The sequence below is a fragment of the Ambystoma mexicanum genome, chromosome 2p (assembly GCF_040938575.1).
Source record: "Ambystoma mexicanum isolate Mex_15411 chromosome 2p, UKY_AmexF1_1, whole genome shotgun sequence".
In the NCBI taxonomy this organism is placed as follows: Eukaryota; Metazoa; Chordata; class Amphibia; order Caudata; family Ambystomatidae; genus Ambystoma; species Ambystoma mexicanum.
Window position 1 is genome coordinate 43,047,436 of NC_090923.1, and position 144,179 is coordinate 43,191,614.

The following is a 144,179-nucleotide window of genomic DNA, read 5'->3' on the forward strand; positions in this document are numbered from 1 at the left end:
CAGGCCATGGATAGGGTGGCCACTTCCATTGTCCCCCCAGAAAGGCTGATGGAGCGACTAGAGCAGGCAACCGACTCCATCTGTCACACAGGGAGGACATGTTGGGGTCCAACAGGGACAGGCGGGCGGCACTGGCGACTCTGCAGGAGGCCATCTCCATTGAGTCCCAGGGCCACAGGGAAGCCCTGAGGCAGGAGCTCCTTCACCTCAGGACGACTCTTGTTGAGCTTGAGGCTTCAACACACCAAAGTACAGAACAGCAGCTGGAGCGTCTCACCCGTACGCTCTCAGCTGAGATGCAGGCAACGAGGGCGGAGGTCCGGGCATCCCGTGAGTTGTTGCATGAGGACCTCCGCACACTCATCCTCCAGAACCAGACCTACCACACCCGCATGCTTGCAGCCATGGAGGAGCAGACTAGGGCCTTGCGTGGGCTGCCTCCCATAGTGCAACCACCTCCGGATGCAGCTGCACAGGGTGATAATAGCGACAGCAGTGATACTCCCACAACAGGGTCGCCGTGTGGGCCATGAGCCCATGGAGGTGTTTTATTTTCCCAGGATCCACGCAGGTGGGTTCTGGTGTGCATCCTGTCCTCGGACCTCCTGGGTGGCCTCCCCAACCCCCCCCGGGCCCATCAATGGCCATTTTTGATTGTTTCTTATTTTTATTTTTATTGTTATTTCTTTTATTCCCTATTTTTTTAGGACGATTTGTTGGCTTCCGTGGTTCCTGTGGGCATACGCTGCATTGTGGCTGGGCACATGCAGGCTTGTAATGTATTTGGTTCAGATGCTTGGGTTTGAGTCACACACACCCCTCCTGCTTCCCGTTTCCATGGGCTTGCAAAGGGTGTGCCCAAGTGACAGTGAATTACACAGTGACGTTGGACTCCCATGAGCTGTGTGGGCAGTCTGTAGTCAATACTGTGTATACATTCCTAGTGCATATTGCTGTTGTGTTGTACACTGCATGTTGCATTGATGTGTAACTCATCTTCTGTGTCTACCTCCCAATTTGCAGGTCCCTTCCTCATGTCTACACAAGGACCTCTAGTCTGGAGATGGGGTCCATGTTGGCAGCAGTGCACCTACAACTCTACATGGCGCCAACACTGCACAGTTGGTAGTGGTGGGAGTGCAGGCATTTCCAGGTGGTGAGACTACTAATATGTAACATTTGTGATGTCATGTTAATGGTACTACGTGCTCAAGTATGTTGTTGGTCCGGCATTGCTGTGAGCATTTCAGGTGTTGCAGGTTTCTAATAGGGACACTGTACATAGTGAGACTAGTGTCATGTTGTGGGGATTACTTTGTTTACCTGCAATTAGCATGACATGGCACGGTGTGTCGTGTGGCGGTGCTGGGGTTGGGTTGGCTGACATGGCACTGTCCTCTTGTTGCATTTTGCAAGTGGGTAATCATTTTAGCTGCTTGAATGTGTAACTTCACAAAACTGCATTGGTGGTGTCTGTGTGGGTAGGGATGCACACATTGTGACACTTCCAGGTGAACAATCTCAGGCTGATATGGTATTCACGGTTCATTCTCCAGACATTCAGGATCAGTGTCAGGTTGAGTCATCATTGATTGTCAGATGGAATGTGCCAGGGCAGTGTGCACTCCACAGGGGTGTGATTTCTATGTGAAGTAATTAGCCACTAGCTGTGTACGGGCTGCCTCCCCCCGTGCCCTTTCCCCTCCCATGCGCAGTGGCTGTGCATGTGGTTGGGGATGTGGGGCCACCACCATGTCCACGGCCAGGCCCCGGCGTGTTGCAACGTTGTGCAGGACACATGCTGCCACTATGATCCTGCACACTACTGGGGGAGCGTATAACAGCTGCCCGCCAGAACGGTCAAGGGAGCGAAAGCGTGACTTTAGCACTCCGAATGTGCGCTCCACTATGCCCCGGGTCGTAATGTGGGCTGTGTTATATCTTACCTCGGGTGGCGTGGTGGGGTTCCGAATTGGCGTCATCATGTGGGGGCTGAGAGGGTAGGCACTGTCCCCTGTGGAGGTGGTGATTGGTATCATTGGTGGGGTTGTGACCTTGCTCAGTATCCAACATGCATGCATGTGCAGTGGCATACATACTCACCAAGCAGCCATGTATCGCCATGCCGCTCAGCTTCTAGGTCCCGGCTTAGGGTGGACATTCGGTAAATGAAGCTGTCGTGGGTAGAGCCGGGATAGTTGGCATATACTGAGGTGATGATTCCCTTGGCATTACATGCTACCTGCACGTTGATGGAATGCCAGTGCTTGCGGTTCCTATAGATGTGCTCAGATGCCCTGGGGGGACGTAGAGCCACATGGGTGCAGTCGATGGCACCTAGCACTTTGGGGAATCGTGCCACACCGTAAAAATCCAGGGCGGCAGCATGCCTTTCTGCAGGTGTTCTGGGCAGGTATATGTGCCTGCGGACTGATGGGCGTGCAGTCATGATGTTCAAGACCTGGTGTAGGCAGCGTGACTGGGTGGCCTGTGACACCCCACCCACTATGGCACTTGTCCGCTGAAATGATCCAGTGGCTAAGAAGTGCAGTACATTGAGGACCTTCTCCAGGGGGCTGAGTGCTTGGGAGCACAGGGTGGGTGATGTGAGGTCATCCTCCCACTCACTCACCAGGTCCAGTATAATGTGTGGTGGAAACCTGTACCTCCCATACACCTGGTCATCAGGCATCCCGAAAAGGCTGGTTCTGGGTGTGAATATTCTGGCCCTGACTATCCTCCTCCTCCTCCTTTGGTAGCCCACTGCCACTGCTGCTAGGAACGGTATGTTCATGCTGGCGTCTGAGCTTGTTATTGTTAAAGTGCGCAAATTTATGCTTTGCGCGTGTTCTAGGCGAGCGTGTGACCCGCGCACCCCTGGAATCCAGTTCCCAGTCCAATAGCCTGTGGAAATTCACACGCACCACGGGATACAGCGTGTGACCCGCGCACCCCTGGAATCCAGTTCCCAGTCCAATAGCGTGTGGAAATTCACACGCACCACGGGATACAGCGTGTGACCCGCGCACCCCTGGAATCCAGTTCCCAGTCCAATAGCGTGTGGAAATTCACACGCACCACGGGATACAGGTTCGCTGACGTACTTGCGTGTGTAAGTGCCCGCGCACCCATTAAATCCACGTACATAGGCCAATCGCGTGTACGCGCACTTTTGTCCAATTACACGCGATGACACTCTGACGTGCAGTATTTCCACGTGTGCCCCGTCATCACGTGCTGAGTGGGGAACACCCGTGCGGGTCACGTCACAGACGCGCTTACGCGCTGAGGGACTCTGGTCCAATAGAATCGCGTATGCGTGCTGACGCGCTTACGCGCTAAGGGCCTTTCCTCGGATTTCACGCTGACGTGCAGGATTTTCACGTGCCAAATCACTCCGTATCAAGCTGGCCACGCGAAAACACACGGAAGACCACGCTCCTGCCCAGAAGGCCGAGTTACTGCCCCCCAGTGCCCCGAGCAGCCTCCCACATGCCATCTGCTGCTGCCTGCCGGCCTGCCTGCTGCCACCGTGCCCTGCCATTTGGTGCCTGCACATCAGCCATCTGCAGGGGTCCAGTTGCTGTGTCCACCCCTGCTGGAACTGAAGACTCCCGACTGGGATTACATCGCTCCACAGCCCAGCCCCAGGACCCAGTTGCCCACCCACACCTGCCTCTGGGGTTGCCATGTCGGGCACTTCCACATCTGGCACCAGTGGCAACCCCAGGCCAGAGGGGCACCAGCTTCACTGCCACCGAAGTTGGTGTCCTGGTGGAGCATGTCCTGGGGCAGTATGATGCCCTCTTTGGATCGTCCCGCGCCAGCAAGGAAGGACGGCAGAGGATCTGGGCCGACTGTGTGGTTGCCATCAACGCGGAGGGGGTGGCAACCCGCGACGTCCTGAAGATCAAGAAGCGCTGGGAGGACTTGAGGTCCAGGACCCTTGTGAAGGCCCGGCGCCTCGTGGAGGGGGGCCAGGGCCGCATGAGTTTCATCCAGATGAGGGTCCTGGAACGCGTACGCCCAGCGCTCCACGCCCAGAACCTTGAGAGGGAGGCCCGTCTGGAGTTGAGCGGTAAGTGTCCAAGCATTACTGTGTGAGACAGGGCATGTTGCGGTGTGCTGGTTCTATGATACTTGCCTGTATGTGTGCCATAGGCCATGTATGCATGTATGTGTGCAGGGACATCATGGTAATGCATGTGCGACCAGTGATGTATGACCCACATGGTTGTTGCATGTGTTCAAATGCCGCATGGGGAGCCCTATGCAGATTTTGAACATGAGAGCATGCCAGTCTCTGTACCTGGACATGGGTGGGGGTGAGGGATGGGTGCTGATGCCAGGTACATATATGGTAGCCATGTCTGTGTGCCTGACCTGCGTGTCTGTGACTTGTGCATGCCATGGATGCATGACACATGTGTGTGACAATGCACAGATTCAGTGAAGCAGCCAAATTACCCTTGTATCCGCTGTGTTTGGTGTGTTTGGGGCCAGATGGATGTGACTGAGGTGAAGTGTGTGCATGTGATAGGCATGAGCCATGATGCATGTGAGTTACATATCATTGAATGTTTCAAGAGTCCATTGGACATGCATGGAAATGTCCATGGCATGCACCGTGCCTGTTACTGTGTGTGTTTTGCCTGGACTGACCCATGTGTTGTGGAGGGACATGATGGAAGTGTACTTTGACAGTGGTGCTCATCTGCTATTGCTTCCTGTCTAGGGGACCATTGTACAGTGCCCTGATGCTTGTGTTCTTTGTCTCCCTCTATGCAGCGGCTAGTGAAGAAGAGGGCGGAGACGGCGCTGTGGAGCAAGGCGGCGGGGATGCCCCCACGGCTGCAGCGGAAGGGGTGGGTGAGCCCCCACAGGGGCCTGCTACGGTGGGAGACGGTGAGGAGCCATCCAGGTTGGTGGTTTGCACAGAGGAGGAGGAGGCCGCCACTGGGGCACACATGGGGCCTGGTGGGGGCATCCCTGCTGGTGCAAGTGGTGCAGTCCAGGGCCAGGGGCAGGAGGCAGCACAGGTCACCGTGGAGGGGCCTCTGCATGTCGCTGTCCCTGACCCTGTGAGTGCACCACCATGCACCAGCAGGGATGCCCCGTCCCAGGCCCGTCCGCAGGTAGAGGGGATGTCCATGTCACCTGACTCCCCTCCACCTGCGGACGTGGGAACCCCTGGCCGTGCGGAGAAGGTCCTGATTGGGGTCGCGATGCGCACGGCTGTGATTCGTGATGCCGTGCGTGCTTCCCGGGAGGAGCACGCACGTCATCACGAAGTGCACCGTGCCGACGTGGCCCAATTGGGATCGGCCATGTTCGGGGGTTTCCTGCATGTGTTGGCCAATGTGGCGGCCCTCTCCTCCTCTGTGCAGGCTATCCACCAGTCGTTCTCCTTGCCGTCTTCCAGCCCAGATGCCACCAGGGCCCCCTGTGGACCTGCCCCGACCAATGCAGCCAGCTCGGTGGGTATCCCATCCCTGCCACAGTTGGGAGTCGGAGGTCCAGCAGGGGTGGACAACACAGCAACTGGACCCCAGCAGATGGAAGATGTGACAGCATCATCAGGCACGGCACGTGCACGACGGCGTCGGTGGTTTCCATCAGCCTGGATGCCGTCGTGCTGGCAGAGGCAGTGGCGTCGGAGGCAGCAGCAGGCTCGACGTGGGAGGCATCATGGCTCGGGGCCATCAAGATCAGAGGGGCAGGCATCGGCCGGAGGGCACGGCAACCCTGGGATGGTGGTGTCTTCCGTGTGGGAGCAGTTGGTCCAGCGGATAGTTGCGGAGCGGCAGCGGGCGGAAGAGGAGCGGCTCGCCATGGTCAGGGCGGAGTTCTCCATGCGTCGGGCGTTGAGGCGGGCTGAGTGCCTCGAGGAAGCTCGCAGGGAGTTTGAGCTGAACATGGGGTTATCCCTGCGAGACCTCGGGGCCAGGACAGAGTCCCGCCTCCAGGACATCGACATGGAGTTCGATGATGCCCTGGCCAGCAACATCAACAAGTGAGCCGCAGGACTTGCCCGCTGCCTTTGTATATAGTTATATAGTTAGTTAGTGTTAGGTTTCCTTTATTTGTTTTTATTATTTTGGACCGCTCGGACAATGGCCACTTTTTTGTATATATTTTTTTCATTAGGTAGTAGTAGGTTTCCTTTATTGTGTTGGGCTCATGGACCCTGGTACATTCCTGTATTTAGTTTGTTTTTTGAAGGAACATTTCCTTTTTTTCATTATTGTGTTCACCATGTGGAAATGGTTTTTCATTCTTTTGCTTCTACTTGATATTGCTTTGGTCAACATTTGTTTTTGTATTCCTTTTTCGTTTTTTGATTTTTACCTTGGTTCTCCAACATGGACCATTTATTTTGTTATCCACATAGTTGTATGTTTGATTTGTTTACTTATTTTTAATCTTTAATACATTTTTTATTTTTACTTCCACTTGTGTTATTTTGTCTTTGGTTTCATACATGTCATGATATGGGTTTTGACATTCACTTGCAGCCATTGTGTATGTGTGTGTGACGGACATGTGTTCATTTACATACTTGCCATTGGGGTTGTGTCATGTAATTGCATTCACTATGTGGGTGGATGCAATCCTTGCCTGGGTGTTTGTGCTGGGTATGCTGCCCATTACTGCCATGATTGTGTATCGTCAGGACCTGGGGGCAGGGGGACATGGGTGGGGGCCTGGTGGAGGCTGCCCCTGGTGACTGGGGGGTGGGGGTGGTGGGAGACATGAGTGGGGGCCTGGTGGAGGGTGCCCCTGGTGACTGGGGGGGTGGGGGTGATAGGGGACATGAGTGGGTGCCTGGTGGAGGGTGCCCCTGCACTGCTGGGGGGTGGGGGTGGTGGGAGACATGAGTGGGGGCCTGGTGGAGGGTGCCCCTGGTGGCGGGGGGGTGGGGGTGATAGGGGACATGAGTGGGTGCCTGGTGGAGGCTGCCCCTGCACTGCTGGGGGGTGGGGGTGGTGGGAGACATGGGTGGGGGCCTGGTGGAGGCTGCCCCTGCACTGCTGGGGGGTGGGGGTGGTGGGAGACATGAGTGGGGGCCTGGTGGAGGGTGCCCCTGGTAACTGGGGGGGGTGGGGGTGGTGGGAGACATGAGTGGGAGCCTGGTGGAGGGTGCCCCTGCACTGCTGGGGGGTGGGGGTGGTGGGAGACATGAGTGGGGGCCTGGTGGAGGGTGCCCCTGGTGGCGGGGGGGTGGGGGTGATAGGGGACATGAGTGGGTGCCTGGTGGAGGCTGCCCCTGCACTGCTGGGGGGTGGGGGTGGTGGGAGACATGAGTGGGGGCCTGGTGGAGGGTGCCCCTAGTGGCGGGGGGGTGGGGGTGATAGGGGACATGAGTGGGTGCCTGGTGGAGGCTGCCCCTGCACTGCTGGGGGGTGGGGGTGGTGGGAGACATGGGTGGGGGCCTGGTGGAGGCTGCCCCTGCACTGCTGGGGGGTGGGGGTGGTGGGAGACATGAGTGGGGGCCTGGTGGAGGCTGCCCCTGGTGACTGGGGGGGTGGGGGTGATAGGGGACATGAGTGGGTGCCTGGTGGAGGCTGCCCCTGCACTGCTGGGGGGTGGGGGTGGTGGGAGACATTGGTGGGGGCCTGGTGGAGCCTGCCCCTGCACTGCTGGGGGGTGGGGGTGGTGGGAGACATGAGTGGGGGCCTGGTGGAGGGTGCCCCTGGTGACTGGGGGGTGGGGGTGGTGGGAGACATGAATGGGGGCCTGGTGGAGGGTGCCCCTGCACTGCTGGGGGGTGGGGTGGTGGAAGACATGAGTGGGGGCCTGGTGGTGGGTGCCCCTGGTGGCAGGGGGGTGGGGGTGATAGGGGACATGAGTGGGTGCCTGGTGGAGGCTGCCCCTGCACTGCTGGGGGGTGGGGGTGGTGGGAGACATGGGTGGGGGCCTGGTGGAGGCTGCCCCTGCACTGCTGGGGGGTGGGGGTGGTGGGAGACATGAGTGGGGGCCTGGTGGAGGCTGCCCCTGGTGACTGGGGGGGTGGGGGTGGTGGGAGACATGAGTGGGGGCCTGGTGGAGGGTGCCCCTGGATGGTGGGGGGTGGGGTTGGTGGGAGACATGAGCAGGTGTGCAGGGTAGTCCCCTGTTTTGTGGGCTGCCTGCAGGGGCCGTGGAGGGTGTACAGGGAACACCTGTGAGGACCCACCCAGCCTAATCGCGTGTGTAACTTCCCACGCACCCCTGTAATACACGTACCAAGCCAAATCGCGTGTGATAATTCCCGCGCACCCCTGAAATACACGCGCCCAGGCTATTCGCGTGTGGAAATTCCCGCGCACCCCTGAAATACACGTACCCTGCTGTAATCGCGTGTGGGACTTCCCGCGCACCCCTGAAATACACGCACCCAGGCTATTCGCGTGTGGAAATTCCCGCGCACCCCTGAAATACACGTACCCTGCTGTAATCGCGTGTGGGACTTCCCGCGCACCCCTGAAATACACGCGCCCAGGCTATTCGCGTGTGGAAATTCCCGCGCACCCCTGAAATACACGCGCCCAGGCTATTCGCATGTGGAACTTCCCGCGCACCCCTGAAATACACGCGCCCAGGCTATTCGCGTGTGGAACTTCCCGCGCACCCCTGAAATACACGCGCCCAGGCTATTCACGTGTGGAAATTCCCGCGCACCCCTGAAATACACGTACCCTGCTGTAATCGCGTGTGGGACTTCCCGCGCACCCCTGAAATACACGCGCCCAGGCTATTCGCGTGTGGAACTTCCCGCGCACCCCTGAAATACACGCGCCCAGGCTATTCGCGTGTGGAACTTCCCGCGCACCCCTGAAATACACGCGCCCAGGCTATTCGCGTGTGGAACTTCCCGCGCACCCCTGTAATACACGCGCCCAGGCTATTCGCGTGTGGAACTTCCTGCGCACCCCTGAAATACACGCGCCCAGGCTATTCGCGTGTGGAACTTCCCGCGCACCCCTGAAATACACGCGCCCAGGCTATTCGCGTGTGGAACTTCCCGCGCACCCCTGAAATACACGCGCACAGGCTATTCGCGTGTGGAAATTCCCGCGCACCCCTGAAATACACGTACCCTGCTGTAATCGCGTGTGGGACTTCCCGCACACCCCTGAAATACACCTACCCAGATGGAATCGCGTGTGGAACTTCCCGCGCACCCCTGAAATACACGCGCCAGTATATTCGCGTGTGGAACTTCCCGCGCACCCCTGAAATACACGTACCCTGGCTAATCGCGTGAAAAACTTCCCGCGCACCCCTGAAATACACCTACCCTGATGGAATCGCGTGTGGAACTTCCCGCGCACCCCTGAAATACACGCGCCAGTATATTCGCGTGTGGAACTTCCCGCGCACCCCTGAAATACACGTACCCTGGCTAATCGCGTGAAAAACCTCACGCGAACCCCTGAAATACACGTAGTCCGCTCCCCCAGGCCCGATCGCGTGAAAAACTTCACGCGAACCCCTGAAATACACGTAGCCCGCTCCCCCAGGCCCGATCGCGTGAGAAACTTCACGCGAACCCCTGTAATACACGTAGCCCGCTCCCCCAGGCCCGATCGCGTGAAAAACGGACATTCATCATGGCAGTATATAGGTGCTATTTGTTGGCACACCTTTTGGCGCACATTTCTTACAGCCGCAGAGACGCTACCGCCTGCTTTCTTGTGGCGGTCGTGTTTGTGCCTGTGCGCTGGTTTGAGCGTGCGCTTTTTTGCCCTATTCTATTCCATGAATACGTGTTGTAGGCGAGCGTGTGGGCGTTCCGCGCACTTGTGCCCTGTACTTCCCCCGTGACGCCCACGTTTTTGCAAGTTGTTCCCCATTCCGAGTGTTACGCCCGTGTTCCGCCTACTTTTGTTGCGTGCGCCGCGCTATGTGCGAATTTCGCTGTGGCCTGTGCGATTTTCGCTGTGACCTGGCGCACGCTGTTAGATGGCCTGTGCGCCAACGTGCGCGGCGCACTTTTTTATCGCACATCCGCTGGTTTTCTCGCGCACGGCCTTCCATGAATCGACGTGCGCTGCTTTTCGTGCGATTTTCGCACTTGCACTGCGATTTTCGCTATTCCACTGCGATTCGCACGTTTTTGCCCACTTGCGCCGCGCTAATTATTCCATGAATCGGCCTGTAAATCTTCCTGCCAACACATACACCTGCTCTTATAAGTAATGTATTCTCCAAATGCCATCAGTATGCCATTAACAAACATATTTTCTTACTATCTTCTTTGACAGTTGCAGTAACCACCTCTGTCCTGAAAGGCAGTGGCGTTTCAACGTGAAAATACAACCTAGAATGGCCTTCTCTCGACAGTCAACAAAGTAAGTGCAATACTATTGTGGAATTTCACCTCTTACTGAGACAGTGCAGTGTTCTTGTATTTTAAGATACACAATTGCATCCACCCACTGGTATTTGCTTCATTCTTACTCATTGCACCTCAACAGTTGTTCCCTTGTTCTTATTATCGCGCTGCCATTACAGTAATTCCCAGATAGCAATATAGTGTTCCCACCCTACAGTAACAGGCCATTATTCAATCGCACACCTCTATCTATATTCCTATCCTCATATTCATCCATTCATGCACAGCTGTTCACATATACATCACAAAATCTGCACACCCACACTTTTCTTTTTTCTCCAACAGCTACTATAGAATGCCTACCAAAATTCAACTCTGTAGAAAACAACGCAGAAATCATGTGTACAGTGCTCACAAACCACACACACAAGGCAACACTGTGAAACCTACTTGCAACCAGTGGGCATAATTTTCACTGCAAGGCCTCCGGCCATGCATCCAAGGCGCTATGGGCTTACCACACACAACACAGCATAGTACACCCTATGCAAATATGCTCATGTCATGTGCAATTCACTCCCCATCTACAATTAAACCTGCCAGCAGTCACCACACAAATTGCTGGTCTCATGACCTATCGTGCCGTAACAAAGGCTGCCTGCAGTCACCACAAAAGGTACTCGCCTTAAGAGGTACCCGCGACAGCGCAGTACTCGTGGATACCGCTGGCACACCACTGTCTACTTCCACCTAAAGAAATATATCAGATAAATCACTTTGCACTCCCCCACCCTTTACATCCCCTCTTCCCACCACCAGGTGCCGCAAAGCATGTTTTTCTGCCCCTTTCGGCACCGCACTATTCTCGGATACAACATGGCGGCGTTACCCAAAATTATGACGTACATCACGCTTCCCTCTAGCCAACCACCGGGCGTGTCCAATGTCCGCCGACATCACGGCACACTCCAGGCCAATTAGACTTGTGACCATGGGAGCGAACAGGGAACTGGGACCGTGAGGCGGAGCCACATATCACACATTTTTTGAGACATACATTTGACCTGTTTTTTAAAAAAGTACTGGATGGACTTTTAAAAAAGCACGTTCTCGGGACCAAGCCGCCGCTCCTGCCGCAAATTTGATGAAAATCCGTCCAACGGTTTGGGCTGTATGCGTGCGCAAAGAGTTTGTCCATTTAGTCTATGAGAAAAAAAAACTTGGGGACCTCCCCTATAACTTCGCCCCCCTGTACCCTCACCAAACATCCCCAAAAAATTCAGAATGGGCCATATACTTTTTTTACAACGTTTGATGAGGATTCGTCCCGGGAGAGCGAAGTTATAAGCCTCCCAAAAAGTGGTCTTCCTATGGTAGCACTTTATTCCATATATATAGTGTACTTCATTGTTGTTTTTAATTTTAAGAAATTAAATGGCAAGGAGCATTTTTGTAACGTTATGTGATAGAACAGAAAGGACATCCTTATTGTCAAACAAGGTGGCTGACAGTAAGTACATAGCACTTTAGCACTTGAAGGTAAGGGTCAGGGTCAAATGGCCATTTTTAATGCACTATGCCCTTTATAGCAATAGAACATTATTCAATCATTATTATTATACTATGCACTTTATGAAACCTAATGGTGAGGAGCCTATACGAAACGCTAAGTGACACAACACAAAAGACATCAGTACTGCATAGCTCTCAACCTTTCATGGTCAGTGGGCGGGTGAAAACACCCGATTATTCATTTGGCGGGTGAAAGCCTATTGATTCCTATGGGCGTGTAGCAAGCTTGGCGGGTAAGAGAGCTGCCTAAGTGGCGGGTGACACCCGCCAAAAGCGTGTGAGTTGAGAGGTATGGTACTGTCATATACACGACAATGCATGCTGACTATCCGATTTGTAACGATTTGTAATTTGTAAAGCATTTGTATAGAATTGGCAAATTGCAAGCATGCAAATAATATTTTGAACAGAAAATGTGTGGATGGGCTATTTTTGGGCTATATAAGTTTCCTTTTCTGGCAAGCCTGTTCACTGTACAGACACTGCTTCAGTGCAAAGGCTCCTTGTGTGATGTCTGACTTCTGACCAGTCTCCCTGTCCTGGACAGACACCACTTGGGAGGGTCTTACGTTTGCTCCATCTTAGAACACACACATTGCAAGGAACCCAGACCGATGAGAAAAGGAGGGGGGGCTGAGCATAGATGCTCTAAATGAACCGGAAGTGCTACATCAGGCGGCTGCACAGACACAGGGCCTGTCTGCACCGCCTCTCTGGAGACCCGGAAGAGCTTCCCCCTGACACTTCCGGTCTCTAGGATTCAGAGCCTGCTATCCCTGCAGGATTAGGAGTGGCAGGGCAGGGGGCACGCACGCCAGCCATTGCATGAGTGGATCTGAAGGGTCTCGTGAAGAGACCACACGGCACCAGGTAGGGAGTTTTATATCTTTAAGCCCCCATTTATACCCCCCTCTAAACCTGCGCATTGTTCACTGCTGCAGGCCACAGCATCCGCCTCCAGCACAGTCATCTGGGGGTTAATACAGGAGCTTCCGGGGAGCGAGGCTTTATGATCGGATTACTTACCGGTAGTCATCATTACTCCAGGGCGTACTCTTCCTCGTCCCAGTACTAACCTTTGAGGACCAGCCTCCTCTTCTTATTGGCCCTGCTCCTTCTGGGAGGTATAGCCTCCCTGCTTCCTATCAGTCTACAGTTTTACATTGTTTAGCCAGGTCATGGGACCCTTCTGCCACAATGGAGGGAGCAGAGGGAGTATAACTAGGAGGAATGAATGTTACTGTAAGTAATCCAGTCATTGCCTCAGCATCCCTTTTCCTCATCACAGTACTTACCTTTGAGAACTACCTAAGCCAAGCAGATACTCCACTACTGCTTGGGGGCTGGCCCTCCAGGACCCACAAGGCCGCTGCAACCAGGGCCGGCCTTAAGGGCAGCAGCGCCCTGGGCGAATTGGCGCCCCCAGCACTCCTGGTTAATGCGGGGCGGGGCCAGGATGGGCCACTTTTTTTTTTTAACCTCGCTCCGGCGAGGTGGTTAAATAGGGCGCGTCAGCAGTCAGCACCACATTGTCATTGTATAAGCCCGCCGCTGCGGGTGCATTCAATGACAATGCGGCGCCTGCCACGTCTTCTACCACCACGCCAGCTCGGGGGAGCCCTTGAAAGACTCACCGGAGCTTGTGTGGCAGGGGCTAATGGCGCCCTGGGGGGCGTGGCGACCAAGGCGGTTGCCCGGCCTGCCCCCCCCTAAGGCCGGCTCTGCCTGCACCTACGTTTGCAGACAACATACATTACCTCCACGTCCACTCTTCCTTGTCCCAGTACTTACCTCATGAGGCCCCTGCCTCTGACACAGGACCTTCTTTTATTTCTTTTTATCCCTATAACTCCTCCCCCATAGCCATGTCACTCAGTTTAATTTTTCCAACCTCCGGCAGGTTGGGCTTTTTTTTCCCGGCACAGGGCGGTGGGGAGCGACGATTGCTGGCACCCTGGTGGGGCTGTGTGGCGGGGCCTTTGGCTTCCTCAGGTGCAGCGATACTCCTGGGTTCCCTGCGGGGCTTGGTACCCGGTGGAGTATGATGCCTCGCCTGGCTTCAGCGAGGCTATGGCCAGCGCAGGGTTTTCCGACCAGTGTCCTGGAGAAGCGGGCCCGGGTGCAGGTAAGGAGTTTTGGGGAAGGGACTCTGCAGCTGAAGCGGGAGTCGGCTGGCTCCTCTCTCTCTGTTGGTGATATTTTCCTCCTAAACGCTATGAGCAGCTTTACAGCTTGTGTTGGTCTCTCTCTCCACGTTGCTCCGGAGGCGGGTGGGCTCCTCCTCTGGTGCCGTGAGTGGGGTTGCCATTGGGAGTGATGGGTTTCCATTGATTAGCTGGCCATTATTTAGAGGGCAGGCATTTCTAACGGCTGGTTGGCATTTCGTTTTCCATTAATTGAGAGGCCTGGGCATCCGTTGGTCACCTGTTTCTGTGAATACACGATGGGTAACCATTCCACGAAGAGCAGGCATCTGGTCCTGTCTTCTTCCTCGTCATCTTCCTCTTCTACTGTGGTCTGCAGATGGCGAAAGAAGAAGGCTAAGCGGTTTTCCCTATCCAGGCAGGAGTTGATAAACATCATGGGATGAGGCATGCACGTGGACACAAGCGCTGGCGCCTGTCTTCCTCTTCATCTTCTGGCACTGAATCTTGTTCTCTTCAGCATCAGCCGAAGAGGAACAAGAAGAGGAAGTACATCGACAGAGAGGGAGTGGAGGAGATGCTGGCTCATGTTGGGGATTGCATGGGGTTTTCAGAGCCCTTGGTACCAGTGGAGGGGGCTGACCCTTCTATTCGCCTGTATGGACTTACCCCTAGGTTGGGGTTGCCATTGGTTTCTGATTTCCAGGATAAAATCCTTCAGGAATGGCGTGACTCGGAGAAAATTGCAAATGCCCCGCTTCATGTCCATACTTTACCCATTGAAGGGCAAGACTTTGCTGTCTGATCCTGTTAAAATCGGCAATATCCTTGCCAGCCTGGTGGGTTGCTCCACATTATCAGCCGAGGAAGCGGCCGTCTGGGATCCAGTGGACTGCCGGGTTAATTCCAGCCTTAAGAAAGTTCATGCAGGGGCGCCTATGGCCCTTAGGGCGAATGTCTACGGTTCCTACACGGCTGAAACGATGCTAAGTGGTTTTCAGGAAATTGAAGAAGGCTGTCAATGAAGGTTCTGATTCTGCCCCTTTGCTATCGGACATGCAGAGACAGGTTGAACTTTTGTCTATTCTGGCTTATATTGGGGTGCGGGCTTCAGCCATGGCCATGGGGGCTGGTGTCTGCCCAGAGGCATGTGCACCTAAGGGACTGGAAAACTGATGGGCCTCAGAGGGTGGCTGCCCTGAAACTTTCTTTGAATGGGTCCAGGCTTTTTAGGGATTCCCTTGGGGGTAAGGTGCTCAAAGTTTTTTTAGGGCAGACAAACATGCTGACAAACTTCGATGCAAGCCTCCTTCAACGGCCAAGAGGTCTTCCTTTGGTGCTGGTGCAGTGTCCAGTAGGTCTTTCCCTGGCTCCTCATCACATTCTTTTCAGAGAGCGGGGGGGGTCAGGGTCCTCCACGCTCTTCGCGTCCTGGGCCAGCACCTAAGTCCTGGCAGTTTTGACATGCCTTTTGGCGGCTCCGGCAGTTATTTTTTTCTCCAGTATGTGTAAGGGGGTATTCCAACTCCTGGGTTCTGGACACAGTTTGGAGGGGTTGTCGAGTGCATTTCCTATCTCCTCCTGTCCAGCATTGCATGGTTCGGCCTGTGGTTCTGTTAGAACTGTCTTACATGACCCACAGTAAGAACTTGGTCCTGATACCTTGAACAAGTCGTGTAGGGGACGAGTTCATCCTAATAATGTACCACTCTAATAGTCAAATATGCACAGCAGAGCAGTCTATTAATAGAAAGAAGGGAGGACACAACTGGAACACCGCTGGCTGCAAACAAGACCACAGATTAGAATAATACAAGCAGTAAGGACAGTAAAACAAAGTAGGGTAAGAGGGCTCACCTCTCTGTATCAAGAGCTGAATTTAGGGTGTAGATAGTCTGGAACAGTGGGCCAGTAATCCTCCCTAAACACACAAACCCCAATGATGAGTGTCAATTCAATAGTCAACCAAGTAACAGAATTCTATTTGAAATGTTTCTTACCCGTATTATTTAAGTTCCTGAAATGAAGAATCTCCCCTTTTAGGGAAATGTCCTGGAATGGAAATCCATAGAGTCACAAAACAATCCAAAGGGACCTATTTCCGACGGCACGAGGACGCCTATAGAGATGCCCAAACCAAGTCTCTAGTCTCTGTCAGCAGTTTCCTTGAGTAGATTGTTCCAGCAAAATAATGGTATTCCAGACGAGAAGCAGGTCAATAGTAGTTTGTGGAGCGTAGCGTAACACAAAAGGACTGCAAGGAAAGTACCAATCCTGGTCTGAACTGTGGAAGCAGTGCCAGAGACAAAACAAAGACAGAAGCAGTCCTTGCAGCAAAAGCGGGTCAAAAACCATGGGAGCAGTGCCAGTGACAAAAACGAAAGCAGGAGCAGTCCGTAGTACAAAGCCAAGGGGTCAAATGTCCAAAAGATCCAGAAGTGACAAGAAAACACACCAGCTAATGAACTTAATCAGAAGCATGGTGCGTTGAAACATGGCCGTTTTTATCCGACGGAGGAACACTGGAGCCGTGATGTCCACTTCCGGGATTGCCTGCAGCGACGCATTGCGTTCCAGCGTTTCCCTAGCAACTCCCAGCTGGAACGCAACGCAGACTTCCTGGCCAATGTTTTCGATGGAAACCAGGACGCTGGCCAAAAGTGAGGAGGAGCCCTCTTTCTGTGGGAATGTGAGGGAAGCACAGGAGGCAGACGCCGAGGCTGGTGAGTCCTGATAGGTTCCCAGGTCACGGATCAAGAGGTTGGCCATGGGCACTGCTCTCTCCGAGTTGATGTTGAAGGCGCCATCATGCCCGTTCCTCTCCCTGTTCAGGGTCAGGGTTTCTACTGTCGGGTGTTCCTTGTCCCCAAACCTTTGGGGAAGTATCGCCTGATTTTGGACCTCAAAGCCCTGAACTGCTTCGTTCCAGAAGGAACACTTAAAAATTGAAACTTTACAGAACTTTCTTCCAATGTTATTCAAGGGGGTTTGGATGGCGTCTCTGAATCTCTAGGATGCTTATTGCCACGTGGCTCTCTGTCCCTGGCACGTGAAGTTCTTCCGATTTGCGGTGGAATCCCAACTTTTTCAGTTCAGTGTGCTCCCTTTCAGACTGCGATCGGCCCCCAGGGTGTTCACCAAGCTGGTGGCTCCCCTGGTGGTGCATTTACGTCCGCAGGGCATTCAGATTTTTTTTTCCCTACCTGAACGATTGGAAGTGTCCTGCCGGCAGACTGTCATGGCTCAGCTCCGATTGGTATTCCAGGCGTTGAAGGACTGGGGTTTCCTGGTGTACTGGCAGAAGTCTCACCTGGAGCCTTCTCAGGATCTAGTTTTTATTGTGGCACAGGTTGCACCAGGATGGGGGGGTGTTCCTGTCCCTAGCGAGGGTCTGTCGCTTGCTGGCTGTTCTGGGCAGGGTTCTCAGGAGGCAGTATGTCTCAGCTCGCCTATTGCTGAAATTACAGGTGCACATGGCTTCTTGCGTGTTTCGAGTTCCCTGGGCCCGTCTTCATCTACGTCCCCTGGTGTCTTATCTTCTCTCCCACTGGCTCCCGACGTCTCAAGCTTTCGAGGCTTTGATTCCGGTGTCACCAGATCTGCGGGTCTGCCGGCTGTAGTGGTTTGGGGTTCCGAATCTTCGGGCTGGGGTGTCCCTGGTCCTTCCTCCTGTGACCACTCTTACTACCAACTCCTGCGGAAGGGTTTAGGGGTGCTACTTTTGGGGTCCTCTCTGCTCAGGGGTTGTGGGATCCGGAGGTGAGCTGTCTATCATCCCATTGGCGAGAGTTGTGTGCCTTTCTCCGAGCTCTGGTGTACTTTTGTCCGGACGGAGGATACGACGGCCTTGGCATATGTCAACCGCCAAGGGGGTTCTGGCTGTTCCTTGAATGCCTTGGCTGCTCAGATAGGCACCTGGGGGGATCGCATCTGGTGTCCCTGGTGGCCTCACATATCAGGGAGGTGGTCAATGTTCAGCAAGATCTTCTTCTTGCAGTGGCCTCAGGGTCTATTTAGGCTTTCCCACCTACTCCCCTTCTGCCCCGGGTGTTCAACGCATCAGAGTGTCCAGGGTGACTGTATTGTTGTTGGCTCCGTTCTGGCCCCCCCCTCGGAGTTGGTTCCCCTCTCTGTTGGTGCTTCGGTCCCAGGAGCCTTGGCTGGTCCCGAAGTGGCCTTGTCCCCTTCAAGGGAATCTGCGGTTGGGGATCCGCCAGATGCAATGGGCAGTATGGCTATTGCACGGGTTAGGCTGATATCTCAGGGGTTCTTTGGTCCTGTAGTTGAGTCCATAATGAATCCTCTTAGTCCCTCCTCTCTTTAGGCATACGGAAGGCATTGGAGCTTTTTCTGGGACTGGTATGGGCGGTCTGGGATCCCTCCCATAAGTTCTGGCCTCCCCGCTATCCTTCAATTCCTCCAGGAGGGGTTTGACAAGGGCCTGGCAGTTTCCACGCTTCGCTCTCAGTGGGCCTCCATTAAATTCCTTTTGGTGGACTCTGATGGTCACTTGGATGGGGAGGTGTTGGTGGGGAAGTTGCTCGGGGGTTGTTTTCTTCTTCCTGTCCTTGTACTTATAAAGGGCTTCCCCCTTGGGTTCTCCCTCTTGTTTTACGGTTCCTTCATGGGCCACCCTTTGAGCCCATTTCCGAGATTGATATAAAACATCGGACATGCTGCCTTTCTTATTGCCATCACTTCTGCCCGTAGACTTGGGGAGATTGGGGCTCTGTTATGTCCCCCCTCCCTCCTTTTCTGAGGGTGCTGCCGAACTCTGTGGTGCTGAGGTGTGATCCAAAGTTTCTCCCTATGGTTGTTTCTCAGTTTCACACCTCTCAGGATATGGTTCTTCCTGCCTTTTTTCAGGATCCGCAAACGCCAGAGGAGGTGGCTTGGCATAACATTGATGTTCGGCAGGCAGTGTTGGAGTATTTGGCTAGGACTGCCCCTTTCAGCCACTCTGATGGTCTTCTGATTACTTTTGGCCCGGCTGGTGCTGGGCGTGAGGCATCGGTGGTATCCGTTAGCCGATGGATCCGTGTTGTGGTCTCCATGGCCTATGTGGCTTCTGGTCTGCCTGTGCCTGCGCACATTCAGGGACGGTCCACCAGGGGTTTGGCGGCCTCCTGGGCCGATGCACAGGGGATTTCTCTGCAGGAGATTTGTGGGGCTGCCACCTGGGCTGATCAAAACATTTCCATCAACCACTATAGGTTGATTGTGTCCAACCTCGGGGTTGGAGTTTTGTCTGTGGGGATGTGAAATTGGAGTTCTTAATGGTGTTTGTTTTTCTGCACTGTTTTTGGCTCTGTGTCTCATTGGGACCTTTTTCCCCGTTGCTGCTTTGGTATACCTCATGAGGTAAGTACTGGGACTAGGAAGAGTGGAAGTGGAAGTAATGCTCTGATTACTTACTTGTAATCTTCATTACTCCTAGTCCTACTCTTCCTCGCCACAGTACTGACGACCCTCCTGACCCTCCATGCGGGGAATGTCCCATGCTCCGGCTTGGTAATATGAAACTGAGTGACATGGGTATGGGGGAGGAGTTATAGGGATACAAAGAAATAAAAGAAGGTCCTGTGTCGGAGGCAAGAGCCTCATTAGGGAAGTACTGTGACGAGGAAGAGTGGTACTAGGAGTAATGAAGATTACCGGTAAGTAATCAGAGCAAAATCCACCATGCGCTCTCCTCACCATGCATCCTGCTCTCGGGAGTGCCCTGAAAATGTCTAAGAAACATACGTTATGTCCCTGGGCCAATTGGTGCACCCCATCATGTGCGCAATTGGCCAGGTCCTTCTCCCCAATCATCCTGTCTGATGAAACCCACACCTTCTCTCTGCATTAACATTTCTGTCCTGTTTATCATTTGCCGAGACTTTTCCACTGCTTTGCCCAACCCGGCACCTTGGTATTCCCACCTGGGGATTATCTCAGACCATTCTTTTTCTATTCCTACCAACAACTGCGCAGAGGCCTTTATGATGTCCTGTATGTGAGGAACAACGTCTTTTCATCACAGGATGTTTTTTCGCTGGGTTTTTTACCGCAAATTTTTTGTTGAAAAAACTCATCACATTTTTTGGACTGGGGTTAGAAAAATATATAAATTGGGTGTGGAAAAAAAAACCACGAAAAAACATCCCTCAATGAAATGACATGGAACCGTATGTGATGCAGGAGTAAATGCCTTCCCAGCAACGTTCTACCATTACCCCCCCAGGTGAATTACTATGACACATGCAGCCGCACCCAACCTCAGCTGTTTCTTAACTGTGGGCAGCACGGTGGCCCATCGCATCCCTGAGACACCGGGCCAAACCAGATGTGTTGTCTGTAAACCAACTTTGCCCCCTGTCCCTGGAGCCACTGTATTGCCCTCCTCTGGATGCGCCACAAACGAATGCCCAATGACCTACACCTTTGCATGTGCTGGAGATAATCACAAGGATTTGGCATATGCACTCATAAATCACTGCAAACGTCATCTTTGTTTATGCTTCCTTGCAAAGAAAAGAACAAACAAGATTCTATTCTAAAGAATTTGTATATTTATTTATTTTTTACATTTGTATAGCGCAACCTCTCTACATCCAGGTTTCCATCCCTAAATACCGTCTAGCCAGAACCCTTCGGTCCTCTGGCTCCAACTCTCTGAAGGTCAGATGTTTCTCCAAGCAGCAAGTGGGTGGTAGATCCCTCTCTCGGCTGACGCCTCCCTCTGGAACAGCCTCCCTCTCGCCATCAGACTTGAGCCTGATCTACTGAAGATCTGGATACTTCTCAAGGCCTTCCTTTTCTCTTCTGCCTTCCATCTCCCACTCCCTTGCTACGTTCTCCACCTGCCACTGTGACTGGGGCCTGGTCCCTTCTGAGTAATACAGGGACAAGCCCACCCCCACCAGTCTCTACCCTTCACCAGCACTTGCCCTTGGGCTCCCTTCCCTGGACTATCCCCCAGTGCTCCAGATAAGATTTTGAAGTGGGAGTATTTAACTCCCTTTGTTTTAAGTTGGGAATAAAATGATTTTTAGGGTGTAAACATGTAAGTTCAATTCCCAATAGGAGTATTTTATAAGCGAGTAAAAATATTTTTGTAATAATTATTTCTTTGCACCTAGTTATTAATACACATTAAACAGACCCTCCAGAAAATTGCGGCATGAAATGGAAAATTTTGCGGCACAAAAAAGAAAAAAATTGCGGCACACAACTGCGTTTTTTGCAGCATTTTCTAATGTTGAAAAATATATCATTTAACATCTTTTTTAGCCTAAAACCAAGTAATTGCAAGGCTTTTGTTAGTGAGGAACAAAATGTTGTGTTCTGTCTGGCCACGCTCTGTAGGACAGCCAGGTCGAGTCACCACAGCCTAACATTTTGGATTGTGGTGGGGGAGGGTGGATATTGCCTGATCAGCTCCATGGAAATGGTGCTGCGCCACTACTTCCAGCAGACAAGTGGAAAGCAAATAAACAGATAGGCTTGAATTCAAAAGTGTAACCCTGGTTGAAGCCCATAGGTTTGCTTTTCGCTTGTCCTATGACCCCAGGAGAGAGGGGGAACAACTCTACACTTCTCCATGGAAGGAATCCGTGAGGCCCAAGACACAGGGGCAATGCAGTGGCAGTAACTGCAAGCCCATAACACCTAGCCAAACAATGAACTCTTGGGTGGTCATCATTCCTTGGTTATGCCACCCACACATGGTGACTTAACACACCCACAAACAGAAATGACATCACAACAATACCAGGGGTCAAGTCCTACAAATTAAAGTGGGGGGACTCATCAACAAATGCAATGGCATGTGATGTCATCAGAAACTAGCATATCAAGGTGAAATAAGCATATATCATTAAATTGGCTTTGCATAACCACCAAAATTGCACAGGACGAATGGCATTTGCCTTTCATAAATTTAAACACCCAATTTTGTGCGTAATTGGTGTCATACAGCCCAGCCTTGATTGAAGGCTGGGCTGCATGATTCCAATTGAAGACTCTCGTAGCTGTATTCATTTCAAATTGCTTTACAATAATTGTAAAGCAATTTGAAACGAATACAGCTACGAGCGTTTGTATCATGCAGCCCAGCCTTGATTCAAGGCTGGGCTGCATGATACAAACGCTCGTAGCTGTATTCGTTTTCAAATTGCTTTACAATTGGTATCATGCAGCCCATGATACCAATTGAAGACTCTCGTAGCTGTATTCGTTTCAAACTGCTTTACAATAATTGTAAAGCAATTTGAAACAAATACAGCTACGAGCGTTTGTATCATGCAGCCCAGCCTTGATTTCAAATTGCTTTACAATAATTGTAAAGCAATTTGAAATTAATACAGCTACGAGAGTCTTCAATTGGTATCATGCAGCCCAGCCTTGAGGCTGGGCTGCATGATACCAATTGTAGACGAGCGGCAGAAAGCATTAAGTTTATGCTTTCTTTTCCGGCACTCGACAGGAAAGTAATTTACTTTCCTGTCGAGCGCCAGTAATGAAAACAGTCCAGTGGCCTCTTTGGGTGCTCTGAGTTGGGGGCAGATGAGCGGACAGGCCAGTGCTTACCTGGCTACGCTTCACCAACTCTGTCAGCTCGGCAGGGCGGGCACTCAAAGAGCCTTGGAGGTGTCTGGGGTCACAGCCAAATGCTGTGCAGCTCCCAGGCCTGCGTGACCCTCCCCCCAATCCTGGGCCTGCAACGCAGAGCCGGAGGTGTTAACCCTCAAGCTGCTGCAATCAGCAGTCAGCTGTGTTCGCTCTAAATCATTAAATGAGTGCGAAAAAAGACACACTAAGCTAACGTGTCTTTTTCGCGCTCATTTAATGATTTATAGCGGCAATTGCGGGGAAATGGCAAATTTTGCAATTTTTTTGCAAATCGCAAAATCGCCATAAGGTGGATGGTCTGATTAAAAGATACATGTTTACGTCTTCCCATCAGGCTGTAATAGCAATTTCTTCCTGTGGTACTAGGTTGCACTGCTGATCCATATATATCCATGGAGCACAAGGTCATATGTGTCTGTTTCCCATTTTTTGTTGGGAATATTTGTACTCCCATTTTTTATTTTTTGGGAGTATTTGCCTATTTTTAGGGAGTAAAAGTGGCTCATACACCCCTTATCTGTAGAACTACTATCCCCACACAGTCCACCTGCCCACTACATTTCCCCCCCTCGCCCCTGGCACTTACCACCCCGGCCTGCTACAGCACTTGCCCTCACCGCTCGTAGGGTCCCCCGACTATCGCACTTCTCCCCCATCTTTTCCGCTTGCACTTATCCTTTAGTACTTGCATAGTAGGATTGTAACAAGGCCAGTATAACTGTCTCTTTTTTCTTGTTTCTGCTTTTCGTATGATATCCCATGTTACCCCTCCCCCTTCTTGTCCTGTGGCGCCTGGAAACACTTCTGTATAGGCATCATACAAATTTAAAATAAACCTCAGATAGGATATATCATTGTTCCACAGCATCACATAAATCGGGTCGGATGCGAGTGTCGGCTTCTTCGAGTGAACATGTAGCCAGTCCCAAGATCTCTTGATTTACAGAAAGAACATTGATACTGTTTGTAGCAATTACCTGCTTTTTCGTGTCAATAGCTGTTAAGGTTTTGGACAAAAAAAGAGAATAATCTAGTCTTAGTTTCATAAAACAGGAGAAACTCCTGCCAATTTTTAGGATGGCCATTTCTTGGTTCTATTTTTTTTCGGAAATCCTTTTCCCCTTTTACTGCATGTGTCACGGTTCAAGCTGTCGGGCCTGTACACATCCCCAATGAAATCTATTCTTGTTAGATATTGAGGCTGAGATTTGATGTAGGTTATGAACACAGTAATGGCAGAATCTTCTGTTTTTGCAAATCATGGTCAAAGCATGTTGGCAATTTCAGCACTGTCAAGGATGATCATTTGGACCGCCGGGGAAAGGACGCTGCTGTCTGCGCTGTGAGCTGCAAGCCAGGTACCGTTGAACGCGGTTGAAGTTGGCCACACCCCCCAGGGGAGGAAGGAGGAAGCAGCCCCTTCACCTTCAAAACCTAAGCGGGCTCGCCCTTGCGGCGTAAGCCTGCTGGGGAAAGGGCACTGCTGTCTGTGGCAGTTAGCGGCAGCAGTGCTTTTCTGTAGAAGGAGAACATCGGCCACGATGCGACAACACAGGAACAGACCTGTGACGGACTTGCTTCTGACTCGGTAAGCGTTATAACCAACTCTAATCGAAGGAGCACATACTGAACTGAAAGGACTAGCGTATGGCCCAGTCTGCATGCTTTTCGCTTCCCGCCCTTGTCATTCCCAGCAAACTTTGAGTTATGGTTTACATCGGTTTTCAGGAAGTGATTTTAATGCAACCAATATCTGCGCTGCCCACTTGTTCATCATAGACAGGTGTGCGGTACAGCTTTCATTTTTTATATCCTGCTTCTTTTGCATCCGAAAAAGACTACACCGTCCTTGCTAAATTTTGCATAGCTTTGTACAGGCTTAGGTATTTGTATTGCTAGATCTGCCTTTTTGCACAAACACTGCTTGATTTTTACAGACTTGCAGTATATTGCTGGCTTTGCACAGGCTTTGCAGTCATTTTTCAGACTTGTGGAACTTGGCATAAATATTACTGGATTTGCACAGACCATCAGCATTTTGCAGTATTTTGCATAAATATTGCTGGGCTAGTATAGTACAGATCTGTGTAGGACATCGCTGAACAGTTTTGTATTGACATTGCTGAGTGCATATCCTTCTATTAATCCTGCCAGACTTTCCCAGACTCGTAACAATTTGTATAGATTTTGTTTGATTTGCATAGTCAGTACTAATTTGCATTAACATGTGTATACATGTTATTGTGTTTATACTGTTGACTAGTTTTATATTGATATCACTCTGCATCACCCGCACTAGATATGGGAAAAAGGAAAACAGCCAATCCAGTATCCCCGGTAAATGTCCTAATAACCGAGATAAAAGATCTTCTGGGTGATATAGAACCAATCGACACCAATGATGCTGTTAATACAGCAGGGCCAATTACAAGCTGCCCTTTGACCACTAATTGCAGTGTGAACCCAAATGCTTTACAAATGTCCCCAATTCAATCTGACCCATTGGAGACTGGTTCTAGTGCTAACACTGTCTTTAAGATCGTATCATGGGAAATGGGTATTAAGCGGGGTGATGGAAAAGCCGACCCATTGGAGGAGTATAAGGTAGTGAATCCCTTTACTCAAACTGAAGGCAGGAATTCTGTCATCCCATCCCAGTCTGAACAACTGACCGGGCAGGGATCCTATTGAATGCCACCTCATTTCCCCCTCCCCAGTTAACATCTACAACCGCTCCCGAGAAGGGTTCCTAGCCAACAGCGGCATTGCTGCTTTGCAAAAAGATCAGGATTGGGAGGTGTTGGAGGTTTAAGAGATTCACAAAGCAGGAGATGGCACAGATATTTTACAATGAATGGCCACTGATCACGTTGAGCGTCCACATTGTCCTATCTTAACTGTTTGCAATCAACCTGCCTGTGTATCTCCTTTTGAGGTGCTAAAGATGTCGACGTTACCTACAACCTCTGATGCTGTACCTCTGGTAACTGATATTCCTTTTATCAAACCGTTTTAATATTTTGAGCAAAGCGGTTGGAGCACAGGATGACTCGATCAACTGGGCAAGGGGGGGGATGTAGGGTGGGGGGAAAGCCATTCAACAGTTGAAGGCACAGTCAACTAGCCTAATTACTAGAGGGGTCGTAGCGATGTCCAAGCAGAAGCCTTTGGGCAGATCACTTGGCAGTAAGACTACATCAACTGACTGTACGTGCCATCAAGAAATACTGGCCTCTCTATCCAACACTATTAAAGAAGTAAACCTACTGAAGAGCGTTGTAAACAGACTGTCCACAATTATTGAGATTGGGGTGATGCAGGAGGCAGCGCCAGCCTTGGCAAGCAGTAAACAGGATCTGCCTACTGCTGCAACCAGTGAGCCGGGGGAAAAAGAAGCCTCTGCATAATCGCCAATTTAACAAAAGTGTGCCTAGAGCTCCTTTGGCCGAAGGGAGAGTCAGACCTGAGGTGCCTCCTGGGGGCACTTGTTTTGCTAGCCCTTAGAGAGCGGGTCCTGTAGACTGTGATAGAGTAAGTGGCACCCTGTTACCTCTGTTGGCTGCCCCCCCGACCTAATATATAGGATCAAAGGTATGGTTGACCAACCTAACATTTTTAATGACCCTCTTAATTGCAATCGACGGGTGCTGGGTTTTGTTGGGAATTTTGCTATAAACGGGGGGAACCCACTAAGAAGGAGGAAAGGTTGAGATGTTTACCTGTATGATGTCCCAAGATTGAGGCGAGCTAGTTACGAAACGCAATCTTCACTGGTAAATAAATGCATCCACTGGGATGCCGAAGGGTGATACAGATTTTATTCAAATCACACTGAAGGATCAAGACCTGCTTGAGGGCCTCTTATCAATATAGTTTAGATCTATCTTATCTACCTTTATGTACTTCAGTTTCTATACACCCCAGTGCACCCCTGTCAAACTGCACTGTAACAAGTCCAATAAATACTACCATCTGCGCCAGCTGCACTGAGCAAAGAAGTGGTAGATTGACTCGATGGTGTTGATAGCAAGCCGCCTTCTCCCCTGGACAATGAAAACCACCAAGCAGATGCGGACTCTGTAAAGGTATATTTAAAAGTGCTTTCCCGGAATGTGACTGGGGCGAATAGCTTGTTGCATGTGGCATACGGCTCCAGGACAGCTATCTGGGGGTGAATGCAGGAGCGAGGCTTCATGATCGGATTATTTATCGGTAATCCTCATTACGCCTAGGCCTACTCGTCCCAGTACTAACCTTTGCGGGCCAGCCTCCTCCTCTTATTGGCCCTGCTCTTTCTGGGAGGTATAACCTGCCTGTTTCCCATGAGCCTACAGTTTTACATTATTTAGCTCAGTCTTGGGATCTTTCCAGCACACGGGAGGGAACAGACACAGTACGACTGGGAGGAATGAATGTTCCTGTCAGTAATGATATGATATGGCATTTGTAACACGCCTATAAAGTGTTTCAAGGTATGGCGAGGCGGGGGGGGGAACAAGGGGAGAACAGAGAACGATCCTACTAGGCCAAGTGATTGTGCAAGTGCCTGATCCAATCATTGTCTCACCATCCCTCTTCCTTATCCGAATACTTACTTTTGAGAACTACCTAAGCCAAGCGGATACTCCACTACTCCTTGGGGGTTGCCCCCCATGACCCACAAGACCCCTGCACCTATATGTGCAGACACCATGCGCTCCCCTCACTGTGCATCCTGCTCTCGAGAGTTCTCCCAAAAATGTCTAAGAGGAATAGGACATGTCCCTCAGCCAATTGGTGCACCCCATCATGTGCATAATTGGCCAGGTCCTTTTCCCCAAGAATTCTAATTGTGGTGAAACCCAGCCCTTCCCTCTGCATGAACTTTCCATTGTCCTGTTTATCATTTGCCTAGAGCTTTCGACTGCTTTGCCCGACCGGGCACCTCGCCATTCCTGTCTGGGGATTATCTTAGACCATACTATTTCCATTCCTACCAACAACGGAGTCAAGGCCCTTATGGTGTCCTGCATCTGACGCAAGAGTAAACGCCTTCCCAGAAATGCTCTATCATTACCCCCTCAGGTGGATCACTAAGACACCTGGAGCTGCGCCCAACCTCAGGTGTTTCTTAACCATGGGGGCAGCATCTATCATTACCCGCAGGTGGATCACTAGGACACGTGGAGCCACACACAACCTCAGGTGTTCCTCAACTGAGGGGACAGCATCTATCATTACCCGTAGGTGGATCACTAGGACACCTGGAGCCGCGCCCAACCTCAGGTGTTTTTTAACTGAGGGGGCAGCATCTATCATTACCCGCAGGGGGATCACTAGGACACCTGGAGCCGCGCCCAACCTCAGGTGTTTAACTGTGGGGACAGCATCTATCATTACCCGCAGGTGGATCACTAGGGCACCTGGAGCCACACATAACCTCAGGTGTTTCTTAACTGAGGGGGCAGCATCTATCATTACCCGCAGGTGGATCACTAGGACACCTGGAGCCGCGCCCAACCTCAGGTGTTTCTTAACTGAGGGGGCAGCATCTATCATTACCCGCAGGAGGATCTCTAGGATACCTGGAGCCGCGCCCAACCTCAGGTGTTTCTTAACTGAGGGGGCAGCATCTATCATTACCCGCAGGGGGATCTCTAGGACACCTGGAGCTGCACCCAACCTCAGGTGTTTCTCAACTGTGGGCAGCAGGGTGGCCCAAAGCATACCTGAGACAACAAGCCAAACCAATTTTGCTTTCTGTAAACCAACTTCACCACCCTCCTGAGAGACGCTGTAGTACCTTCCTCTCTGCGTGCGCCACAAACGAATGCCTGGTGACCCACACTTTTGCATCTGTTGGAGATAATCACAATGAATTAGAATATACACTCATAATCACTGCAAACACCATGTATCAACTACCAGCCCAAAACCCTTTGACTGTGCCACTTTGGGCTGTAGAGCTTGGCCGTAGTCCTTTTCTTCCCCAGTGCACTCTCCTCCATGTACTACCAGGAAGGGCTTTCTAACCCACAGCGCTTTGAAGCTGTATCCATGGCAGTGGGCACTATACAAATAACAGAACATAATTGCTGGAAAAGTTGCCAGGGCCTGACGCCATCGCTCAGTGTTATGTTCAATAGCACTGCTGGCACAGCCTTGTGAAGACGTGGAGTAGCAGCTAATTGGAGTTAGCATTAGTAACATACTGATACTCTTTGTTAATCACGAGCACTGCAATTAAAGCAGTCTTTACATGGCAGCAAGGGCCCTCTACTAGTAGCTTTATTCCATTAAATAAACCCCACCATTGTTGCAGAAGAAGCGACTGGGGCATCCCGAACTCTGGGCATTTTTTTTACTAACTCTTTGCAAACCTGATAAAGGGATTCCTTTAGGAGTGGAAAGGGAAGAATCGCAAATTGCAGGACTTAACTCCTGCCCATTCAACGTCTGGAGCACTCTTTACACTTCAAATGTGCTGTATTGCGGTTCTCTCCCCAACACCTAGCCACTGTGCTATTGTAAGTGGCATGATCACAGTCGTTTAAAATAAAAAAAACAACCAGAAATCATCCTTGAATGCCCATATATTGCTTTGGGCATTCCGAGCTCAGAAAACAAAACCCCAACCATTGCACTATTGTAATGGCTGAGAAATCTAAGCATAGCCTTCTTCTCCTTAAAGCTGGCTCCCTACGTGTGATGTCACCGGCAGAGCGAGTCCATGTATCCGGGATTAGATCCCTTACCGCCCGCTTCAAAGGTATCACCCCTACACCTTAAGCTACTCCGCTTTCTGGGGCTAAACGGGGAATTTATTGTTAGATCTATCCAGGCATTTGCCGGGCGCATCGAGGTGAACCCCAGCTACCAAGCACACATATGTTGCTGCCCCCTTTGACCGAGGCGTGCCATGGCCGGGGTACTAACAGAACCAGGCGGCAGGGCATTAAAGAGCCGACTACAGCATCACACATATGCCATATGGCAGGCTCGGCGGTGGAGGTACAACCGGGCAACGCAGGTCCCGGCGAGGTTCTGCATTAAATGTGTCCACCCTCACCTTATCCTCCGAATCCTTGACAAATCATCCTGGCCACCAAACAACAAAGTTGAGTATCTCGGTGCGGATGGGTTATACAAGACCCTGTGGGCCGGAAAGGGTTTCTTCCAGCTGTCCGTCCCTAACAGGTTCTGCCCCCCTGTTTCCAGCCTCCCCTACAGGGGAGTGGAGGCAACCTGAGGGCCAAAGGGACAGCCCACTATGCCAACTGCCCCTCTATTGCCCCCCACGCCCTTAGGGACTGTGTGAGCTGCCAAGTAATCCAAATATTGACAAAATGATTAAATATTGTAGTTACAGATGGAAAGGGAGCAGGTGAGCTTTAAGAGTAGAGCAGAATATGGAAAGAGTTGGGGAAGACCTAATGGCAAGAAGCAAAGTTTTCCAACACAGACAGTCGAAATTGAGGGTAGCTGGGAGCTATTTAGCTCCTGCTTGTCTCCTAGAAGAACCTGCTTAACTTGTCGGCAATAGCTACTGGGAGCTACTTTTGGCTCCAGCTGATGCTGAACAAACGCACTTATGTGAATTTCATTTTGTGCATTTAGGACACAGCTATACAAAACTTAAACCATAAAGAGTCATAAGTAATAGACCAAATAATAAGTGGGCATCTTATGTGCGGAATGCTATGTACTAGCTCCTTGTTCCCCAGTGGTAGCTCCTGGTCACTGAGGTATCCAGGAGATGCCTTTAGCTCCTGCTTATCCAATCCTAAATTCGACCCCTGCAATGTTTGTGTTTAATTCATTAAAAAGAATGGAAACCGGGAAGGCATAGGAACTAACAGGAGAATAAGTGTTTAACAATATAAAGTGTGAGCTGGGACATAGATTGAGACAAAAGTAGAAACATCGGATGGAGTCAAGCCATGAACAATAAAGACAATGCAGAGAAAATGAAAAAGAAGATGCGATTTAAAGGGAAACCAACAAATGGACTGGATAGAAGAGGAGATAGAAGTGTGAGAGGAGAGACTGAATAGGATAGGGATGGCTGAGTTAAAAATGCACCGCAAGGGAGCAAGTGGATAGGCCTGAATGCCAATTAGAAGAGCACAACGATGGCAGAAATAAGCAAAGACCAGTCTGGAAATACGTCTTGTGATGTGAAAGATGAGGAATGCGCCGCATTTGTGAATATTCTAAAGTTAAGTTGAAGAAATATTAGAAATATTGAAGCTGAAACGGAAAGTTTAGAATAAAAAAGGACTCAAGATTGCAGGCAGACTTCAAAAAAGGAATATAGTGGAGATGGGGAAAGGAGATGTCACAGGAAGAGAGGTAGGACTACTAGAGCGGGGAAAGGAGATGGCAGAGTGAGGGAGAGAGGTAGAAATATTAGAGAGGGGAAAGGATATGGCAGAGGGAGTGAGAGGTAGGAATAGTAAAGAGTGCAAAGGAGATTGCAGAGGGAGGGAGAGAGGTAGGAATACTAGAGAGGGGAAGGGAGATGGCAGAGGGGGAATAGAGAGGGGAAAGTAGATGGCAGAGGGAGGTGGGAGAGAGGTGGACATATTGGAGAGGGGGAAAGGAGATGGCAGAGGTAGGAATAGTAGAGAGTGGAAACGAGATGGCAGAGGGAGAGCAAGGGGTAGCAATAGTGGCAAGGGGAAAGGAGATTGCAGAGGGAGGGAAAGAGGTATGAATACTAGAGAAGGGAAAGGAGATGGCAGAGGGGGGAGAGGTAGGAATAGTAGAGTGGAAAGGAGATGGCAGAGGGAGGGTGATGAGTAGCAATAGTAGAGGGGGAAAGGAGATTGCAGAGGGAGGAAGAGAGGTAGGAATAGTGGAGAAGGGAAAGGAGATGGAAAAGGGCATGCGAGAGGTAGGAATATTAGAGACGGGAAAGGAAATGGCAGAGGGGGAGGGAGAGAGGTAGGAATAGAAGGGGGAAAGGAGATGGCAGAGGTAAGGGTGAAGAGTAGCAATAGTGGAGATGGGTGCAGAGATGACAGAGGGAGAGAGGAATAATAGAAAGTGGAAAGGAGATTGCAGAGGGTGAGAGGAATAGTAGAGAGGGGAAATGAGATGGGAGCAGTAGGAATAGTGGAGAGGGGAAAGAAGATGGCAGAGGGAGAGAGGAAGGAATAGTGCAATCATGGAAAATCGAACCTCTGTTTTGGAGGTGTAAAAGTGGAAATAATGAGAATGCATCCATGATGGAACAGCCAGCAGACGTGCAGTGAGAGTACTGTGAAGAGTGTCAGAGAAAGAGACACAAACTTAGAGGTCAACAAGAATCATTTTTATGAGTGTTGAGAGGGGTCAGAAATGAGAGGCGGACTCAAAGTGGTAGTGTTTTCAACATCAGACATCTTTATTAAAGGTAAAGGAGTTGGATAAAGGCCTCTGTCCCTATCCTAAAGAGTTTCCCTGCCTAGGAAACTAAAACTAAAGATCAGTAGGTGTCTCGGCATCAAAATTATATATACTGTCCTTCTGTCCACGTCCTTGTGTCCAAAACCTATCTGACCCTCACACTAGAGATAAACAACTAAAAAGTGTAATGAAAAGTGTCTTTTGATTTAGGTTTAGCCCAAAAAGGGTTCAAATGGAGAAAAGTCTAACAAAAAGAGTTTCTTCCAAGGAAACATCCTTAGATCCAGAGGGTAGTTCCCTTCCCCTGGATTATTTCAAGAAAGACGATGAAAAATGTTGTTTTCCAAACAATGATTCCTTAAGAAGGGCAAGAATGTTTCTCCTGCCTGGCAAAAGTGGCTATTTCACAAAACTGTATCACAGATGGCAAAGTGGCTCTTTTAGACACTGTTTCAAGGATGGCAAAGTGTCTCTTTTACACACTGTTTCAAGGATGGCAAAGTGTCCTTTTACACAACTGCTTCACGGATGGAAAAGTGTCTCTTTTACACTGTTTCAAGGATGGCAAAGTGTCTCTTTTACACAACGGCTTCAAAGATGGCAGAGTGACTCTTTTTACACAACTGCTTCACGGATAGCAAAGTCTCTCTTTTACACAACTGCTTCACGGTTGGAAAAGTGGCTCGTTTATACCACTTTCACAGATGGCGAAGTGTCTCTTTTACACACTGCTTCACGCATGGCAAAGTGTCTCTTTTACACAACTGCTTCACAGATGGAAAAGTGTCTCTTTTACACAACTGCTTCACAGATGGAAAAGAGTCTCTTTTACACATTGTTTCAAGGATGGCAAAGTGTCTCTTTTACACAACTGCTTCACGGATGGCAAAGTGGCTCTTTTACACAACAGCTTCAAGGATGGCAAAGTGGCTCTTTTACACAACTGCTCCAAGGATGTGATTTGATATGGCATTCATAACGCGCCTATACAAAGTGTTTCAAGGTGCGACGAGGCAAGGAAGGGGAGGGAGTACAGAGGGAGGGCAGAGACAACGATCTTACTAGGCCAAGTGACATTGAGATTGCGTAAGTGCAGGGCAGACGGGAGGGGTATAGTGCCACGGGAGGTGGAGGAGGGCAGTGCTGTACATGGGCTCAAACAATACCAAAAGTGTGGCCAGCAGGTGGCAAGTCAAGGGTAAGTGCAGACAGTGGGTATTACGCTCATCTGGTCTCTGCGGAGGCGTTGGGCACGGTTGCAGCCCTCCCTGAACTTGATTCACCCCCTTCAGGCCTCTCCCTCAGTAGAAAAGCTGTGAGCGGTGGTACGTGGTGATACTGCTCCTGCGTGGAGATAAGTGTGTGAGTGCACCAATCTGTGATTGTTGTACCTCTCGAACCCTTCACCCCAAAGTACGGTTTCTGTGAGCATATGCCAGCCCATAAAGCTCACCTGTGAATTATGGAAGATAAGCTCTCCGTCCTGCTACTTCTGGCAGGGGCGTGTGGAATGGGATCTAGTTCCGTTACTGATCCCTGATAAGTATTAGGACAGTCCAGCTGTGACTATGCTTCTCCTTATGATTGGTAAGTCTTTTGTGAGCTCTTGTGATGCTGTTCGTTCTGTTTAATGTCCTTATATGTTGCTCCTATTTATCCCCACAATAATGTCTCTCTTCTGTTTTCTTCCCTTAGATGGAAATGCGGCTTCAATGCAGCTGTGAGATGCGAGACGTGGCCGGATGGAAGATGGATGCTACCGCAATGTTCAACAGCAGGTAAGTGATGGTTTATCGAAAAGCGCGAAGTATGGCGAAGCGCAACCTTAAACTGACAGTTTTTTCGATGTCTAACCTGGTCTTCTGTTTTTTCCTAGCAGGCACTGCTGTCAACGATGGAGTGTGTCGTGCTGCGGTGCCAAGATGAAGATATCGGCGTTCCGGAAAGTGTAAAGATGAATACTTGGTTCGCCTAAGAGATGTACAGGTAAGAACAGCTTCCCCCAGTTGGTAAGTATGCTGGCAGGAAGCAGGATGTCCAGGAAGCAGAATCTTCAAAGGTAAGTCTGACCTCAGGCGACGGTGAGCGTTCTGCTGCTTGCAAGTGCAGAATAACACGAAGCGTCTGTCTTGAGGATCAGGGCACCTTATATAGCTGAGATCGTGAGCACGCCCATTAGGGCCGGCTTACCAGCCACACCCTGCCACTCCTAGAGAGTGAGCACGTGCGAAGGCAATCCATTAGCAGCCACACCCAAGAATACACTTGGGGCTGCTTAATGGATGGAATGTTCAAGGTTAATGCATCCTGCTTAATGGATGGAATGTTCAAGGTTAATGCATCTGAAGTGCTATGTCCATAATAAAAGCTTTTTGTTGTTAAATGGATGTTCTTGTTTACTTTTGTTCATGAGCCTGGCGCCAAAGGCGCCAGGACAGTGTCCACCCAGGTCTCCTGTGCATGCGGCCACTGCATGTCTGTGCCCCTGACTTCATGACCATGACAGCGGGTGTCCAATAAGTGCCGGTAATGGAACTGTAGTGTTACAGATACAAACCCAAGTACAAGGGATGCCAGGAGGCAGTGTGTGTGTGCAACTGGACGGGCAGGGACCTGGGCCCGAAATCAGAGGGTAGCCCGGTGACCAGTGTAGTATCAGACAGGGGATCAGCAGGGGAGAGGAAGAGCGAACGCAGAAGCAAAAAGGAAGGTCTTGAGGTGCTTCTAGAACCAGAGATGGCTCTCCTCAAGTTTCAGAGAGGCAGGGAGGTTGTTCCAGAGGGAGGCCCCAGCCGAAGAAAGAGATCTTCCACCAACTTGTTGCTTAGAGAAGCGACTTACCCTGGGGGAGTTGAAGGTGAAAGAGCGAATAGCTGGAGTAGAAAGGTATTTACGAAGAGAGAGTTGGAGGCATTGAGGACCCAGACCCCAGAAGGCCTTGTGTACAATGCAGTGGGTCTTGAACTTAATCCTTGCAGGCACAGGGAGACAATGAAGAGATTTCAGTGCTGGAGAGATAAGATCCCTGGGCTTGAGGCCAAGGACAAGTCTCGCAGTCCTATTCTGGATGAGTTGCAGAGGGCAGAGAGTAGAAGCGGGCAGATTTAGAAAGAGGCTGTTGCAGTAGTCCAGCCTAGTGAGAACCAGAGCTCTAGAGACAGTGAGCTTCTGGGGGAAGGAGAGGAAAGGAAGACTGCCTCCTGACGAGGTGCAGTTGGTAGTTTCACTTCTTAGAGACGAAGAGAAAAGGAGAGTGTGGCATCGAAGATGACCCTAAGGTTCTTGGCCTCACAGGTGGGAGCAGGAAGAGGGCCAAGGGAGGCCGGCCAGAGAGTGACAGGAAAGGAGGGTGCAGGTGTGCCGATGAGGCTGGCATTCAGGCAGAGATCATTGGCGGCACACCACTCCTGGATAGCAGGCAGACAGTCAGAGATGAGAGAAGGAGAAGAGGTGGCAGAGGGGTGCCTGGAAACGAGCTGAATGTCATCCTCCTAGGACTGAAAGCTGGAGCAGAGAGTGGCAATGTGGTGGGCGAGAGGTTCCAAGAATTGTTTGAAAAGCCAGGGAGAGAGGTTAGACCCCTAGGGAACACCACAGGTAGAGAGTGAGATAGAGGAAAGGAAGGACCCAAGTTGGACCAGGCAGGGTCGGTCAGAGAGGAACGAGGTCAGCCAGGCCAGGGCCTGATTGGTGACCCAGGTTATCACAGAGATGGTTGAGCAGGATGGCATGGTTGACCGTGTCAAAGGCAGACGAGAGATCTAGTAAGATGAGGACAGAGGGGAGATTAGAATCAATGTTTGAGATCAGGTGTTCAGGAGAGCAGTTTCCGTGCTTCTGGCTGCTCTGACCCCAGACTGATGGTCATGGAGACAACCAACAGATTCAGTGTGAAGATTAAGCTGGGAGATGGCCAGCTTTTCCAGGAATTTGCACAGGAAAGGAGTGATGGAGATCGGGCGATGGTTAGCTGGGCAGGAGGGGTCGGCTGAGGGTTTCTTGAGAAGAGTGTGCACAAGAGTGCTTCAGGGGGGAAGGGAAGGCTCCAGTGGCAAAGTGGCTCTTTTACACAACGGCTTCAAGGATGGTAAAGTGTCTTTTTTACACAGCGGCTTCAAGGATGGCAAAGTGTCTCTTTAAAACAACTCCTTCAAGGATGGTCAATGTCTCTTTTACACAACGGCTTCAAGTATTGGCAAGTGTCTCTTTTACACAGCGGCTTCAAGAATGATAGTGAATGCATAGAACAGAGGGCTGTATGAGAATAAAGAGGGCGAGATGCTAGTGAATACATGGTGCAGAGGACTGTATGAGAATGAAGCGGCAGATGAAGGTGAATGCATGGGGCAGACTCTGTATGAGTATAAAGAGGGCGTTAGTGAATGCATGGGGCAGACGTCTGTATAAGAATGAAGACAGTGAGATAATAGTGAATGCATGGGGCAGAGGACTGTATTACATGAAGAGGGTGGGACGATAGTGAATGCATGGAGCATACGAGTATGAGAATAAAGAGGGCGTGATGATAGTGAATGCATGGGGCAGACGTCTGTATGAGAATAAAAAGTGGCAAGGTGAAAGTGAATGCATGAGGCAGAGGACTATATGAGAATAAAGAGGACAGATAGTGAATGCATGGGCAGAGACCTGTATTAGAATAACAAGGGCAGATAGTGAATGCATGGGACAGAGGCCTGTTTGAGAATAACTAGGGCAAATAGTGAATGCACGGGGCAGAGGACTGTATGAGAATAAAGAGGGCATGATGATAGTGAATGTATGGAGCAGAGGACTGGATGAGAATAAAGAAGGTGAGATGATAGTGAATGCCTGGGGCAGAGGACTGTATGAGAATAAAGAGGGCAGATGGTAGTAAATGCATGGGGTTTGTCACGGATTTGAAGCCACAGCACACTCCAGACCAGGACTCTTTCCACTAGCCAGGGATGTGGTGCACAGTAAACGCTTTCAAGTTTATCAAATTAGATTCTGGCTTTGAGAAGGCAGCCAACCCGTCTCACACCCCCCTTAACGTACACCCCATGTCGCAATGGACCATGGACCAGGCCGATGTGTAATAATAGAATATTTATTTATTTTTAAATTCAAATGAAAATCAAACAGATTCAATATCGGGCCGCAATCACCAGTGTGGTGATAATTAAACAGCAAAATGGTAGGATACACTTAATTTAACTTTCTGACATCAGACGCATCATTGTAAAATGAATGAAAGCAAGATTACTTTTTGGCAATATTTTTAAATGGCACACCTGTGAGGTATTCCCCATGCAACACTCCCCCAAACACCTGTTAACCAAGTTTGGTGTAGGCGGAGAAGAGTAACAAGGAGTCAGGTATCATAGGCAAAAATCAGATTGAAAATCCGACCTACCACCTCTGAATGGGATGCCAAAATCTGATTGACATCCCTTGAAATTAAGCGAAATAGCACTCGGAATTCACTGGATGGTTATTTTACATGTGCAGATGCATGGATAAGACTAAAGAAGCAAGGAAACGTACAGGCTACAAGGCACGGTACTAAACAACAGACATTCAGGTGAGAGAATCGACTTTTGGGAAGGAAAACAGTGCAGCAAAAATCACACATGGCAGAATTGGAATTTTAGTTTTTATGGGTTTAAATCAAGCGAACAGCTTCGAAAATGAGCTAAACAGTTAAAATCAGAAATCGGTTTTAGTGCTAAGGTACAAAGGCACAGAAAAGGTATGATACTAAAGTGAAAGGGTGGCTTTTGATGGGTGGCAGTATGGGATTCTTTATAGGAAGGGAAAATCGGATTTTGAAAGAGAAACACTTTCATGGCCAAACTCGGTTTTGTTAGCAAAACGATTTGTTCTACTGCAACTATATTTTAATGGCTAAATTTATTAAAGAAAGACACGGTACGCGAGGAGGTTCATTTGCAAGGTTAACCCATTCACGCCACGTTTATCTCTATGGGAAATTAAGTTATTCAAAATAGTACTAAGGATTTACACAAAGGACTGAAATGACTAGAAAAGGATTATGCTACACATGAAGATTAACATGGGTTTTTCTAATGACAGGAATTTTAGGATTCTATAATCTAAGAAGTTACTAGGATGCTCCTAGGATTTTTATAGGGTTGGACAGAATGCAAAGTAACAGAGCAGTGTATGCAGCTTTTTGATACTGGGGAAGGGTGATACTTACAAATGCACTTGATTTTGGACAGCTAGCCGGGTCTCTGGACAGCGGGACAAGGACCTGGTCACTGTGCAGCAGCGGGCTCAACTTTAAGGGAACAGCAGGGGCAACCAGGGTCTGGTCACAGTGGACAGCAGGATGCATCAGCTGGGCAAGGACAGAGCTGGTCGCTGGATTTTCCCAAAGGGGTCAGCAGCCTTTCCTCCTTTTTCCCTGAATTATTTGGATTTTTGTAGGGTTTTAGTTTTGGATGGGAGGTTCTGCCTGAATAGGATCAGCTACCTCTGGCCTGGCTATGGAGTCTTGCAGGGTGGATGTTGATGTCTGGATACTGGATGTCTTGGATTATGGTTGTTGGATCTCTGAAAGTGGAATTTGAATGTCATCACTCTCTCTGAGCTTCCTCCTTTTTATAAGCAGGATCACATCAGAGAATTTTTACCATGTGGGCGGAAGTAACCTGGACATACCTCTAAAATGGGATAGGTCAGGCTGTGGATATCGCCACCCCCCTGCAGGCGGTTTGGACCCTGGGAAGTGACATCAGTTTTGGTGTGGGTGTTTTTATGATGTGCTTTGTTCCACCACAGTTATTTTTGGCAAAACCGGTTATGAAACAAAACCCTTACACAATTGTTATCATCATGAAAATCAGATAGGCAGATCCCATATATTGCAAGAAATATGCCATTTCAACCACCAAGTTTGTGCGATGCTGCTTTGCCCTTCTGGCATTCTTTTGCAGTTTCTATGGAAAATATTTCACCTAAAATTCTACAAATGGCTACACATGAGCCTAACAGTGTCGGGCATATTACCAGTACATTTTACATCTGTTCCATGTACGCTTTTCCCAGAAATGCCACTTCAATACCAGTCCGGTTCCGCACATGCTAGGAAGACCCACATCGTCTTATCTTGCTGATACAAAAATCACATTAAAAACCATCATAATTTCACATTACTGCTTATTCATATGGCGGAAATAAATGTCTAAATGTAAAAAAAGTCTTTTGATTCAAATATTCTGGCTTTGTTCCCAAAAGTGGGCAATCTTTCTAACCCCCGCAGCCAAATGTCTTTCTCTGGCCAGCTAGCCCAGAGGTAGTCGTGACCCCTCCTTTGAAGTCCTTCAGTTTGAGTGCAGGGGATTTCACACTTCTGAGGCAAACACACGGATTGGAATCTCCCTTTGTCCTGGGGAGCATCTCTGCCAAGCAGTCTGAGGCATCCTGTAATTATCACACTTGTCAGCCCCAAGAACAGGGTCCCTGCCCTGGCAGCATCAAATCACGGGGAGGTGCAACATTTGGCCTTTGTGCCAAACTGGTCTGACAGGAATGCCTGAGCTTCAGCCAGGCTGTTGAAGTTCTTTTTGTGAGGAAAAGTAAAACATACAGAGTGAAATATACCTCTATTTTTGCAGCTTTTCTTCCCCCATATATACAGCTTTGTTTCTGGGCATTTTCCAGTATTATTTCCATTTAACTTATGCAATGTCATTTCACTGCTTTGCAAAGCAGGGTAACACAGGTTAATTTTATTTTTCATGTTTATTTAACAAATGCGGTTTTCCTCGCATTTTCATTCTGAAGGCTTTCATGGCTTTGGAAAATTTCAAAACACTGGGATATATTCAAGAAATGGGTTCTTTGAAACTGACACCAGGCAAAGGAAAGGAAGAGCTTCTTTTGAAGGGCTCTGCATGTATTACTTTGTTTCCATAGAGAAGGCTAACTGTGCAGGCTGAAATGTAATTCCTTCTTTTTACAGACTTTATTTAACACAACAATGCCATTCAGGGAGGGAAGGCCCTCATTTGATGGTGTTCAACCTGAAGATAGATGGACATGGTTGTGTTTTTCTAAAATCAAGCTGGGTGATGTTAAAAGATGAAGTTGGCACCACTGTACGGTTGTTTTTAAACGCAGAACATTTTCTTGTGCAGTTTTACATTTTTGAGCTGACCACACAGCAGCGCTGAGCCAGGCTGCTTTTGAATTCTTCTCTGTGGATTCACATGAAGAAAATAAATGCAGCCATTCATGGGGTGTCTGTGCTCCATCACGCCCCATAGGTGCTCAGCAGTTGTGGCACAGCCATTATTTCTGTAACTGCTGAATCCAGTTTTGTGATGCAAGTGAACATATGCTCAGAAGACAAAGCGCAGCCATTATTTCTGTAACTGCAACGCAGTTTAGTGATGCAGAGGATTTCTCCTGGGCTAGTAAATGTACCCCACAGGTTGAGGACTGTATGGAATAAAGAGGGAGAGATGATAGTGAATGCATGCGGCGCAGGGCAAGGTGATAGTGACTGCATTGGGCAGAGGACTGTATGAGAATAAAAAGGGGCAGATGATAGAATGCATGGGGCAGAGGAATGGATGAGAATAAAGAGGGCAGATGATAGTGAATGCATGGGGTAGAGGACTGTATGAGAATAAAAAGGGGCAGATGATAGTAAATGCATGGCGCAGAGGACTGTTTGGGAATACAGAGGGTTAGATGATGATAATGAATGCATGGGGAAGAGGCCTGTATGAGAATAAAGAGGGGAGATAGTGAATGCCTGGGGCATAGGAGTGTATGAGAATAACGAGTGCAAGTTGATAGTGAATTAGTTGGGGGATGAGATGATGGTGAATGCATGGGGCAGAGGACTGTATGAGAATAAAGAGTGCAAGTTGATAGTGAATCCATGGAGCAGAAGACTGTATGGGAACAAAGAGGGCGAGATGATGGTGAATGCATGGGGCAGAGGATTTTACGAGAATACAGAGGGCAAGATGATAGTGAATGCATGGCGCATACGACTATATGAGAATAAAGAGGGGCAGACGATAGTGAATGCATGGGGCAGAGGACTGTATGAGAATAAAGAGAAGCAGATGATGGTGAATGCATGGCGCAGAGGACTGTTTGGGAATAAAGAGGGAAGATAGTGAATGCCTGGGGCATAGGAGTGTATGAGAATAAAGAGTGCAAGTTGATAGTGAATTAGTTGGGGGATGAGATGATGGTGAATGCATGGGGCAGAGGACTGTATGAGAATAAAGAGGGGCAGATGATGGTGAATGCATGGGGCAGAGGACTGTATGAGAATAAAGAGGAGCAGATGATAGTGAATGCATGGGGCAGAGGAGTGGATGAGAATACAGAGGGCAGATAGTGAATGCATGGGGCAGAGGACTGTATGAGAATAAAGAGAAGCAGATGATGGTGAATGCATGCAGCAGAGGACTGTATCAGAACAAAGAGGGTGAGATGATGGTTATTGCATGGGGAAGAGGACTGTATGGGGATGAGGAGTGGCAGATGATTGTGAATGCTGGAGCAGAGGGACTGTATTAGAATAAAGAGGGCAAGATGATGGTGAATGCATGGGGCAGAGGATTATACAAGACTACAGAGGGGCAGATGATAGTGAATGCATGGGGCAGAGGCCGGTATGAGAATAAAGAGGGGTAGATGATGGTGAATGCATCGGCCAGAAGACGGTATGAGAAGGACTGTGATTATAGAGAATGTATGGAGCAGAGGACTATATAAGAACAAAGAGGGCGAGATGATCGTGAAATCATGGAGCAGAGATGAGAATAAAGAGGGGCAGATGATAGTGATGGTGATAGTGATCATCACAGACTCTGTGATGATAGGGAATGCATGGGCCAGAGGACTGTATGAGAACAAAGAGGGCAAGACGATAGTGAATTAATTTGGCAGAAGACTGTATGAGAACAAAGAGGGCGAGATGATGGTTATTGCATGGGGAAGAGGACTATGGGAATAAAGAGGGTGAGAAGATAGTGAATGCATGGGCCGTAGGACTGTATGAGAATACAGAGGGCAGATAGTGAATGCATGGGGCAGAGGAGTGGATGAGAATAAAGTCTGTGATGATGGTGAATGCATGCAGCAGAGGACTGTATGAAAACAAAGAGGGCGAGATGATGGTTATTGCATGGGGAAGATGACTATGAGGATGAGGAGTGGCAGATGATTGTGAATGCTGGAGCATAGGGACTGTATTAGAATAAAGAGGGCAAGATGATGGTGGATGCATGGGGCAGAGGATTATACAAGACTACAGGGGGGCAGATGATAGCGAATGCATCATGGGACAGAGGACTGTATGAGAACAAAAAGGGCAGATAGTGAATGCATAAAGCAGAGGACTGTATGAGAATAAAGAGGGCAGATAGTGAATGCCTGAAGCAGAGGACTGTACGAGAATAAAGAGGGCAGATAGTGAATGCATGGGCCAGAGGACTGTATGAGAACAAAGAGGGCAAGACGATAGTGAATTAATTTGGCAGAAGACTGTATGAGAACAAAGAGGGCGAGATGATGGTTATTGCATGGGGAAGAGGACTATGGGAATAAAGAGGGTGAGAAGATAGTGAATGCATGGGCCATAGGACTGTATGAGAATACAGAGGGCAGATAGTGAATGCATGGGGCAGAGGAGTGGATGAGAATAAAGTCTGTGATGATGGTGAATGCATGGGCCAGAGGACTGTATGTGATGAAGAGGGATAGAAGATAGTGAATGCATGGGGCAGAGGAATGTATGAGAATACAGAGGGCCGATAGTGAATGCATGGGGCAGAGGACTGTATGAGAACAAAGAGGGCGAGATGATGGTTATTGCATGGGGAAGATGACTATGAGGATGAGGAGTGGCAGATGATTGTGAATGCTGGAGCATAGGGACTGTATTAGAATAAAGAGGGCAAGATGATGGTGGATGCATGGGGCAGAGGATTATACAAGACTACAGGGGGGCAGATGGTAGCGAATGCATGGGGCAGAGGACTGTATGAGAACAAAAAGGGCAGATAGTGAATGCATAAAGCAGAGGACTGTACGAGAATAAAGAGGGCAGATAGTGAATGCATGGGGCAGTGGTCTGTACGAGAATAAAGAGGGCAGATAGTGAATGCATGGGGCAGAGGTCTGTACGAGAATAATGAGGGCAGATAGTGAATGCATGGGGCAGAGGCCTGTATGAGAATAAGGAGGACAGATAGTAAATGCATGGGGCAGAGGACTGTATGAGAACAAAAAGGGCAGGACGATTGTGAATGATTTGTGAAGAGGACTGTAAGAGAATAAAGAGGATGAGATGATAGTGAATGCATGGGGCAGAGGACTGCATGAGAGTAAAGTGGGCAAGATGATAGTGAATGCATGGAGCAGAGGGACTGTATGAAAATAAAGAGGCGAGATGATAGTGAATGCATGAAGCAGAGGACTGTATGAGAATAAAGAGGGTTAGATGATAGTGAATGCATGGGGCAGACGCCTACATGAGAATAAAGAGGGCAGATGGTAGTGAATGCATGGGGCAGAGGACTGCATGAGAACGGGGGCGATATGATGGTGAATGCATGGGGAAGAGGACTGTATGAGAATAAAGTGGCCGCGATTATAGTGAATGCATGAGGGCAGAGGACTGTATGAGAATAAAGACTGATGATTGTGAATGCTGGGGGCAGAGGACTGTATGAGAATAAAGAGGCGAGATGATAGTGAATGCATGAAGCAGAGGACTGTATGAGAATAAAGAGGGTTAGATGATAGTGAATGCATGGGGCAGACGCCTAAATGAGAATAAAGAGGGCAGATGGTAGTGAATGCATGGGGCAGAGGCCTGTATGAGAATAAAGAGGGGCAGATGATAGTGAATGCATGGGGCAGAGGACTGTATGAGAATACGGACTCTGTGATGATAGTGAATGCATGGGCCAGAGGACTGTATGAGATGAAAAGGGTGAGATGATGGTGAATGCATGGAGCAGAGGACTAAATGAGAATAAAGAGGGCAAGATGATTGTGAATGCATGGGGCAGAGGACTGCATGAGAACGGGGGCGATATGATGGTGAATGCATGGGGAAGAGGACTGTATGAGAATAAAGTGGCCGCGATTATAGTGAATGCATGAGGGCAGAGGACTGTATGAGAATAAAGACTGTGATGATTGTGAATGCTTGGGGCAGAGGACTGTATGAGAATAAAGAGGGGCAGATGATAGTGAATGCATGGGGCAGACGACTGTATGAGAATAAAGAGGGCATGAGGATTGTGAATGCATGGGGCAGAGGAGTATACCGGAATGCAGAGGGCAAGATGATAGTGAATGCATGGAGCAGAGGACTAAATGAGAATAAAGAGGGCAAGATGATGGTGAATGCATGGGGCAGAGGACTGCATGAGAACGGGGGAGATATGATGGTGAATGCATGGGGAAGAGGACTGTATGAAAATAAAGTGGCCGCGATTATAGTGAATGCATGAGGGCAGAGGACTGTATGATAATAAAGACTGATGATTGTGAATGCTGGGTGCAGAGGACTGTATGAGAATAAAGAGGGGCAGATGATCGTGAATGCATGGGGCAGACGACTGTATGAGAATAAAGAGGGCACGAGGATTGTGAATGCATGGGGCAGAGGAGTATACCGGAATGCAGAGGGCAAGATGATTGTGAATGCATGGGGCAGAGGACTGCATGAGAACGGGGGCGATATGATGGTGAATGCATGGGGAAGAGGACTGTATGAGAATAAAGTGGCCGCGATTATAGTGAATGCATGAGGGCAGAGGACTGTATGAGAATAAAGACTGTGATGATTGTGAATGCTTGGGGCAGAGGACTGTATGAGAATAAAGAGGGGCAGATGATAGTGAATGCATGGGGCAGACGACTGTATGAGAATAAAGAGGGCATGAGGATTGTGAATGCATGGGGCAGAGGAGTATACCAGAATGCAGAGGGCAAGATGATAGTGAATGCATGGAGCAGAGGACTAAATGAGAATAAAGAGGGCAAGATGATGGTGAATGCATGGGGCAGAGGACTGCATGAGAACGGGGGCGATATGATGGTGAATGCATGGGGAAGAGGACTGTATGAAAATAAAGTGGCCGCGATTATAGTGAATGCATGAGGGCAGAGGACTGTATGAGAATAAAGACTGATGATTGTGAATGCTGGGTGCAGAGGACTGTATGAGAATAAAGAGGGGCAGATGATCGTGAATGCATGGGGCAGACGACTGTATGAGAATAAAGAGGGCACGAGGATTGTGAATGCATGGGGCAGAGGAGTATACCGGAATGCAGAGGGCAAGATGATAGTGAATGCATGGGGCAGAGGCCTGTATGAGAATAAAGACTGTGATGATTGTGAATGCTTGGGGCAGAGGACTGTATGAGAATAAAGAGGGCATGAGGATTGTGAATGCATGGGGCAGAGGAGTATACCGGAATGCAGAGGGCAAGATGATAGTGAATGCATGGGGCAGAGGCCTGTATGAGAATAATAAAGAGGGGCAGGTGATGGTGAATGCATGAAGCAGGACTGTGTGAGAACAAAGAGGGTGAGATGAACATTAAGGCATGGGGCAGAGGACAGTACTGTATCTTACAAAGAAACGAAGGAGGAGCTGAATGTTATGCAATATATTGTTTGCACAAGAACTTTCTGAACCTAATTTATAGAACCAAGGACATTTCTTTGGAAAAGGACCCTTTTGCCATCCTACCTAAAAATCCAGCGGAAGGGAATCACCCTCTGGATCCAAGGGTTTCTCCTTGGAAAATAATGTTCTTTTGGATTTGCTTATTTACTTTTGATCATGAACACATTTTGCCAACTATATGTCACAGGCATTTCCTTGCATTATTAGTTGTTTTTTTTCTGGTGTGAGGGCCAGCTTAGAATGTTTTGGACACAAGGACATTTTATAAGAATAATGACTTGGCACAGACTGATCGTTAGTTTTAGTTTCCTAGGCAGAGGAACTCTGCTTAGATTAGGGATACAGAGGTGTTCATCCAGCCCATTTCTGTTTAATAAACACTTCTGATAATGAGAGAATGACAACTTTGCGTCTGCCTCTCATTTCTGACCCCTCACAATAGCGAATAGTTATTTGGCATTTGAGCTTGTGTTGGAGATTCTGGTGTCCTAGGAGGAAGCTCTATGAATGATTACATCTTTCGTGTATGACTTAGTGGTGTTACAAGGGTGGGGTGCTTCCTGCAGAGATGTTCTAGCACTCTTGTGCCTCTGTGGCGTGTGACAAGTTCTTCTGTGAACCCAATGTTACATGGTTTAAGAGCTCTAGGTTTTAGGGCGGACATGCTGGTCCATGGTATGGAAGAGGCTCTGGTGTTAGTAAATCATCAGGGCTGTTATTGACTGGTGGCATGTGGGGGGAGTAGGCTCTGGAGCGTGTGCTGGAGGATCTCATGTGTGAGTTTGTGGGTGTTACGGACCAGAATGGAGTTGGGTTAAGTAGAGGGATTCGGCACATGCGTGAAATCTATTAGGCGATGATCCGACGAGGGCACAGGACTGATGGAGGAGATGTTGATAGTGGTATTGGTTGTAAGAATCCAATCTAGTATCCACCATTTGGCATGAGTAGGGGATGAGACTAATAGTGTGAAGTTCATGTCATGTAGCGAATGGATAAGTGAGGCTGCTTTAGCGTCAGTGGGGTCATTGAAGCCCAAGTTGAAGTCGCCTAGAACAATGGATTTAGTGACTGGATTGATGAGAGTAGTACTCGGGAGTGCCGAGGGAATTAGGTTGCTGGTAGAGGAGCAGGAGATTATACGTGGGCTGCGGGTTGAACGTTATGAGCAGAGTTTTGTAACCTGGCAAAGGGGGGTAGCACTGGTTTTAATGAGGAGGGATGATTTAGCAATAAGGGTGATAAGTGAGGGGCGGGAGAGGCTTGCAGTGTCATCGTGACGTGAGTGGTTCCTATTATGAGTAGTGCAAGCTGCAGAGGGGATAGGGGTACAAGGCGCTGGGTGGTGTGGTACTAGTAGTCATTACTCTGAGGGTGCATAACGTAGATGTGTCATTAAGTTTGGGAAGGAAGGGAGTGGATTTGGGTAGGCCCAATGACTGAGGGGAGGTAGAGACCAGCCTGCTGAGTAGAATGGAATACATTTTGCCGTGGTGGGTAGTGGCTGACGTGACAATGCATTAGCCACAGGTTGCATAGGTCAGGCTGGGGGTAGAAATGGGGTGGGGGAGGCTAAAGGACAGTGGCTATTGTGAGAAACCTAAGGGTGTTCTCCCCAAGAACCCCTTATTCAGGTGGCAAAGGAAGGACTGGCGCTCTCAGATCCCATCCCTGGGGGTGGATGAGCAAGGGAGGATCACCTGAGATGGGGAAACCGTGGTTACGCTGTGGGGGGAGGAATACCCCAGGTGGGACGCGGTATCCACTTCCTTGTGACACCTTTTGCCCATCCGGCACAGTAGGATATTTAGGAACTCAAACTCCCGCCCCCACCCTTCCCGACATGGAAACCTTCTCGCGGACAACTCACTGTGAGCGACAACAGGACTACCCTCTCCCCCTTTCTCAGAAGTATTTTTTCGGATTTTCCTAAACTTACTAGTGAAAACTACAATCCCCATAATTCCTCCCCTCTGTTCTTTCCTAAAGTCACTGAAGCAAGGAGGAGAGAGATTGGGAGGATGAAGATTACCAACTGGGAACCACAGATACAGAAAAATGACTCTCCCATTTCTACAGAAGACTGTCCGATTAATGAGGCCAGGCTAAGTCAGGCCTCCCTCTAATTACTTGTGCCTAACTCCACTTGTCTCTCTCGGACAGCAGGAAAGCACACTTTGAGCGAGTCATGGGGTGCTGGAAGGTGTCGGAGAGAATGAGGAAGCCCCAGTGAGCTGCAGAAGCCCTGTAGGACCTGGAGGAGGAGAAAAACGCCCAAACACTGGCCCTGCTATTTGAGAGGAGACTGCAGTGTGGAGGAGGGAGCTGTACTACCAGAGGGCAAGACCAGGGGCAGCTGGGGGTTGCCTGGTGAAACCTTCAACAGCACTCCTCCCCTGGGGCCAGACAGGCAAACCCAGGTACATGAGGGGCAGGAGGTAAGACCCTGACCTCATTGAAACATCCCCCTTGTGGCTCCTTCAGCTCCCAAAACATGGAATGCCATTTTGGGAAGCTGTGAAATGGGAGCAAAATTGTCACAAGTGCATTCTGGGACTAGGAGTCCCAAACAATACTTTGGAAAATTGTGAACTTTGTGAGAAGGGTCCGTGCCTGGCAGAGAGAGACCCCTGTGAACTTTGTGAGAAGGGTCTGAACCTGGCAGAGGGAGACCATGTGAACATTTGTGAGAAAAAAAATGGCACCAGAGATAGGGTGGTCCAGCGCCACGTGGGCACTCATTCGAAGGTCTCTGGCTGGTGCCCTCTCCGAGCCAGGAGAAACAAGTACCAAGAGGCCTTAGTTGAGGCCGGCGTGAGGTGTCAAGGTGGTCCTACGAGGGTCAAACCAAACCCCCTTGTACAATCGAAAGTCTTTGACAATATGTGGAGGCAGACTTGAACCCGACTGAGGGATGCCTGCGAATTGGAGGGAACCCTAACACACCCTAGAACCTTGTGTGAATGAAACTGGGTGAACTGGGTGAAGCCTGACTGGAGGCGTAAGCGAGAAATATGAACTGTGGAAAGTGTGAACCCAGTTGAGGGAATTGTGGGACTGGCATTTGCGTCCGGCTGAGGGGAACGCAGTGCGAACTATGATTCCGTGAAGCCCCCATAGGTTAACAGAGTGACCCAGCGAGACGAGATCGCCCTTCGGAAGTGTCTGTTTAAATTGGCAAGTGTTTTGAGGGAGGCTGACGATTGAGCGAAGGATCGGAGCCTGGCTGAAGGGGCTCCAAGGGTGAACCATAATCACCCGATGTGAAGCTAAATAGTAGAAACTTTTGTTTTGTTATATTTCTGGCATATCAGGTCCTCTGAAGCGCGCACCCGGAAGTGACTCTGAAGTGACTGTTTACTGTTGGGATCGTCTGAGCAAGGACTGTGGCGGTGAAGACTTCATTCTCCGCTCGCCAGTCCTCTTACTGACATTGAAACTCAGCGGCAGGAGGAAGTCTCAAAGGGCAACACCACTCGTGCCTGACGCTCAACTACTCTGTGATTGGAGACCAAGTTATTGTTACGCCTTCAGCCCCGCCCACCCTTTCCTTCAAAAGCCGAGTGCGTAGCGCACCACGCGCGCGCACCCGGAAGTGACTCTGAAGTGACTGTTTACTGTTCACTGCGAACAGTGAGCGGTGAGGGCCTGACTCGCCTGAGCTATCTTAATTCCTGGTCTCCCACAATTTGTCTAATTTGCTGTTTGTGTCTACTGTTTACTTGTTCCTTGCCTAGTGCACTATGTTTGCTCATCTGCATTCACTGAAACAAGGTATGCCGGATGATACTGTTATTGTTAACAACCTGGCCAACTCTGTTGTAAACAATTTCAGTGCGATGCGCAGGGCTCACTCCTTGCGTTACTTCTTTTAAAATCGTGACGCAGAACTATGGCTATCATGCCTTCGTTAAATCTTGACTGCACCAATTTTAGCAGTTTTGAGCAAACTTCGCTTCCAGAACCCAACATGTCTGCCCCTCGCTCTTGCATGTCACATACTCCAGGTCATGTTGCTAGACATTGTTAATGGTCGGTAGGCCCTCTGGTAGCCCCGACGCAGCAATCAATTTCTGACTCTACCTTACTTGCAGTGGATGGCTATCGTTTTAAAAAATATGCTTCCTCGTCAGTCTCTCTACCAGAGATGATTTATGAATGTCACACTCCACTAAATAACAATGCTATTTCCCTGCATACCGATTTGGCCAACTCTCCAATATCGGTGTCTAGCACTCATGATGATGTTGTACCAATCAAACTCTCTTCTATCAGCAACGCTCCGAGTGACTTTTCCTTGTATGCTCATCCCACCCCGCGTGCTCTTCCTCAACAACCTTCTCCGACCTCGGAGACCATTAATTTACCCACCATGCTGGAAATCACTCTTGCGGCTTTAAACACTACAGTTCTAAGCCTGTATAAATTATTTGAACGCTTGGATGAAAAAACTTCCAATCAGACGCACCAGATTGATACGATGTATGATTGGATTTTGTCTTCAAACAAGTCATCACCGTTCCAGTTCCAACTTTCCAATCGCTCTCTCATCCAGCTCTCTCTCAGGTAACTGTTTTTCCTACAGTTCCTTCTATTCCTGAAATTATTCACCCCCATTGAGGCAGAGCCCGTAATCGTTGCTCCACCGGTAGCTGATTCTTCATGGGAGAATATCTCTAGTGCTCAAGAAGTGCCCCAAGTGAGCCTTGTACCGGTGACAACTCTCCCCTCAGCCTCTAGTTCTGAACCGGTGTCAACTTATGCTCCAGTTCCTATGCCTACCTCTCATGATCTGATTCCACCTTGTCCTGTCCCTGCACTATTGCCCGCACAAGGTAAATGTAAAAAAAAAAGACGCTACCAGCTCGACAAACACTAATTAAGAAATCCAAAAATATGCTTGCACCAAAGCTTCCGAAAAACTCTATTGCTTCCTTTCTTAAAATTGTTTCTACAGTCCCTTTACAGTCATCAAATAATGCTCTACCTAAGTTACCAATTCCTGATGTTAATACTGACCTGTTTGGTTGCTCAACAGCACCTAATAGTTTTCATTATTCTCCTTTACACAACTTGGTCAAGGTTTTGGAAACATCTGAGACTCCTCTAAGCTCGAAGGTTGTTGGCTCTTCAACATATAGTGCTCCTCCAACGACTATCCCTGTTCCTATGAGCTCTCATGAGTCTTCTTCTCTCTCAACTGCACACATAACCCTTATCAAATCTGCTATTGACCGGTTTCTTAGTTTGCAAAGTCAGCCCACTCCATCTCCAGCTGACTCTATCATTGCCAATGTTCCCACTCCTTTGACCTCACTAAACAATCCGTTTAGAAAAGATCTAATATGCACCACGATGCATCCTGCTCAAGCTAATGTTCAAAATAATACTGTACCTTCCAATTCTGCAAATCATTCTGATCTGATGACCTCACAGCTTAAATCCCTAGTGGACGCTTTTTTTGAAACTCAACCAACATCGTACTTGCCTATCCCTGACAATAGTGGTATAGCCAGTACAAGCGTTCAAAGTGCTGTCAATTCATCAGCTCGTTCTCATTCACTTCAAGCTCCTCAGCGGATTATTCCTACATGTCCGAGTTGGTCCATTACCACCTCTGCATTGCCTAGGCCGAATAACCATTCCTCTTCGCGGCCCTTGATACCCACGTCCGCTTAAAATATGAAATCGAGCAAAACTTCTATGAAAACATCTCCTCAGTTTGCCAATATTCGTCCTCCAACGGGACACTCTCTTATCATGAAATGCAGAGGTGGTAATCATCCACTCTATGACCTTAATAGACAGTGTGTGTTAAATATACTGAACGATGTTGTTACCCTCGAACATGTTTCGTCAGCTGACATCGACCTGGTAGAGTTTATTGCTGACGCTGATTTCACCATCGTGCGTCTGTGGATACCATCAGCCACAGTTGCAAAGATGCTATGGAACGCCAAACTCATATTGTTTGACATGGGTTTTCTTATTACTCAGGACCCCGACCGAACACAATCTCTATTCACTCCGACAAATGTATCATCTGGTACCTCTGGCCAATCCTTCCCCACCACACGAGTTTACCAATCTAACAAAACTACATGCCACAACCTATAACCATCAGACTGTCAAGATCGTCAATTGTTTTTGCTAGGATGCTGGAACACTCGAGGACATGCCCACTTGCAACACTCCATTGATGTATTTACCCATTCATATGATATCTTGGCTGTTCTGGAAACATGGCTCCTAGCCCCACCTGTTTGGGACAATTACTCAACTGCCTTGATTCCTGCTGTAAGAGGCGAAAAAGGTTGCCCAATGTCCGGACTCTTGGTAGCAGCCCGGCAGTCCGCGCATCTACAAATTCAACCGCGGTGCGCTTTTGACATCTTGATACAATTAGTTAAGGTAATTGGTTTTGGTGGCAATATGGCCATCTTCAATATATATCAGAATCCGGTAAAACTCACTATGAACATGTTTCTTAGAGAATTGTCGTACATGTTTGAACTAGTATTACAATCTCCCGATATCACTGCCACGCTTCTAGTTGGTGACATTAACCTTGACTGTCTCAATCCTAGATCTGAGGCTGCTGCACAGGAAGCTACCATGTGGTCCATCTTTATGCCTAATAACAACTTCAACATGGTTAACGGGGCTGTGCCTGGTGATCTGCCCGCCACTACCACCTGGCGACGTGACTCAAGTGTCAGCACAATTGATTACATTTATGCGGATCTACTCTTATTCCAAAACATCACCGGCTTGGTAATCACCCCACAGACACACAGTGATCACAAGTTCCTATCTCTACATTTTTTAAGACCATGTGTCAATGCACCTTCCTATACTAAAAGGTTGCATTCTCAACTGATTATCAATCAATCATGTAATCGTATTTCGTGGTCTCTTAGCAAGCTTTGGTCACTAGAACAGTCACTTATTCCATCCTTGTTGAACAACTCCAACATTGAATATACAGATATGCTACAACAGTTCCATAATAACATCATAATCTCTAAACAGAAGCCTCTGACTCACCTACATTCCTTTGACAAAGAATTACACCATAGAAGGATGTGTTACAGGAAAGAGTGAAAAACCTTGCTTGTTTCATCTTCCCCTTCACGGTTTGATGTTGCCAAGCTGGCAAAAACTCGTAATGCGAACTGGATACGTGCCTACCGAGCACACCTATTTCAGAAAGATAGCGAGCTTATGCTCAACACCTTGGCTATCAAAAATTCAACGAGCATCTGGAAATTGCTAAAACATAAAAATGGCAATCATCAACGGGATGCACAAGCTAACGGTGTACAAGCAGCGCAATGGATACTTCTCTTCTCTAATTTATATAATGATTCAGCATTTGTCCAGTTTGAATATCAAATGCAATCAGTTTCTAAGTGGTCCCTCAATTGTGACCTAGATTCTATCATTAACTATATCAAATTGGCTAAAAACTCCAGAGCTGCAGGTCCCGATGGTATTAGCAACATAATGCTAAAGAATAATCTACACCATTGGGCCCACATTTTATTTCTTTCGTTTCAAAATAGTTTACGTACGAAAAAGTTACCATTGTCTTGGCACTCTTCCATCTTGGTCCCCATTTATAAAAAAGGGGATCGTGCTTTACCCGAGAACTACCGACCCATAGCGCTTCTTGATTCACTGAGTAAAATATTTGCGAAATTCCTACTGCTTGAATTTTCTGCATGGATGCTCACTCACTTCCATCGCAATCCTTTTCAAACAGGGTTTGTAGCCGGTATGGGTACTGTAGTCAATTTGTTTCTGCTAAATGCCATCAAATCACAGTGTCATGTGCAAAAACAGCAGGTTTACTTTGCATTTGTGGACTTGCATTCTGCCTTTGACTCAATTTCAAGAGTCAAACTCATGACTAAACTCACAAATGACCATTGCCCAGCCACGATCGGTGACCTTATTTATCATTTTACTCTTCAACTTCTGTTCAAGTCAGATTAACTCTGAATGGTTTACTTTTGCAGCCTATTCCAACTACACATGGCCTTAAACAAGGCTGTTTATTGGCTTCAGCCATCTTTAATTATTACATACATGACATCAAATTTGCTTTTGAATCTACTCCATCTGACTCACCGAAAATCAATGGTTCTCCCATTAAAGCGCTGTTTTACGCTGATGACATTGTTCTAATTTCAAAAACTCCTAGTGGCCTACAGAAATTACTGGCTGCCCTTGATTGTTATGTGGCAGAGAATGAACTAAGAATCAACACTACAAAGACTCAAGTGTTGATGTTTAATACCCATCAAGGTGTTCATACTCGAAAACATTGGTCTATTGGACATAATGTTAAATTGTCTATGGTATGCTTGTATACTTATCTGGGAGTTATCTTTGAAGCTTCCTTAAAGTCAATGAAACAAATGGCTCTGATTGACGTTAAACTTCTCACTGCCATTTCTCAGGCGCGTGCCCTCCTCACTAAATTTGGAAAATTTTCCATAGTCCCGGCTATAACGTTTTGGCAGATGAAAGTCATTCCTACCATCCTATATGGGTTGGAAGCAGGTCCTCCTCTGTCATCAATCATTCTTGATAAATGGGAAGCCAAATTCTGGAGGAGTGTGCTGCATTTACCTCAGAGTATCCCCATTTCGTGGCTACGCTATGAATTGGGTCTTACATCATTGTCATCGTTCCTTGATTGGAAGCAATGCTCATTTCTTAGAAAATGCCTGATGTCTTCGCGGTCAGACAATTTACTCAAGGTACTCTGCACTTACATATTCACTACAGACCATTCATTCGTCCAAAGATGGCTATTGTCAGTTTACAAGATCTTGGCACAGGCCGAAATTATAATTGAAGTTTTAATACACAATCTTGACAAGGCCAAATTAAAGCTTCTTCAGTCTTCATGGATTTTGAACCATCAGAAATGTTTCACATATAAACATGGTACTAGTCATCGCTTTCCTCCTCATAAAAGAGGTTCCCCATAAAGCTTTCGAAAGCGCCTTCATCTAAGTATAGAAACTCAATTTTGCGTTTTCGCTTGCAAATTTGGGAAACCAGAGATCTCCTATGCATGCGTAAACTAATTCTTCCCATTCAAAACATTTGTCGGTTTTGTCAATCAATTGAGTTTCCTGAAACTTTGGCTCACTTAGTCACACAATGTACTAAACTAAATTGGCTAAGATAATTACATTTCCACAAGTATTGTTCGGGTTTTGCTATGCTTGAACCAAATGTTTGCTGGAATCACATTTTTGGCTCGACCACCCTGGGAGTCCAAGTAGCTACCATACATTTTTTAACCTCACTAAAATTGGATCAAACAGAAACTATTTGAGTCACAGTTCATAAGCACATAGGTTTTTGAAGCATGTTAGTGCACCAAGAACGTACTGGCTTCATGATTAATGTTCGTTGTGAAACTGCTAGTTTTAATTTGACAGCTTTTTGGATATGTTTTCAAGAATGTTAATTTTTGGCTGTACTTATGTTTTAAGTCTTTTTTATGTCATGTTTTAGATGAGTTGGTTGATATGTATATTGAAAAGTTCTAAAAATCAACTAAATCAATAAAAAAATAAAAAAAGAAGCAAGAGACTTTGCATGAGAAGAGACTTGGGCACAGAAGACCCTGATAAGGAACTGTAAACCCGTACCAGAAAAGCCCAGGAGTGTGCTGTGCTCCAGAATCCCACCTTTCCCCGTGCTAAAAACGTAGGGAAGAGAGACCCCAGCCATAACATCTTGATTTATCATTTTGTGAACACTTCTTTCTTTTCTTGTGAACATTAGCCCACACTCTTTTGTAGCATAGCGGTAAGGATTGGCAATATTATTTTAGTATAGGTCCTTTTTCTTTGACTAGAATCCACTAGGACGGTAATATTATTATTATTTGATGGTCGTAGCTTGCTGCTATCTTAGATTTAGGTTTAGATTAGGCATTTATCCCACCCATTTTACAGTTTAATAAACACCCTTGATCTGTGATCACTTGTGTCTGTGTCTTACTTTGATACCATGCCTTCCTTACACTATACGCTGTGGCTGTGGGTTCAGGCATGCTGGCTTGTAATGGTGGTCTATACCATCTGGCATTGTAGGGAGACAACATTGGCTTGTTACGCGGAGGATCTGTCGATCTCTGTGCTGGTGGGAGATTGAGGTGCAGAGATTCTGCAGTGCTAAGGGCCCCAACCCTACATGATAGCTTGGGACTCTCATTGGTTTTCTGCGCAGGAGCCACCTGCTGGGAGCCCAGAAACTCACCCGGTGGATGAGGCTTGGGAGAGGGAAGTGGTTAGGAGCCATTGACCATATGGTCAGTAGAGGGAGTGATAGGATCATGGGTGGCAAATATGGCTTTATCTAGAGGGACAGGGGCGGTGGTTGGGTACAGTAAGAACCTTAGTGGCGTTGTCATTCATTGCGCTAGGAGAGCTGATGCATCGCCCATGGCCAGACTGCAAGTGATTTCAATCCGGCACACACCCAAGTCAAGCCCGGCATGTAGTGCACAATTGGAACCCTTATTTATTTTTGGCTATAAGTTCAATATTCTGAACGATATACCACTCATATCGCGCCCTTCTCCTGGAACCTCCCCGGTCACACTGAACCGGGAATCAGGCTGGTTTGCAAAGGTAAATATTTATTTATGTATTTAAAATGTAATCGCAATATATTTTAATAGGTAACAATAGCCAATGGGGTGACAGAACACTGAATAATATCTTTAATACACTGGGAATCAAGGAATGAGCATAAAACAAATGCGGCACAGAAAACAATACTTTTGGTTTGGTTTGGTATAGATGGCACTATGGTTACAAGTTCCCCCTGCAACACCCCTCAACCCCCCCAATAGGCAATGTAAAGAGATGGGAGGAGAGAGCAGGTATTCAGGAATAGCACAAATCAAACAGAATATCAGTCCCACCTTCCGCCTTCAAACGCAAGAGAAAAACGGAATTGACTTTTCAGCTGTCAGAATGGCTTTAAAATTGTTTTTAGAATTGACTGGGCAAAACACCAAATATGGTCAAAAATACTTAAATGCTATGGGAGCCGCTTTGAATAAGTGCAAACAATCACAAGCAATGATTTGGTCAGCAGAAAACATTTGAAATCTTAAAGTCCAAGTTGGAAACACATTAAAGCTATTTCCCACGTGTAAAAACCTTTCAGAATTGTAATTCGCAGCAAAGTTTTCCTTGCGCGATTTTCGCGATAACGGGAGAATCGCACTATTTTGCAATGCGGTTTTGGGTTCTATGGATAGCTACAGATGTTGGGTACAAGTAGGAGTTTCTATCGCAAAAACTGAGGGAGTTATAGAGGTTTTAGTAAAGGTTGTTTTTGTAAATTAGGCGCGAGAATGGAAAACAGAAATGCACTTTGAAAATGAAAGATGGGTTTGCTTACACTAGATTATGACTATGAAAAAGAGAATGTCACATGTGAATTTCCACAGTTACGTGGCTAGCGTAACCCTTCACGTGTGATACTCTAGTTTCCGTTCTGGGATTTACTTTTCTTACTCAAAATCACCAATGACTTATGATTTTATAAAACGAATGAGAGAAATCAGTGCAGGAAAGGTTCTGACAATACTATGATTCTGAATTAAAAGATAGGATGGGTTAAGATTGGGATAAGACTATGCACAGATATTAGGGTCACTTTTCTTCCTATTAATACTTACAAAATAAGTTATTAAATTGTACCGTCAGTTCTGGTCATGGATTGGATCTGGCCTAGGAAGAACAGCACCTCAGGCACAGGATTGGATCAGCTAGGCCAGTCACTGGTTTTGCACAGGATCTGTCCTCCTTGTTTGTGGATATTTCAATCAGCTGGATACAAAGTTCCTCAGGCAAGCCTAGTGGTAGCAAGCCAGAGAATTTCAGGATACAGGTTCAGAAGGCCTTCTCACACCACACAGCGCTTCACTGAGTGGAGAGAATAAATTGGAGAATTTGAGCCTTGCTGAAATCAATAGTTCCCTATTGCTGGCAAGAGTTTTGGCATCTGGATCTGGAAGGATGTTAAAGCTGGATGTAGAATGCTGGATCAGAGTGCTTCACCGGAATCAGGAAAGTGAGTGGATCTGTGAGTCCCTATGTGTTGTCAGCTGTCTCTATGCTTTAAAATGACATCACACAGTGGGTGTATGGGCTGGCTTAGCTAAGCCTGCCCCTGTGTCTTGGATTGGACCAAAACTTCATCTCCACCTTGCATTTGAATGATTGGATCAGGGCCGGATGATGTCACATTTTATCGTTTGCTTTACAGTCCTCGGAGACCTCACTTTAGTCACTGGTCTCAAAATTGGATTTCATACTAACTACACATTTCTACATTGGTCACCTTTATACAAATAACACAAAGATGCCATATTTTATGTAGCATCTGTTCCTCCAAATCCTGTAGCTGTGGGATCTTGTTTCGACTTTTCACAATTTCCAAACTTTATGCAACTTTCCACAAATGTGTGTGTTTAACATAGGGATGTGTGCGTACATTTTCACAATTCTAACATTAATACATTTCGCATAAAACCACATATATTGCCATGTCTGTCCAGAACATGTCATACGGTTTTGCTGCCTCTTAAAACGTGCAGCCAAAAATTAGATTCACAACTCTGTCCTTGGTATATTTTTTCCTTTTGGATGACAAGTTATGAGTCTTTTAAGAATTGTTATTTGTTCATGTTTAGCATGTTTAGATGGTCCGCCCCTTTTTGTCTCCCCGCAGTTCAGGGGCATCCCCCTCCTTGTTTGTTCCTTCCAGGAGCCATTTACGACCACCTTCACACCTCCAGTTTCCTGGGCTGAAGCTCAGTCATTGCTCCTTCTCTTTCTATAGACAAGTGTCTGGGCTAACCCGCAATTAACATCTCCCAGTGAGTTTCTGCTGAGAGGATATCCCTCCCCCCAGTTCTTGCAGCTTAGCCAGGCTAATGAACTTTTTAAATCCAGCAAAAACCAAATTTGTTGCATCAAACATAAATACATTACTTCCTTAGCCTTAACTCTGTGGGATAAAAAGCAACTGAGATCTATATTCTTTTTAGCAAAAAAATCCTTTTTATGTTTGCTAATCGAGCAGACTTTTTAGTTTTAGATCCCTTTTAAAGTTTCATCAGTAACTCATCTGACAGCTGTCATTCAGGTAGCCCAGGGTACTGCGCCCAGATTCTGACAGAGGCTGTCAGTTTATAGACAATCCAGTTTGTCTGATGAATGTTTTGCTCCTCACATTAGAACTTTGTATGTTCGCAATGCTTCATTAGATTACATGAATTTTAGCGCCAGGCAAGATTTTGAATGTTGAGAACTGTTGTGTTATAGGCATTTTGGAGTTTTTGGCAACAAAGCAATTGTCATTTGTAGGCACTTTTTGGAGTTTCACTTGCAAAGTGCTGATTCTCTCTGCACCCTGTTTGCTGGTCATGGAGCCCCCTGGCACATTTTCTGCAGAGTGGGCTCTATTCCACCACACATGCACCATGGGTGGCTGGTTGTGCATCCATCTTTTTGTGTGCTTGAACGCGGTTTTTGGTGGTTTTTGGTACGCACAAGGGTTTTGCCACCATTGTTGTAGTTTCTTTCATCATAACTGGCAGGGTGATGCCGCATAGCATAGTGGAGTGGGTCAATACATCCCACAAGACAGGGGACAACGGCCCTAGTAGTTGGTGTTTGAATGGTGGCGGCTTCGCCTGTCCTCTCCTGAGGCCTGTATTAAAATTCTGTGCGACTTCCAATCCGTATCTAGCGGCGGTGAGGCTGAGGGGAGACCGCCCTGGTGCGGTGTGGTTGTCATAGCAGCGGCGGCCATATTCAAATGGTGCTGGCACTCTGAACAATGTAATGAAAGCCCAGTAGGGCTTACCTTAAGCAGAGCAGCATCTAGCAGGTGGGCACTGCAGCAGATGTTCTTTAGTGTTACTCATTTTAACTCAGTGTCCGCTATACACTTCAGTAGTATATCAGGATTTAAAAAAATATATTTTATAAAGTTGAAACCTGCCTTCTTGCTTTTCAAATATGCTTTTAAAAACAAAAAATATATATTTGTTGCTTATGGAACACTCATCCTGGTTTTCTTCTTCCTTCAAATAGGTCACAACAAGCAAGAAACTTGGAAAACAGTGAAATGTTTATAAAAGATTTTGTTTATAAAAACAGAATTGGGTCTCGGGAGAGATTTCTTGCTCATCACAGTCACTCCCAACTTAGAGCCTCTTACCGTGGGGAAAATATATTACAGGCTCTGAAGACAATTCACTAAAAAGGACTGCAATTATTAATGATTTTGAAGAAACATCTGGTTTGTATGACCAATCACTACCAATCTATAAGGAGGTTGTCTGTCTCCAACCCATATAGCACTGTCCCACTAGAGGGTGTGTGTGAGGGGGTTGACCCAATGCATAATGTGTATATGCAGCATTCTGTGCTGTGGCTATAAGTAACTGCATATGGGAATATTCACACAGGAGGTACTAACTCCAAGAGAGTCTATATAAATGTACTGCATGGGACACAACCTCCTCTGTAAAGGGTAACGCACACCTTAATGAGAGGCTAGCAACCTTCAGTACTAATGGCCCTCTAATAGTAGAGCACTGACTCTATACTGGAGGGAAGGTGAACAGACAGAGGAGAGGAAATTGGCTTCCACTCTAAAGTAGAGACTGGGCATCTTCATGCATTGAGATTTGTAGAACCAATTTATCAAATATTATCAAAGGCACTGGTCTGCCACATTAAGGATGAAAAAGGTGCTCGACACCAGCTTTGGACTTAATGCTTCAGAATCAATAGCACACCTGCTGTGATGCTAGTCATCCGCTGTTGATGTTCCAGTGGCAGCTGCCATTGATTAACGCCCTGAATACAACAGTCACAAGACTAGAAACTGTGCTCTGGACATAGAAAGGTTAAAAAGCACCAACGTACTTCTATTTTCAGACTTGCCTGCTTTGACTGAGGATGGAGGTTGATTCTTGTTATTTACGCGTGTAAACATTTACCTGACCTGGTGAGGTCAACCGAGGGAATCCGATCATGATATACATATTTTGAATTTGACAAGGAGCTCCTTACAAAGAAATCACTATTTAAAAATAACATCCTCACAATGGAGGAACTTCTGGAATTTTCTGAATGTGAAGCTACTTTCAGTGAAACAGATCATATGTGGCAACAACAGATATTTCACACCGAAGAGAAAGAGCATACAGGTTCTGAATGTGACAAGACTTTTAAAGAAACAAGTAATCCATTGCAACATCAGAGAAATCATACTGGGGAGAAAGCATATGCATGCTCTGAATGTGATAAGGCTTTCAAGCAAAAGGGAGCTCTAATTAAACATCAGCGAAATCACACTGGTGAGAAACCATATGCATGTTCTGAATGTGATAAGGCTTTCAAGCAAAGGTGGGTTCTAATTGGACATCAGAGAATTCACACTGGGGTGAAACCATATGCATGTTCTGCATGTGATAAGGCTTTCAAGCAAAAGGGAGCTCTAATTAAACATCAGCGAAATCACACTGGCGAGAAACCATATGTATGTTCTGAATGTGATAAGGCTTTCAAGCAAAAGGGATCTCTAATTATACATCAGAGAATTCACACTGGGGTGAAACCATGTGTATGTTCTGAATGCGATAAGGCTTTCAAAGAAAAGAAAGGTCTAATTAGACATCAGAGAATTCATACTGGGGTGAAACCATATGCATGTTCTGCATGTGATAAGGCTTTCAAGCAAAGGGGAGCTCTAATGATACATCAGAGAATTCATACGGGGGTGAAACCATATGCATGTTCTGCATGTGCTAAGGCTTTCAAGCAAAGGATAGCTCTAATTATACATCAGAGGAATCACACTGGGGAGAAACCATATGCATGTTCTGAATGTGACAAGTCTTTCACAGAGAAGAGTAGCTTACTGGTACATCAGAGAACTCACACTGGTGAGAAACCATATGCATGTTCTGAATGTGAGAAGGCTTTCAAGCAAAAGGGCGATCTAATTATACATCAGCGAAAGCACACTGGGGAGAGACCATATGCATGTTCTGAATGTGATAAGGCTTTCAGGCGAAAGGGAGAGCTAATTATACATCAGCGAAATCATACTGGGGTGAAACCATATGCATGCCCTGAATGTGACCAGGCTTTCAAGGAAAAGAGAGGTCTAATTATACATAATCGAAGTCACACTGGAGAGAGACCATATGCATGTTCTGAATGTGATAAGGCTTTCAAGCAAAAGGGCGATCTAATTATACATCAGCGAAATCACACTGGGGTGAAACCATATGCATGTTCTGAATGTGACGAGTCTTTCACAGTGAAGAGTCATCTATTGGTACATCAGCGAAATCACACTGGTGAGAAACCATATGCATGTCCTGAATGTGGTAAGGCTTTCAAGCAAAAAGGAGATCTAATTAAACATCACAGAATTCATACTGGGGAGAAACCATATGCATGTCCTGAATGTGATAAGGCTTTCAAGGAAAAGAGAGGCCTAATTATACATCAGAGAATTCATACTGGGGAGAAACCATATGCATGCCCTGAATGTGATAAGTCTTTCAAGCAAAAAGGAGATCTAATTAGACATCAGAGAATTCATACTGGGGAGAAACCATATGCATGTCCTGAATGTGATCAGGCTTTCAAGGAAAAGAGAGGTTTAATTATACATCGGAGAATTCATACTGGGGGGTAAACCATATGCTTGTCCTGAATGTGATGAGGCTTTCAAGGTGAAGAGTACTCTGGCTACATCCGAGAAATCACAATGTGGAGAAACCATATGCATGTTCTAAATGTGATCAGTCTTTCCAAGCAAGAGTGAACTATTGCCACACCAGAGAAATGACACTGGAGGGAAAACGTATACATGTTCTGAATGTGATCAGGCTTTCATGCAAAAGGTTGAAATAGTGCTACACAGGAGAAATTAAACTGAGGGAAACTATATACGTGTCCTCAATGTCATAAGGCTTTCAAGCAAAGTGTTCAACTTGTGATACACTAGAAAAATCAGTCTGGGGAGATGCCATGTGCGTGTTCTGAATGTGATGGGGATATCAAGCAAAAGAGTGACCTAATAGTACATCACAAAAATAGTACATCACAAAAATCACACATAAGGGAGGTTTTATAAAATGTCATACGTTTGTGCCATGGGAAGCACCAGAGGTGCAAAACATGTGCATTTGTATGTTTAGTGCGCGCCAGACCCAAGGGTATCAGGGTGCAGGGGAATCCTGATAACTTGCAGCTTGGGTTACACAGTAATATACAAGTACAAATGATGGTGTGCAGAACAAAAAATACAAGTAAAGTAAGGCATATATAAAACAATAAGACATTATACCGTGCACAGTAAATTTACAAACATAGTTTACAGACGTACATTAGTGGTAAAGGCATAAATGAAAGTGGTGTTAAGGGGGCTATTTACACAAATAGTAGGCCTGGTTCTGTTTTAGTCAGTCACCAATTGTGAGTTGTTTGTAATAACTGATAAATTGTAGGATCATATTTTTTGCTTATAAACATTTTGAAAAACATCTTAGTTGGTGAGGGATCATTTAATTATAAACACATGATCAAATACATTATTGAGCTTGTACCATATGTAATATAGAGACCAGGACTTTACAACAGCACAGACCAAATAACACACACTTTTGTTTGAACTTACATAGCATCCTTCTCTACTTGACCTGGCCATTTCTGGACCAGACACTTGGGGGATTTATTATATCTCACTCACTGCCAATGGAGTATGTTTAAGATCCCTAGTATTCCTGGTTCAGAGACTACAGCACTATTGTCTGCTGCTAACAAAGACCTCAACATAGAAATCCCCTCTCGCTGGTTCTCCATTTTCTCCATGTTCTGCTGTTAGATAAGGAAAGTACTTCTTGTGATCTGTCATCATTCCCCCTAACGCTGTCCTACCATTCCTGAGAAATATGGTAACCCACTATTTTCCACACTAGCAACATTAGTTCCCATTCTGCCTGGTTCATGGTCACCCCATGTCACAAATGCAGTAGAGTGGATGGAAGAGCCTCTTCCTTGCAGGCCCCATTGCTCTGGAATTCAGTCAGACAATTGAACATTAGTGAAAGCACATTGGCTCTGACAGCAAAATGAATGCATTCTAAAGCCCAAGTACGCCTAACCTATTGAGACATGGGTAACAGCATTAGTGTCATAAATTACAACCTAGATCGCACTGTAATAGTACACCCAGCAAATGATACAGTTGTAAAGGATACAGGGTGCAAGCCGTTCAGGAATATGTTGGAATGGTCTGCGGTAGGACGGCGTCCCATCAATATGAGACCTTCCAACTGATGTCGATCTCTGGCTGTAACAACCAGACAGCCAGAGGGAGTCATCAGTGGAAAGGGTGTGGATAAACAACAATTAGTCAGACTGCAAAAAAAATAACACTACATTAGTGTCTAACCAATGCTAAACAGCAAGATATGGGCGAATTCAACAACAAACTAACCTGCAAAGCAGTCCCAGGTAAGTCTTCATAGGAACACCAGGTAATCCATGAGGAACACAACGACCGGGTTAGGGTAGTTAGTAAAGGAAGCTAAATCCGAACGGCACGAGGGCCGCACTAGTGTCGAGTTGGTGTACTACAGGATAGCGTCCCAGAAGTCCGGTGCACTTGATCCAAGAGTAAGGAATGGATTAAGTAGGTGTTCAAAAATGGTGGTAATAGGAATTGTTGTTCATGGTCTCAGATGAACGAGGAGTAAAGTTGAGTGCCCTTGATGATGAAGACAGAATTCCAGCAATCACAGGTGGGTCGAGCATGAGGAGGGATAAGCAGAGAGGAATTCTAGATCCCTGTTGGTAATGCCCTTATACCAACAGAAAAACAAACACTTATGGAATATAGAGGAACCCGCTATAACAGGGAGCCACCAGCTCTGTGGCCGTGCTGATTGAGATCAATACTCAGGTTTTCAGGGAATAGACAAGAGCAAAGCCAGCTAGAAAGATGAGTCGACAAGCTCTGCAGCCTTGCTGATAGAAATCAGCACGCGGAATAACAGACTTGAAAGGTAGCGGAACCCGCTGTGACCGGGAACCGACAACTCCTTGGTCCTGCTGACAGGAAAGCACATTGTAGTCGGTCCGAGTATGAGCGGAACTCCGATCAGATAAGCAAGAAAAAAGATAACGCTATGATGGAACAAAGCAGTAACAAGTGACAAGGAAACAGCTTTGGAACGCCAAGAAACGAAGATCAGACGTAGCAAGCATATTCAGGCGCCCTGCTAAATACATGTCCAGGTCACATGACCGCTCGCGTATCACGTGATTACACACGTGATTGAAATCGAAAAATCGAGAACGCTTCCCAGGCATAGACCCCAACAGCCGCCACCTAGTGTAGAATTGTCTGGCTGTTCGATTTGCAGTGCCGAAAGGCAGTGCGACAGCCCTGGGTGAGATTCTAGCAGAAGCCGGCAAACAAGGCAAGTGAGGACTGGCAGGCATGACAGTAAGCGACAGTATAAAATTCAAGGTTTCATAAAAAGTCTGCCGATTAATTAACCATGTTAGCAATATTCTTTTAAATTGCCTGTCAGGATTCAAATATGTAAAGTGCCTAATGCTTTTAGCCAGGATAATGTTCCAACCAGGATTTCCTAAAACAACATTGGAATAATAATGTTCAATCATAAAAATCATAGGATGCTGTTAGGAAGGAGGAGTCTATTAGTGAATACTATAGGCCTCATTACGAGGTTGGCGATAACCTGCCATTGCTACAGGCGGGTTGCCGCTGACCTCGTAACACCGTGCTACTGGGAGATTACAAGTGGCAGCGGACCGGAATGTCGGGCGGCGGAAACAGTCCATAATCCTGTGGAGTCCCTTTGGACTCCATGGGAATGGGGAAACTGAACCACCAGCACAGTTGTTAAAACAATACCAGTAGGGGCCAGAATTTCCGGCAAGTCAGACCTGCCAGCGGATCCATGGCCCCTACCGGCTTTGTCAGAGTATGGCAGTCCAGAAAGGGTGTCAGTACGTTGCTACCCACACCCTTGTTTCCGGACCGCCATACTCGTAATGAGGCCCATATATTGTTGCATTCTGTTACACCACCCTTTTCCTAATTAATCAAGATGTAAATATGTAATTTATCATGGCAAAATTAAAAGCCACGTTTTCAGTTTTGTAGGCTGCTAAGACGTGCTACCAATGTTAGGCGCGATTTAAAAAAAAAAGGATCTTATCAATTTTCTCCTTGGAGTCATATACCTCGGGCAAAGTAGCATATAGTGAAGCTCAGTCTCTAACATCTATACAGTGGGGACATTGATCTGTCGATGTCAAACCCCAATAGTGAATTTGCGAAGCCAAGAGTAGGTTTTCACATCTGAATCTGACAAATGGTGCCTTCTCTAGGGCGGGTCCGGAATAAACCATGTAGTGCTCATAGCCAATGAAAGATTTACAATCCCTATACAGGCCTAGCAAGAGAGCACTCTGTGCCAGGGTAATAGCAACATCCTGCGTCTTCTGTTGGATTGCATGCGTTAGGGTGTGTCTATCCTTTAAGGTGATGTTGTGTGGGTTTGTCCAAAATTAGTTACAACATAGATTAATTAGAGGATTTCTCACATGCTTGCACCAAGGCAAGCCCCCTCCCCCCAGTCCCGAAACATCCTGCAGAGCCTCTCCGCACTTCCCCAGGGAAGGAGAACTCCAAATTGTGATCCAATGAAACGGAGGTCTGTAAGCTACCAACCTTCCAATGTATCTGATTCCTGTCTCTTCATATAGCATGATTCATGGTGTACCCTCTGGAAGTTTCAGAATGTTTTTTAGCAAAGAATTGTCAGTCATTTCTAGTGTGTAGTCCTGACGTGGCCCCACGTGGTGTCATGCCTGGGGCTTATAAATGTGAAATACAAGCCTAAGGAGTCCCACCCCCCATGTGCTCTCAAGACCATTATGATGGTCGATCTATATCTGCCTAATGTGAGGTTGGCTTTCTCGACCTTCATCAGCCAATTTCCTGGGTCCGTAAGCCTAAAACCCAGGTAGTCAATAGATGTGACCGGATCGATGAAGATTTCCTCCATCTGAATCTTCACATGCTTACTTGTAGGTGGCATAAAGATCATGGACTTTGAGTTGGAACTATTAAGGGTCAATCCATTGGCATCACAAAAGTTCTGGAATATATCTACTTCTTTGCGCAATCCAGATGGAGTCAGGGAAGATGAGCACCGCATCAGCAATGCACTTTGTAGGGTAGTGTGAGAGCATTCATTGAGTTCTTTATTCGCGGAACAATTCATGAGAATATCTGAATATCAGAATTGTCCCTGGACACCTAGTATGATAGCAACCTCGTCTGTCTCCTCCTCCCTCCCCTTACTGGTTTTTTCCTTCCCAACCCCCCTCCAGCACTATCTGAAATGTCATCAGGCCTGATATGATAGTCGCTTGTTTTGTTCATCCCCTACCTTTCTGCACCCCTCTCCCTCACCAGTATTTTTTCCGGCTCTACCAGAAATGTTGTCAGGCCTAGTACGGTAGTCGCCTGTCTGTTTCCATTTCCTTCCCACTCCCCCCCTCCCTTCCTTATCTATGTCTTAGCTCTTGCACTATCTGAAATGTCATTAGGCCGAGTACGGTAGTTAATTTCACATCCTTACTGTTCATGGCCTGTAAGAATGTCATTATTTTTTCCCTCCCTCGCCTTGAAGCGCTTTGAAACACATTGTGTATAGGCGCTATATAAATAAACTATCATATCACATATCATATCATGAGCATTCGTGCATGTGTATTAAGTGTGCACATCCATATCAATAGCTGTATATAGTTATATCATATATTGTGCATGTTTTGAAAAGGAATGGCTGGTAGGAGGTTTGACAGTAACTTCCTATATATTACATGACCTTATAAATCAGTCCTGCGTGGGTGAGGGAGGGTTGCTAGCCCACTGCTGGTGTTTGACTACTCTCTCTTTTGGTGCAAAGTGATGAGTAAATGACTTTCACTACCTCTATTTCTACTACAGACCCTTTTGGGAGGTTCCAGCACACTCCATTTGGGGTGGGGTAAAGGCTCTGTTTTGTACAGGTGATACAAATGACACCATTTGGTGTCCCTGGGTAGGCTTGCACAGTTTAAACCACAATCCTATGCCCTAATATATTCTCCCTAGTTAGTTATATTTTATTTTTGTTTTGTTTTATTGGTGTATTTAAAAAAATAATGAACAAGGCCATCCATGCCCATGTCCTCTTATACAATAATTAAAAGGTCCTAAAAAGTTCTAAAATATTTCAACATATTATAATTTACAGCTGAAAAAAGGAAATAGAAGAAGAAAGTGGGATTTAAACAGCCACATTCCAGTAAAAAAAAGCCTCTCGCCAGCCCCATTATCAAACCAACATCAAACTTCACAACATTAACCTCCCTCTCCATGACCTTAAATCAGTGCTAGCCCACCAGGGGTATTCCATTAAGGAATTTTATCATTGCAAAAACTGCTGAGTGGCTTTCTCCCCTCAAGAGCTTTAGCCACCAATCATTGATCCCCCAATGTTGGTGTGGATGCAATTATATGACCCAAAAAGAGAGAACGTCGGTCTGTCCTGCCTTCACATGCAGTCAATAGATGCGTTAATGATTCCGGTTCTGCAGCTTTCAAACAGAATCTACACGGCCACAAACCCTCCCCCATCTGCTAGCCCACTAAGAGTTTGCGCGTTGGATACAAATGTAAGCGCATTCTCCAAAAGCACCTTAAACTACTGGACGAGGGAACATCTTCAAATATTTCAGCACCTCCTTTAAAGACTTGCATTCTCCCTAGTTAGTTACTGAAGAGGGATAAGGAGGTTGCTACAGGTCTGGGGATACAAAGAATTCTTAACGTTTTTATGGCATACTCTAGTGAAGAGGCGCAGGTGGACAGGAGAGACAAATAAACTCTCCTCACACTAAATTGGTATCAAAACTCGGACACCTGAGGAAAGTCACAGGGAGAACAAGCAGCTGAGACCCTTGCTGCTATGATACCAGAAATTGTTTCCAAAACTGTGCTGGAAAAGTGGGAGGGGCTTAGAGGGATTTTTAAAGACTCTAACTTGGGTAAACTAGCTGTTGGGTAAAAGATGGGCACAGATTGGTTCCTGTAGTCAGATGAGCGCTGCAGCCAATGGAAGGGGTTTGTGGAGACAGAATCACCAGGACCACAATATAAAAGGAGACAGGTGGAAAGGCAGGAGTTGCTGGGCTCTGGTCAGGGGGTCGTCTGATGGTGGACCGAGAGACCAGGTGGAGGCGGATGGAGGAGCGGAGTGCTGTAGAGTTGGTGGCAGAATATGAGGCGAGCACAGGTGAGGCATTTGTGGGGAGAGCGGTACCAGCTGTAGATAAGGGGGCACTGTTTAAAAGATGAATGAAAGATGAGAAAGAGAGAGTGAGAAATGTTGGGGAAGTCGAGAGAAAGTAAGAGAGTGTGTATGTTTGGAGGGGTGAAGAGGGGGTTGAAGGTAGTATTAAGAGATAGGAATAATGAGTGTGGTAAGGCATGCATGAAGAGGGGTGTAGTGAGAGGTAAGAAGAGGGGTGAAGTTAGTGGTGTGGTGAGAGTAGTAGTACAGACAGGAGAGTAGTAGTGTGAAGAGGGAAGTGTAGTAATAGTGCAGTGAGGGGAGAATAGAGTAGTAGACGGTTAACAATGAAAGATAAAGTAAGAGTGCTGTTTCCCGATATCACGAGGGTCGATGCTGAAAAGTTGGGATTTTATTCTCAACCTGTTGAAAGTCTTATATTGGCAAAACCATCATGCCTCAGGGAGAAAGGGTATCTTTTGTCTGACATTACGAACGAAAGAGAAGCAGAGGTGTGTGGGGAAGTGAGTAGTGGTAGACCGGTGCCTATTCCATGGAAACCTCTGGTTATTAATGTCAAATCAGATGCTCAATTGACTGGTGGGATGGTTGCGGGTTCATCTAATTCGTGTTCAGTAACATATGACTAGTTGCACATTATTAACTCACTACATGAGCAACATTTGGCCAAAAGGGGGGTCATACTGAGATAAGCTGATAAGGTTGGTATCGTGGAATATGCATGGTTTTGCCCATCTTTGGGTGAAATTGGAGATTTGATGAAGTTGGCTGATTTGATTTGTCTTCAGGAGTCCCTTGTGCTTAATACCCCGGTGTAGGACAGGTTTACCGTATTATTAGAGCCTACAAGAAAGGTGGCCAGAAGTAGACCATTTGGGGGGCTAATTTGTGCTTGGCGCTTAAACTTGGGTTCAAAGGTGGAAAAGTTGATGTTGGGGAGACCTGACAATTGGGGGTGAAAATGACATGGTGGGCGACAGCTGCGACCACATGGAGTCTCTTGACAGTGCTAAATGTATACTTTAATCCGGCCTCGTCAGACTAGATGGGTTCTTGGTCTATCATGCTCAAAGTGTTGGAAATTGCCCATGCGGGAAAACGAGTATGTGTGGTCATCATGGGCAACTTCAACGCCGAATGTCTAGATGACGTATACTATGATCAATGCATTGTTAGGCGATGCTCTGATAGTGCGAGGAAAAGAGGTAGGGTGGTTCGGTCACTGCGAGATGCTTGTGATTTGAAAGTCTTAAATGGTCGCACTAAGGGCGATGTTCCACCTAAATGCACTTTACGCCGTGATTGTTCCACCATAGATGACGTTTTTATATCAGCAGATATTGAAAGCAGTTTTAAGTCCTTGTAGTGGAGAGCGATACAGGTAGTGATCATGGAATTAACTGGAATGAATCTCACTGCACCAATTCTTGATTCGTGCATCCAGTTGGAAATTAGACCTCAGGATCACGCGGTAATATGGCATCCCAAATTAGTGGCTAGATTTAATGCCAAGGTGGTCCAATGTCTGAGCAAGGATGTTTTTTTGAATATGTCTCTTCTGGCTTTTGTCCCTTGTGTCCAGCACTTATTGCAGCGGTTAACTTCGGTGAAATATATAAATAAAACAGTGCTGGTTCAGAATATACACACAAGTTCAACTAGTTCGTTTTTTGGAAAAAGGGAGCTGAGAAGAGATGTTAGAAAAGCGGCAAGATCGGTAACTCTGTCATACTTAAAAATAATGAAATTTAAGTAAGCATATACAAATTGGTTGAAATGGTTTAGGTATCTATTGTATTAAAGGGCTGCTGAGTGTATGTTGTCTGCTGCTATTTCTAAGGACTCCGATGGCTTTTGGAGGTTAATTAGGGGCAATATGGAGGTCACTGCAAATGAAGCTGCTCTCTGGGGCCCAATGGAAGGCACACTACGTAAAGCTCTATTCTATCGTGGATTCCATGCCGGGTGCCTTGTTAAGTAGCAATCTACTGGTGGGGCAGCATTTGTGGTCCCTTCTTATTGACTTGGAGAGGGTTGTGATGACCATCAGAAAGGCCAAAAAATGTTACTTGGAAATCTGCACCGTTGTTGTGGGCTAGAGTTCTGTTGCAGCTTTTTCAGAATATTCTGTGAGCTCATGAATTCCCTGCATCCTGGCGGAATGCCACTGTGGTTGTAATTTTTAAAAAGAGAATTACTGCCCTATATTTCTTTTGGATGCACCTTATTACATCTTTTCCAGGTTCATATTGTGGTCCCTTGAGGTCAGGGCAGAGGCCTCATGCATGTTTGACGTTAACCATTCTGGCTTCAGAAAAGGTACTAATACATCATTGAATTGTTTGCTGATTCACCCGTTGGCTAAACAGGTGACTGTGGCCAAACGTCGCTTGTGCCTGGCATTTTTTGGCCATCTCAAAGACATGTGACTGTGATGATCGCCTTTGTTTGTGCAAGATGGGAAGGGTTGCCCAGAGCCGTTGGTTGAGATCTTGTAGAACTTGCATGAAGGCACTGAGATTAAGAGTTAGGCTTGACTAAAGAGGCTCTTATTCAGACTGGGTTGACGTGAAGCAAGGCCTGCGTCAAGGATGTGTGGTGGCCCCGTTTTTGTTAAATCTTTATATATCAGAAACTGGGGCTGCGCTATTGAATGTTGGGGGTAATCCGCTGAGACTTGATACTTTAAAAATACACTACCTCCTATACGTCAATGATTTGGTTTTGGTAGACTATACCCCGGTTGGTCTGCAACGATCTTTGAGAGCAGTGGGGGAATTCTTTGAGGACCTAGATCTTCATATAAATGTCCTGAAATCTAAGGTTCTGGTTTTGAATCAATTGAAGGGGAGGTCAGGTAGGAATAAATTAATCTGGCGGATTAATGAAGAGAAAATGGAGGTGGTGGATACGTTCAGGTATCTAGCGGAGCTAATTAAGACCAAGATGTCTGGGGCTTTTGCTTATCAGGACCTTAAATCAGACAATTGTGCCTTGGATAATCCATGGTGTGGTGACCTGGGAAGATGACCTGGATTGTTTGATGGTTGAATTGGTATTTGGAAACGTGTTTTGTCCCTCCCAATGGGGACTCCTTTTCCAGCGGTTTGCCATATCTTGGGTCTTATCTCGTTGCACTCAAGGCCTACTTGGTGCAGACTGCAGTTAATATGATGTATAATACTTCCTCTGCCAAAACTACTCTTTGTACAACTGAATGTCATGCGGATGCAAGGTGGTTGTAGCCCAGCCCTCTCAAGGATTGGGTGAACCGCTCTTTTAGGGTGTTAAAATTCAACTGTTTGACTTTAAACGATTTGGAGCGGTACTCTTGCAAGGTGAAGAAGAGACTGTTTGAAAGTGACTGTATTACTAATAGAGAGCAGCTGGGGGACTATAAGATATTTGACCATTTTGCGATGGATATAAAGCAGTATAATGTTCCCCTGTCATATGTTATCAGACACTGTTCAAAGAGAAAGAGAGTTTTCTGGCTGCATGTAAAATTGAATCTGCTTGATACTAATGATGTTATGAGTGAGCAGAATAACATTGCAAGACCGGATTGGCTATATCGTTTCTGTATTGTAAAAAGGGAAACGGTTTCATCAAATGGCCAAATGCACCCACTTTGTAATGCTCGTAATACTGCTTCTTTTACCAAAACCCCTTTTTTCACTTGGGAAATAATATGCTTATAGACCCAAATGATTGCCTTCCAATTGCTGCAATACAATGTTTGAATAATATATTAGGATGATGGCCTGTTTTAATTGAAAAAGTGATGAATTGATAAATGTCAGGTTTTATTTATGGCTAGTGATAATGTATTTATGTGTGTATTTTGTATTGTTATTTCTTAGGGTATTTTAATGTTTTAATGCTGATTTGATTGTTGCTTTTTACATTGTTTATGTGTGTATTTTGTTGTTTGCTGTAACTATCACACAATAAAGTATTAGAGCAAGAAAAGGTGAAAGCAGTAGTAGTGTGGATCGGGTGGTTGAGAGAGAGAGAGAGTAGCAAGGAGTACGATCAGAGGATGGCAATAGATAGTAGAGAGAGTCACATCAGAGCGATAAAGAAGGAAGTGTCATGGAACAGTGCGGAGGAGTTGGAGGAGACGACGGGGACTGGTAGAAAGACATAGGGAGAGTAACATCAGAGTGTAGAATAAGACACAGTGAGACCCGAGTGTCTGGAAGGCACAAGCTCTCGTGTAACCACAAATTGTGCAGCTTAGAGTAGGTATTCACTAGATTGTTCCCAGAGGGAGATTTAGATACATAAGGCATTTGCATTTAGTCCACCATACCAAGGTAATACAAGGTAGTATTTCAATCACATCACTCACCGTGGTGGTGTTGTGATCTTGTGCAAGATTTCTTATACTCACCCTGGTGGTGTTGTGATCCTATAGAATTTGCCTTATTCTCTCCCTGGTGGTGGTTGGATCTTGTGAAAGATAATATATAATTGGTTATTTATAAAACGCTTAATACCAAGAGGTTTCTAAGCACGGACTCGTGGATCGAACCTGTGTTACTCTGCGTCGTCTTGCTTACAAGGCGATCTCGTTGCCCCTGAGCTATCCTCCGAGACTAATATCCCTTATACTCTTGGTTGTGATCTTGTAGAACATTTCTTATGCTCTCCCTGACAGTGTGGTGATCTTGTGGAAGATTCCTTTTTTTAATAACCTTTTATTTTATCAAAAAAACAAATAAACACCACTTGTATTTGTTGTGAAAATGTGCTCTTCTGAATATGCTTACACATGGACATTACTTACTATCATCGCTCCTGGTTCAGCATAGTAACGTAAATGCACCCGCTACTGTCATTTATGGTGGTAGAGGACTGTAGCTGTGTGCCTCCTCTAGCTCCCATTCAGGTGTTCCCGGTATGCATAGTGTCAAACAACCTCTGTGTTAATGCATTCCCGGCTTCTATTTCCTCACCCCCCCATGCCTTCCCTTCTGTAGCGCCCTTTGCCATACTACTGTCTCTGCCAATGACCAGCGTCTTAGATCTACCCACCAGGCCTCTATGATTTCCAGATCATTGCTATCCTACGTTTTGCCAGGATGCAAATCAGGTCCTTCATTTTTGAGAGGCGAGCAGTCTGTTTCCCTCCTCTCTGGAACAATCCCAACAGGCAGAACTCTGGGGGCCATGCTTGTATCTGTACCCCTGCCCCCTTTACCTTGTCTGCAACACTCTGCCAAAATCTAGCTACCACTGGACATGTCCTAAACATGTTCATATCCACGCTCTCCAGGGTGCATCACGGACAGGCCCGGTCGCTGTTCTGGTATGCGTGACATCCTATGTGGGGTTAGGTATGCCCTATGTGACGTGATATGTCATTTATAACGTGCCTGTAAACAAGTGTTTCTCTGCGCGACAAGACGAGGGTGAAAAAGGAGGAGGACAAACAACAATCTTACTAGGCCTTGTTTCATTCAGATCACGAAAGTGCAGGGAAGTGGGGAGGGGAGAAGTGCCAAAGGGGCGTGGGGGTGAGGAGGAGTGCAGGGAACTCGATGAGTGCTGCCAGAGGGTGGCTCTTAAGTGCAAAGAGAGGGGACTGTCGGGTTAAAGATACAGAACCTTTATGTGCTGAGGGAGCCCATAGGGAGTGCAAGGGCAACTGGACATGCAGGAGCCTGAGCCCGAGTTTAGGGCTGACCAGTATGCAGAACTATCAGGAACATTAGCAGGGTAGAGGAAGCGAGAAAGCGGAAGCGAAACGGAAGGTCAGCTGCTTCCGGAACCGGAGGTGGTTCTGCTCAAGTTTGAGAGAGACAGGGAGGCTGTTCCAGAGGGAGCCCCAGCCGAGGAAAGAGATCTGCCCTCCATTCTCTGCTTGGAAAACCGTCTGACCCTCAGAGAATTGCAGGTGGATGAGCAGAGAGTTTGAGAAGGAAGAGGTTTAGGAAGAGAACGTTGGAGTTAATGCAGTCCCAGGCCTCAAAGCCTTGTGGGCGATGCAAAGGATCTTGAACTTGATCCTTGCAGCCACAGGGAGCCAGTGCAGAGAATTCAGAGCTGGAGAGATACCATCCCTGTGCTTGAGGCCAAGAACAAGTCTTGCAGTCCTGTTCTGGATGAGTTGTAAAGGTCGAACAGTAGAGACAGGCAGATTTAGAAATGGAGAGACTGATGGGCGATTTCAGGAACATACTTAGTGAAGCGAGGTTTGTTGACCCCTCACAATAGGTGGCACCGCCTTGCTGATGGGCAGTTAGTCAATGGGTATGTGGAAGGGGTGGTGGGTGTTTCATACAGGAGTGTAAGAGTGGTCCATAGAGCTAACCCCTACGCGACGGCTTGCCTTGTGACGGCAGGGATTATGTTCAGCTTTGAAGAAAGCATTGCTCATGAGATGGGTTGTGAGGGAGACATGCCCTTCAATGACCTATGCTATCTTTCTAGCTGTAAAACTGGAGACCTGCTATAATGTACGGAATGGCCTTGGATGAAAGGTGCCAGGCTTACTAAATGATCTTGCGCCAGCGTGCATTGCAAATGTCCATTGCTGCCTGAATGTGGCTCCAGCACAGTACGCTCTGAGTGGTCGGACATCTAATGAGCAAGATGCAGAATGAGTGACTTCAGCCGTGTAAGTCCCTGGCTAAAAAATGGCTATATGTGTCACATATATTACGGTGAGTCTAAATCTGGTGTTCCTAGAGACTCTTGGTATACAGCAATACTCTCCGCCATTCATTGTGTGTGAAAACACTCTCCAAATCCCGTTCCTACTTCCTCCGCACTGCCAGTTCCCATGTGTCCAAACCATCTAGTAATAAGTCGTATATTCTGGCAACCACATGACCCCCTTCTGATACATCGTCCATTGCGTCTAGTGTAGCGTTGGGCTCCTTGTCTTCCCTTATACCGAGCCATCTTCTGATCATCCTACCAACCATGGCTAGGTGTGTCAAGAATTGTCCCTCGTGTATTCCGTATTCACTAGCAAGAGCTGGAAATTCAAAGATCCTGTTATCTGCCAAGAGCTCACCCACCATAGCAATCGCCTTCCTCTCCCAGTGATTCCTGATCTGTGTCACTATGCCTTGTTTTGACCCTATGATCCCCACTAAGGGAATGTGCTTGAAATATGGGTCAGGAGTCTCCAGGCTCTTTTTCACAGGTCCCTGACGAGTTTCAGTAGCCAAGAGGGTCTTGGTAACCTCATGTTGTCCACCGATGGCACTCTTTCAAAAAGTATAATTTCAACATTGGCTGCAGAAGCTGGGTGTCTAGCGTGGTGCCATCCCTGAGCCAGCTTGCCACAAACTGCAGCTGCCCGGCCAGGTAGTACCCCCCCACCACCCATCGCTACCATAATACCTTTGTAATGTGCCGACTGCGATTCTATTCCTCTCTGCCTCCCACAGGAATTCCCTTGTCAACCTGTCTAGTCACCTAAAGAAATCTCTAGGTATATTATAAGGTATGTTGATAAAATGGTATAGGAGACACGGGAGTGCCACCATTTTTACCAATGCTGCCCTGCCCGGTACCCCAAGAGGCAGTCTCTTCCAGAATCTCAGAGTTCTCTACACCCTCCAATTCTTTCTGCGTGTTATCTATGAGTAGATGTGGAGTCATACCATACGTTTACACCCAGGTATCTAAAGGTCCTCTCCATCCACCGTAGTCCCAGATTTGGTAGTTGTTCCTTAGCCAGTCTCCTCCACAGTCCCTCCATTGGAAACAGGCTGGATTTGTCTATATTCACTCTAATGCCTGAAAGCCTGGCAAACTGATCTACAATGTCTAATAAATGCGGCAGGTTATCCTCTGGGTGGTTGCCTCTACAGCAGCATGTCGTCCGCATATAGTAACACCAAATGTACCACTCCATCTATCTCTATTCCCGCTTCTGCGTACTCTGTTCTGAGGAAAGCCGCCAGTGGTTCCAGCGCCAGGATGAACAGCATTGGTGAAGCAGGCAACCCTGTTTGGTGCCCTTCCAAACTTCCCATGCCTCTCAAATCTATTTACCTGTTTTTAGTCTCGCCCTAGGCGCTGTGTACAACAATCTCACCCATCTCACAAAGGCATTACCAATCCCGAACCGCTCTAGAGCCCTCCGGCGCCATTCCCACCTGACTGAATCAAAGGTGTAGGCATTGACTTTTAGGTACGCCCCTTTACCAAAATTAGGCCCAACTCTAGAATTAGTAAGTGCGCCTTTTGTCCATAAAACCAGTTGTATTGTACAGACACCCCGGAGGGGGCTTAGACGACATCTAAGAGTCACACTAGCCCTGGTCTCCCTGAACCACACAAAGAACATATATTATATACAGTTCAACAGTTAATACACTCCCCCAGATACTGTTACAAATGCCTTCCCCAAACATGATTGGTTGCCCTGTAAAGAGAACTCTAAAACCAACACAGTTCATAGGACGCAGACATTATAACACAATCCCCTGAAAACCTAGAATTACAAGGTTTACATTTCCAATACAACCCTTCCCAAAACCTCTCCATATTTGGTGGCAGCCTTGCCTCTTAGTTACACAACAGAATTCCTATTAATGACGCACACGGACCTGCCCCAAAAATACCTAAGCACATGAAGACGAGAGAAAGACATGTAGATTCCCTTTTGACCTGTTCGTGTTTGCTAATCGCATTGCCCAAACCTGTCCGCTGTCTGATTTTTATGGCTACTGACCTTTCCTATTCACATGAGATCCGCCCACTCTCTGACAACTCAATCGCTCTCCTGAAATGTATTACTACTGATCTCCGCAAGTGCCCTGGGTGAAGCCACTGGTTACAAATACCGCTGCGAGTTCACAAGATGCCTATCCCTTACAACAATGAGCTCTCCTGTTTACAAGAGATCATATCTTTCCTTTGCCCTCCAGCACTTGAGCCATCTGCAAACTGACCAACTTATAAAACCTGTTTTCTAACTGCTGACGGCCTTTGCAAACCTTTGCCACGATTGGGAAAACACCCTTCTAATTAATCCACAATACGAAGACGCATGACACACAGAGCAACCACATCTCATATATTTCATATCTTTTACTAAATTCAAAAAATACTTCCCATGCATGTATGCTATTATGTGTGCATTTTTATACCTATTATGATCTCCTCGCAAGACTGCCATTCATACAAAGTAACCTAAATGTAACTCCTATCCCATTGACTATAAATATTGTATTATTTGTAGCAATTTACGAAAGTGACAGAAATGACAATGATGACATTAGTCAGTGGTAAGCGACGCAAACTTTGAACTTTTCCAATTTCCCAACAAAGGCCTTAACTGCATCTAGGGAGGCCACTGCACGGTCTCCCTCTAGGTGGTTTGTACTGTCTATTACGTGATGTAATAGGAACCAGGAGGTACAGCGCCCCGGGACGTACCCAGTTGGTCTGTGTGAATCAAACTTCCTATCACTTTTCTGAGTCTGTTCACCAGTACCACCGCCAATATTTTACTGTCTTGATTCATCATAGACAACGGCCTGTACGCACCATGGTCTTGTGAGGGGTATAGCTGGTTTAAGTATGTGCACAATGGTGGAGTCTCTCAGACTACTGGGCAGTATTCCTGCTTCATATGCATCTGTGAAAACCTCCAGGAGCCTGGGCACCAGTGCATCTGTATATGCCTTATAAAATTCCCCGGGGAGACCGTCTGGTCCCAGTGTTTTAGTGGTCGGGAGGTCAGCTATCAATGCACTTATTTTGTCCAGCATCAGGGGTGTGTCCAGTGTGGCCGCCTGCTCGCTCTCCAGTTGTGGTAAGTCTATTTGGCCTAAGGCTTCGTTAATATCCGTGTCGTTTCCTGTAGGGTCCCTTGAGTAATTTATTAATGATCCCCACTTGTTTCCTGACCACTGTCCCATCTTCGTCTATGATACTGTTGATCATATCCCTAGGTTACTCACATTTACATAACCATGCCAGCAGTCTCCCTGGTTTGTCCCCTTCGCTGTGTAATTTCTGGGTATTTCGTGTAGTCTAGTCACCCCAGCCTTTCCCATTCTGCAATACATTTCTGATGCAGAACCAGCAGTCTTGCCTGCCCTGCATTTCTTCCTGCGATTGTGTTTTCCTCCCGTTCTACATCTGTTTCTATCCGATCCAGGGTTGTCTGTATGTCTGCTCTCAGGCCATCCTCTTATGACAACCTTGAAGGCTTCCCATGGTGTTTGTTTTCTCCACACTACACATATTGGTGTTGCAATGCTCTTCTATTTTGTCACCCAGATGGTACTTAAAAGCATCATCAAGCAGGGACTCAGCGCTTAATCTCCAGGTAGGTATGAGCACTCTCGGGCTAGCCACCTGCCAGCTTGCAATTAATGGGGTGTGATCGGATAGCACCCAGGCGTTGTATCCTATGTCTGTGAACTCTCCCAAAGTTTCCACCCCATGAAAATATAGGGCCTCATTACAATGTTGCCGGTCTGGGAACAACGGTGTCCGTAAGCTTACCGGCACTGTTGTTTCCGGACTGGCAAAGTACATGTCTGCCTGCCGGAGCTGCTGTGCCTGACCGGTCTGAATCTGTGGGACACTGCGGCCACGGTAGGTAGACTTTCACGGAAGCACTGGCACCGTTGGTAAGGGTGGTCCCATAGGACTGGGAATGGGGACTTAACATTTACTGGCGCCTGACTTCCCAGACCGCCAGGGTTGTAATCCCCCGGTGTTACCGGGAGGTCAGGTACCAGTAAATCATTCAGAGTCCGGCAGCAAACCGCCGGACTTGGAATGAGGCCCATAGTCTATGCGGGTGTGTATGCCGTGGCATGCCGAAAGGTGCGAGTATCCACGCTCGCCTCCATGCTTCTCTCACCAGACGTCAGCTAATTGCAAATGACTCAAGAGGGCCCTTAATATTTTGGCCAGTGGTGCAGGTTTCCTATGATTCTCATCTGACCTATCCAGCCTGGGGTTAAGCGTGCAATTAAAGTCACCTCACCACACCCATGCTGCCCTCCTGTATACAGCCAACTTGGGGTATAGTGACCTAAAGAATGCAGTTGCATTGTGGTTCGTTGCATATTCCCCTGTTTTATAGAAAGCCGTATATTAGAACCATCCTACCTTCATCATCCTTCTTGAATTCCAGTAGCTGGAAGGGAACTCCGAGGGCTATGCACGCTAAGACCCCCCCATGCATATGCCAAAAATGATGAGCCATACAGCTTCCCTCTCTATTTTCTGGCTACCATGGACTGTTTGTCTGCTGTGAGGTGCGTTTCTTGCAAAAACGCTTCTTGTATTCCCCTCCTTTTCAGATATGCATGCATGCACGCACGCACGCACGCACGCACGCATGCACGCATACACGCGTAATCGCTTAATATAATGGTTTAGTCCTCTGACATTCCAGGTAACTACTCTCAGGCCATTAATTCCCACCTTGTGTCACCTTCTAGGGTTGTCTCATTCTCATCATCCTGTTTCACGTGTTCCCCTACCTGCTGCTCCCCCATCCAATGAGGATCCATCCACCTCCTGACTGTAGCTCCCACAAGGTGGGACATCTATGTTTACTCCCCCAGTTCGGCGATCAGACATTCTCTCGTTGCTATTGCATCCAACCCCTCCTTTTACATCACACATGTCACAGTTCAGTCCATCTTGTACCTAACAAGGTATCGGGTGATAATATCTCAACCAAAAATATCCCCGTTGGGAACGGCCATAGGCGATATTTTTAGTGGGGATAATAATATGTGGGTTGTGGGGGTGTCCCCCGCAGGTTCCATGCCTTAATCTCGCCGCAAAAATATGTCGATATTTTGTATGGCAATATTTTTGCGGGGATATTAACACATGGAACCCCTAACAATCCCTTAAGCCAACCACTTAACCTGGTTAGCTTCCCATCCCCCGACTCAAAAGACATACAACCACTAATAACCATTTGTGAACTCTGGATAATTGCCTAGCCGGGTACTGCATGCTCTGGCTCAGCTGCTTCTCCTGCACTCTCTGCCACCTCCCTTTCCTTGGGTAACATGCAGCAACTCAATGCCCTCTAACAGACATCTGGTTCCTCCGTGGGTGAATTCATTAGCTACCTATGGAGGCAGCCGTCTAGTCACTAGTGTCTTAATCCAGAGTCGCTGTTGTAGGGCTCCCGCCTACTATATGTCAACATTCGTCTTTTATGTCTGTCCTCACGGTCTCACAGATGGAATATGGGTCTTGTCCGCCATGCTGTAACGGTTATGGTACATTAGTGTTCCTGCCTGGCAATTGTAGGATGCCTTGCAAGTGCGCCTCTGTCGTGTTGTAAAAACAAATATTATCTGCCATTGTGCAGGACCTTTAGCTTCGCAGGGTATATCAACATGGATCTCAGATTGGCCCTCCTTAGCTTCTCCTTAGTCCTCCCGAACACTGCTCTCTGTTTTTGGACCAGGGCCGTATAGTCTGGGTAGATTGCCAATTTGGAGGAGTTTCTTATGATCGTGCCTCTCTCTCTCTCTCTCTCTCGAAGGCTAAGATCTTCTCTCGATCTTGGAAGTCCAATATTTTCGCTATCACGAGTCTTTGAGGAACCCCGGGCAGCGGTCTTTTAGTGAGAGTTCTGTGTACTCTTTCAAATGTACACCCCAGAGTCAGCGTGCCTGGCTCTATTTCTTGCAGCAGAACCCCGCACAAACCAAAGCTTTCGCGGGCTTCTGCATGCCTTGTGTGTGTGCCCCCAGGATGTGGGCTGTAGCTGTCTAGTTCCAATACCTATCCTGGGTGCCAAGATGTCTGGTGTGCTGGGAATGACCCAGACCATCGTGGTCTGTGATTGGTCCATGTCTGGGATGGCTGAATGTGAGCAGATCTCCTATTGGTATCTCTTCGTTTTGGCGCGAAAGAGATTCTGGATAAGAGAAGGCACCTTTCACCCATTCTAGGTCGATCTTCTGAGTTCACACCAAACTAAGTAAAGGAGCCAAGTATCTTGAACCACTGAAGCAGAACCGTGGAACCGCTGGTGACCCGCTGGAAGGTTTGGCACCCTGACCACGCTGTTGACCGTCAGAGCCCCTGTTTCGCATCGATCATAGAAGACCTGCAAGGGCGTTTCGACCCGTTGGAGTAGTGGGACTAACTACTCTTGGCACCTCCAGCTTAAACTGCAAACAAGCCTTTTCGGATGTGTTCCTGCACTGCCCAGTGAATTGACCAGCTCATACGGGACCTTTGCCCTGGAACCACCGCCGTCTCGAGTTTTGACTTGAGCCTTTGGAGACTGTAAGCTCTGGGCATAAGGCACTCTCTCGCCGACTTTCGAACACCTAGCATTCCTAGGTCTGGAATTAGGAGAGCTGCCTGAACCCGAGCATACGCGGTCACTGTGTCCCCCAGCTCTGGTGACGAACTTCGTGAGTACCTTGCTGCTGTGACCTAAGACGAGCTGCAGTTGACCTGACCCGATCCCTTCACCAGAAGCAGAGAAATCGTCACTGTCCTGCCATCGACTGAGGTCCCAGAACGCAGCTCCTGAAAGCCACAGACACGCGCAACTGCAGGATTTGAACCTGCGAACGAACTGGTCTTGAATGGCAAAGTTTGGTCTGGTGCGCATCGAGGGTCAGTGAGTACTTGCATCACTTACCGGTCACCCCTGGTGCACCCATAGACTTTTACGCATGAGTGTCCCCCGAGGGCCACTCTCCCTTTGTTCAGGTAGCCCATGCTACCTTCCTATTCCCGATTCCTGGAAACCTCTCAGCCCTCCTTGTAGAGACCCTCCTTGAATAGTGGGAACTTCACCTCACCCACCTTCCTGAGCCAGTACAGCCCCCTGAAGAAGACCCGTTTTGAACTTAACCGCACTATTGAGAGCTCCGGCACTGAATGTACTTTGGAGCGCAAGGCTCCACACTTTTTAGGGACTGGACTGCCTATTTGGGTTTGGTTTGTTGAAGGACTGCCTTAAAATATATTCACCCCTTTGTTTGACCCCTTTCATTGCAGGTTGTGGATCTCTACTTGTGTATTACTCCTTTAGGCCACTAGTTACTGTATATATGTTTCCTAGTTAGTGTTGTGTTAGTTTTGTTAATATTTATGCATTTTACTTTGTGTTTGAGTTAAAAGGCCTTTAATAAAGGTATATGTATTTTTGATATATGTACCCCTGACTGAGAGTAGTTTGTGGTGTCATTTTCTGTGTGTGCTCATTGTGGGCTTTCGATCACCCTCACCTCTCCTGAGACCTAGTCTTGACCGCCGCCAATACTACCTTGATTGGTCTGGCTTGTCCAGAAGGTTACCCTGTTCTAAGAAACTAGGGTGGCCTTCTGAACCTCTGCCCACCAGGTCAGAGTTCAGAAATCCATCTTAACAGCTGGCACCGCATGGGTGCTCAATTGAAGGTCTCTGTAAGGCGTCCAGAAGTGGCCGAAGTGAAAGTTAAAAAGGAACATATTAAAAAGAGAACAAAGAATTGTGAATCAAAGTGGTTCTGCGACGGGTCAAGCAAAATCCTGCACACAGTTGAAAGTCTTCAATTTTTATATTGATAAGAAAGTTTGGAAAATGAAATAAATTTCGTCCTAGCACAGTGGAGGGAGACCAAGTGAAGTTTTTGTGTTAACGTGGGTCTGAGCCCAGCGGAGGTGGACCCGGTGTGAAAAGTGAATAGCCAGCGAAGTTGTGCATAGGAGGATCCTGAAGAGAAAGGAACTTTGGTTGTCGCATCAGGCCCTCTGAAATAAGAGACTTTGAATGGCAAAGAAACTTTGGTAATACAACGAAAAATGGTACCAGGAAATGAGGGAAACAACTGAAAGAGGAAGGCAAGGGAATGCAAAAGTCAAATCATCATTTTCATTTTATTTAGATTTGTATAGAAAACATTTTATAAAATCATTTAATCAATTCTTAAAAAGCATTTTACTACTCAGGCATTCAAACATTCATTCACTAATCGAACATATAAAAGTTATATAAATGTGCTAAGGTGTCACAAAAGGTACTATTTATTTCATTAGTACACTTCTTTTCCATTTTATTGTTAATGGTTCCAAAAGAAAACAAGAAACAAATCATTATTGATAATAGTTAATTCCAGGACAAAATATTGACTATTGGTGCCTTAAAAAAATCATTCTTCTTTACAAAAAGGCTTCCCAGTTGGTAAATAGTTTCGACTTGACAGTTTGTGTATGTCTTTATCAGGATTGGATGAACATTTAACAAATATTCTAAAGGCAAACAAACATACAATTCAAATATTAGATTAAAATTACATACCAGTGTCAAACCTCTCTGTGTTCCCTCTCTAACAATACAAACCAGACCTTAGAGATCGGAAATAACTCTAAGTCCAAAGTGGATATCTCTTTATCCACAATTTTGTAAAAAATCATAGGCTTTTATATAGCCGAGTTTAAAAGAAAGCATTACTGACCAAATCAGTCTAGTTTCATTTGCCCATCCAAAATGTCCCTAATTTCATTGGGGACTCAGGGGTTCAGAAAAACGGAAGGTGCTCCCATAATCCTGATACTTTGCACTTTCCCATTTGTGCTAAAATAGCCCACTCTAATCACACCGGGTAGGACCCCACTAGGACAGGCTTCACATAACAGTTTCAAAAATACAATGACCACCTACCTGCAAACCCCATTTGGTTCGCCTAGTGGCTTAATTCAGTAGCCTCTGGTGAGGGTCTAAAAATACTAGACCTCCTGATGGAAGTAACAATATCTAAGGAATTAGAAAAAAATAAAATATTACAATGGATGAGAATATAAGCTACTTTGGCACAGAAGGTCCTGATAAGGAGATTTTGAACTGCGTCCTCATGCAAGAAAAGCCAGAGTATGTGCTAAGCTCGAATGTGCCGCCTTGTCCCGTGCTGAAAACGCAGGGAAGAGAAGCTAATGGCTCAACTATCCTGCATTATCATTTCCTGAACACTTTTCTTTTGTATAACATTGTTTCCCACACCTTTGTATTTCGAAGTAAGGATTGACAATAGGTTTATTAGTATAGGCCCTTTTATTTTGACCAAGACACCACTAGTTATTATTTGATGGTCGTAGCTTGCTCCCATCTTTAGATTTAGGATTAGATAGGCGTTTTTCAAACCCAATTAAAGTTCAATAAACTCCCTTGAACTTTTGATCACTTGTGTCTGTCTTCACTGTTTGATACCATGCCTTCCTTACATAGTCCTATTCTGGATTAGTTGAAGGGGGCAAAGGGAGGATTTAAGCAGATTGAGGAAGAGGCTTTTGCTTTAGTCCAGCCTAGAGAGGACAGGAGTTGTGGAGACATTGAGTTTCTAGGGGAAGGTGAGGAAATGGAGAATACCTCTGAGGAGGGGCAGCTGAAAGTGGGCCTTCTTGGCAACATCTGCGATTTGAGGAGATAAAGAGAGGAGTCGAAGATGACACCAAGGTTTTTTTTTTTTTTTACTCACAAGAGGGAGAGGGGAGGGGACCCATGGAGGGCGGCCAGAGAGTAGGAGGGAAGAGGGAGCTGGAGTCCCAATGAGAAGGATCTCCGTTTTACTGGCATTAAGGGAGAGATCGTTAGCAGCGTACCATGCTTGAATAGCAGTCATACAGTCAGGAATGAGAGAGGAAGAAGAAGAGGCAGAGGAGGGAAGTTAGGAGAGCTGTGTGTCCTCTGCATAACACTGGAAGTGGGGAGAGAAGGCAGAGATCAAATGGGCCAGAGGGGCAAGGTAGATGTTGAAGAGCCACAGCGGAAGAATAGAGCCCTGAGTGACACCGCAGGTGGAGAGTGTGATGGAGGAGAGAAAAGGGCCCAGTTGAACCCGGGATGGCAGCTCAGAGAGGAAGGAGGTTAACAGTCCAATGCGAGGTCTGTGATGCCAAGGGTTTATTGTCCGTTTTGGTTTAAAATAAAATGTTGAACCTTGGAAATACTAGACAGTCTTGAGTCTCACATTGCTCACCCCTCACAAAGGCCAATGTGGTGCAACCAGAACCATCAGAACTGTTAGCGGCCAACGTGGCACAATTCACGTCTCTGGTCTATGCCTCTGCCAGACTCGCATTCGGGTCCTCAGGAGCCTGTTGGCTTAACATCTGCACCTGGAGAGAACATACATAAGCAGACACTCAGTAATTCATCGGGTGGGCAATTGCGTACTTAGCCGCTTCTGCGCCCTTTCAGCCATCCTCGTAATGTGCCCTATGTTGGTATATCATTTGTCTTAGCTTACACCTGCCCTCTCTAGCCTATTAGTGATTGCACTGGTGGGATAATACTTCACCTCGATGCCTTTAATAGAATTATAACTTACTTAAATGTTATTATGGAAAATCTGAATTCTATGTCAAGACCTGGAGGCTTGTAGTATGCTTGTTTAAAGCTTGCTTACCACCAAGGAGGCTACCTGATCAAATAAAAAAGTCTTGAAAGGTGATCCATTTGACCAACTCCGGGCTCTCGTGATGTCTTCGAACTGCGCTACGCAAGCGGAAGCTTATGTAGCTATGGTGCCACGCGCTGAATGTGCTACAAAGCATTCCACGTCTATGCCAGCTTGAAGCACGATTCACTTGACTGAGCCGGCCTGGGTGTCTGTCACACCCCTGGAGTATACACAACTCCTTCCTAGCCACAGAAGCTAAATGAAGTGACCCCGTCCACCTTGGTTGACACGGGCTCCTGATTGTAGAAACACAGGTACCCTGAGGCAGCCGAAGGGGGGAAGAGGGTTAGGGAGGGGTTGTGGATAGGGAGGGGGTGTTTAGGGTAACCAGAAAAAGGGAAGTGGAGAACATACAAACAAGGACAAAACCATACTAGGCTTGCCTCTGTACCCTTATTGTTAGTATCCTTCTTAATTAGTATACTGACTCGCACCACTATATTTGCGAATGTCCTAGAGATAGCCACAAACATAAGCACATAAAACATGTATTCTAACATAACACTGAACACTTGTGCACTCTTGAATCATAGAGGCTCATACTTCTTCATTAGTAATGCATTTAAAATGCGTGACTCAGCGGTCCTCAAATAGCACCTGAACTCACTGATACATAGAACAGGCCTATGAACATGATGAATGATAACACATGAAATGAATCACAATGCTGCAACAAACATAGCGTTACTTCACACTATGCCTTGCCCCTTGCTTGCACCCTGCCAAATGTATTTCTAATTCACAGAAACAACTGTTTCATTAACACATGTAAAGGTACTCGTAGTACAAACAATCAGGAGTCCCCTTGCCAGGATGTTTTTACCTCAGGCATGGTGACGTCTGGGGAGGCTCGCCCTTTTCTTCATGAGACCATCACCAAACAGAAACCATGCAAGGATGTAAAGTAATGTACAGATCTTGTCAGATTGAGACGCCAAAAGACTCCTGAACCTGTGGGCATGGATCCTTCCCTTCAAGATCTTCTGCGTGTCATGCAGGAGCTTTCCACTGAGATGCAGAACCTCAAGGCAGAGAATGCTGCCCTGTGACAACTGTTCCTGTCACGGGATGTTCTTGCTCAAGAAGGCTCTACAATGGGAGGGACCCTGGACAAGTATGAGAGATCCCCAAAGACGCTTCATGCTTTTCTTGACTCCTGTATGGTTCATTTCCCCTTCAAACCATTCTTTTACTCCACCGATAGGGCTTAGGTGGGGTTTATTATCTCCAATTTCATTGTCAATTCCCTCTCCTGGGCAACTCCTTTGGTAGCCTCAGAAGGGCCCCATCTGGATGACTATGCTGGATTCATGACCTCCTTTAAGGCTTTGTTTGATCGACCGAACGTGGCCTTTTCAGCCCAGGAGAAACTGCTCGAATTTCAACAGGGGTCCCTGGATATGTTGTCCTTCGTAACCTAGTTTAAGCAGCTGGCTAAGGAGGACGACTGGTCTCCCAAAGCCTGTTTCGTGAAGGCCTGAATGAAGAAATAAAAGATGAATTGGCTTGGGTTGCTAGACCCGACTCCTTCCAGGCTCTCCTAAACCTGGTCATGCTTACTGCTGAAGAGAGAAGCAGAAGGATTGAGATGGGACTTTGCTTGTACTGCGCATCCCTGAAGCACATGGTTCGCAACTATCTGGTTGTACCATCTCAGCATTCGGGAAACGCCACCTACTGTTCCTAAAGTGGAACTGGGAAATGGGAGGACAACTATTGCTCCTTTTTTTCTGCTAGCCTTGGAACCTCGATATGTTCTTCCTTAGTGGTCCTGCAGGTGTCCTTGCAGTCCACTCATGTGGAACCCCTGACTTTTCATGCCCTGGTGGACTGCGGTGGAATGGGATTGTTCTTGGAAGCTGAATGGGATAGCGTAATCAAATACCTCGAGAAGAAAAGGAACAGGCTCAAACTGTTGAAGAGATTGATGGTAGTCCCTTGTCATCCGGGCCAATAACCCAACAATCCAAACCACTTCTTCTGTTGACTATTAACAACTCTGGTGGCCAAGATCAGGCTCCCTCGCCAACCTCCGTTTGCAGCAAATAAGGAGATCAGACAGCTAATTGGTAAATCAAGCTTCATGTATTTATATCTCAAATAAACAGCATACAGAGTTATCAGCTGGAAAAAAGCGCATGCAGCAGGCAAGTGTTCGGGCAGCCGGTACAAGAATCTCTCTCCAGCACAACCCCTCCCCCCCTCTTGCAGGTTTATATATAAAATCATAGGCAAACACTAATATGTTTCTGTACTATTACAATGTGGGTGTTACTTGGCTTACAGCCAGTTGGCAAGAAATGTCAACCTCTTCTTTGTGACCTTGTGGCACAGTCATGCAGGGGCATTGTGTTGTATTAAGAATAAGTGGCATTCGCAGAAACCCCTTCTGATATCTCCCATATATGGCGCTAAAGCTAAACTTGTAGAGAATAAGCGAAAGGGAAGGTCTGACATGTCCTGTGGCCTAGGAGGGGTTTGGGCCTGTCCGGGGTGTCGTGTAGAGCAGGCCCAGGGTGGTGACGCAAAGGGTCTGAGGCCTAACTGTATGGGAGAGCCTAATAGCATTGCATAACATAGCATAGCAATCCTGCATATCACTGTATAGCATAGCAATCTGGCATAGCAATCCTGCCTATCATAGCATAGCAATCCTGCCACATCAATCCTCCGTTTGGTCATCCCTGAACAGGGAGTAGACCACAGGGAGTAGGATTGGGGTATGATCTCAACTGAAGACACCCAGGTATATGGGTGACATAAGGATAGGGCGGAGAAGCACCGGGATTGCTACTGAAAAATGTTGTTCCCAGAGGCAGAGATTGTGGACCTAAAAAGTTCCTAATTCTAAACTTCAGCCCAATCGGTGTTGCACATTTGAAATGTCCATAATTTTAATCTTTTCTTTTTCAACTGGCAGCAGTCTGGCCTCGGTAGGCTAGTAACACACCTGTCTAGCACAGAATGGCAGAGGGCAGTAAATAAGAAAATGGTAGCGCCCTGTGAACTCAAAAGTGTTTGAAAGAGATCAGAGCATAACATACTGGTGTAGATGGGTCATCTTGGGACAAGAAGAGTCATTAATAAGGAAGTCGTAGCACCATTCAGCAATATTGGATGGGACGGGGAGGAAGGGAATCCCCCCACTGGCATACATAGGAGTGTGGGAGCATATCTAGCCATCAGAGGCATTCATTATGTCTGCATAGGCTCGAGAGAAATTGAGAAAGGTGTTAATGTCTTGGTGGATGTAGGGTGAGGCAGAATCAATATCATGGTAATGAACAGCAACATGGGGCAAATACTTCACATTTAATAAGGTAGTAGCAGCACTATTCCTAGTTTTAGCCGTCCAACCCTATCCAGATTGGGACCTTATGCCCAAAAGTTCCAAAGAGTGTCAGTCGTTCCAGGAATGGGTAGACGGGAAGGATGCTGATGCAAAAGTTCAGGACCCTGCCAGGATGATGATGACAGATGCGTAGAGCTGGAAGAAATCAGCTGCGGTGCTGGGCCCACCTAGCTTGCAGTCAAATACCCATTCGGCTGGTGCACTTAATGCACCTATACTCCAGGTGTGCACCGTTATTGTGGCTGCTTAGTGACAAAAACCTTTGAGCGCGATGGGCCCTCTGCAGGAAACAAGGGTAGCAAATGTTTGAAAATGATGGGTCACCCGCCAGAAACAAGTGTAGCAAAACTTTTGAGAGCGATGGGTCACGTTCTGAAGTCAGGTGAGATGGTGGCTGTACTCCTCAAATTGTACCTTGGAACAGGTAGCTGAACTTCTTCGAGGAGGAGTGCTGCAGGTGGAGTCACTGGTCTTTTCGCTGCTGGGAACTCAGTCGGATGCTGAAGAGGGGTCTCTTTGTTCTGTACCCCTGCAGATTGCAGCTTTGCTGTGTTTTTGGTGACGTTGGATGATGGGTTGTCTTTGTCCTGCGCTTCTTGCTGTTTATCGTCTTCGAATGAAGGTGCTGCTTTCACGCCCTGGCTGGCGTGGACTGCAGCGTGTGTTGTCAGGAACGTTCCAGCGAGGAGGAGGGACTATTTTTGCTGGAAGTGAGAACTGACAATAGGCATTAGTCTTTTGCAATATGACACAACAAGATTATCATTCAGTTGCAAGTCACAGAGCTCAGGGGAAAATGGTGAAGTAACTGGCATTCGCATTGGGCCTCCCATGGGGGTTTATGGAACTGGAAGGGCAGGATGGAAAGAGATGCTAGGTGGTCCTCAAATCATAGGAGAAACAGGGACTCATTAACAGTAGCTTGACGGTCGTTGGACCTTATACTCCTTACCATCGAAGAACTATCGAAATCAGTGTCCAAATTAGACACAGAAATGAGTGAACTCAGCTAACAGTTGGGTGCTTTTAAAAGCAGTGAAGAACTGAAAACAATTTTGGAACAGCTTAACACTTCTTTGGACCACTATAGGAAAGATATTGAACTATTACACTCACCTGGTCTCTGCGGGGACGTTGGGGCACGGTTGGAGCCCTCCCTGGATGCGGCTCCCCTGGATCGGTTCTCTCCCCCAACTGTCACCAAGTACACTGCTCTGGATGCTGCTACTGTCCCTGGGAGAACACGTGAGGCAGTAAGAAGGGTGTGGAGGTGTCGTGACTCCCCTCGGACCTTTCGTGCCAAAATGAGGTGAGTAAGCGTTTACCCATAGGCTCACCTGATATATTGTGAGGGCGAGCTCTCCGTCCTGCTTCTCATCAGCAGGGGCGCTTCAAGATGACCCAGTTGCTTCACTGGTCCCTCGACGTGGTGGCCCAGGCCGGCTGTGACCGAACCTCTTTGTGAAGGTAGAAGTCTTTAATGAGTATTGTTCATATTAGTTCTTAATGTCTTGTCACATGATTAGATTTGTATCCTTAGTGATGTCTCTTTCTCCCTTATAGGTGATGGCCCAGCGGAGCTGCAGTACAGGTGGAAGACCCGAAGTGTTCCCAAGAAGATGACAGGTTGGAGTCTTAAGGTAAGCGCTGGATAGAGTGGGGCGCGGCCTCAACAATTGTCCTAAATAAGTTTCTGGCCTGGTTTGCTCTTTTCCTCCTGCAGGGATAGGCTGGCGGTGCTTGGAGAAGAGTCGCGGTGCGCTGACCCATCGGCGTGAGAATGATGTCTGCAACCGCAAAGAAACTGACCATGTGTAACTCTGGCCGAGCTGTGGGTCAGGTAAGGAATGCTGCCGGTAGTTGTATTCCAAGAACCAGGTAGGTGTGCTCTGGTCGAATGCGGATGGAGTCACTGCGAGCAGGTAGAAGCTCTTCAGCGATGACTCTGTTGGTTCTGATGGAGAAAACAGGTAAGTGGCGCCTCTGCGATGGTTTTGTCAGAAAAAACAGGCAAGACGCTTCTTCGAGATGGTGTCACTGTCGCTGGAAAACAGGTAAGAGGCTTCTCGGAGATGGTGTAGCGGTCGCTGGAAAATAGGTAAGAGGCTTCTCCAAGATGGTGTTGCGGTCGCTGGAAAACAGGTAAGAGGCTTCTCCGAGATGGTGCCACTGTCGCTGGGAAACAGGTAAGAGGCTTCTCCAAGATGGTGTTGCGGTCGCTGGGAAACAGGTAAGAGGCTTCTCCGGGATGGTTTTACTGGAAAACAGGTAAGATGCTTCTCATGCGGCAGTGAGCGTTGCGCTGCTTGGGCAGAGTAACGCGAAGCATTGGCCTGCTGGTGGGGCAGGCTTAAATAGCCTGATCCTGGCCACGCCCTATTGCTCTGCTAGATGGTTCCACCCTGCCACTCCCAGATGATGCTGCACGTGCAGCTTCATGTATTCCTATGGCCACGCCCGGCCCATTAGCACGTGGAGGCTCAATATGAGATGGGATAGCACGTGCCCAAGGAAAAAGGTGTGCAGAGTACACTTTCTTATGAGCCTGGCCCAAAGGCCAGGACTGGGTCCAACTGGAGCCTTTGGGGGATGTAAACTGTGACCCCTACCCAGTGGCCATGACAACAACGCAAGGTGCAGAAATTTAGGAGGGACAATCTAGATTACGCCCAAGATATAGTCTATTCTTGGCAGGAATTCTACCAGAACACCAGACCCCATCGTCCCAACAGACAACAACCGAGAGGACCAAGACAAGACAACAGTGAGACAAGCAGCGAAGAAACATCAAACGGCACCAGTTGTCATCCGCCAGGCCGGCCGTAGCCGAGATTGGCGGTTGCTACCGCGTTGGAGCTGGAGACGCCGAGGTAGAGTTTAGTCCCCTCTTTGTTTCCGCGTCTCCAGCGATGCAGTGCAGCGCGGCCGGTCGTATTTAAGGCTCCGCCTTCCGGCACGACGCTGCGTTGCAACCCTCCTCTGGATGTTTTCCTGCTTCCGGGTTACCACGCTGTGTTGTTTCTGTCCTCTGGCTTCGGCTTTCTTACAGAAACTTTCCTACTTTGCTGTTCGGTGCCTCTGCTTCCCTTCTATACTCTCCGGATCCTCGCAGTCGGCACCTTTCTTCCTCCCGCTACGCGGAGCCGTACTCTGCCGGTCTATCTCTCTTTCTTCTGCGGCTCTTGCCGCTTGTTTCCTTTCTCGCCTTCCCTCTCCTTACCTGGCCGCTCTGCTTCCCTCTTCCAGCGGTCACATTTCCAGATCCAGCCTTCCTCCCTGCCTCACACTGGTCGCAGCTACCCGTACTCCTACTCTCCTGGCATCTGGATTATCCCTTCGCTACAGACATTATACTCTGCCTCGGATTCGAACATTGCCAACGGTCCGCACTGATATCTGGATTGAAGAGCGTCACTGCTCCACTGCAGGGTTTTTCTCCTTGGGGGTTTTACCCTGATTGCTGGCTTGGTTCCGGAAGGGAGTCGCGGGACAGCTGTTTTTACAGCAGTCACTGTGGCTTCCCTCCGTGACAAGCACCATCTTCCCAAAAAACAGAAGGACTACCTCGCGAGACGTCACCTGCAAGACCTTGACACTTCCAGCAGCTCAGGTGAGGAGAGTGTGTTTACTGGGGAGGCCGAGGTCGGGGTGCTTACTAAATCACAGATTGCAACGCCAAAAGGAATCACGATGTCGGCGGAAGATCAAGTCCAAGAGCTACGGAAAGCATTCCAAGCAATGTCTCAGGAGCTACAAGGGGTAAAGACCGAGAACGCTCTGCTAAAACAGATGGTCTCCGCTAGAGAACCCGCTCCCCCTGAATTGCCACCCATGGCGCTATCCTCCCGGAAGTTTGACGGCTCTCCCAAGAAGGTGAAGGAGTTATTAGAAGCTTGTATGGTGTATTTCACCTTCCGCCCTCACACTTTTTCCTCTGATCAAGCCCGAGTGGGCTTTCTGATTTCGAATATGACAGGAAACGCATTATCCTGGGCTACTCCGCTAGTGACCAGTGGTAACGCCATTCTACAGAATTTCTCGGCTTTTCAGGACCTGCTAAAGCAGACTATTCAAAGAGTTGAACACCCGGTGGCCTACCTGTCTAAAACGCTCTCACCCAGCCAACTCAACTACTCCGTTCTCGAAAAGGAGTTACTTGCCATGAAGACGGCTTGTGATGAATGGCGGCATCTTCTTATGGGGGCAAGATACCCGTTCCTCATTCGTACGGATCACAAAACCCTGAAGGCCTTACAGGAGATGGAATGTTCGAACTCTAGACAGGCAAGATGGGCATACCTGTTCTCGCAATACGACTTTCGGATCACCTATATTCCTGGGTCACTCAATCGTCTGGCCGATGCCTTGTCTCGCAAGGACTCCCACACCGAAAGAGCGGCAATCAAGGTCCAGCCCATGTTCCACAGGAATAAAATACTGGCCACGGTGGGCTCTTTTCTCCAGGAGGTTAAGGCCACTGTCATGCAGAAGATACCCCATCTCTCCTTCCGTTCCGATTCCCCTTTTCAAATGAAGGACGGATGGGTGTTCTATAAAGGGAAGTGGTACATCCCCGAAGGTCCACTACGCAACAAGGTGTTGAGTTGGTGTCATGACTCCCGCATGGGAGGGCACAGAAGTGGCGAAGGTACTCTTGAACTAATATCAAGGTCATTCCTCTGGCCCAATATCAGAAGGGAGGTGCTGAATTATGTTAAGACATGTCCCATTTGTGCCAGGACCAAGTACGCCTCAGGCAAACCCCTCGGACTCCTTACCCAAGTGGAATTGCCGACTCGCCCGTGGGGACTAATTTCCACTGATTTTATCGTGGATCTTCCCAAATACGAAGATTGTACCTGTATCATGGTAACGGTGGACGCCTTTTCCAAACTGGCTCATTTTTCTCCCTTAGCGGGTCTCCCCACAGCAACCAAGATGGCAGAGGTGTTTGCCCGAGACATTTTCAAATTACACGGGTTACCTGACAAAATAATCTTGGACCGAGGGAGTCCGTATGTCTCGAAGTTTTGGTCGGCCCTGTGTACCCGATTGGGGATAGAACGGGCTCTTTCTTCAGGTTTCCATCCACAATCCAACGGCCAGACGGAACGACTCAAAGCAACACTTGAGCAGTACCTGCGATGCTTCATTTCCAGTCATCAGGACAACTGGGTCTCCCTACTCCCTACGGCGGAGTTTTCTTACAACAACTCCAAGCACTCTGCCACAAGTCTCTCTCCATTTTTTTGTACCTACGGGGTCCATGCCAGATTTCTACTTTCAGATGTGCCTAAGTTCTCGAATTCTCCGACGGCAGAAGAGGTTTTGAGGAATATTAAAGAGGCTCAGACCACCGCTCTGCGTAGCCTGGAAGACAGCAGACGACAGAATAAGGCTAGTGCTGACAAACACCGCAGAGCGTGCCCGTCCTGGAAACCAGGGGACAAAGTGTGGTTGTCGACCAGGTTTCTTCCCAGGTGGACGAGACCCTCCAAACTTTCACCTCGGTTCCTGGGTCCTTTTTCTATTCTCTCTAGGGTTAATCCTGTGGCCTATCGCTTAAGACTCTCCCCATCTCTTAGACGCATTCACCCTGTTTTTCATTCCTCTCTTCTCAAGCCCTACCTCCCTGACACACATCCCCGGACTCCTTTCCGGCAGTCTCCGGCTCCTGCCTCCACTCAGAAGGAGTACGAGGTCTCTACCATCCGGGATTCTCGGTATAACCGGGGATGTTTGGAATATCTCTTGTCATGGAAGGGGTACCCTGAGTCGGAGGACTCCTGGGAGCCAACTTCACAGGTGCATGCCCCTCGCTTGCTTGCCAAGTACCATCGCCTCCACCCGGGGAATCCGGGGTGGGTGCGATTTAGGGAGGGGCATACTGTCATCCGCCAGGCCGGCCGTAGCCGAGATTGGCGGTTGCTACCGCGTTGGAGCTGGAAACGCCGAGGTAGAGTTTAGTCCCCTCTTTGTTTCCGCGTCTCCAGCGATGCAGCGCAGCGCGGCCGGTCTTATTTAAGGCTCCGCCTTCCGGCACGACGCTGCGTTGCAACCCTCCTCTGGATGTTTTCCTGCTTCCGGGTTAACACGCTGTGTTGTTTCTGTCCTCTGGCTTCGGCTTTCTTACAGAAACTTTCCTACTTTGCTGTTCGGTGCCTCTGCTTCCCTTCTATACTCTCCAGATCCTCGCAGTCGGCACCTTTCTTCCTCCCGCTACGCGGAGCCGTACTCTGCCGGTCTATCTCTCTCTCCTTTGCAGCTCTTGCCGCTTGTTTCCTTTCTCTCCTTCCCTCTCCTTACCTGGCCGCTCTGCTTCCCTCTTCCAGTGGTCACATTTCCAGGTCCAGCCTTCCTCCCTGCCTCACACTGGTCGCAGCTACCCGTACTCCTACTCACCGGGCATCTGGATTATCCCTTCGCTACAGACACTATACTCTGCCTCGGATTCGAACATTACCAACGGTCCGAACTGATATCTGGATTGAAGAGCGTCACTGCTCCACTGCAGGGTTTTTTCCCCTTGGGGGTTTTTCCCTGATTTCTGGCTTGGTTCCGGAAGGGAGTCGCGGGACAGCTGTTTTTACAGGAGTCACTGTGGCTTCCCTCCGTGACAAGCACCATCTTCCCAAAAAACAGAAGGACTACCTCGCGAGACATCACCTGCAAGACCTTGACACTTCCAGCAGCTCAGGTGAGGAGAGTGTGTTTACTGGGGAGGCCGAGGTCGGGGTGCTTACTAAATCACACCAATAAGAAAGCAAGAACCCCACAGGGTCATCGAATCTTCCTAATCCAAATTCCAATTTCCATAACTCACAACTGGTGACCACATCCATATCAGCACCACAGTCTTTTTTTAGACACAAGACGACAAGAAGAAGCCACAAGAAATCTAAGGTCCCGAAACAAAGCAAGCAACACCTAGTAGTAAATCTGTCATCTAAACATCTATTGAGAAACCAAATGGAAGTACTTAATCTGGGTCTGCCTTTTACCCCCACTCAGAACACCACACACCTTGAGGAATGCACAAATCTGTACAGACTTCTTAGAAAAATGCGACTGAAGATCTTCTTCGATATTCAACCCCTCATAGAGCGAGTACCGACTAGTGACTATTTGGAGATTAAACCAAAACATTCATTTGACCCACCAATCCAGAATACAACACTTAAACTGTTTGAAACACAGATGTTGAACCAACTGAAGAAAATTGATTATAACAAGATCAGGAGACATAATATCAGGAAACACCCAAGTCAGATCATCAAGGACCTAGCAGATGACCATACTTTGATTCTCAAACTAGCAGACAAAGGAGGTGCTATAGTGGTGATGGACACCACATTTTATAACACACAATGGCTAGCATTACTGAATGATACTGACACCTACATACTCATAAACGAGGATCCCAGGAAGAAGATCTTGAAAGTCATAGAAAACACATTGGAAAAAGACCTAGACAGAGGCTGGATCTCTGAAAAAAACTCTCAGGAATATGGGGTAAACTATCCAAAAACAATTCTTCTGACCCAGATTCCCCTTCCTCCTCACCTGTCCGTGATTCCTCGGACGAGTCTTCTGAAGATATCTCCCTCCGGCTTCTCCAGGCGTGCTCCGGCTTTTTTGGATGAGTGTTAGGAGGAGCCCCGCCGGAGGCCACCCTGCCTACTAGCAGCCAGCCCGGCAGTGGGGGCCTCCAGGGGGACCGCCCCACGACCAGGGAAAAGCAAAGCTGAAAAACCCTGGGACGATGTTAAACTGCGGTTCTTGAATGCAGTTGAGTTCGTGAGACGAAATTGGCGTATCCAGTCTTTCCAGGAGGTATTGTAGAAGAAACGCGAATGCGTGTTAACTGATGAGTTGTAAGAATACAAGGTAAGAGTGCGGGAGAGAATTCCGAGAAGGCTCGGAGTGGAAGAATGCTCTGAAGGAAAACGGAGCACAGAGGAGGGGTTGAATGGCGGTAGGTAGAACAGAACGAACCGCTAGGAATAATTGAGGAAGGCGGTACGACGAAGGCAATGCAAGGAAGGCAGGAAGGCAGCGAGAACCACCAGAACGGTGGATGGAGAACAAGCATGTATACCCAAAGAGGGAGGGTTGCAACGCATCGTCGCTTAGGTGTGACGCGTATTTGTACGTGAGGCGCCGTAAACAACTAGAGCGCTGCATTAGTTTCCACTCAGTAGCCCTTCTTCCATTTCCGCCATAGTTTCCAGGGACGGCGGATCGTGACAGTATGACCCCTTCTTATGGGCACCCCTCCTGGTTTGCCCGGATGACTTTTATGAAACTGACGTAGGAGCCTGGGACCCTTCACATTCCTTTCAGGTTCCCATGATCTTTCGGAGTAGGGATACACTTTCCAGAGTATGAGGTATTGGACTCTGCCTTGTTTGTACCTGGAGTCCAATATTTGGGAGACCTCATATTCCTGGGAGTCTTCTGGAGTCGGTGTCTTCTTTCTCAGTTGCCTTTTATATGGGTCGAATTTGTATTCCTTGAGCAGTGATGTGTGAAATACAGGGTGAACTCTTCGTAAGGAAGATGGCAAAGAGAGTCGGAAGGCTACCGGATTGACACATTTTTCAATTGAGTAAGGACCAATGTATCTGGGGGCAAACGTCCCAGGATGGGCCCATCCTGGAAGATGCTTGGTTGACAACCACACCTTATCACTGACTTTCCATTTAGGATTGGGTCTTCTACCTTTGTCGGCCCATTTTCTGTTCTTCTGGAGGCTGTCCGAAAGATTCTCTTGAACCTCCTTGTGCGTGTCTCTGAGTGTGTGTAAAAGCTGATCGATGGTAGGTAACGAGGTGGGTTGCATGGAAGAAAAAGGGATGTGACGAGGATGGTATCCATAGGTACACTTGAATGGTTGCAGAGTATCCTGCCGAGTCTGGTAATTCTACAATGAAATCCATCGAGATGTGTTGCCAGGGTCCAGAAGGAGGACCGTCTTGTTGAAGAAGTCCCAAGGGCTTTGCTGTATTATATTTGTTTCTTGCACAGGTGGGACATGAGGAGACGTACTCCTTGGTTTCTTTAGCCATCCTCGGCCACCAGAAATGTCAACGTAATAGTTCCAGAGTTGCAGACTGACCCTTGTGACCTGCGGTAGGTATATCATGGCACCATGTAAGTGCCTTGGTCCTGTGCTCCTGAGTTGGAAGATACAATCCTTCCTCCCGAAACCAAAGATTCCCTCTTTGAGTCAAGAGAGGAATAAGGGTGGTGGATGGGTCTTTCTGGGCTTCCAAAATATCTTGTAAAAAAGTGTTTATGGAGTTGATAAAGGTTTAACCCTGCAGTAAGTATTCGTGACCTGAGTACTTTCCTGATTATTCACCATGGCTTCTAGAAAGAGCATCAGCTAAATGATTTTCCTTCCCTGGTAGATAGGTCAGTTCGAAGTCAGTAATATGCCCATCTGGCATGGCGGGAATTCCTGCATTCCATTTGTTGTAGAATGCTAAGGTTTCTATGATCAGTGCGGACTTGAAAAGGAAACCTTGCTCCCTGCAGAAGATGTCTCCACTCCTCGCAAGCTTGTCGAATGGCAAGGAGTTCCTTTTCGATCACTGAGTAATTCTTCTCACTAGAATTGAGGGTTCTTGAATAGTAAGCGATTGGGTGTTCCAACTGGTCTTCCTTCTTCTGTAAAAGAACGGCTCCGAGGGCCCCATACGAAGCGTCAGTCACAATGATGAAAGGCTGTGTCTGGTCAGGTTGGCTAAGTATTGGAGCGGTGGTAAATGCTTCTTTTAATTGGTGGAAGGCTTGATCTGCTTCGACTGACCATGTGAACTTTACACCCTTTTTTAACAGGACGGTTATTGGTAGGCCAATGTAGGAGAACCCGGTGATGAATTTCCGGTAAAAATTGGCTAGGCCTAAAAATCATTGAACATCCTTGACCGAGGCAGGAGTGGGCCACTGGGATATTGCCTTGACCTTGTTCAGATCCATAGTCAGTTGGTCTTCCGAAAGTATAAATCCCAGATAAGGAACAGAAGAGGCTTCAAACACGCTCTTTTCAGGTTTAGCAAAGAGATGATTATGTCTTAGCCGTTCCAAGACTTCCTTTACATCCAGACGATACTGCTCAAGAGTCTTTGAGAAGACCAAAATATCGTCCAGATACACTACCACCTTGCTGAACAACAAATCAGAGAAAATCTTGTCCATAAATCTTTGGAATTGAGCGGGAGCATTAACTAAGCCAAAAGGCATTACCCTGTACTGACCCAGGGGTGTACGAAAAGCCGTCTTCCATTCATCTCCTTCTTGTATTCTTAGTAAATGATAAGCACCCCAGAGATCCAGTTTTGTAAACCATTTGGCTCCTTGCACCGCCTCCAGAATGTCCTTGATGAGAGGCATCGGGTTGCGGTCTCCAATTGGAAAAATTGAGGAAGGAGGTACAAAGAAGGCAAAACAAGGAAGGCAGGAAGGCAGCGAGAACCACCATAATGGTGGACGGAGAACAAGCGTGTATACCCAAAGAGGGAGGGTTGACGCATATTTGTACGTGACACACCGTAAACAACTAGAGCACTGCATTAGTTTCCACTCAGTAGCCCTTCTTCCATTTCCGCCATAGTTTCCAGGGACGGCGGATCGTGACAAAAACAAAGAGATTTCTATTGAAGACCAATCCCATAACACCAGTATTTTATGGGATACCCAAAATTCACAAACAACTATATATTCCCCTCTGAGATCGATCGTTGCAGGTACAGAGAGTATCTTTGATTCTCTAGCGATCTATGTGGATAAAATTCTGCAACCAATAGTACAGCGTACTCAATCCTACCTAAGAGATACCACCCACTTCCTTAATGTAATACAGAACATCAGGCACTTACAAGAGAGTGACTTCCTGGCAACCTTTGACGTACAGAACATATATAGGTCAATACCCCATGATGGAGGCTTAGAAACATTAGAATGGGCATTGCTCAAAGAAAATGATTGCAGAGCAGAGAAAACCTTTGTAATAGAACTAACCAAAATCATACTACTCAATAATTTCTTTAGATTCAATCAACAATTCTACTTACAAGCATCTGGCACCTCCATGGGCTGGGCCATGGCCCCGGCATATGAACGATCTAGAAACACAGTTCATGACCTCTCATCCAAAGTGGGGTCCGAAATTGGCCACCTGGATGAGATATATTGATGATATTTTCAGAATCTGGAGAGGTACCAAGGAAGAAATACAACCATTTCTAACATATATCAACTCAGCGAACGAGAGAATCAAATTTACAATGGAAGTAGGAGCACCAAAGATACACTATCTGGACATTAAACTTGAACTTATAGGAGGGGAGATCGTCACAAATTTATTTTCAAAACCAACTGATGTAAACAACTGTTTACACTACTCAAGTCATCATCCCAAACACCTCAGAGACAACTTGCCTTACAGCCAATTTTTTGTGAGCTAAAATGCATTACATCACAAGATACAGTCTTGACTATCGAATGGCCAAAATAGCGCAAAGATACACAGGCAGAGGCTACCCAGAAAGGGTAATAACAGCAGCTAGGGACAGATCCGCCCTAACTTTGCGAGAAGATCTACTAAGAGCGAAGACGAAGGACAAAGAAAGTCCTTTTCTTTACACACTCAAATATTCAAGCCAAAGTCATCAAATTACTCGTCTGATCAAAGAGATTTTGGAGAATCATACAATTGGACCCTCAATTACAAAGATTATTCCCAGAACCACCCTTAAATGCCTATAAAAGGGGAAGAAATCTGAGAGACCAATTGGTAAAGGCCTAGCGCATTAAATATGACAAACAAAAGAAATGACAAACCAAAAAACTAGGCACTTTTGCCTGTTTACACCGCAGCAACTGCAATAACATAACAAAAGGGGACTATGTGAGACATCCAAGAACAGGTGCTAAGCTTAAACTTCGACACTTCGCAACTTGCGACACTAAGGGCCTCATCACGACTTTGGCGGTAACCCTTAAATCCGGCGGTCGCGCTATTACCGCCGGATTTAAGGGTCCGCCAAATCAGGACTTCGGCAGATTTCGCCCCAGCTCTTGGCTGGGGGGAAATCTGCCGAAAAATCATGCTATTACCGCCGGCGGGAAATCCGCCGGCGCTAAGAGCACGAATTTTCCCCATTGAGCCCAATGGGGAATGGGGAATTCCCGAATGGGCTCAATGGGGAATTACATTACCGCCGAACTCGTGATCCGGCACTATTAGCGCCGGGGAGTTCAGTGGTAGGGCTAATACCGCCGGCGGTATTACCGTCGGCATTACCGCCAAAGTCGTGATCAGGCCCTAAGTCAGTAATGTTTGCACTAATCTGTGTCAGGTTTCATGGTTTACTGGTATGTCACTTCTTGGCATCTTTTATTTTTTGTCTATTCTGACTCTGACTCTATTTAGATTTTATTTTCCTTAACTCCTATTGTCCTGCAGGAAGTTTCCCCAAGCCATCATGGTGGTCAAGAGGCAGGAACTTGATTGGTTGGGAACATTCCGCAAGGTGATTGGAGGCAGAGTGGGTTTGGAGACTGTGTGAGGATTCTAAACTGCCTTTCATTGTCCACCTTTGAACAGGAAGGTCCTGTTTTATGAATCTCTAGTTTTAGGCCCAAACTTGATCTCTTGAGACCTGTCTAGGTTGGGGTGAGAGAAGATTTCAAAGCAGAACTTCGAGGGGCAAAACATGCAGAGAAACTGGTGGGAGTGCTGCGCTCTGGCTCTTAGGAAAAGGAGTTATCTGTGACCGTTTAGGATATTGGTGGAACTGAGCAGCGACAGAAGATTCAAATTCATTCGGATTTTGACCTATATAAGTAGTTAGATGTTTAGAGAGTTAGTAAGGATTCATAACACTTCGTTTTAAAATCTTTTGGAACTATTTTGGTGTGAACTGCAAGTTAACTCAAACTGCTGCTGCTTCAGTGAACAATTTATTAGAAAATGCTTTCCGTTCATTCATTTGTTACCTGGTTAGAACGAAGGTGAAAGCGCAAACATGGAACACCTTTGAAAGTTCAACTTCTGGGCGGCGCTCGCATAATAGCAGATTTCGTCTTGTATCAGCTGCGCAAGCACGCAAATGGGAATTGAAGCACGTAACTCCTTGAGGATAAAGGTGACCTGTGTCTCAGCTGACAGATGCGCAACAACCGTTAGGTTGTGTTAGCTAGGTCGTGGTGCACATGTCGAAGAGAAGCGTCCCTGTAAGACTCGGCTGCAGTGCACCACGATGCCGCGCTACGACCTTTAGAATTATTACAGTTTGGTCGTGGTGCGCCTGTCCAGAGAGAAGCGGCACCATTTGGCACAGCTGCAGAAGTATCTCGCTCGTTCCTACGCTCCGCTCTCAATTGAGCCCAAAGTGAATGTGGTGAGAACAAGGTTCACTTCTTTCAACGCCAATTCCAATAAAGGTTTCGAGCAGAATACTTACCTTTATTTTCTCCAAAGGTTAATTAGTAAGGACAGAAGTTTCTATTTGGAGCACATCTCTAGAACATTCAAATTTTCAGAAAGAAGAGAATTCCTTTAAGTAGAGACAATTCAGTTTTGGTACCATGTTGTTAGAGCTAACCAAACTCAGTGCCCACTACAAGAGACTCTGATAGACTTTGTGAGCTTTCTACTTCAAAGAAAAGGAGGTTATTTTCATCCGCAATGAACAATGTCTGTAAACAATTTGGAATGGGCAAATAACTCCTTTATTAAGTTAAAATTCAAAAGGAACTGAATATTATAAGAAGTAATTTCCTATAATAAACTCAGTTTGAAGATAAAGAGAGGCTCAGCTTACATCTCGTCTTCCAGACCTCCAGGAAGACTTCACAGTTATAGAAATCCACTGGGAAGCAGTTGGGGAATGTTTTGTCTAGAAACAGAATACTAAATACTCTCACTTTCTCATTCTCTGCGGGTGGAGCTCGGATGGTTGAAGGGAAGAGCTACCGGTGTTCTGTTTTTATTTTATCTACTTTCCCCTTTTGGCCCGGGGTGTGGAGATTACTGCTGTTCACTTCAGTAGTTTCCTACACATTCTAGGAGGACTGTGGGGCTCAGCAGCTCCTGCGGATCAAAATTCAGGACCTGACAAGCTGCCCCTGTGGGATCTATTATGTAGGGCAAACACCACGTAAAATGAAGGAAATATGTAATGAACATAAGAGTAACATCAGGACGAACAACAGCCGCTCACCAGTAGCACGACACTTAACAGAAAAGAGACATAATGTGGCACAATTGAGATATCAAATACTTGAAGTGGTGCAGAGAGCCCCTAGAGGTGGGGAGCACACAAATAGATTAGACTAACGGGAACTCTATTGGATTGACAAACTAGACAGCATGAGTCCACATGGTATGAATGAGGAGTTCCACCTGGGAGTATTCCTGTGAATAGAACATTGAGATAATCAACAAAAGTGAGATACCTTTTAGGTGAACACAGCCAGGTATAGTCCTATCTGCCTTAGTGCCACATAACATCTTGCGTAGCCAACTCTGAGCATAAAGACAGATGCGTAGTGATGAATTACCCTTTAGGTCCTATCTTGGGGCCAGTATCCGGTTTTAACTGATAGGTAAACAACCAAAATGGAAGATGGTTCCTAGTGATGAATTACCCTTTGGGTCCTCTCTTGTGGCCAGTATTTGTTTCGAATTGATAGGTAAACAACCAAAGTGGAAGATGGTTTAAGTTAATGCAGCAAGGCATAGACCTATCTACTTCCGGGCTAAGGAAAACACAGCACAGTCAATCTTGGGCAATAAGATATATTACTTTGGATGAATAACCTTTGGGTTCTTATTGTGGCCTATATGCATTCTGAATTGATGTACCTAACATACAACATCCTGCGCAGCCAACTTTGGGCTAAAAGACATATCCCTAGGGATGTATTACCCTTTGGGTCCCTGTTGCGCCAGTAGCCGGTCCTGACTGATAGGTAAACAACCCAAGTGAGAGTTGCTGTAAATTAAGGCAGCAAGGCACAGTCCTATCTGCTTCCGGGACGAGCCAATCTTGGGCAAATAAGATAGATTACTTTGTATTAATAACCCTTAGGTGCTTATTGTGGTTAATATGTGGCCTTGATTGATGTACCTAACAGAGAGACTTCACATACTTTGTTTGATAAGATATGTATATAATCTACTAATCTAACTCCACCAGTTGATGTGAACAAAATAGTAGATGTAATCAGATGTTTTGGGTAATTGAAATGCATATGAACTGTAAAACAAATATATACTTTGAGATGAGTTCTGTATAGCAATTTCGGGTAAAAGTGCTCATTACCACTGTAGAGGAGGAGCCAAGTACCCCCACTCCACCGCTCCGCCTACATTACCTGAAAAGTATGAACCCCTCGGGGTCAGTCCTTTTTCAAAGAACCGAGCTGTGGATAGATCTCTCTCTTCGGCTGGTGCCTTCCTTTGCAACTGCCTCCCTGCCACCTTGAAACTTGAGGAGAATCATCTACGGTTCCGGAAGCTCCTCAAGACCTTCGTCTTCGATTCTGCCTTAGCCTCGCTTCTCCCTTGCTGATCTGCTTTCTCTCTCGGCACTATGCACCTGGCCACCCTCTGTCCTCGGGCCCAGGTACCTGTTCACCGCGCCACCCTCCTGCACTGGCTCCGGGCCACCCCTTGCACTTGGGCCTGTAGCTGTACCCTACAGCCCCCCACCCACTTTTCTTCTGCACTTATCAGATTCACCCTATCTGACTAACCTAGCACTTTGCCACTTACAGGCTGCACTACCACTGTTTTCCTTTTTTTACCTTATTTATTTACTTATTTATTTTGCTCTTTCCCATGCTCTGCACTTTCCAATGTTCCCCCCTTCCATGCACTTTCCTCCTCTTTCCCTCCCCCATGCACTTGCGCGATCTCAATGTCACTGGGCCTAGTAAGATCGTTCTTTTTGTTTCTCCCCTGTTCCCCTCCCTTCGCCTGGCCAGGCTCTGAAACACCTGTGTATGAGCGCGATATAAATAAAATATCATATCATAACCAAAATATGTGACGTATACTGCACCAATAAGAAAGCAAGAAGAAGAGAAACGACTCTGTGCAGTACCCATAAGAATATTATACCTAAGAGAATATGAGAAGTGAAGTACCCATTGAGGAAACCATACCAACATCCAAGACAATATGATGGCCATTTGAACGCGATTCCTGATGAAACAAAGAAACTGAATGACCAGGATGAATGGTGACGTCATACAAAACTGAATCAACTCCATATAGAAGATAACCAGACCAGAGAGGCAGACGATTTATAAAGAACGAGGAAGTACTAAGGATAAGTGACGTCTTGGGATCAAGATGAAGAGACTTATGCCAAAAGAATGATGAAGATACTTAGTTTAATCATGTACAGATGCTATGAAACGCAAGCAGCAAAGCAATTATGAAGCTAGCCACATGCTTATAGTGAATAGATTGTGGCAAGCGCCAACATATACATATACAAGGATTGCAAGGAGGGTGTGACGGGACCCCTAGTTTCAATAGAAACCCCTTCCACATCTACGAGAAGCGGATAGGAAAGCAGCTCGAAGAGGCGGTAAAAAAGGCGGTGATCCCGAGGGTCCGAAGACGAAAAACATACAAACGGTGAGTGAATAAGACCAAAGAATGTGGCAATAGGGATGCATGCGTAGTAAATAACGGAGAGTAATGGAGGGAGGCGGGATAAAATATAATGGAAGTGTAAGAGCGTAATATGTATATGGGAAAAAGATATTGGGCCTCATTACACGGATGGCGGTAAGGGTTTACCGGTACCGGTAAGGGCACCGGTACCGGTAAACCCTTACCGCCTTACAACCAGGTCCCTTTGCGGGTTGGTACTTTAATGCCTGCTGTTTAGCAGGCGTTAAAAACCAACCCGCAAAGGGACCAGGGTGCTAATTACGGTACCGCAATTCGCGGCACCGTAATTAGTGCCTTGCCCATTCCCATAGAGCCCTATGGGGCAAAAATGGGAATGGGGAAGGGCAATGGGGGAAGGGGGAATTACCACCCCGCCAACCTTGGAATAGGACGGTAATTCCCCTTTCCACCAAGGCGGTGCCGGTATTTTACCGGCATGGACCAAGGTGCTAATAGCACCTTGGTCCTCCGCCTACCGTGTAATGAGGCCCATTGACTTGAGTGTTGCCAAGTAATATATGAGGAAAATAGTCATGAGGTGTAGCCACGCTATGAGGATACGCCCTGTTCCTACACTCTAAAGAGTGCTAGCAGAAGCTTTAATTCAGAGCCCCTTATGTGGGACATATAGAAGAAGAGATTAGTTTAAAGACTTTCTTAAAGGAATTGGCTTAAATTCCAATCGGAGCAGAATTTAGATGGTAAGACGAGTCCTAAGAGAGGATCGTGAGGTGCACGTACATGTGGCCGGTTGAGTCTGTCTGTTTAGTTTTATGTGGTTGCAAGGGGTGATGATGTCAGAGATGAAAAAAGAAATGTTTTAAGTAATAGAAAAATGTGAAGTTAAAACGCGATAAGTGATTATTTTTAAGATTAAACTTTGAAGGTTGTTTTTTAGCAAAATTAAAGTAAAAACATTGCATTGTGACGGGATTGGAGCTTGCGACGATTGATGCTCGCTCATAAGCAGTGCTCCAGATAAGATTTTGGAGGTGGGAGTATTTTACTCGTTATTTTTAAACTTTGAGAGTAAATGTTATTTTAAGAGAGTAAAAATGACTTTTCTCCTTTGCAAGAGAGTAAAATGTATACGACATCCAGCTGACGTGTGTAAAAACTGTATGGAAATCATTACTATGCGGCAGCTTTCTGCATTGTGACAGAATACACCTTTCATTATTTCTGGCCATTTGATCTCTCCTGTATATATTTAAATGTTGAAATCACAAAAACCTAGCCAATTATATAGTAAAGCAAACATTAATTGTATTGTGTGTTTTGAGATTCGATAGCAGAATTGTCTTTTGATGTTTAATGAAAGTCCTAATTTCCTGGAGCTATTACTACCTAATGGTATGCCAGTGTTATGATACAACAGTGCAGAGAGGCAAGGACTCCATGCTACATTCTATATCTAATCTAGTGGTCAAATGGTTATTTATATAGCTCTTTTGGCAAAGCGCTGTGCATAGAACATATTTATCACAATTACCACCAAACCAAAGACGGTACTCCTTTATCGACCTCGAAAGTATGAAAGGCTCGTTGGACTTGCCGGGATTCGAACCTGCAACCTAGAGATCATGCACAGATTGCAGCAACGAGTGCTCAACCGGCTGAGCTATCTTATTGGCTAACATCCTTCAGAGGTTGGTTAACTGAATATCGACTGAGGTATAATAATCACAGTACCTAGATGTATGACGAGCCATTCATGAAGCGCTACATAAAGTTAAATACCTATCTGCATTATCACAGGGACAGGTTTTGCTGAGTTTCTATTTCAATTACCAATGTAACTTTCATTTGTTTGTTTTTTAACAGCGCTTGCACTTCCTTGCGAGTCAGGTTTTGGATGTTTTAATTGTAGTCCTGAAGATTTGAGAGGAGGCTAGAACACCTGTGATCAGTGTAATGACAATCACCCTTGAGCAAAGACTCTGCTGCTACTGACCATTTATAGTAATGTACCCCATTGACTGCAAGGTTGAATGGATGCAAACTAGACTGTGCATAGTTATCATTTTACACACTGTTTTTATTATTAGAGTGTATATTAAATTATTAGTGTAAAAATGATCTGTCTCCGCATGATTATGCACACAGCACCGGAACTTTGAAAAATACAATTGTGCAATACTGGTTTGCTTTCACTAGAAAAAAAGCATAACTAGTTACAAAATATGAATTCTCAATTGCAACTTAGTTTTCCATCTTATTGGTTATACAATCCTAACATTTTAGGAAAACATGCACAGTGCTTTCTGAAGCTGAATGGAAAGAAATCATTCCTTTTATCTCATTTCATTGTGCAGTTTATTTGTTTTTAAAGGCTTCAAGAAATACATTCTGTTTCAGAGATGGCTTGCAATTACATCCATGTAGATTAACATCAAAAGAAGCCTTCTGTTTTTGTCAAGTAACCTGACCTTTGCACTGCCCTCTGCTCTAAACCTGTTTGTAAATGTACCCAGGAAAATAATAAATCTGTCGTAGTTACAAGATTTTCATGCATAAAAAGGCCTAGTACCCACCTTATCTGGAGGCCTGCTCATAAGTGTATGGAGAGTGTATGTTGATTGAAACATAAAATTGAAAACTGTAACTAAAGCATAAGCGAAGTGGTAGTAAAAGTTAGAAATGGAAGAAGTTATGCCATAAGTGCATCTTTGCAAACAGCTGCCAAAGCATGCGCTTAGACTTAAACAGTACAGTGCAGAATGGGTTAAAGGGACCGCAGACACAATGTTTATGCAATGGCCACAGGGCGGATCATCATCGAGAGCAGTTCTACAGCACAGGATGACATATTTGCATACTGCGTGTTGTGTACGGAGTACACCGTTGTGCGCATGCGCGACCTCACGGGGTTCGCGCATGCATGTTTGATTAATAAAGGCGGTGCCCGGCAGTTCGCGCCGGAGCACCAGAACAGCAACACGTCTCCGGCGTGTGTTCTTGCGCGCCCGCCAGCGCGAGAGTGCGAGCGTGAGCGGGGGTTGCCCCCCGGCTGCAGGGCACTCCCCGTGGAACATAACACTGGCGACGAGGAGGCTTGGATCTCGTTCTCTGCTCCAACAGCGTCGGAGAGACAGAACGTTGCTCCGTATCACGGACCCGTTAGGAAAGCCGGCGGCCATCTTGTTTTTGGTTTTCTCCTCTCCTCATACGCAGTTGGCAGTGGTTGCGGCCCGGGAGGGTGCTCGTGTGCCATCTGCCAGCTGAATTTTGTGAATTCAATTTTTGGAACCTCCACAGCCCAGCTGGTGCAGGGCTGTGGCACAAAGAGAAGAAAGAAGTGGACTCCGGCATTCTCCAGCACCGCCACACGTCCAGGACAAGTCACCCACCAGTAGGAGGAGGACATTGTGAGTACCTGGCGCGAAAATGGGTGAGGATACAGATGATGAGGGTGCCGTCGCCCCAATTCCACGCAGATCACGCAGCTGCCTAGCCCCCATGCCTGAATTTGACACCACAGGGCCTCCATCCAAACTTGGTCCCAAGTGGTTGTTGTGGGTCAAAAGACTGGAAATGTTTTTCAAGGCATCAGGGGAAAAAGATGATGAAGCAAAAGTTGTGATTATGATCTATTCAGCAGGAGCGGAGGTCCACAAAATTTACGACTCTCTCAGCATCCCCGTGGTCACGTATGCTGCAGTCAAGCAGGCACTTAAGGACCATTTCCTTCCCATGGCAAATGTCGACTTTGACAGATTTGTCTTGGGTGCCGAAAAACAACTGGACGATGAGTCTTTGGACAAGTTTTGTGCCCGCCTGAGACATCTGGCGACCTCCTGTAGATGGGTAAATGAGGAGGAAATGGTTCACAATCAGCTACTGCAAGGGTGCAGCTCAGGTAAACTGAGAAGACAAGTACTGAGGGAACCTGGTCTGACCCTCCAGCAGATTTTGGACATGGGGAGAGCACATGAACTAGCGGAAGCCAGAGGAGCAAAAATGGATGCGGCCACACCCTCCAAGAAAGAAGAAGAGGCTTTCGCAGTGGGACGATCGGCTGCTGGAAGGTCAAGATGGACACCAAAGAGGGCTGAGACCCCGCCAGCACCAGGAAACACCTCATCATGCTCCTACTGTGGATATGACCTCCCACACGACGGCGAATGCCCAGCAAAGTCGAGAGTCTGTGGCCGGTGTGGAACACCTGGGCACTATGCAAGAATGTGCAGGGCCGCGGCGCCTGTGACTGCGGTGAGAGGACCAGAGAGAGTCGGAAGGGGTGGCACTCGCAGGGTGAGAGGTATTTCATCGATCGATCAAGGTCGGCAAGACCTGAACATTGCTGAGGAGGAGGAGGAGGATGAAGAAATCTTCTTCATTTCAAGCATAGTGAAGGGTCCTGGCACAAGGCGACAACCCACATGCACTGTTAACATTGGTAAAATCCCCACTCCTGTTCTCATAGACACTGGTGCATCGGTCTGTGTGTTGGCCACCAAACATTACGAGGCTCTACCAGGCCCACCAGACCTATCAGCGTCCACGGTGCAAATATATGCATTTGGGGGGGGGACACACCCCTGCCCATCCAGGGTGTGTTCGTGGCCCTGGTGTCTCACGGACAGAATACCATCAAAGCGAGGTTCTTTGTCACCGGCGTCAGCCCGCATTCCCTTTTAAGCTGTGCGGCATCGGAAGCACTCAGAATTGTCCAATTCGCTTTTGAAGTGTATCACGCCGATCTGGAAGGCATATTACACAGATTTGAATCACTCTTCAAGGGCATTGGGAAACTAAAAGCTGAGCCCATACGTTTACACATTGACAAGTCAGTGAGGCCGACGGCGCTCAAACATCGCCGCATTCCTTTTCACCTAAGAGCCCAAGTGGAGGAAGAGTTGCAGCTGCTGGTTGACCGAGACATTATCGAAAGAGTAGAAGGTCCCACCCCCTGGGTATCTCCTATTGTGGTGGCCCCAAAACCAAAACAACCCGGGGCGGTACCTATCTGTGTAGATATGAGGCTACCAAATGCCGCAATCAAAAGGGAGGGTCATCTCACACCCACCCTAGATCACATCGTAGGGGAACTCCAGGGAGCCAAAGTCTTTTCAAAACTGGACTTAAGATCAGGTTATCACCAGTTAGAGCTCCACCCCGAGTCAAGGTACATTACAACATTCACGACTCATGAGGGGCTGTACCAATATAAAAGATTAAGCTTTGGGATCTCGTCCGCGGCAGAGGTTTTCCAAAACGCCATCAGAGGAGCCCTGTCCGGACTAAAAGGGGTCATCAATATGTCTGACGACATCTTAGTCTTTGCTAGATCGGAAGCAGAAGCCATCAAGGAGGCCCTATCGGAGCAAGAAACAATGGCCTATTTCAATCCCGACCGGGAATCTGAAATTGTGGTTGATGCCAGCCCGGTGGGACTGGGGGCAGTCCTCATGCAAGCGGACGGACAAGGGGTCATGCGACCCATTGCATATGCCAGCAAGGCCCTCACTGACACAGAGAGGAGATACTCCCAGATCGAAAGGGAAGCCCTTGCCATTCTGTGGGGGTGTAAACATTTCAGGATCTACATACTGGGAAAACCCGTTGTAGTAGTGACCGACCACAAACCATTAATACCCATCTTGTCAGGAACTTTGTCTAAACCACCACCCCGCATTGAGAGGTGGATGCTGTCACTCATGGAATACAGCGTTAAGTTAGTATACCGCCCAGGAACACATAACCCCGCCGACTATCTCTCTCGCCATCGGAGCACGAGAGGCCCCGGGGACCCAGTGGAAGTGGCGGATTGTGGAGATGCTATACACCTCGTCGTTGAATCGGCCCTGCCCCTTGCCTTATCGAGACAAGAAATTTCAGACGATTCAAACTCGGACGAAGCATTTCTGAGATTGAAGAGAGCAGTGGCCACGGGGGAGTGGCGGGAGATTCTCCTGAACAACGCTCGGAGTAACACAGAAGTACAAAGAGACTTGCAAATGCTTGACACGAACTTTCCGTGACTGCAGACGGACTGTTACTGCGAGGACACCAGATAGTGATCCCCAGGTCACTGGTGATGAAAGTTCTTCAATTGGCTCACACAGGACATCAGGGGATGGCCAAGATGAAAGCACGCCTCAGGCTTAAAGTCTGGTTTCCCGATCTAGAGCACAGAGTGGCCGAGTTTGTGAGGACCTGTATACCCTGCCAAGCTACGAGCCCTGCAGAAAGGGGTCCGCCCATTCAAACCATGGAGAGGAGTAATATACCGTGGGGAACGGTACACGCGGTCTTCGGATCGACAGGCAGGGGACTGTACTTTTTGGTGGTCACCGACCAGTGGTCGCGGTATCCCGAGGTGGAGCTAGTTGAATCGACTGCTAGTGACCACACCACCCTGGCGATGGACAAGATCTTCGCCACCCACGGGTTCCCCCTCGAGATCTGCTCGGACAACGGTGCACCGTTCCAAGGACAGCAGTTTGCTCGATATTGCGAGGAACGGGGAATCAAGCACCGAAAAGTCACACCGCTATGGCCGAGAGCCAATGGGGAGGTTGAGCGGTTCATGCTAACACTGAATAAGGTTTTTCGCATTTCAGTTAATGGAGGGGAGGACCTATGGCACAATCTAATTGACTTTCTTCGCGAGTACCGAACCACTCCACATCGATCCACCGGAATCGCCCCTGCTGAGGCGCTTTTCAAGCGGATACCGAGAGGACTGATACCCGAAGCCGGCGGGAGACATCCGGGAGTGATCGATGATGCCCAGGTGGAAGCCGAAAGAGCGGATCAGAATGAGAATGAGACAACACGGCGGAGACTGCCCGAGAGAGATATCGTGGTGGGAGATACCGTGTTGGTCCGGAATAGGAGGCCAGAGGGGAAACTCTCAATGACCTACGAAAAACAACCACTAGGAGTAACTCACGTCAAAGGCTCCATGATTACTGCTACAAATGCGTGGGGTAAAGTAACGAGGAATGTCTCATTCTTCAAGCGCATAGGACCCACGGCACCGGAGGAAGAACCCCGTCAGGGTCTAGGCCAGACAACTGAAGCGCCGCAAGGAGATGACGGACCGCGAGAGGATCCCAGGGTACCCGAGAGCCCTGAGAGAGGTCCACGCAGGTACCCAAGCAGGGAGGGATGCCGGCCGCCGCAAAGGTTCCAGGACTTTATTATGGACCCGGCATCATAAACGGCAACACCCTGCCAAGGCCAGCTGGATGAGAACCCTGTTGGTTCTATAGTTTTACAGTGTTTGTTGTTTGGGGGAAAAAGGAGGGATGTTGTGTACGGTGTACACCGTTGTGCGCATGCGCGACCTCACGGGGTTCGCGCATGCGTGTTTGATTAATAAAGGCGGTGCCCGGCAGTTCGCGCTGGAGCACCGGAACAGCAACACGTCTCCGGCGTGTGTTCTTGCGCGCCCGCCAGCGCGAGCGTGCGAGCGTGAGCGGGGGTTGCCCCCCCCGGCTGCAGGGCACTCCCCGTAGAACATAACACTGCATATACAGGAACAAAGTTAGAAAAGCACCTAGCGAGTCTAGAGCTTTGGAGAATGTATGAACACGAGAAGGAGGAGGAGCCTCCGTCAGGTTGCATACTCAATATATGCAAAGTGGGAGGGCAAGAGCCTTCTGCTCTACCCACCCTGTCTGAAATGAAAGACGAGATTAGGAAAGACAAAGGGTTATACCCATTAAGGGAACTTAAAGCAGCGACGGGATATAGCAATCTGTCATACGAGACACCTACACAAAGTAGTGACGAGGGCCCAGATAAAGACGCTGAGAAAGATATAACCCCCAAAGTCCAGAGGGACAAGAAGAGACGCGATAAGGAAAGAAGTGATCAAGCAAGTACATTTCTAGACATAAGGAGAGAAATAAAGAGATGGAAGGGAGATAAGGATAAAACTGATGAGATGGCGCTTCTACAGAACGAATGGTTGGGAGGTCAGATTTTACTTAAACTCGATGGTAAAGGCATCGGAGATGTAAGACAAAGGGGAGATCAAGATGAACAAGACAGAAAAGAAAAAGAGAGGGAGGAACGATTGAGAGATGAAGGAGCAAAAAGAAAAAATAAACAAAGACGAGAACAGTTATATCAAGATGAGCAAGCTAAAAAACAAGAGAGAGCAGAAGAGCAAAGAAAGCGTGATAATAAAAGAAGAACAACCGATGAAAATGAAAGACTGAAAGAGAAAATAATGGAAGCCGATGAACAGGAAAGGATAAGAGAGAAAATAATACAGAGGCGAAGAGATGAGGAAAAACAAAGGGCATATGAACGAAGGTATATGAAAAAAAAGAGGAAGATAGAATAAGAGAAGATGCGAGAAAGCGCAGAGAAGTCAATGATGACATGGAAAGTGAAAGGAGACAGAGAGCACTCAATCTTGAGTATTTGGAAAGGGAATTAAGAGATCCCAATACACGGGTAGACCGGGAAGACATAGAGGAATTATTTTCCGAGTCCGAGCCATTACCAGGTGCATCTAGAATAAATCTAGAAGACGAGTCCGACTCGCAAAGCATTGGGGAAACGATCGATAAAGTATACCACGAAATGCAAGCCCAGAAAGAAGCACAAAGGAAGGGAAAAAATGATCGTCTCGAGAGTACTCAGTTGTATGACACGGAGGAAGCCTCAGGTAGTAACAGACAGAAGGAGCTGTCTTTGGACAGATTAACATTAAACAGAGATGATGATGAGAGGAGTTGCATGAGTTGGGCACAAAAAGTATCAGACGAAAAAAAGGGAAACCTACTCAAGGAAGGTTCGAAGTGATACATGTGATCTAGAAGAACATCTGCCTTTGGATAAGAGCCACAGACACAGTCAGACCGACATAAGGGGTAACCCCATGGTCAGAGGCGGGAGTCCCCGCCCTATGTAAGCAGGCTAAGTTCATTGCTAGGTAGACTGTGATGTGGGAATATTACTCCAGCAGTAGATAGACAAATGGTGAGAGATGAGAATGAGTTTGGAGCATTGCAGTTCCCCTTGTGAGAAAAGGGAGGAGACAGGCCACCGTATATACCATGGCCCCAGATGGACAGGGAAAACTTATAATGTAAACTCCCGAATTTAACTTCCGGTGCTGGAAAATGGATACATGAGTTTGAAAAAATGGATGGAGGGAATACATTAGCTAAAGGGGATATTAAAGGTCTTCTTATCGCCATACTTGGTGAAAGAACTGATGACGTATAGACACGGGCAGGTTACCCTGGTGTGACTACAGTCAACACCGCGCATGATGGAGCACCATTTAACAATTGTAGAGCAGCAATTTGGAAAGCGTTTCGAGTACTATATCTGGATACTTCCTATATGGGAGCTATAATGACAAGAAAAATGAAAGAGGGAGAGGATCCGTTGCTTTATATTCAAAATTTTCAAGACGCATGGGCGCTTGAAACACGTGAGGATTGGGGGAAGTCTATACCTGTATTTTATTATATATTATGCCAAGGGCTGCCAGAACAAGTAGTGCAGAAACAGTTCAAGAAATTAGTGGGGATAGAAGCAAAACCATGGTCGGAAATTCATTTAACCATTGCACATTATTGCAGACTCCTGCAGGAAAAGAATCGCAAAAAAGACGATGCACGAAAACGTAAAGGAGCAAAGTTAGTTCAGAAAAAAATATCCAAGTGTGCCAATGAAGGGGCAATGATAACTAACGTGGGCGGATCAAACCTGCAGTAAGCAGTACATATGCCGCAAGTAAATAACCAAGACAGTTTGATCAGAAAATAATGGATATGCTCCAAGAGGAAGTGGATATCGAGGGAGAGGTTGGCAAGGTAATCAAGGGTATTGGCAGAATAATCAGGGAAGTTTTCAGGATGGACAACAAGGGTTTCAGAATATGCAAAATGGTAATCAAAACATGCAAAATGGGCACATAGGAAGACAACCGCTCGTATGTTGGACGGGAGGAATGACAGGGCACATAGCTTGCATGTGTAGGAGCCAAGGGATGGTACAGAATGCTTAGTTTTCAAGACCGGGAATGCTAAATCCACCTGCATTTTTGCAGCAGAGTGGAAATGGAGTTGCGCAAGATCAAACAGTGCAGCAGCAAGCACCGAGAGTGCAACAAGATTTGCAACCACAGCAAGTGGCAGGTAATCAACCACAAGAACAATCGCAGCAATCTCCTATGCAACTTCAGCAGAACACAAACACAAAGCAACCTATGATGCGTAGGATAGATGGTGTCACTGTTGATGGAGGAAATCCATTCACAAGTGATGGAGTGAGGCTGCACCCGCAATAGGGCAGCTCACTGGGAGACTTGATGTGTTCACTCCTATCTATTATGCCAAATCCTCATGAGGAGCCAAGATAGATGTAATTGTAGGCAGTCTCTTTCTTAGTGGACACGGGTGCAACGTGCTTGTGTATACGTGAGGGCACATTTTCTGGTGTCTGGTGATGCAATGAATACTCTGGGCTTTACAGGAGCAACGAGTCGTGTTCCTTTTACAGAAGAATTACCAGTCTCTATAGTAGAGTGTGATATGAAGGTGCCACTGCTTTACTCAAGGCAAACACCTGTCAACATATTAGGACGATTAATGACAAAAATGAATATGACCATTTAGTTTACAGACGATGGAATAGTATGCTCGACACCGGGAATGCATTATTTAAACGTGTGCAAAATGATCAGGGCATACGCAGGACAAATAGCGCCTAGAGCAATACCAATGGAATCCAAAGTGTTCCATTATGGGATACGCATTCTGTTAAAATGGCTGCCAGGTCTAGTAGGCAGAACCATGAAAATTACAGATGATTTTCTATTTAGACCACAGATACCTATGCATGAAGACGAGGGGCAAGTTTTCCTCTTAGCTTTACAAGCAGCTATAGACCGAGGAAATGTGGCTTTGCTTGATGCAACTGATGATATGGGTAGATGATGGAGCACAATAATTGCCATTGAGGAAGGCTGCACTGATGTCACTGATGATTTGTTTGGAGATGACAGATCTGATGATTTTGTTATATTTGAAATGTGCATCACTTATTGGATCAAAGCAATTAAGAGAGGGGTGCCGCAGAGAATGATGTTAGCAAAGAAGCGTCCTGAATATTTTGATGAAGATATGGTAAAAGTGCCAATTTCAGTATGGACCACTGGCCCCTATGACATAGGCTTACTGAAAGGAGTTGGGGAAGTGAGGATTAAATTGAAACCAGGAGCAATTTGGCTCGAGCACGGCAATCTCCCATGCCTCGAGGGGCAGATGAAGGCATTTTCAAGACAATTTCCGCCATGATGGACCAAGGTATCTTAGTGACGTCAGAGTCACCATGTAATACTTTGATTTACCCAGTGAAAAAAGGGAAATGGGGGTTGTGGAGCCTAATCCAAGACCTTTGCCCCATAAACAAGATTGTAGAGGCCGAGTTCCCCCTAGTCCCGTACCCGTCTACTATTCTATGTAATATACCTGTTGATGCACGATATTTCATGGTGATTGACTTGAAAAATGTGTTTTTCTCAATCCCATTGCACAAAGACTCACAAGATTTAACATCATTCACTTTTAGACAAGTGAGATTAAAAAGCACGAGGTTGCCCCAGGGGTACTGTGAGTCCCCATCAATATTTAATAGAGTACTCCAGATGGACTTGAGCAATATTGCTTCAGAAAGCGTTGTGTTGCAATATTTAGATGACATTTTAGTTTGCAGCACCACAGGGGAAGAGTGTAGAAGCGATTCTGTTCACCTAATGATTATACTTGCTGACAACGGAAATAAGGTTGACAAGGAAAAGTTGCAATATTGTCAACAAGAAGTGTTGTACATAGGTCAATTGATTTCACATGAGGGAACGAAAGTTACTCCTGAAAGAGCTGAGGCCATTTTAAAACAGCCAAGCCACACATGATAAAACAGATTCATAGTTTTCTAGGACTATGTAATTATGTCAGATCATGGGTCTTTGACTACAGCTCGAATACTAGGCTGCTCTTACAGGCCTTGAAGAACAGGCAACACAAGAGAACATTTTGTGGACTGAGGCAATTGAAGAAGGGTTTGACGAATTGAAAAAAGCCCTTTGCACAGCTCCAATTTTAGGGATTCCCAATTATGCAGAGGAATTATTTTTGTTCTCGCACACAGATGGTACTTTTATGACAGCAGTACTCACACAGAGAACTACATTGGGGTACAAACCCCTTGCATATTACTGTGGATCCAGTAATGAGAGGTCACTTTCCATGCGAACAAAGGTTAGATGCTGCCACGTTCGCCATAGAAAAAGCTACAAATATAGTGATGGGAGGCTCCATGACGTTATTTGTTGAACATACATTATTTGCAATTTTAGAAAAATCAAAAGGCACGTTGACTACTCAAAGGGCTTCTGCCTATGAGGTAATCATATTAACTCCAGAGATTAAAATAGTCTGATGTAAAATAGTGAATCCAGCTATGTTTATAGCTGAGCCTATTACCGAAGGAGAACCTATACACGTTTATGCGAACTATGAAGAGTTCTGTGATGAGCTTCCTAGAGTAAAAGAGAATGCATTTGCAAGGGGAGAGATTGTCTTCATTGACGGTTATTCAAGGATCGATCAAAATGCCGGGCAAAGATATACAGGCGCTGTGGTAGTGAAACATTTGGCAAATGGAGAATTTTGAGTGTTCGTGAGTACTCACTTGCCATCACATTATTCAGCACAAGCTGCAGAATTATTGGCGTTGATACCCGCAGTCGAGAATCATGCAGACCAGGAAGTGACATTGTACAGCGACTCCGCCTATGTGACGTCGACAGTGTACGCATGATTAGAACAATGGAAAAGGAGAGGCTACCGCCGAGCAGATGGCACACCAGTGCAGCACGCAGCCTTATTGGAAAGGCTTATTAAGGCACTACAACGCCCAGTGGGCATAGCAGTCTTTAAATGTGCAGCTCACACGAAAGGGACCGATTATCTTGCGTGGAAATCAAACCGCAGACGCTGAAGCCAAGCGCATAGCAAATACAGATATAGGAATGATGAATTTCCAAACCATTGATGTGACTGAAAGAATGACTGTAATGACAAGTGTGGACGAGGGATATAGTCATATGCCTAAAACACAAATAGTGGAGCTCCAAGGGGAGGCACCGCAAGAGGAAAGGAATTTTTGGACGCAAAGAGAGTGTTCTTTAAACCCCTCTGAAGCATTGTGGCGACAAGACAGCACTGGTAAACCAGTAATGCCTATAGCCTTATTAAGGGTGGCGCTGGAACAGCTACACTACCCAGTGCATACAGCTAGGGAGAATCTTGCAGTAACCATTGCTAAGGATTGGTTCGTACCGAACCTAATGGAGCATGTTGTATTTTTTATGGAAAATTGTATTATTTGCCAGCAATTCACAGCTGGGCATACACTGCACATAGTGAGGGGGGTCATCCCAAGACCCAATGGCCCTTTTCAGCACTTGCATATCGACTATGTCGACATGATACAAGTTTGTAATGGATATAGATACCTATTAGTTGTAGTATGTCCTTTCACCAGATGGATAGAGGCAGGTCCATATACGCACCCAGACTTTACCCGTGCAGCCAAATTCATGTTGCGTGTAGTGTTTCCTAGATGGGGAGTGTGTTAAGTAATGAGATCGGATAATGGACCTCACTTTTTTAATACAGTTTTCGAGCAGATCACCTCGCTGCTTGGTATAAAACACAAGTTTTGTTCGGCTTATCATCTGCAAGGAAATGGGATCTGTGAAAAGCTCAACGGCCTGTTAAAAGAAAGAATTGCTATGTTGAAGCTTACTTTGAAAAAAGGGTGGTTGCACTGTCTACCACTGGCATTGTATGCATTGAGGAATCAACCAGGTTCTGACCACCATCTTACGCCGCACGAGATTGTGACAGGCAGGCGAATGAGAACACCTTTAATGCCTCCATCCTGAGTTAGAAGTGATGCTCAGCCAACGTCAGAAGTGTTAGGACTGGAATTGCAAAACTACTTGAACTGTTTAACATCTAGTTTTTCTGTGATTTCAGGAAATTTGCAGAGACGAGGGTGTAAAGCAGTACAGAACATAGAAAGAAATGCTTCAACAATCCAAACACCCCAATTTCTACGTCCAAGAATCTACCCAGAAGATAAGGTCCTGATTCATAATCACACAAGGAAAAAGTGGGACGAGCCCAAATTCAACGGTCCTTTCGTTGTAGAGGACGTGATGCCATCTGCTGTCAAAGTGCAGGGAAGGCAAGCTTGGATCTTCCTGGGAGACACTAAAATCTATGCTGGAGAAACGCCTCTACTTACACCCCACCGCAAAGAAGCTACAAACATCGGGGAAGAACCACAGCACGTGCAGACAAGATCCATGACGAGGAAGAAGGACGCATAACACGACAAGTGGAAAGCCTGAAGAACTTTAGTTGGATTGTGGCTTAATTTGGACACACCCTTTTCAGCATATAAATAAAAGGGTAAAATGACACATTTGAAGACTCTGTGCATCCCAGTTGCAGAGTAACAGAGGATCTGCATTCTTGAAAGCCACAGTAGGGTATTGACTTTGGACTGAGGCATGCTTAAGCCTTGATAACAAGAAAAGTGAGAAAGGTTTATTAACTTTGGACTGAGGCACACTTAAGCCTTGATAAGAATAAGGATATGCCAAATTTTGTTCGTGGACACAGCAGTTGGAAAAGGATACAGTACCCTGATTCCTTCTATACAGAGCTTTTGTTTGGTGTTACTCATGGTGTTACCCAGTGATGACCTATCTAGGCATATACTTACGTATTTGGAGTTGGTGTTACGGTCGTATCCACCACTGGTGGGGAGAACTTGCCGCATTCCAGATTTTATTGGTAATTCTGATAACGAAAAGCTCATTAGAAGATTGCTCATAATCATCGCAGCACATAGACTGGTCAGTGTGGTGTTCTTTCGTTTAATTGAAGACTACCCACATCTAGTTGGAAGACACACTGATGTGGTAACATTTCTTAGAGAACCAAGAAATACTGCAAATTTGAATATGATCCCGGAAGGAAACATCATCCGGGTGGCAATCTATTCTGAAATAAATCACAGAGCTGTGTAGAAACTTTCTTCCGAGGGACAGATCGAGGAAGTGATAAAACCTAAAACTTTGTTCATGCTGACAGGGAAGCTACAATGTCATCTGTACTGAAGCAGATTTGAGGCATCGATTGGGAACTGGTTAATGAAGCAGAATTTATAGAAGCTTGCAGAAATCATCTTTTTTCACGATAAAGGAACATTTGCACCGCGTCTGGTGAAGGAATTGGTTCCAGAAAGCAGCTAGTTGATCAAGGACGAATGCTGAAGAAGACAACAAGTTTCCAGAAGCAATCTAAAAATGCAGCATCATTAAAAAAGTGTTTTTCCTTCCTTAGCATCAAATGATTGAGATGGGGAATCAAAGCAGTAACCTTGTGTTGCCCCAAGAGGACAGACGAGAACACTGTCCCAGAAGCAGATGCTGTAGTATCACCAATCACTGCATTGTTTACACATGTATTGTATTTATACTCGTATTGCTTTCACTGACAGTTAGAACTTCTTCTTTTTTATATAGGAGCACATGATGCAAAGACTCCTGTATATGTTTCTGAGCAAAGGAAAAAGGTAACGTGGCAACTACAAGGCAAACTGGGCCATTCATAGTAATTCCCGTCCCTAGAAAAAATTGACAGATACCTGAGATCGAAATGGATGTTACTAATAATACATCACACACAGCACTTGTTTCAAACACTACTTTTGAACGCCAGAGACAGGGTCGGCGGAACAGGCAAAATAAGGGGTTGCCAAAGGTTGGGCCCACACAGATAATACATGCAGACACACTTGGTCCAGTGACACGAAGCCCAAGCAAAAATCCCACAGACAAATCACGTGCAGAGATGATAGCAGAATCTATATGGCCAATTTTTGCGATTACCAGGAAAAAACAGAGAGATAAAGAAGGGCATGCCAAACTTTCTTCTACTCGAAGAACCCGGATGGATGTTCATGCAAATCGACCGTCCAGAAGAAGTTATACCGATGTATTCAGAGATGTGGTTATAGAAAACTACATGAAGACTTTGAGAATTAAAAGAAGCACCCAAAAAGACAATTATGAACTGAATGATTATCTAAACAGCACAGCACACTTGGGAAACAACATATGGTACCAACACATGAAAGAAGTTGGAAGAAGGATGTCAGATGAAGACTGCTTCGTATGTGCGCTCCTGCCATACAGCATGGGGAAGTCAAAGATCTTCATAGCAATTGAAATTGATGTCCAGACAGCTCATTGCCTTTCACACATAGCACTTTGCAAAACAAGAGGTCAATTTATGGGAAGTGATGCTTTTCTTAAATGGGCAACTGAAAAGACAGATCCAGATGAAGATAACTACATACAAGATATAAAGACAAGAAACAGAGCCTAGAAGAGAAATCATGTGATCAAATAGGAGAAACCAGGAGTGAAAGGAGCTGGCATTAGATGGGAAGTGAACAAAAAACTTGATGTCAAAGGAAAATCTGCAGAAGACACTCAAAGATGGAATAACAGAGGACAAATGCAAATTTGGCGAACAGTACTGTCACCAGACGGATGGGAAAAAGGAGTGGTGATCTGCAGAGCATGGATGATCATTGTATACTACAAAGAAACAATTGAGAATGCACAAATGTTATGCAAGTCATTATGGCCAAGATTTGCTAAACTACTGACATGGGACGATGACAGAGGAGGACCATTGCAGATAGTACCTTTTAGAAAGTTCTAAGTTATGCTTCAGGAACAATGGTACAAGAAAAATGGGGGAAACTCAGAACTGTGGACGAATATTCGATGCACTATTAATGATGCATGGAACAGCAGTAATCATGGATCCCTATTGGGCTTGTGGATCAAAAGCCTACATCAGACTGCCTAAAGTTTGGGGAGGAATTTGCACATTGGTGAATGTCCATTTTCCTGCATTGGTGATTCCTAAAGGTGACCTGAACATTGATAGTTTTCCAAAAACAGATGCTCATCTAAGAAAGAAGAGATCTGTGCAACTAATAAATCGAACAAAGAGAGAGAACTACTTCTCGGCTAAATCAATAGAAGACTTTGATGCTATTCCGTATGAACGCAGGCTGTTCAGCCAGACCTCATCAGTGTTCACAATGATCTTTATGCCAAGAATCCAGGTTGGGGCAAGTGGCTTCAAATCACCAGATGGGAATTGCTGCAGACAATTAACACAACTATAAAAGGATTCAATGTAATCAGAGAAGAACTGGGAGCTGTAAGACTAATGGCTCTCCAGAACAGATACATCCTGGATGTCAGGAATCAGGGGTTGTGGTGCAGGAAAACACGTGTATTGCCTAGATAGGGGAAAACACTACAATTCCCAGCAGGCATGGGGAATGGGTGTAGTTTTCTGAAGCGCGCCGGTACCCAGCTGCAGGCACTTTGCATTAGGAGGATGTGCTCTTAACGGCCGCCTGCCCGTGCTCAGGTGCTGATGATTGATGTTGGAGAGCACGGGCGGTGGCAGCAGCAGCAGCAGAGCAGCGACGTGAGAGGCGGAAGTGGGCAAATCGAGGCAGCTGAAGGACTAACGCTGACCATGTGTGGCGGCATTCGCATCCCCCGAGCTGCGGCGGTGAACGCTGGCTAATGTGTGGTCCGCTCTTTTTCGTCAGGTCCGGGGCAGCCGCAGGAGGTGCCTGGACACTCAGTTAAGTGTGTATGTATGTTCTGTGTCCTCCTGGGCCGTGGCGGTGACATGTATTGAGTAACGCTTCAACTCGTTGATGTCCGAACGTTATGAGGGAACATCCGGATCATTAGTTAAGTGTGCCTTCTTTAAGTGTGCCCTCTTACTAGGATAATTTGTGCTACTTGCTACTATGAACCATATGTTTGGATGCTACGGTCTGAACTAATGGGCATGGATATGATTGCTAACCAGAAACGACCAGAAGCCTGCTAATTCTGCATTCCTCAGTCACATTGTTTTCTCCACAAGGGGAAAGCGTTGTTCTATGTACAGTGGCTTGTGCCAACACATATCTGGGGCATGTTGTTGTCTCAGTGTCATTGCTTGCAATATGTTTGATGTAGTTTTAAGTCATGCTTTGTAAGTCATGGTCACTAACATTCAAAAGGTCATGTGTACTGCTCCATGTGTTTTGTGAAAATGATGTTATGTTCTACTTGTTTATGAAGGGAGAGTTCAGGATAGGTTTCCAGGGTATAACAGTATCAAGTCAGGAGTTGTATGTGATTTATCTGTCTATGTCTAGTTGTCTTCCCTTCCTTACCTTTATTAGTCCATCCCTTTTCCCTAACTCCTTCTTCCCCCCATTGGCTGCACGTGGCTACCTGTACTTCAAAAATCCAGGCGCCCGTGCCAACCACGGTGGGAGGGTCGATCCATTCGGCTTCTGTGGTTCGGGAGAGGGGATTGATCTCCTCCTCCCTTAGTTCTATTGTTACACTGGGCATGATTACAGCCATGGATAGAGGTGTTAGTGCCAAAATTGGAGAATCATGTTGCACATTTATACTTTGTATTTGTATTTATAAAATGTATATAGTGCTTTGCGCCAAAGCGCTTTACAATATAACAACAACAATACATAGCATATATAAACCAGAAGCATATTTGGAAAAATCAGGCAAGCCTTTAAAAAACAGTAAGTAGAACAATTTTCCTAGGATAAAGAACGATTGAAGGAGGGTGGAGGAGAGTGGGGGAGATGAGGGGAGGAGATGGAAAGATGGAATTTCAAGTGAGCAAGGGAAGTGTGAGAGGGGGGTGAGGGAGAAGTGAAAGGGAAGTGAAGAGGAAAATCAGGTCGGGGAAAGGAGAAGAGAATTTAAGGAGGCACGGAAGGAGGAGTAGGAGGTAATGGAGTGGATAGAGATGGGTAGAGAGTTCCAGTGTAGGGGGGCAAGGAGTTGAAAGGAATGGAAATGAGAGGAGGCACAAGGGGAGGGAGGAACAGTAAGCAAGAAGAGATCAGCTGAATGGAGGAAGCGGGATGGAGTGTAGAAAGAGAGGAGAGAGGAAAGATAGGGGGAGCGAGATCATGAAGAGATTTAAAGACGAGACAAAGGAAGTGAAATTTAAGTTGGGAGTGAAAGGGAAGCCAGCCAAGGTAAGAGAGCGTAGAGGAAATGGAGTCGTGAGGGGCGAGAAGACGGAGGGTACGGATGGCAGAGTGGTAGAGGGATATAAGTGGAGTGTGATGAGAGGCATGGAGTCCAAAGAGGAGGGAAGAGCAATAGAAAAGTTGAGAGAAAATAAGCGAGGAAATTAAAAGTTTTGTTGCATGGAAGGTGAGGGAGGAACGCATTTTACTGTCACACCGCCGACTCCCGGTGGCCGCTGGCGGCTGTGGAACGCCTGGCGTTGGCGGCGCCATTAGACTGTTCCAGGGTCTTTTTCCACTTCCTGGTTTATCGCTCTAGTCTTTTTGCTTTTCCGCGCCGGTTTCGCATTTAGCCCCGCCCATCTCTGGGGCCGGCGCATTGCGACTTGGTTACTTTCGCTCTGTTGCCATGCTCCCGTGTTGTATTCCTCGCGCTTTCTCTGCTTGCTTTTGCTTGCCATCTTCCTTCCGTGCTTGTTTCCCGAGCTTTTCCCTTCCAGGACTTCTCCCGGCTACTCCCGCTTTCCCTTCATTCTTTCCCCTTTGTTGCTTGGCTTCCCTGCCTTCGTATTTTCCTGTTCTGTGCTTTCCCTTTTTGATTCTGTTTCCCTTTCGCTCCGGCTTCCCTTCCTTCCTCATCACCTGTGTGCCTCATTGGACTTACCTGAACACTGCACTCTGCTCTTACTGTGCGCCCATCTACTTCCAAGGCGACCGATCTAGTTCAGCTTCTACTCTTCAGCTCAAGTTAAGGACTCTCCCCACTTCTACTATCTTCAGGAACTCCTCTCCGTGTGAGCTACGGATCTCCTCCCATCTGGTCCTGCACAGTGAGAAACACCCGGAAGTCTTCTACCACGACGTCTACTGAGAGGTTTTTTTAAGCGGCTGCTTTTTTCCTCTCCTACTTGGTCTCCGCGGGAAGGGAGTCCCCTGCTTCCGTGTTTGCAAGGGAATCAGGGTGGCTTCTTACCGAGGATGACCATTTCTCTTCTCCAAGAAGAAAAAATCAAGAAAGAGGTTCACCCGGCAAGAGGTTTCCTCAGAGGATACAGGTGAGGAGGAAGGGGAGGTGAACGTTGATATTGCTGACAACCCACCTATAACAACAGTGTTTGACAGTTTGCAACGCCAGAAGGACATATCAATGGCTACTCCTGAACAGACACAGGAGCTCCTTACAGCAGTACATAACTTAACACAGGAATTACAGGCTGTCAAGGCCAAAAATACGGCTCTTAGGCAAAGGGTCGACCGCTTTGAACAGTCCCGGAGTGACCTTCCTCCTATGCCTTTATCCTGTGGCAAATATGATGGTTCACCCAACAAATTCAAGGAGTTTATGGAAGCTTGTATCATCCACTACACCTTCCGACCCCAGACCTATGCCTCAGACCAAGCCTGCATAGGTTTTGTTGGTCTCCAATTTGAAGGGCAATGCCTTATCCTGGGCTACTCCTTTGGTGACCAGTGCCTGCCCTTTACTGCAAGATTATTCTGGGTTTACAGCCCAGTTCAAATTGGCTTTCGAAAGACAAGAGACGGCAGTGGTAGCCAGTGAACAATTGTTGGACATCCGACAGGGTTCATCTGACTTATTGTCGTATATATCCCGCTTTAAGCGGGTGGTTGCGGATGCAGGTTGGCCGGAGAACGCCCAATACACCATTTTCCGCCGAGGCTTGAGAGAAGATCTCAAGTAGGAATTGGCAAGAGTTACCAGGCCTGCCACACTTGCCGAACTTTGGTCTACTGTTATCCAGCTTGATTTCCGCCTTTCAGAAAGGCGTTCAGAGCGTCGGAAGCATCGTGGATTCCCGGCTCTGGTGGAGCCTAGCTCATCCTCCCCCACTCCCGCCTGTCTGAACAAGGAAGAACCTATGCAGATCAGAACTACCCGAGAACCACTCTCGTCTGAAGAGCGAAAAATACGCAGGGACAACAATCTGTGTATGTACTGGAGATCCGCTCAACACATTCTGAGGGACTGCCCGGATGTGCCACCCCGACGATCGGAAAACGCCACACCTCGGAACTAGTAGGGACCAGTTATCGAGGGGGATTTCCTGGTCCCTTTGTAACATTATCCGTAACACCTGTTAAATCCACAGAGGACAATCGTCTCATGTTAATCAGAGTCCAATTGTCTCTTTCCCAACAAACCTTCGAAGTACTAGCTCTACTTGACTGCGGTGCCGCAGGATGTTTCATGGATGTAGTATGGGCTGACAAGACCGGAATCAGCCGCCTTGAGAAAGAGGAAGACGAAAAGGTGGAGGGTGTGGACGGAAAACCCTTAAGTTCTGGACTCATTACACACACCACTTCTCCTATGGAGATGAAGATACTCCATCACACCGAGACCATCCAATTTGATTTGATCAGAACTGCCCATCTTCCGGTAATCCTGGGGATATCTTGGTTACGTAAACACAATCCTACTATAGATTGGACTAAGAATCAATTGACCTTTGATTCCGAATTCTGCCGCCAATCCTGTTCTTCTCAAACCCAACATGCCAAGTCCATACACTTCCTGATCCGTCCCGGAGAACAGACGTGTTAAAGGTGAACAGCATTCCCACAGAGTTTCTTCAGTATCAAAAGGTGTTCTCTACCGAGGGCCTTCAAGAGTTACCACTTCACCGACCAGAGGACTGCGAGATCAACCTACTGCCCAATGCGGTGGTACCTTTTGGGCGGATGTTTTCTCTTTCTCTTAAAGAGAAGGAGGCACTCAGGCAGTACCTCGACTCTAACCTGCACCACAGACTCATTCAGCACACACGCTCCCCCGCCGGAGCCTGAGAAAGGATCTAGTGAACTTCGACCTTGCTTTGACTACAGAGGCCTTAACCAAGTCACTATCAGGGATCGTTATCCCATGCCTCTTATAAGAGACATACTGGAGGCAGTCCGAGGAGCCAAGGTATTCTCCAAGATCGATCTCAGAAGAGCATACCACCTTCTACGGATCCGCTCAGGGGATAAGTGGAAGACGGCTTTCCGTACACCTTTTGGACATTTTGAATACTGTGTCATGCCCTTTGGTTTGGTCAATTCTCCATCGATTTTTCAGCAATTTATGGATTGTACCTTTTCTGACCTTCTATTCCATTGTGCCATAGTCTACCGTGATGATATTTTGATATTTTCCAATGACACGCAGCTACACACAACTCATCTTCACCTTGTTCTCCAGAGGTTACAAGAAAACCATTTTAAAGCGAATGCTGAGAGGTGTGTCTTTCTAGTCCCTGAGGTTTCTTACCTTGGTTTCATTTTGTCTTCAGAAGGTATCAGGATGGATCCCTCGAAGATAGAAGCCATCCTCCGTTGGCCCACACCTAGTTCTGTCAAGGATGTCCAGAGATTCCTAGGGCTTGCCAATTTTTATTGTACGTTTATCCTAGGTTTCTCTGACAGGGTGCTTCCCATCACTAGGCTACTCAAGAAGTCTTCTCTGCCGTTTACATGGACCCCAGAGGCTAACCAGGCCTTTCAACAGCTTAAAGAGGATTTCTGCTCGGCTCCGGTCCTTCGCCAACCTGATCAGGGATCGAAGTTTATAGTTGAGACTGATGCATCAGCCGCCGCCATAGGCGCTGCTCTCCTGCATCAATACGAGGGTCTGGAGCATCCAGTTGCCTACTTGTCTAAGACCTTGAATGACAGCCAGACACATTATTCTGTCATTGAAAAATTACTTCTTGCCATGAAATCTGCATGTGAGGAGTGGCGTCATCTCGTACAGGGGGCTACTCATCCTTTCGAGATACGGACCGACCATAAGAACCTCAAAATCCTACAGAATATGGAATGTGTCAATTCCCGTCAGGCCCGGTGGGCCCATTTCTTTACCCAATTCGACTTCATCTTGACCAACTTGCCAGGTGCCAAGAATATTCTTGCTGATGCCCTGTCTAGAAAACCATATCCCGGGGTTGTACAGAAAGAAACCCATAGTCTCATGCTTCCGGAGGTCAAGATCATCTGTTCCGTAGAGACTTTTTTGGAGGACATACGCAATGCCACACGGTTGGTTGGAATTCCTCATGCTGCTCCGCTCGCTGACAATATCCTGGAGCGAGATGGCCTTTACTTCAAGCAGCAACGCTTGTTCCTGCCCAACTACCGTACCCGTCAGACAGCATTAAGATGGTGTCATGATGACCCTGTGGCAGGTCACCGGGGGGTGAAGAACACCCTGGAGTTGTTACGACGCAGATTCTGGTGGCCTCAGATGGCCAAAGAGGTTGCTTCCTATGTCCATACCTGTCCGGTATGTTGTCGGTCTAAACCCAACACTCAGAAATCCATCGGCTTTTTACAGCAGGAAGAGACGCCCAAGAGACCTTGGAGCTTGATTTCAACCGACTTCATTGTCGAACTGCCCCCTTCCGAAGGCTGTTCTTGTATAATGGTAACAGTGGACTGTTTCACCAAGATGGCTCACTTTTCCCCCCTGGCCGGTCTACCTACCGCAGCAGAGATGGCGGCAGTTTTTCGCCAGAGAGATCTTTCGCTTGCATGGCACACCGGATAAGATAATTTCCGACAGAGGTCCACAATATGTTTCCCGCTTTTGGAAGGAACTTTGTGACAGGTTGGGCATAGAGCGTGCCTTTTCTTCAGGTTTCCATCCACAGACTAATGGGCAAACGGAGAGGACCAATGCTACCCTAGAACAATATCTCTGGTGCTTCACTAATCATCAACAGGACAATTGGGTTAGCTTGTTGCCCACTGCAGAGTTTGCCTACAATAACTCCGTGCACAGCGCCACAGGTCTCAGTCCTTTCTTTTGCTCCTATGGGTTTCATCCCAGCTTTACTCCATCTCTTTCCTTTATTCCGTCTGTCATTCCTTCTGTGGATAGCTTGCTGTTAAGTATCTCAGAGGCTCACAAATATGCGATTGAGAATCTTAAGGCAAGCAGTCTTCGCTACAGTACTCTGAGCAATTCCAAGCGCCTGCCCTCTCCTAATTGGTAGTCTGGTACTAAAGTATGGTTGTCCACTAAATACCTGTCTCGCTGGCTTCACCCCTCTAAACTGTCACCCCGTTTTCTGGGTCCGTTTCCCATTCTTCGCAAGATTAATCCTGTGGCTTTCCGTCTTTCGCTACCCAAACACATGCACCGCCTCCACCCTGTTTTTCACTCATCCCTTCTTAAAGAATTTAAGGGGGATCCCTACCATTGCTCTTTGCCCTGGGATCCGATACCAACTGACATTCCTCCTGAGGAATATGAGGTGGCTTCAGTGCTTGATTCCCGCTATTGGTGGGGCCGATTGGAATACCTCATTCATTGGAAAGGTTACCCCCATTCTGAGGATTCCTGGGAACCGGTTTCTCATGTACATGCTCCAACATTGGTTCAGAGATTCCACCGCAGAATCCCAGGCAAGCCAGGGGGTGGGGGGTCACTTGGGAGGGGGTATAATGTCACACCGCCGACTCCCGGTGGCCGCTGGCGGCTGGCGGCTATGGAACGCCTGGCGTTGGCGGCGCCATTAGACTGTTCCAGGGTCTTTTTCCTCTTCCTGGTTTATCTGTCTAGTCTTTTTGCTTTTCCGGCTCGCGTGTTGCAACTTGGTTACTTTTGCTCTGTTGCCGTGCTCCCGTGTTGTATTCCTCGCGCTTTCTCTGCTTGCTTTTGCTTGCAATCTTCCTTCCCTGCTTGCTTCCCGAGCTTTTCCCTTCCAGGACTTCTCCCGGCTGCTCCCGCTTTCCCTTCATTCTTTCCCCTCTGTTGCTTGGCTTCCATGCCTTCGTATTTTCCTGTTCTGTGCTTTCCCTTTTTGATTCTGTTTCCCTTTCGCTCCGGCTTCCCTTTCTTCCTCCTCGCCTTGTGTGCCTCATTGGACTTACCCGAACACTGCACTGCGCTCTTACTCTGCGCCCATCCACTTCCAAGGCGACCGATCCAGTTCAGCTTCTACTCTTCAGCTCAAGTTAAGGACTCTCCCCACTTCTACTACCTTCAGGAACTCCTCTCCGTGTGAGCTATGGATCTCCTCCCATCCGGTCCTGGACAGTGAGAAACACCCGGAAGTCTTCTACCACGACGTCTACTGAGAGGTTTTATTTAGCGGCTTCTTTTTTCCTCTCCTACTTGGTCTCCACGGGAAGGGAGTCCCCTGCTTCCCTGTTTGCAAGGGAATCAGGGTGGCTTCTTACCGAGGACGACCATTTCTCTTCTCCAAGAAGAAAAAATCAAGAAAGAGGTTCACCCGGCAAGAGGTTTCCTCAGAGGATACAGGTGAGGAGGAAGGGGAGGTGAACGTTGATATTGCTGACAAGCCACCTATAACAACAGTGTTTGACATTTACGAATATTGAAGAGGTGGTAGCGACAGGCGCGAGAGGTAAGAGAAATATGGTGAGTAAAGGAGAGATAGGAGTCGAAGTGGAGGCCTAGATTGCGAGCGTGGGCAGAAATGGGAAGATTAGAAGGGGGAAGTGAATGAAAGGAGTGGGAGGGGGAGGGGAAAGAGTGTTGGAGGGAAAGATTATACCTTCTTACGATGACGAGAATGGAACTTTGACAGAGGCCATATATTTGCTGACAAAACTTCATGGCCAAATGATAGACGAAGTACAAGATATTGCTGATGACAGCTGGATTGGATCACTCTTCTCATGGGTTCCACAATTGATGGCAGACATGTTCAAATTTCTTGGAGCTTTGCTATTATTAGTGATGCTTGGATTCTGTGTGATCAAAATAATAATCTCACAATGCAAGAAGACAGCCATAGGGACGAAGATCATGATCGATGTTGAACTAGGATGAAGCCTAAAGACTTGACTGAGGAAGAAATCAGAGACTTTGTGAAGTCTAGTATCCATGTATCCAAAGGATCACAGGAAATATGTTGTAAGATGGATCTACAGCAGTCCAGGTGGACAGTGCATGCTCATGACATGGAACAAGGATGAGCATGTGAAATCAGCCGGATGCCTGAAGGGAGTCATAAAAATATGGGTCCCTAAGAGGCACTTCTTCAGACCGGGATGTCTAGGAATAGAAGACAATGTGAGAGTGGTCGATAAATTGCCCAGAGGGGGGAGTGTAGAGGAGGAGCCAAGTACCCCCACTCCACCGGCCCCGTCTACATTACCTGAAAAGTATGAACCAAAGTATGTCACATATAATGCACCAATAAGAAAGCAAGAAGAAGAGCAACCACTCTGTGCGGTACCCATAAGGATACCTATGCCTAAGAGAATATGGGAAGTGAAGTATCCATTGAGGAAACCATACCTACATCCAAGACAATATGATGGCCATTTGAACGCGATTCCTGATGAAACAAAGAAACTGAATCACCAAGATGAATGGCGACGTCATACGAAACTGAATCGACTCCATATAGAAGATAACCAGACCAGAGAGGCAGACGATTTATAAAGAACAAAGAAGTACTAAGAATAAGTGATGTCTTGGGATCAAGATGAAGAGACTTATGCCATAAGCATGATGAAGATACTTAGTTTAAACGTGTACAGATGCAATGAAACGCAAGCAGCAAAGCAATTATGAAGCTAGCCACATGCTTATAGGGAATAGATTGCGCCGAGCGCCAACATATACATATACATATACACCTCATAGATACATATCGATTAAATAAAGAATGAATGTTCCACTACGTATATAGCAGTCTTGAGCAACGAGGAAGGCCTCAATTCAGTGTCACAGTTACAAAAGCAATTGAATTAAACAGAATATATTACAGCTAATAAATTGGATGAGCCAAGAAAGCCAAGGTCTTATCAGAACTAGAATTGGCTGACATTGGATACACTTAACGTGAAAGAACAGAAGCTCCTGTTCAAGAAGGTCAAGTGAAAACAAAAGACGTCCGAGGTCTATTGGAGAATAAAATCAAGTACACAAAAAGGCTCAAATCGTGGTGTCCAGTCACGTGATGGAAGAAAGTTGGATGCACGAGAAGATCACACCTACGCACGGAAGAAAGACAGTACCCATACTCCTTAAAAAGTCCCAGAGAACAGTACAGACTCAAGGCCAACTTCAATGTGCTAATTGACACTGAACCATTGAGGTGATGATGGATTAGAGTTTTAATTGGTGGGAAGTTGGTATCAAGACAAGCTTACCCGCACCTGTTTTTTTGGTCTGCGTGCTGCTCAAGTAGGCGGAAAGTTACTGACGGGGGTTAGAAGTCAACCAATTGTAGGGGACCACGTAGTTGGGGGTCCTATAGTTTGTATAGCCAATGGGATGTCGTCCATTTAGTGATGTTCATAGTGGCCATATTGAAGGAAGGGCTTAGTTGCCCCACCTGATGTTAACAATCCAATTATTTCTCTCCTTTACTCTATACAGATATAACCCCTATCCTTAGTATTCACTTAGAACCAATCCCGCTTCCCGATAGGTTTTAGTAATTTGCCACGTAGGATGACGTTGGTAATGACGCAGGTCAGCACGTCAGCTATGACCTATTTTGGGTTTAAGAACCCAGCTTTTTATGAAATGTAGAGAGAGTTGAGTATCGAGCGATTGCTGTTTTTCGTTGAACTCCCTGTTTTAATTACTTGCATTAAAACAGGCAAACCTTTGCCAAGCTATTTGTGTCATCTGAATTATTGATTTTTGATTAAAATCTGCATCCCCATCCATCTCCAGGGTATTGCTACTCATCTTAAACGGATGGAAGCCTCCAGTTTACCTATATATGAAAAATTTAGTTTCAACAGATTGTGAGCATGGGCAAAAGAAGCATGTGTTGTACTAAATAATAAAGACAGAAAACAGGGAGAGGCTACGACCTGCAGACAGAAGTCATGATAATCAGGAATAGGAGAGCTAGAGGAAAGGCCAGACTTAAGAGAAAGAGACAGGAAAAAAGACCCAGATAAACAGTGTGAAGGAGCGTTTCTGAAGACAGAGGATCGTCAGGAACACGAGAACACAGCGGGACAGGGTTCCTGGACCAAGCGAGAGAGGCTGAATCATTGGGGAGGAGAATAGATGGATGGAAAGAGTCAAAATCCTTGAGGGGAAACAGAAATAAGAGACACAGAGATTGTCGGGTGTTCTGGACACATAGGGTGAGGAGGAATAATAGAAGTGAGTGAGTCTGGAAATCGAGAGAAATACCAGAAATAAGAAATATGTGAGTGTGGGGTGGGGGGAGAGTTTGGAAACAGGATAGAAATGAATATGTGAACAAGAGGTGAGCGATAATATGGAACCTCAAAAATATGCCAAGGGATAACCGAAAGGGAGTCAGTCCTAGTCTGTGCAAAGAGAGGAGAGACGACATGCTTGATACCCTCCTCTGCTGGAGGTGATATTCTGTACTGGGGCACATATGTCGAGAGGCACCCCTGGATTGAGAGTGATGTGAACAGGTTCAGCAGAAAGGACGTGCCCATGGCATTGAGCCAATAACGTGTTGTACCTGTGTAGCTTGTGCGGGTGTTAGTGAAGGAGGCAAAACCAACCTCCAGCTTGCCCAGATTGTGGAACCTCTAGATAAATACCATCACGAGAACAATCACTGGTGCAATGCATCTTGCACAGCAGATCAATACATAACACCTTAGTAGATGAGCAAGAGCTTAACCAAAAGGCGTGGTGTTCAGTGATGGGACCAATGGAAACACATAATCTAGGTGCTACTGTGTGTTGGATAGTGGTGCCGGATATGCCATCAGCATTGATAATTTCCTTGGAGACATCCACAACTAGAAAATCAAGAGAGGGCAAGGTGGAGTGCCTGGTACCAGTGTCAAGTAGTCCAGTGTTAGCAAAGCAGCAAACCACCTGGCAGGGTCCCTCTGGCAAAGTCATTGTGGATCATAGAAGGTCTGAATGTTCTTGTAGCCCCCATTATGATGAGGAGGAGGTGGAGGGGCAGGTGATGCAGGTGTAGGGTAGCCAACAGAACTTTTTGGAGGAATTAAATCATTACAAGCAGTAGTGGGACCATATTACCGTGGTCTGGAACGCTTGGTAGGACATTGTACGATGAGATGACACCTCTGCTTACGATATCTGCAAAAAGGTTGCCCTGGCAGGGGTTGCTGGGAAGGTGACAATGGGTGTGCAAAAATCCACAGTGGCTGGTGGCCTTGGAGACAAAGTGGTGGAGGATTCTGTTGGGCATAGGTCTGGCATGGCATACCCAGGCCACAGGGGAACTCCTTTGTTGAGCATGCTGTATTTGCAAAGCCATGAAGCGGGTAGCCCCATCTTGCTCCTGGCGTTTGAGTTTGTCATAGAAATCTTGAGCTGTTTGTTGTGCTTTTTCCATAAATTAAGCTTGCCCCCCTCAACCCTCCCACCTGAATATTTTTTCAGTTCGAAATTTCCTGAAGTAGACTAGTCACAAAATAAATTGGTAAATAAAGATAGTCAGTCTAGAAAGGCAGTCACAGGATATTCACATTGGTGCTGTTTGAAAGATGCAGTCTTTGGTCAGTCAGATTTGACAGAGCATTTTCTTTTTTTTTTTTTTTTTTATTGTATTTGGTTAAAAACCTTTACAAAAAAATTTTTTTCATACAAAACAGAATTCTCACCAGTTCATTTTCCCATTTTGACCATAAATCACATACATTATATATGCTACCTAAGCAAAAAGAATTTGTGCATAGCTAAACAACATTCCTACATGCATCACATACCATATAAATATTTACAGCTCATCTTATATCATTTATATCCTTTAGCTCAGATTCAATAATTATTAAAACAGATAGCAATCTTAAAATGAATTTAGTACTATCACCAAGCATGCATCGCTGCCATAGTACTTCACGCGATAGGTTTGAGTTAGAGATCATGTAGTTCCCAAACTTCGATAGTCTCATCAGAGAGCATTTTCTTTGATGAGGGTGGGAAGAGCGGTAATACTAGCTGTAATATTCTGACCTCCCGCTAGTGTGTCAGGCCATTGCAGTGTGTCCATCATTCATTTTTGGATAGAGTGTCATTGAGCACAGCTCATAGGAGTTTCAAGGTTCCCAATAGCGGGATCATAACAGGCAATCACTGTGTACAAATGTTGCATGAAAGCGGTGGTGGTTGTCCGGCAAAGTGGGGAATTATAAGTCAGTGGAGCTCCAGGGAGTGTGAATCCTCATAGGTTCCGCATCAGTATTAGCCTGAGAGAAGGTGTGCATAGGCATGAGGGTGGATGGAGCGGAAGATGTTGAGGCGTCCACAGTGTGCAGTGGGGGTTGTTCAGACATAAATGAATGTGACCATTGAACATCTTGCCAGGTAAGCAATGGAGGGTAGACAGGGCAGTGGAAGTACATTGAGCTGGGAACCTATTTTGCTGAGAGCGGGTCCAGGGTGGCGTGTAAGTAGAGGCCGCTGGCAGAGGAAGTGGAGGTGGGGCAGGGGGAGGAAGATGAGGCAGCAGGGTGCAGGCGGGGGTGTGAGAGGTAGGGGAGGGTGGTGAGGGGTAGCTGGTCTGGCAGCTTGCTGCGGTGTGTGCGGTTGGGAGGAGTGTGACAGTTGGCAGTGATGTGGCGGGTGGAGGTGAGGGCGGAAAAAGAGGTTTGCGGGCCCTCATGTAAGGGAAGCATGATGCTAGTTCATCTAAAAAATCTACAGGTGGTAGAACCGGCATCTCTACTGGTGTCTGCAGAAACACTTGGGTAGAGGCCTGTTTTGCTAGTGGTTCTACCCTTTTGCTGGCCGGCTTTTGAGAGCAGCCTGTTCTGCTCTAATTCTTTCTTCAACCTAACCTGAGAGTTCTTATGCGATCTAGTCTGACTGTCGCGCAATTTGTCCATAGACACTTTGTACCATGTGTAATAAGCTGACCAATGACCATCAGACACCTTACACTTCCTTGGTTGCAAGGCCTCGCGCAAGACAACAAGGTGGTCTACCTGAAACAACCCCTCCAGTGGCCCCTGAAACCCCTTTTTAAAAATGCCATACTTTCAAATATTTACAGGTGAATGCCCCATATGTCGAAAGCATGAAGAAGGCATTTGTCCCTACTGCAGGAGTATGTTGTGTTGAGAGCCCATAGCTAAGTCTAGAAATCCAATGGAGCAGGAGAGAGACAAAGGGAGGCTAGGCCCGCAGGTACTGCAGATCAAGAGGGGTATTACATACAACCTCCTGGCAATTGGTATTTGCAGGTGATGACAGCTTAAAGACAAACCGGAGAGGTGGTACACAAAAGGGAGACAGGCGCAAGTAAGTATTGAAAATGTGCTGAATATAAAGATAAAGTCATATACAAGAAGGACCAGAGGAACCGTGTCTGGTTTATCTCAGCAATAACATTTGACACTTAACTATCAAATGGCCAAAATGCCCTTCACTTCCCTCTATAGTTGAAATAAGAACATAGATCTAGACTGCAGGGCTCTGAGTGTTGTGAAAAGTAAAGCAATTAAAGTGGGAGTCCAATCACGCAGATTTAGCTAAGCAGGAACTTTTTCTTGTCAATCAAGACCTCCCCGTGTCTGGAAGAAGATCATGTAGGTATTTCCGTAGCACTAAATTGTCTGTAGCATGGACAGTGTGCTGGTGAAAAACTTGACAAAACCCACAATTAATCAAGAAATAAAACCCAAAGTCAATTCATCAAATAAAATGACAATTTACAAGTATCCCCAAGTGAATATGGAGATTCCCTAGACAAAGCAGGCCTGCAAGCAGCAATTTAAAGATGTCTGGCGTAGGCCAAGCATATGTGTTGTAATGGCATACTACTGCGACCCTTTGATTGAGTGGCAAATGAAAGCCATGGTGTTGAGAAAGTCAAAACTAACTCGGCGACAGAGAAAAAACACAAGGTCAATCAATCAGCTGTGCACCACCAAAATAAAACAGCGACGGCGTGCTGACACAGAACACAGACACAGAACTCCTAATAACCACAAAGGACATGTGTCTTGAAATCTGCGCTCAATCCTGTCCAATGATACCACCAACCAAGGACCAAAATCAATATGTGGCTATAATGAAGTACCATCTCACTTTCTGTTGTGCAGCCCACAGAAAAGCACAACAATCAATCTGAGAAAGTAACCTTAATAGCCACCCAGTGGAAAACGCATAGCAACCTGGGGCCATGTGACAACACACCTGGACACCTCTACACCTAGTCACAAACCGTGTTTATGTGACAACACACATATTCCACGGGCTCAGTGACTGTCAACCTACTTAACTAGGAGACATCACCATGTCTCAGTAGCTCCAAAACCAGAAATCGACCATGACAGCATACAGCCCCTTCCCTAAATCATAAGAAAATGCAATCTGTGGGCCTTATTACGAGGAGGGCGGTAAGGGGTTAACAGCGCTGGGAAAGGTGCCGGAGCCGTTAACCCCTTACCGCCCTATTATGAGGTATGCTTGCGGGACCCGCTAAGGACGTCTGGTTTTACCAGGCGTCCTTAGCGGGTCCCGCGAGCAGCCCAGCATGCTAACAACGGGCCAGTTGTTAGCACGCTCCCCCTTCCCATTGAGCCCCGTGGGGGCTCAAATGGGAATGGGGATCTACTGGGTCCGGGTTCCCTGAATGGGGAAATACCGGGCCCTCCAAGGTTGGAATGGCCCGGTACTTCCCCATTCACGGAACCCGGACCCGGTGCCCGGAATGGAGGTAGCCATGCCGCAAAAAGCGGCATGGTTACCTCCTTCCTCGTAATGAGGCCCATTATCTTTTTTTTCAAAAATGTTTATTTGTTTTGCTTTTAACTTCAAAAACCTTTACAAAATGTACAAAAACATATGAGAGAAAAACAATTGGAAATCCAAACATTCTGATTCAAAACAGTACAAATAATTTCCTACGATAAGAAAAGGTAATAACACACCGTTTACATTTCTGATTAATTAAAATTCTTCTTACATAATGAAAGTACATTTGCTTATCTCACTCTTCAAAACCATAAATCCTCCAAATTAAAAGCTCTTTAAAAATTATACGAAAAGAAGTTAAACCCAGAAACCTCCAAGTTTAAGGAAAAAGAAATTACACATTCAGAATAAAGCTACAGCTGAATTATCCCACAAACCTCTGACAGAAACCTAACAACTGTGATCTTGAGGGAGACAGAGGTCCCATGCAACATGTCCCACCTTATGGAGTCCAAGTCTGCTCTCTCTTGATCTCTGACAAATTTACCAAAACTAGAAACTCGATTTGCAGTAATTGTGGCACATTCTAAAAGAAGGTGTCTGAGAGTTTCTTTGACTTTGTCACATTTACAGAATCTGCAGAGTATAGAACCCATTGTCAAGGGACCCCGGATCTACAGAATCTCCCCAGTTAGCAACACATTAAATCTAAATCTCATATAAGAACTACGCCACTTCCTATTTGGAAAGAGAGCCAGGTAAAACTCAGATGTGCCCAAACATTTGTAGTGAGAGACCAGTTGATGGTAAAGCATGGAGTTGGACACAATATATATGGTATCAGCACAGTCAGCATATTTCAAGACATTTAACTTGCTTCGGATTAGAGAGAAGGGTTTCACTATTAGAACCAACTTTTTCCAATCAAGATTGGCACACCACCGACAGATTAGACATAAAATGGGAGTCCTGGGAGCCTTGCCTTAGATGAGATCCCAGGTCAAAGTATAAATTACTACCTATGTCCATGATGAGTTTCCATCCCAGGTCAAAGTATAAATTACTACCTAAGTCCATGATGAGTTTCCTATAGAGGGAAATGAGTCTCCATTCTACTAAACTAGTAATCAACTGGAGGCTCAATTCGTACCTCAAGGCGGCCAATGGGATACACTAGGTAAGCAAAACAAAAAGGCTCTCCAAATTCTACACTCTGTTTTAGCCAAGTCAACCTTTGAGCTGAAAATAGACAACTCCAAGCGTAGCTCAGTTTGGGAATCACTTTGAGCATATAGAAACGCAACAAGGCAGCAAAGAGTAAGCACAGTATTTACGTTCGACTAGTCTCATTTGTGCTATCAAGGAACTAGTCTTCTGCGATAGATAATTCTGAAAATGGCATTTCTTAGAGTTCTCGAATAAAGGAAATCCCAAGTATAGCATTGAGGCCCTTAATGCCAACTTTTCTTCATTTAAGAACCAGCTATAGGCAAACGGCTTTTTCCGGTTTTTTGCATTTATAACAAGACCATTGGAGCTGGTATACTTGGAAAACGCTGTAATTAGATGTTGTAGTCCTATTGGCGTACTATTGACAAGCAAGAAATCATCAGCATAGGCACACCAGCACAACTTGACCCCTCAATTTTAGGCGAAATAAAGGAGGCATTTTTCAGATTTACACCAACATCAGACACGTACAGATTAAACAGTGCTGGGGCAAAAAAGCATCCCTGTCGCTAGCAATTCATGGTTTTGATCGGGTATGAGAGGAGGCCCCCACTATTAAGGCAAACCTGTACTAATGATCCTTCATATAGATGGATTAGAATAAATAATGTTTCGTCCGCTATCCCCAAAGATGATCATTTAGAACGATCCACAATAACGAAAGCAAGAGACGAGTCCATTGCTGCAATATATATATGGGAGGCTTATTAGTTTCTTTGCTGCATGAAAAGGCTTGGAAAAAGCAGCTTTTTTCCAAGCCTTTTCTTGCAGCAAAGAAACTAATAAAGCTCCCACCTCCGTCCCTACCCCTTTTCTGAAGCCAAATTGGAGGTTTGACAAAATGGAATTAGGTTTAGACCATTCCTTCAGTTGTTGCACTACAAGGCCTGCAAAGATTTTGGAATCTGCATCGAGGAGGGCAATGGGACAGTAGTTTAAGGGTAGACTTCTGTCTCCTTTTTTGTATATGGGGACAATGCATGATAAGTGCCAAGTAGACGGAATATGTCTAAAGTTGGCAATATCCGAGAATAATAATGCTAGGGCCTTAGCCCAAATTTCCGGGTTAGCCTTCAATATAACATTAGCCCGACAATTTGGTCTTGCAGCTCTAGACAAGCTTGACTTTTGGATTTGAAGTATAATATCAGAGACTGAAAAATTGCAGTTCCAATTTCTATTCATGATGGAATCAGTAATAACAGGCGATGCAATTCTGGATGCATATAGGCTACTAAAATGACCTGCCGAGGCTTCCTCTGAAATACAGTTAGATTGAGCAGAAACTTGCGGAGATCTCAATTGCATTTATCAGTAGCCAGAATTGGCGGGAGGATCTGTCTTTTAGTGCTCTCAACATTGATCCATTATCTGCTTGCAGCATAAGTAACCTGCGGCCCTTGAGCCAATTTTTCAGTTTTTGCTTCAGTTTCCTTGTACCTGCCTTCTTAAATTCCCAAGAGAGGCCGCTATTCAGAAGCCTTTTCACCTCCCTATTACATGCGTTTTTAGATAGCTTTACCAAGTCATCATAGAGATGGGGATGAGTAGTTCTGTATGTGTGGCTGCCCCCTGCTTTGATAGATTTGGCAATAAGCGTATCCACATACCTTGAAAAGTTGAGGTGTGTGAACATGGAGCGCCTTAAATCTAAGGGATGGTTATGGAAGTCAGAGACAAATATTATATGAAGTTTAGAAATGTTCCTTTTATGCCATGTGATACTGGTCTTGGAGCACTTCAACTCCAAATTCTGAAATGTTCAGCTATGGGTTAAGCTATCCTGGTCAACACGTATTGCGACTTCCAAGATCCTATGATCACTCAAAGGAGAGGCTTTAATGTTAAATGAATGGGACACGTCAAAAAGACCCTGAGACATAAAAATGAGGTCTATTATCGAGGTCCGGCAGCCGTCGGACCAAGTGTTGGGATCCATATCTGGACCCAGCGTAGATTGTATAGATAATAGACCCCAGTTTCTAAATTGATTATACCAAAGCTGGCCCTGTAATATCTTCCTGGAACTAACTGGGGGGTCTCCTATGATTAGAGTTTTCCCTCCATCTAGGGTAGATGTCAAGAGTCCAAGGTCCGGCTCTTGAAGCAAATCCAAGTGAGGAACGAATGGTATTTCAGCATTAAGGTCTCTAATAACTAGAATTTTGAGCCCTCTACACTTTATCATTGAATCCAAAATAAGGCAATCGATCTTTCCATTGGTTTACAGTAGATTTAAGGCCAGGATCCAAAATATATTTAAAATGAGGATAAGAAGAGGGGAGCAGCGGGATCTAACCTCCACAACTACTTCCAAAACACAGGGGGACAAACAGAGGCAATCCAAAATGCGGATGCCCTCACCTTTCTTAATGGCAGTTAAAAGACTGCCCGATGGGCGGCCCAACAACTCGTAGCATATGTCGAACCCGTCCAGATGGAGAGGGGTAGTCATCCAGGTCTCTTGGATGCAGACAGTACTAGTTTTCATTAATCTGGCACAGGGTTCTGGGGAGGAGGTCAAATGGGCGTGTCCACGGGAGTTCCAGGCCAATAATAAGAGCTCAAGATGGATTCACACAGAGATAATGGCAGCCATTTCCAGCTGGGGTCCTCCTCAACCTTTGATTCTGATTGACAATTGATGGAGAATCCTCTCTGGTCTTGTGAATCCTGAGTGTTACCTCTGAACTCTGAACCAAGATTAGGGAGCTTTAGGCCTGGGCTAAAGGTCAAAATATCATCCCCTAGGTGATTAAATTGATGGGTTTCAGATAGAATGGCATCGTAAACAGAGCGGGATTGGAAAACCAAACAAACATGGTCAAACAAGTAGTATAGGATAACACTAGGAATGTCAGGGTGGCAAGGTTGTATCCACTGGATAGACTTTGGGTCGCTATGTAATAAGGAGTTAGGAACCTTGCCATTCGGATCTGGTGAACTAATGGATCCTGGCGTTCCTGCACTTTGAATAATGGACAATCTCGTGTTATCAATGGGGGCAAGAGCAGGGTTGGATTGACTAGGAACCTGGGGAGGGTTTTTAGGTTGGATAGCATCCCCTACACCCTTGATGATTTGCCCCCCAAGTGGCCTAGTGAGGCTGGAGGTATCTGGAGAGGTTCAATGAAGGTCCATAATCTACACCACAGTAGTTCTTATAAAGGCTTCCAAAGAGGGAATCTGTATGAGAGGTACATGTACCTTCCCTCCAGTAGGCTGAAAGGGCATAATCTCATCCGATGGTACCACGGGTGGACACAAAGAGAGCACTCCATGTGAGGAGGGGAGCGTATGTATGCGACCAGAAACATCCACAGTGGCAATCCACGACAGAGCCACAGGATTCTGCATCTGACCCGAGAGCGAAGGCACCGGTACCCCTTCTAAACTGGTCAAAGAAGGGGAACCCATATCATCAGAGGGGGGCACTATTTCCTGCCGTAGATTAGCTGCTCTACTTTTATCTGGAAAAAGGGAATTTGAGACATGTTTAATGGATTTTTTTGATAAAGTTGATAGACACCTCTTCCTTC

General features: G+C 46.7%; 1 protein-coding gene across 1 annotated transcript; it reads left to right on the top strand.

Annotated features, from left to right (window-relative positions):
* Positions 1–12,657: 12,657 nt before the first annotated feature.
* On the top strand, positions 12,658–73,157 carry LOC138566173 (zinc finger protein 84-like). The gene is made up of 2 exons (XM_069643208.1): positions 12,658–12,760; positions 59,851–73,157. Exon 2 carries the CDS (start codon positions 60,872–60,874, stop codon positions 62,474–62,476), a length of 1,605 nt encoding a protein of 534 aa, XP_069499309.1. The 5' UTR covers positions 12,658–12,760; positions 59,851–60,871; the 3' UTR covers positions 62,477–73,157.
* Positions 73,158–144,179: the final 71,022 nt, after the last annotated feature.

What these genes read in the sequence shown, in the direction of transcription:
- LOC138566173 (XM_069643208.1), top strand. Translation starts at nt 60,872, where the DNA reads ATGGAGGAACTTCTGGAATTTTCTGAATGTGAAGCTACTTTCAGTGAA.